This window comes from Aplidium turbinatum, chromosome 12, assembly GCF_918807975.1.
Source record: "Aplidium turbinatum chromosome 12, kaAplTurb1.1, whole genome shotgun sequence".
Lineage (NCBI taxonomy): Eukaryota > Metazoa > Chordata > Ascidiacea > Aplousobranchia > Polyclinidae > Aplidium > Aplidium turbinatum.
The window spans coordinates 12,662,471-12,806,649 of NC_137483.1; the positions used below are offsets into that span (position 1 = coordinate 12,662,471).

Below are 144,179 nucleotides of genomic sequence, written 5' to 3' on the forward strand. Positions count from 1 at the left end.
CTACTGTATTTGGTTGTTTAAAGGGTGCCGTAAGCCAAAAAAGGTTGAGAGCCACTGCCTTAGCCTTACGAGTTTTTCCGTCACAAATAACTCCAAAAAGTGTGCGACAAGACACAACCCCATATGTTCCATTGATTAATTGTTTGAGTCTTCATCGTCGAACCTGGCAGTTTCGCATACTAATGTAGGCTTTGAACCACTGATGCAGGTCCGCAGTCACCAAGTAAAGTTTTGTAGTGTTGTCTGTGACTTAGGCTACTCCACCAACAATGCGTTGCACAAGCGCGCACACCGAGAATGGAACAAGCGCCTCTTGATCATGGAGTTGATGTTGTTAGTTCAGTAACAATGATTTACTGAATTGATGCGAAATGGACTTTGATTCGAGTACTTGGACAGAAAAATTAATGCGAAATATGATGCGGGTCCGTAAGGAATTACAAGGTTCACAAAGCTTGCAAAAGTCTGATGGAGCATAGACACACAATTTTTTTGTAATAGTCTATCATCAACCAGTAGCCTTCCAGTGTAGTCCGGGAACATCGTGAATCTGGGGTGGTAAAAGGATAGATCCTCGGCCCCAGAGGCTCACACGACGACGATCAACTATTCAAACTGCTTGACATACAGTAGAATTCGCCTATAACGGCACCTCTAGGGGATTGCAAAAACTGACGTTATAGCCGAATTGACGTGATAGACGAACTACCGCAAACTATTCCAAAACTGTCTTTTGATTAAAGAAAGAGGTGTATAATCCAGTCAGGTTTACTGTGTACCACCAAACTGACAAAAGTCACGCAGAAAATAGAGATCAGAGATCTCTTTCGACAACTGTTCTGTGTAACACTGCGAGTCCTTCTAGTTTATACTGCACTAGGGACGGTACATTACGGGACGCGTAACTCCGTTGTTCCTTCAACATTAGAAGGGTCAATTGCCAATTTGACATTTTTTTACGCTTTACTGCAGGCTTGCTTTCTACTAAAAACCTTAAATTACTTTAAAACCAACTTAACTCTTCTTATATAACCCATAAAAAATAAAATATTTTGTAAATTAGAAAAAAACGTAACCCTTCTAGTGTTGCGGATAAGCCAAAAGCGGATAAAGTTTCGCATCCCTATGACAATCCCTAAGGGGACGTTCAAATATTACGTAACGCCTTCGAGGGGGGGGTTATGCAAAGCGTTACGTTAGCGTCACATCGGGGGGGGGGTTCAAGCAAAACGTTACGTAACGCTTTCGAGTACGGAATGGTAGTTTTTTGTGCTGAATTTGTAGTGAAAAAGCGTTACATGGGGGAGAGGGGGATTGAAGAAAGCGTTACGTTGGCGTTACATGGGGGAGGGTCAAAAATTCGGAAAAAAAGCGTTACGTAATATTTGAACGTTCCCTAAAGTTAAATAAAGTCTGTGCTGCGAACGACGTAGCAAAATAAAGGGAAGACATTTTGCAAGCAGCAACGCTAACTGGTTTAAAAGACTGACCGTTCGTGGTGAAGGCTTAAAGTGACGTTATAAACGAACAAAAGACGTCTGGGGACCAACAAAGGGTGCTGTTACATGCGAATTGACGTTATAGGCGATGCTGTTGTAGCCGAACTACAATGTACGTAAAAGATAGGAATTCTGCCGGGACCGACCGAAATGTGACGTAGCCTAATAGGCGAATTGACGTTATAAATGAAGCCGTTATAGGCGAATTTTACGTCTGTAGCCTATCAGCAAACCAAATGTGAGGTTATCTTGAGAATGAAGCCCTGGTCACATTGTATGGCGACTTTTTCTCTACTTTAAAAAAAGTAAAGGTGAAAAATTCAACCAGATGCAACTTACTAGGCTAGGCTATTCTTCAGCAGTCGGGCACCTGGATATTCATTATTCATACAGCGGCATTATTGGGTAACAGCCCTAGCTTTTCTTGCAAGACAAAGTTTTGCTTCTTTTACGTTTTTACCAAATAGGGGAACACAAACACGTTCAGAAATTAGGCTATCGCACTAAATTTGTTTGCATTGTGTTTTATGTCATTGCGTCTCAATGGAAGTATCTCATTAGTAGCAGTTTCGTATGACATTTTTACACTTAAAGTTCCTAGTATTTTAGCCAGTTTTTAAATATATTTCTGCACTGCACTGCTGACGTATTTCATGCACAGCTAGATGAGCGTAGACCTACATGCACGAGTCATTGAAATGTGGACAGACAGGGGTGCGTCATGTATTGCTTTCGAGTAGCACAAACCTGAAACTACGTTGCCGACTACAGCAATCGCAGTATAAAGCACAAAATAGACTACCGAATTACCGTAATGATAGCACACATCGAAACAAAATAACACCAGGGTTCCCACACAATTTTTATAAACAAATTCCCTACTTTTTCAATACTAAATTCTAAAAATTCCCTACTTTTTCAATACTAAATTAAAAAAATTACCAACCTGATTTTGATCTAAATTGCGCAGTAACAGTGCTTAATCAATGAAAGTTTGGTGCTGTATTATTTCCAAACACGATCATGCACAGGTTTAAAATTGCATAATGTATATCCGGACTCTATTTACATTCGAACCAGCATGAAAAATAATAATAATGTACAGTAGAAGATTCCTGTTTGAAGAAAAAACTCTTTTTTTTCAAAAGACCCGAACTGAAATCAGTTTGGATAAACTGTCACGTTTATACTAAAATTGCAATTCAAAGCCTCATTCCATCGGACATGGCAACCTGCCATAAGCCAAACCAAAACAATTAAAAATCACACTACTGACAAAATGAAGTAAGTGAAAAGAACACTGAACAGTGAACACTGTCTTTGTGATTCTTAACACTGAATCACTAAGACATTGCACAGTAAATAAGATTTATGAATGATGCTGTCTTTGTTGTTGTGTCATAATAGTAGGTTTTAGTAATGAAAGGCCACCGTGATTGAGGACTGAGATATTGTGGTCTTGGTCGCAGATATTGCCTGCATTAACGATGTCTCTTACCGCTATTATCACCTAGCCAACCTGACGTCATTGTTTTGTGCGGCCGCTAATCGACTTCAACGATCATGGAATGTAACGTAATAAGAACGATTATACACGCAAAAAGAAAAAAATCGGTTGCTTAAATCAGCTCTTTTGTCGCGTGAGCTTTGCGTATTGCTCAACAAGTGTATAAAGTTTAGAATTGACAATAAATCATTAAATTTGAAACTGAAGTTTGAATCACGGCAAATTAACGTATTCAAAACTTTTACTTCAGCCGACGCTGTTTCACACTCAGTAATCTAGGTCGGCAATAATTTTGCCGCAGCAAAAATGCGTTAATTTTGAAGGCTGCCGAGCTGGAAACAGCTTGTCCCGTGTATAAGTCGAACCTGGCTTTTTGAGGTAAAAACCACTTGCGAAAATCTCGAACTACACTCGCGTATAAAGTAAAATTTTGAATGTTAGGCTACAGAACAAAAATCGCCCGAGGCTAAATTTTCATGTCAAGTTAAATATTTCTGCTTCTGGAGTGCCCCACATGGTTACGCTACGCCACTGTCTGTACAGTATAACTCCTGTTGCAAGTAGCCTAACCACAATTCACCTAAACTGCTTAGTGGATGAACAACGGAGAATGACCGGTATTTAATGCGCAGATGAACAAGAAAAAAAAAACAGTTCCAGAACTTCATTGAAAAGCTGCATGTTGCGCCACAACATTGTTCTTTGTAATACTGCTTTGAAGGAGGATTACGAGTATGAACAAAAGAATAACTTTTAAACTTCATTTTGAATTGAAAAGACATGACGTAATGTCAGGGTTGCAAGCCGATATTGAAAAAAGTAGGGGATAAATCGACATCGATAGTCAAACAAAAAAGTAGAGAAATATCCGATTTCAATAGCCTCCCAAAAAAGTAGAGAATAAATAATAGGCTAATCGATATTAAACACAATTAAAAAAAATACAAATCAAGTATCTGATTTTATACTTCCTTTCTGCTCAATCATGCATAACTTGAAACAAAATGCTTGTTCTTTCAACTCGGTATTGTTCAATTATCGTTTGAGCATGAGCGTCAAAATATGCTATGATATCTTTGTCCGTTGTATGTTATTAAGTAGAATTAAGGGCTTGAAAAAAGTCGCAAAACAATCGAATAAAGAATATCGATTCACATAAAAAAAAAACCATAAACGATATTGGCGGAAAAAAGAAAAGACTATGACGTAATCGATATTGAAAAAGTAGAGAATAGCGCTATCGAATAGCGATTTGGAACCGATACTTGCAACCCTGCGTAATGTCTTCCATCCTTAGTTATCACATACGTCATTACGCCGATTTGAAATATAATTTCATTCATGACGTCGTATGGATGAAACACTTTTACCAGTTTTATACTCTGCTGAGATTAAAAATGAAACATAAATGGTAAATATTGGAGAGATTGAGTCTCCTTTACAACTAAAGAATCGAACAACGCAAAACTGCTGAAACAAAACGTTTTGTTTGAGTGAAAAAATCACTGCAAGCAACCAATAACAAAATGCGCGCGCAAGAAGTCATGGGAGTGTGATATATTAAAAATTTAACAGGTTGTTATTTTTCTACATCAATGTGACGTTAGTTACTACTTTAAAAAATCTATCACTTTGCTTCTGTAGAAAATCCGCAGCAAGCGCCTTTTTTACATGTTTAGTATCGGCCAAATTTTGCCGATACCGATACTCAAACAATGGCCGATATCACCGATACCAATACATCGGATTTTTTATCCACAATTTAGTCGTCAAGGTTTTCCATACTTTTTCAATACCACGAGTGAGGTTTCACAAAATTCCCGACCTTTTCCCGGTCTGGAAAACGGGTTTTCAAATTCCCTACTTTTTCCCTACTTTCCCGACTGCGTGGGAACCCTGTAACACGTAAAAACACGGAAATTCAATGGCCACTAAACGACTGGATTCAATTGCCTATTTAACATTCTTTTTACATCACTTCATAAATTTGATTTGGTGTTGAAAGCTTACTAACCAGTAAAGCAAGCTGTATTTCACGGTGAAAAATACGCAGCTAATTTGCACCAAACTTGCCTTGAGTAGACTAAATGAGATTTGAATAATTATTACAGCCTGTAGTAATATGAATTATATATTTTTATTTGTAATCAAGTGGCAACACTGCTTGCCATTATGATGTATTTGCTGGTAGGCTACAGCAGTACAACTGATATCAGTACAGCAGAACTACTCAATTCTGATGTTATGTAATAAACCATTTAGTTGTTATCAGTTAGTGTTTTATGTTGTGTCTCAGTTTAAATTACTGACCATCGAAGTCAGGAATTACTACATGGTGGCAGCGGTAAAAGCAAGTTAAGAAGTCAAGAAGACCAAATAACCTGCATTCAAGCAGCCTGTTGGAGTTAAGGCATCGAACTGGGCTATCATTAAACATGGCTTCAAAAATGCCAATGATGGACTGGCAGCACCAGCCACTGATAGACTCTTACAATGCTTTCAAAGCGAGAATTGAACTGTTTTTTGAAGATAATGACATAACCGACCCTAATAGAAAGGCTACGAAGATCCGCATAGCCCTAGGAGATGAAGGTATGAGGCGAATACTTTCATCAGGACTGACAGCAGCACAACAGAGAGATCCAACCCACATTTGGAATCTAATTGAATCACAAATCGACGTATCAAGCAAAGTGAATTTCAGAATTCACAGACTCGAATTCTCTCAGCTTCATCAACAAAGAGATGAATCAATTACCTCATATCTATCTCACCTAAGAGAAAAAGCCAAAAGATGTGAGTTTAACGATGACGAACTAGATGAAAGATTAATCGAAATGGTCATAGTCTCAACCAAGTATGAAGAATTCAGAAAGGAACTTATGACCAAACCCAAGGGACATTCAATAGTAGAAGTTCAACAAAGAGGTTTGCAATATGAAGCAGTAGAAGCCTCCAATGCCTCCCTGCAAAAGATGAAAAGCTCACAAATGAACAACATTGATGCAATTAGAGCAAATAGAGAATGTCAGCGTTGTGGACGGAAGCACCAAAAGAATGCCTGTCCAGCCTACGGAGCGACCTGTCATGCATGTGGGGGACGAAATCACTGGAAAAACATGTGTAAAAAGAAGTCCCAGCAGTCACGTCCAGCCCCGAAGCAAACATACCAGGGAAGAAGACCTTACGACAAGGATAAATACCCAAAGGTAAGAAATAAGCAAAATGAGTTGTTCTTAGAAGAAGAAGAAACTCCCATATTTCACCCACTTTGCATTAACGATTTAAAATCACATGTAGCTGTTTCAAAAGAAGCATTTACTACCCTATGTATTCAACATTCACAACCTAATGTTTTTGGTAAAATGCGAGTAAAAGTTGATACCGGTGCTGGAGGTAACACATTGCCAATGCGGACATTCAGGCAAATGTTTGGAAATTGTAGAGTTGACAGTATTGCAAACCCTGAACCCAGTGCTCAGCTCACAGGATATTCCGGTGACAACATACCTTGCAAACCATCTTCCAAACCTCTCTAAACAAGCAGAAGTTTTGAGAGATCTTCTGAAACCACATGTTCCATTTGAATGGCACACAGAACATGACACGACCTTTAGTTTTATTAAAAACTTAGTGGCAGACAACATAGGCTTGCAGTACTACAATCCCAAGGAGGAGGTCCGCGTTGAAGTCGATGCATCTCTTAAAGGACTTGGCGCAACACTTGTCCAGAAAGACGGTCCAGTCTGTTTTGCAAGTAAGACTCTCACTACAACTCAATCAAATTATTCAAATATTGAAAGAGAATGTTTAGCAATAGTTTTTGGCATCCAACGCTTCAGTCACTACCTATATGGCAGACAGTTTACTGTGGTGACGGACCATAAGCCTCTTGAGGTGATCTTGAAAAACAACATACCCAGTCACCATGCACCCCCTAGGCTACAACGAATGATGTTGAAGATTCAAGGTTACGACTACAACATTATGTACCGTCCTGGGAAAGATATGACATTAGCAGATACACTTTCCAGTTGGCCGGACCCAGACGAACGCGAAGACATTGACTTCGACCAACACGTTGAAAGTATTGAAATTGACTTAATGCACTTTTCTCAAAAGAAGAAAATCCAGATCCAAGAAGAAACTTCAAAAGACCACATCCCAAAAGGACTGTCCGAATTGATATACCAAGGATGGCCAGAGAACATCAAATCTGTACCCCCAGAATTAAGGCAATTTTGGAGCTACAGAGAAGCACTGGGCCTCGAAAATGGTGTAATTTTTAAAGGCAAGCAGGTAATAATCCCAGAAACACTCCGAACTTGTATTCTAAATCAATTGCATCAGAGTCATCAAGGTATCGAAAAAACCAGATTGTTGGCAAAGGAAAGCGTCTACTGGCCAAAGATCTACAAAGACATAGAAATGGTGTGCAAGAACTGTACACACTGCCAGGAACTACTGCCACATCAAAGCAAGGAACCCATGATGATGCATGAAAAACCAATGCACCCATGGTCGAAATTAGGCACCGACCTATTTGAAATTAATAGCAAACATTTTCTTATAATTTGTGATTACTATAGTCGATACCCTGTTATAAAACAACTGTCATCTCTGACAGCCGATGCTATCATCACTGTAACTAAGGAAGTATTTAGTATGTTTGGTGTTCCACGTGAAATCATTTCTGACAACGGTCCACAATTTCTGAGTAAATATAATAAATTTTGTACAAAATGGGGAATCACTCACACAACTAGTTCGCCAAAATATCCCCAGTCTAATGGTTTCATCGAACGACAAATTAAATACATTAAACCGATCATGAAAAAATGTTTTAAAAGTGGAAACGATATTGATTGTGCTCTTTTAAATATTCGTGCTACCCCACTTGATAATGTTCTACCTAGTCCCGCAGAGCTCATCTTCGGTCGTCCGATCCCTACAGCGTTGCCCAGCCATAGCACTGACGAAAAAGGGGAAATGTACCGCGACCAAATGACAAAATCGTCAGAAAAGCAAAAGGAGTATGCGGATAAGCGAACGAAACCATTGCCAATGCTTTATGAAGGTCAACCGGTACGAGTCATCAATCGATCAAACGAATGGCAACCAGCACAAGTCGTCGCACAAGAGGGTGAGCGATCGTACCGAGTTGCTACAGAAAACGGCAACGAGATTGTGCGTAACCGCGTGCACCTTCGCGAGCATTCCAGCAATGACGTCCTTTCCTCCGAGCCAACACAGCTCCCGGCTAATGCAAGTCCACAACCGACCATCTCGCCACAGCCTAGAAAGACTCGCTCCGGGAGAATTGTAAAGACTCCAGTTAGATACCAATCATAAAAGCGTATTGCACGCTTCATCTTTTGTTAATCGCCTACGTTACCATGCATTTGCGTTAAGTGTAAATCAGTTATTGGCCCATGGCCGTTGTGTGTTTTTCTTTGAAGCGATGGGGATGTAGTAATATGAATTATATATTTTTATTTGTAATCAAGTGGCAACACTGCTTGCCATTATGATGTATTTGCTGGTAGGCTACAGCAGTACAACTGATATCAGTACAGCAGAACTACTCAATTCTGATGTTATGTAATAAACCATTTAGTTGTTATCAGTTAGTGTTTTATGTTGTGTCTCAGTTTAAATTACTGACCATCGAAGTCAGGAATTACTACACAGCCCACTCAACCCACGGTGATCTCAACCAATTATACCAACAGCCAGATTTTGCACTTGCAAGAGATTCATAGTGTTGATTATCTGCTTCGCAAAGATGATCCAACAAAATACAGTGTACACGATCAGCACGAATGGAAAAAAGAGAGACCGTGAGATAAAAACTCGTGTTATTTTGTTTGTTTGTTTTTCATATCTTTATCCTGCATTGCGGGAAAGCGGACTTGAGCGCTATGCATCGGTGTACGCCTTCCGACGACGATTTCCTTTTCCGTATTGCGAAAATTGAACTAAAATATTGAAAACAAATAGAGTAAAAACAATACTTTTTATCTTGAACCATTTTGCAAACATCTTTCCAATAGCACCGCCGAATGAATTTGCTGTTGCATTGTAACTTTTCTTGGCAAAAATGTCACATGACCATTTTAATCTGGAAACACTGATACCACTCGCATTAAGTCTTCACTTTCAGCTGTTCAACGTTGCTTGATTCACGTACGAAAGTGACAACTATCATTGATAAGCAAGTGTTTCCAAATGTGCCCGAGAAGAAACCATCGACGTCGTTGTAGTTCCGAAAGAGAACTTTTACTGTTTCACACTGGTGATACACATCAAACAAAAGTGAGAATAACTTTCAATCTTTCTAGGATTTCAAAGGTTTCATTATTCTTTTATTTCTCCACAATCTGACACAAGAACCCTTTCACTCGGATTGCCAGAATTAGATCCGAGAGATTCCATTTTCTTGACGATATCTAAACCACTGGTCACACTTCCAAACACAACATGCCTGCAATAACAAAGCAGTGTGGAAACTGTTCATGAAATCAGTGGCGTAGCCAAGGGGGGGGTTTTGGGGGTCACAACCCCCCCCTTTGGCACGTGTGTGACGTCACGATATTGAGAATGATGCTTTCAGTCTAAAAAAAAATTGCCTAGTTTTAAACAAAATTGCATTAAAAGAGCGAGTTTTGCCAATACCAAACATTCAAACATCTCAGCCAGGAATTAGCAACAAGAAAACACAGAGACTTAGCTTTATTTCCGAAAAGTGCCGAAGAAAACATGATCTTATCCTTTTGCTATGCTACCGGACAGCACCATTTTACAGGAATATTCGTACCCACATTTTTGTTGAAAATGCTCTCAGAATGCACCAAATTCAAAGTAATTTTTCAAAATTTTCTGGGGGAGGCCCCCCAGACCCCCCGCCGTTGGGTGGTCAAATCCCCCCCTTTCAAAATTCCTGGTTACGCTACTGCATGAAATCACATTGACATAAAAATACACAGTGAACACTGCAAGACAATACTATTCACAATAAGTATTGCAGTATTTTTTTGTTAACGATCATAAAGACCATAAAACTCTTATCCTGCTACACTTTCAAACAAACGACAGATTGATTTGATTGTGGGAATAAAAGTACAGTGAGCATCAAATAGAAATACTTGAAAGAACTGGCGTGAATTTAAGAACTAATCACTGCTTACATTGCAGAAAGCTAAGAGAAAACTTCGCATTTTAGCATTAACTTAAAATTTTGATTCAGCGGTTTTGTCTAAGCTTTGACTTGTGGCATCTGAAACTTGTGACAATTGAAATTTGAAACTAACATCATCCAGCAACCTATGTGACACATGTAATATATTCAAATTATACAACATAAAAGATTAAACTTACGCTCCATCCAACCAGCTTGTCTTTGTAGTGCAAATAAAAAATTGCGAACCATTTGTATTTTTTCCAGCATTAGCCATTGATAAAATTCCAGCTCCAGTGTGCTTTAAAGTAAAATTTTCATCCTTAAATTTGTCTCCATAAATACTTTTTCCGCCCCTTCCATCACCACGAGTGATATCGCCACCCTGGCACATAAATTCCGGTATAATTCTATGAAAGGGACTTCCTTTGTAAGAAAAACCTTTCTCTCCAGTGCAAAGAGCTCTGAAGTTTTCTGCAGTTTTAGGCACAACATCTTTTCTCAATTCCATTGTGATGCGGCCAGCATCTTTTCCAGCAATTGTAATGTCAAAATATACTTTTGGGTTTTTCCCAGTAGCTTGTGACGAAAAACAACGAAATAGCCTTGCCCCCATCATTGTGATATATAGCTTTTAATTCTGAAGCAACACTGTGTATGTTAATAGATGCCACACATCTAGAAATGTACATCATACATAAAAGCACAAATCGACTGGATTGGCAAAAAAGGGTAAGGCCTTCGCTCAGCAGTGGACTACCACAGGCTGAAAATGATGATGATCTAGATACAGTAGAAGAACTAGATACAGTAGCATCAGCCACCACGTCACTAACTTACTACAACTCTTAATTAAGCCAGCATTTGAGTACCTGTAGGCCTAATTGTAAGCAATAAGTTACAATGCCAACTACTTTTTAACAAGGTTGTTTACGAGTAAAATTTGTTTTTATGCATTAAATGCAACCTCATTGATCACAAACTGCAAATTTTCAAGTACACAAAAAGTGATCTTTATCTTCAAGATCACATTGTTTTGGTGATCTTGCAGTTCTTGTCGAGCAATAGAGCTACGGTAACCACTTTGACTCTTTCACCCCTAGCATCATTTTAAGGTGATTAGGCCTAGCTATTTAAGGGTCCATGTCTTTTAGGCGCATACAGTTAGGCGCCAGTCAAATAGGCGCGCACACTGTGGCGTCAGGATATTTAGGTGCGAGCACTGTGGCGCCCGTTCATTGAGGTGCTATTCCTAGTAAAGTCTGCAGATTGAATCAGCTCAGCTTTGGCAAAACCTAGTCGGGGTTTTGACGGAACACTAAGTTACTCTTCACTCAAGCCTACCACCCGCTTGAATACAGCCTACGATACATTTTTTTACTGATGTTTAGTGTATTTATTATTTGACTTATATAACTAAAAGTGAACTCAGTCATGTTCGGAAACTTGAATAATTTATAGATAAAGCTTTCGCCGACGCAAACCTGGACTAACAAATAAATGCCGAACACGCGCATTAATAAAACAATATACTTTTTTGTTCAATATAACATTTTGTGTGAAAAGCATTGCTCTACCTGCCAAGCCATAGGCGTAGCCAGGGGGGGCGAAAGGGGCCATGGCCCCCCCAAATTTTCAAAGTTTGGATTCCGAAGTTGAGCCTTTTGTTGAAAATATAATAAAACTTGTAGAAATTTATATCGTTTTCCAAAACATCTGGCTATTTACGCCCCCCAGGACTTGTTTTAGACACGCAGAAAGACACCAATAAATTATGCAAATCGTAAATCGCACAAAGGTTACGCGATTTACGCTTGAGTGAATACTGTTTTTCTGCTAATAAATTTCATACAAATATTACCCTAAAAGTGTTTCCAGAAAGCGCTATAATCCATTATTTGAGTGTAATTTTGCAAAATTTTTCCGGGGGAGCATGCCCCCGGACCCCCCTAGAAAACGTGTGCCTTCGGCACGCTCTACCCCCCCACCAGTTCCCTTGCTTAACCCACCAGGATACGCCACTGCACATCAGGTGGCGATGTCTTTAATCAAATACTTCGTCGTTCTCTTCGATCTATCAAATATTTGGCCCCCCCCAAATATTTTTTCTGGCTGCGCCACTGTGCCAAGCTGATACAAACTGCAGACTTTACTAGGAATAGCACCTAAATGAACGGGCGCCACAGTGCTCCGCACCTAAATATCCCAACGCCACAGTGTGCACGCCTATTTGACCAACGCCTAACTGTCTGCGCCTAAAAGACTTGCTCTCCTATTTAATGCAAAAAGCCCAGCACCGTTTTAAAATTCACTCAAGCAATTTTTTTACTTTAGCACCATTGAAAAGGCATATCAAAACAAACATACAATAAAATAATAAGGATTGTAATTAGTGCAAATTGTGACAATACATAGTATAAATAAATATAGCCTACAATATAAATAAAAACGTGATGCAATTTAGACAGCTGGAGATAGTGAAAACTATAGCCTACGCCCTACAATCATCGAGTGAGCTTTTAATTCGAATCATCAATTAATTTTCCAAAAAATGCTTCAGTTATGTTATGTTAAACTAAAGTCCTGTCAAGCTTCACTCAGATGCTGCACAAGAAAACGTAGAAAAAGGATAAATCACAATGCTATTGACTCTACTTTTGTTTGTTGTTAATAAACAGGTCAACTCACATAGCTCAAGAAAAAGGTAATCTCTCAAGTTTTATGCTTGAATTAAAAGGCAACTATAGCCTCAGGAGATTTTGTTTTTCTCAAGAATATCTACCGCCACTGCATTTCGGTCCTAAACAGACCCATATTCAAGCCTTAATAAAGAACCTACCATGTGGCACATGACTTGGCATGTACTACAGAAGCACCAGTCTCAACCTTGATTGATTGTGGGAGTATTTATCCTAGGACTGAGAAAGCTTTATGGAGAGCTTAATCCTGTCAGTTTTGCATACTTGTAGAGGCTTCGAACCGATCAGCAAGTTTGATAAAGTACCGTAAATTTTCCAATTGTTGGACTGTTGTTGTCTGTGAATCGTTCTGTCCACTAGTACTTAGCCACTGAATAGAGTACCGTAGTCCTTGAAATACAATGCTTAAGCGCACACCGTGTGAATCAAACCAGCACTACTTGGTCTTGCAGTTTTTTCTTTTGTAAAGTTAGGCATTAACCAATTGAGCAATCAGAAGAGATCTTTAAGGCACTGAGCTTGTGCATTATTTGATGAATTTTATAATGATGCTAGTTTTAACCTGAATTTAACCAAAAGGTGTAATTGATATTGAGCTTTGGTCAGACAGAAATCACAGGCAATCAGTCCAGCTTAGCTAAATAGAATTAAGCATGACATATTGACATTTGACAATCATGACATTCACATTGGTCGAAAAACAATAGCTCAGTGGTTACGCGCCGGGCTCAAGATCACACGGCGCTGGTTCGACTCTCGGGGTGTGCGTTTGAGCAACGCATTTCAGGACTGCTCTCCATTCAGCGGCACCTAGTGAATGGAATAATTTCTCGGCAACAAGACTTCAACAATCGGAAAACTTCACTCTGCCAATCTCGGTAACCGGCCCTGCGTCAAGAGCCTCTACAAGTATGCGAACAAGTACCAGGAATAACCAATCAAGGCTTTGTCAGTCCGAGGATAAAGATTCAAAACCAAACCAAACCAAACCAAACGTATCCAACCCTCCATGCGACTGCAGCGTTGCCAGATGCTAAAAGCTGCTTGGCACCAAAAAGTAACTAAAATTTCACCAGATTGCATTCAATTTCACCAGATATTTAAAACACCCTAAATAAAGCAATTTCGCCTAAAATAACAAATAGATTTTGACTTTTTGAGACATAAGACTAAAATGAAACGAATATGCAAAACATATGTTTTGTCACACATTGTATACACGGATTATAACTGTAGCAGTCATAATTATCAGTGCAGTATAAACATCAAAAGTTTGTAACATGTACAAGTTCTTAACCAAAAAAGTTGTTCTTTTTACTTTAAAAGCGGAAACTTTTACGGCCAGGGTTAAAATGCAAAAATTTTGAAAGACTTTTGCATATCCTTGTGCACAGGATATCCATGAAAATGAAACAAGTGGCCACTGTATGCCTGTGTAGCCTATGTAAGGTCACTCATGTTGATAAACTTCTAGTTTTTAGGCAAAAAACAATCTCCTTCACTAATTTTAAATATAAAACTTGCCTTTTTGGCCATTTTTTTTAGTAAAAAGAACTCTCCAAAAAGCATTGTCTCGCCACTGCCTGCAACCATGCCAGTGGCAAAAGCTGCACGATTGCTGGTACAGTGCTGCTGTCAGATCCAAAAGATTGATTGAAGAGCGCAAATTGGTCACTCTGAACTTGCAACACACTGCATCACGCATGCGCAAACCTCTTGCAAAACGTTTTCTGCACGAGCAGAGATTCTTTGCTAAAAAGTTTTAAAAATTTTTGGAAAAACTTGAGTGGGGAATATTTCACCAAATTGTTGTCTGGTTTCAAGGTCAAAAAGCGTAGTACCAAAGACCTCTAAATTTCACCAGAATTTTTTTATTTGGTATCCTATTTCCCCATCTGGCAACGCTGCATGGGAGGAAGGAACAAAATGATGATGATGATGGTAGCCACTTTAACAAGGAAAAATTCTGCCACTGAAATTGACTAGAATGCACCGCCAACCAATCATAAGCTACGTTTTCTATGACGTGAAAAGAGCGAAAAAAAGATGATACAAAGCAAATCAAGTGATGGATTTTCTGTCAGCTGGTTGGCTTAGGGGTTAGGGCTAGAAAGTAGGTATTTCATTGACGCGGGTTCGATTGCCACCACTGCTATTGCCCTTTTTTCTTCTATAATTACCAAATAAAGTTTAAAACAAGCATTAACTTTCTGGCTGAGTGCTAGAAAGGTCACACTTGGACGGTAGCCTCTTATAACATGTTCTGATTGGTTGGCGGTTGCATTGTAGTCATTCGCAGTGGCAGAATTTCTACTTGTTAAAGTGGCTACCCCTCATTCAGCAGCCCAAACTCACCTAACAAACACTGCAACCATTCAATTCGCCAATTTTCTACAGGTTTTCTCTAGTAGTTATGCGGAGTCAGCAAAACGTATTAACCACCGACAGAGGGCGTACGTGCCGAGTTTAAAACAACGGAAGCTGGCGAACTAGGTATATTTATTAACTATGGTCTTAGTCGTTAAAAGGTTCGCCCTAGCCCGATGGCTCAGTTGGTTAGCACGTGACTTCGTGAACGAAGAAGCTTCAAGACCAAGCGGTGTTGGTTCGACTTTCAGGGTGTGCGCTTAAGCAAAGCATTCTAAAAACTGCTCTTCATTCAGCAGCACCTAATGGACGGAATAACTTCCCCGCAACAACACTGCAACAATCAGAAAACGTCACTTTGTCGACTGTCATATCGGCAATCGGCCTGCGTCAAAAACCTCTACAAGAATGCCAAACTACCAGGAATAACCTATCAAGGTTTTGTCAGTCCGAGGATATAGATTCAAAATCAAACCAAAAATGGCGATAAATGAAAATATCTAAAATTCTTATCGCTGGGTGGCGCCGCAAGTTCAGCAAATTTTTCCATAGGTAAGGTAACGCTAAGAAAAAAGTTTGAGAAATGTTGTAACTTTGTTTAGTTGCAACCGTGTCATGTTAATTTAGGCAGCAACAATGCTTGAAATTACCTTGAATCTGAGTGCTAACGCGCTTATGAAACTGCCCAGATCAACATGACGCAGTTGCTTAAAAATTCTTCTAAAAATAAATTTGTTAACTTCATTCATTAATGCAACTGCATCATAATTATTTGGAAAACTACAAGACACTAAATTGGTTGAATTTAGCCAATCCGTTCATGCAACTGCTCAAAGATGTAGTGGCCCATTTTTATTAAACATGTAGCATAGGATATATAGAATATAAATCCTATTATCCTATGCTGTTTGGGCAGCTATAGAATGAATAGGCCTACCTCTGATAAAGTACGGTACAGTGGCGTAGCCAGAAAAAATTTTGGGGGGGGGGCCAAATATTTGATGAATTGAAGAGAACGACAAAATGTTTGATTTAAGACATCGCCACCTGATGTGCAGTGGCGCATCCTGGTGGGTTAAGCAAGGGAAGCAATAAAGCTGGTGGGGGTTAGAGCGTGCCGAAGGCACGCGTATTCTAGGGGGGTCCGGGGGCATGCTCCCCCGGAAAATTTTTGCAAAATTACACTTAAATAATGGATTATAACGCTTTCTGGAAACACTTTCAGGGTAATATTTGTATGAAACTTATTAGCCGATAAACAGCTATTAACTTATTAAAGGTAGCTCTTATCTACACACAAACGGGCAAAAACTGCGGCTAAAATTAGAGAACACAAAAAACTCAGCTACACAAAAACCCTAGAGAGTAAGCGATTCTGAAATTGCTTCCACAGATTAGTTAAAAGAAGCGTAAATCGCGTAAACTTTGCGCGATTTACGATTTGTAAAATTTATTGGTGTCTTTCTGTGTGTCTAAAACAAGTCCTGGGGTGTGTTAATAGCCAGATGTCTTGGAAAACAATATAAATTTATACAAATTATATTATATTTTCAACAAAGGGTTCAACTTCGGAATCCAAACTTGGAAAATTTGGGAGGGGCCATGGCCCCGTTCGCCCCCCCCTGGCTACGCCTATGGTACGGTAGCCTATGTGTTCATGTATTGTTTAGTAGCCTATATTCAGGTTAGTTTGTTTTAATTTTTAGAAAACTCGGCTCCTCGGTCGACGCACTGTTGAAGATCCTCTAAATTAACATAATAATATGAGTGTGCCAAATGAAAAATCTGCCATGGATATTTTGAGCAACTTACAGTTTTCTTACCGATACAATTTTTCTACTTTTTGTGTTGCAACTTTTGCTCAATAAATCGTAGATTTTGCACAAATCTGTGACGATGTTTGACAACAAATTATGCTCGCTCACACTTCTTTTTCTATAAGTGCGCTACAAGTATCCGTGTCTAAACTAAGTTACCTTGTGAGTATTTTATTCAAGTCATGCGAACAAAAACTGATTAAACCAGAACAAATCACGATTTTAAACTGTCAACAATTATACAGAAATATTTAAATTTACTAAGTTGCATAAAGACAGCATATAGCTTTGAAGCGATTATCGCATAAATGGCGAGTGTCGATGGTCGATAATACTTTGAGCGATGATCCGCTACGATCTTGCTGAGTCAGTGTTAGGCGTAATCTACTCCAGGCAGAATCACACCATCAAACCTCTCAACAGATAAGCAAGCGTAATGTTGAGAAGTGCAGCTTTTTTCGTAAGTGCAATAATAATGAAAAGTTTGATCAATAATATGTTTCTTTTTCCACCCAACCTGCAAAACACATAAATTGTATTCAATTTACAAAGCACAAAAAAGTGTGATGCACAGCAACGGGCATGAACTCGTTCTGTAGGCTAGGCCTACTTTGAGCACAGTGTGGGTACGGTCATGGTATGGGCTATCATTACTTACAAAAGTATCCATCATTCATTAATAACGTCTTGCTGCAACAAACCATACTCTGTTCTGAAAACAGTGGGCAGACTAATCGCAGAAAAAGCAACACAATATAAAAAGGCCACCAGAGACTAACAGAAATCTCTAAACATTCCCTTTAGCCTACAGCAAGGGTCTCAAATTGCTCTGAGGGCCAAATGAATACTTGTAATTAGCCCGAGAGCCGCAATACGTTTTTGGATTTTGGAAAGTTAAGCTTGTCTCCCTGGCCCGTTCCGATTTTCTAAATATTGCCGATGCGTCCTACAGAGTGTTCGATGCACATTTCAATTCCAGAAATACCTCAACTCTCCAACCTGGCCCCTACAACCTAAGCTGGTGGACCTCCTCCCCAAGTGCATCGTCGCTTCCCACTACTGGGGATGTCGCAGGCCGGTTCTTTGAAGTCTTTAACCTGGCTGTGTTTATTGTAGCATACTCTTCTCGTCGTGTTAGTTATTTTTACCCATGCGTTGTCGATGCTGATAAAACAATTCATCTTCATCATCGTTCAGCAAACAAAACAACACGGTAAGAACGCAATAAAAAAGGTACCGTAGTAAGATTGCAAAAAAGAAATAGTAGCAAGAACAAAGAGATAGAAAAACACTATAAAAAGTGGGAAAATAATTAAAAAAAATAGGCATCGCAGAACTTCGCGTCTGGAAAGCGGAAAATGATTGCGTGAGTTTTCATAAATGAGCGGATTATTATACAATTGTAATCTTAGAAAAGCGTAATCTTATACAATTGGCTTTTGATAAAGCCGCAAATTTATTCACAGCATGATATTCAATAGGAAACCGAAAATCAGCAATTTAATTAACAGCATGACTTTCAGTTTGACATCGAAGTCGGCGACTTACAGGAAATTCCTTTTGTGGGGATCGTGAAAAAATTGTCAAACTAGAGAGAACGTCGAGATATCAGGTGTCGAATTAACCGGCTTGGCTATATACGAAATCAATGGCGTTTTGCCAGACCAGGAAAAAAGCCTTGACTTAGACGGAATGTCGAGTTATCCGCTTTCGATTTAAGCAGTTTCTACTGTATAATAATATGGCTTTTTCCCACGCAATAGAATTGAGCGACAATAGGCTTATGTCGGACGAAGTTTGATGGGCATTTTCAGATTTTTTGAGCAATTTTAAACTGAATTTTATCTTAATAAGAATGAATTTTAATTGTTAAATATTTGAAATTTCAAAAATGTATCGCGGGCCGCGTGTTCAAGACCCTTGCTTTACAACGTTACCAGAGCACAAAGCTGCTTACATCCTGGATATTTCCGTATGAGAAGTTTTCTCAGTTCATCATAAATCCAAATTATGAGCGAAAAAGGCATCGGCAGAAACCACCAATACCATTCCAAGGGATAGAACTTCAGACCGTCAAGTCCAGGACAATAAGTTAAGAAAGTGGCAAGAAGAGTTTCCTCGTACAAACCAATGATCAAAACTTTGTTCCTATAAAAAAAATATTACAATTAGAAATCATATGGGATGTTGTTGCCCACTGCAGTCGCATCGATGACGTTGGCAGAGCTCTCACTTTCTCACATTAATCAAACAAACTTTGCGATGAGTGGAAAGTTAACTCTCCTTTGATGGATCTTGCACTCTGATGGGTCTTTCACTCTTCCTCTGATGGGTCTTGCACTCTTGTTGTTCAAATAGTTTGGAACCTTAGCTTATTTGCTGTTAGCATGCAGGCTAGCATCTTAAATACTTCTCGTAACTGTTTTTAAACAGGCGTTCAGTAGCCTACGTTGTCAACGATCATGTGTTTCTACAGCTATATAAAATGAAGACCTACATACCAGGTAGGCAAAAAAGCAAGGAAGGCCATCTTCATGTCTACCATGTCTATCTTCATGTCTTACAGCATGTCAATTTTTACTTTGCAAAGGCCCAGTCACGTCAGCTGCCAAACGATGTTATTTCGAGTGGTGTGCAGGTGTTTGCACCACTCGGGAAAGTAAACAACAAAGTTCGTTTGAATCAACGTTACCTCATTCCTTGATGAAATATGGACAACCTCCTGGTTTTGCTAATCAGAAGATCAGCCCATTGTACAATCACAATCGATACGAAGAACCCGGTATTTGTCGTGTATTCTACAATCTTTCTTGATTCGTACGTCTGAAATTGTCAGTAATGAATTAATTAATTGAACAGAATGGTTTGAAATGAATTTCTTTTGAAAGAAGCGAAATTCTTGACTCGAAACTCGGAAACACCTTAAAATGAAATGAAGCGATTTTTTGAGTATCTTTATTTCGACCAGACTTTTTTTTGCATTGATTTAACATCAGAATCAAAAATGTCTGCTTTGGCCGATGTGCCCTTGAGTATTTGGATCGTTGTAGCATACACCCAGCAGCTTTTATGCATCGAGTCTTTTATAGGTTACCGTACCAATTGTTCCAATCTTACCCATTCCTGACCGTAAGAATCCATTAAATCATTCAGTCCTCTATTGTCCCAGTCGCTTCTAATCAAAAACAAGTCTCCAGGGAAAAATCCGTTGTCAACAAGAATCACAAAATATGTAAAGAAACCAGCAAGGGCCTGAAGCATTCCTGAAATGAAGTAAACATCAATGAACAACTTTATTATTTTGTTTGTTTGTCGTATCCAGGCTTACACCCGGTGGTTGAAGATTTAGATTAAGTGGGCGGGAAGGCAAGGAAGTCAATCTTCGTGTACACCTTCAGGCATGCCTTTAAGTGGCCTGCCAAAAACACAGCCGCATGATCTTGAGCGGTGTCGAACCGGCACTCTTTCGATTGCCGTTCCAGGGCTCTCACTACTCGACCATGCAGCCGACATTTCTTATTTGATGTAGGTGCAATGCGTTATAGAAGAAAAAGATGCATACCATTGGTGAAAGTTCAAATAAGTTACAAAGGTCAAGGTTGCCAAGTTTATTTGTATCCATCAACTTGCTATTTTTTACGATGAAACAGTGAAAGAAATAAAAAATATCCTTTCAATGAACACCTTTCAATTCTCCAGCTTATAAATAAATTGATCGGTTACAAAATGCACAATTGACGTAGCCATGCAAGGCCTACCTATTTGCCCATAAGCTAGAGAGATCAGACGTTCGTTCACCAGCTTGTCCTTTTGGGAGTCACGTGGTTGACGTTTCATGATGTCATTTTCAGCTACTTCGTACGCAATTGATATTGCAGGTAACTATGAACAAAAAAATCTGAAGATCACGTCTATTTAATGAAAGTTGAAGATTTCACTTTAAAAACAGACTGCTCAAGTTAAGAAAAAAATTCAGAAAAAGAGGTTAAACTTTTGCAAATTTATAGGCATCCTGCCACATTTTGAACGATATTGTGTGACAAAATCAAACCCATTAGCCTACAAAATAAACATAGATGAGAATATGTTTTAATTATTGAACTAGGCTACACAACTTTCCCATCAACTCAAAATTTAAAGCTGATGACTTAAATACTTGTCAGTTCAAAATGCAACCTTCCAAAAACATTAACTTCGACCGTGCAAGATGACATGAGAATTTAAATTCATTTGTTTACTTTGTAACGGAATGGTCTAATTTGGCCTATCTAGTATTCACTTCTATCTAGTATTCGCTTCAGGCTTACCCCTTAAAGCTATACGTTTCAATGTCTCTTTCTAGTAATTTGTAAAACTGTTTCGTTGAAGACACTGAAGTTGGCCTCTGCTTTTATGTTTTTATAATTAGTCTAGGCACGTTTCATAGTGTGATAAATAATTCCAGTTATATTTTGGAAATTTTGGCATCGATTAAGCTTCAACATACAAGATCAGTTCCAAGATCGATGAAGAGGATAGTCACAGTCCCAAGAGGAAGAGGAATCCCTGCAGCAATGAACAGGAGAAAAGGAGTGATCTCAGGGATGTTGGAGGTCAAGGTATAGGCGATCGACTTCTTTAGGTTGTCGAAGATGAGGCGACCTGGAAATTAAGAAGTTCTGCATATGTTATCAGTCTACCACTCACGAAAACGGATCGCAGATATAAAAATAGAAATCTGGTATCTTACACTTGGTACGATTTCCTGTAATGTGAGTAAACAAGGGTTGAAAAGACTTTAAAATGGGCATATAGGCCAATTAGGATCCAGCCTCCTTCACTCTGGAAAACTAAATCTTGAAACCAGCCCCTTCGTTTATTTAGCGCATGATATAGCTTATTTTGTGTCTAATACAAGGCATGGTATGCAAAATGTTAAATTTATAAATACAATTCTCCACCTTCCTCTACTCCAGTAACAATGGAAGCGAAATTGTCATCGAGCAATATCATGTCGGCGGCTTGTTTTGATACGTCACTTCCGGCTATTCCCATAGCAACACCAATGTCGGCTCGTTTCAACGCAGGAGAATCATTCACTCCGTCCCCGGTAACAGCGACGATAGCTCCCTGAAAATTGAATTTGAACAGACTGTATTTTGCTCTTATCATCCCGACTTTTTATATTTTCTGCCTAATATCGATGCTTCGATTACGCTTTACTTTAAAAGTCTACTTGGAAGCAAAACAAACAACGAGATTATGACGTATAGACTGCATAATTATATTTAACACTTAAGAATCAAAACAATAAGCCCTGTTCGGTAACTTTTTTTTTGTTTAGATACAGTTTTCGTCGTCGTGAACAGTATTTTCCAGTATTTTGTTGAAATAGAAGCATGTTTACAGTCGCCCAAGTTGTTTCAGGCCCAGTGGCGGCTCGTGTAATGGTGCTGTGGCGCTGCAGCTCCACCAATTTTTGGGCTCATTCTGCCCGTAAAACACGTCGTGATTTTTCATTATTTTTATCAAATTTGTTTAGGTTTGCAGACCTTTCCAACCTTTTCCTTTGTTGACTGGAAACGCGAGAGGGAAAGAAAAAAAGTTTCTCTCAGAGAGGGAAACTACCTCGTTGTCACATGACTTCCACTCAAGCTTGACCGCTATGATTTCGCTCTGTGAGGCGCTGTGATTTTCCGTGCACCGAAGCGCAAGCGTCATAAAAGCAAACAAACCAAGTCGAAGTCACGTGACAATGACGTAGTTTATCAGTCTGGCAATGCTAACGTTTGCCGTTTTGGCGCTGTCTTGAACAGCGCGCCTAGGGTTGCCATATTGGCGATTTTATCGCCAAATTCAAAAAAATTGCCCATTTTCAAAGGTGTTTGTCTACATATTTGGGGTTTGGTTATTTGGTTCTTTTTTAACTATTTTTTAGAACCGATTTAGTTTAATTAATTGTGTTTGGCGATTCCCTAACCTATATTAACTTACTTGCAGAACAATACATTGCAAAAGTGTTTAGCAACGCTTTCTGTCACAATAATGGCTGCAGCCAATACACCAATTCAATTTATTTTTCCTTGTCTTAATACAAAAGAAACGATATAGTGTAAATAAAATACAGCAACGAAACCAACAAAAGGAAAAAGTTCAAACCGCACAAGTTTTATCTTAACTTTTCATTACAATTTAGAGCTGAAGATGCGCACAGAATGCACCAAATTAAGTGTCATTTTTCAAATTTTTCTGGGGGAGGCCCCCCAAACCCCCCGCCGTTTTACTCGCCTTCGGCGAAGACGCGGCCGGGCTGCGCCCGTCCGCAGCACCACCACTTCCACACCTCACGAGCCGCCACTGTTCAGGCCTACATAACTATTGAAATGTGTTAAAGCAAACACAATAAGTCTACGGTCTCTTTATGTCGCTGCCAATCAGCTTAGGTCCAAGTTTGGAAATTGTTCTACCGAAATTAAAAATGTAATGTACCAATCATATTGTATTTGGATGCCAAGCAATGTATGGTTCGCAGCTATGGTGTAACTATAAAACTTCTACTTTAAATCGCATAGAAGTTGCTTACAACGACTCGTACAGAGTTATCCACAAGTTGTCGAGATGCGACAGTGCTAGAGTGTATCAGGTACAGAACGACGTGTTAACATTTGATGCTCTATTAAGAAAAAATTGCTATGCATTTGTAGAACGTTGCAAAAGATCAATTAATCCGCTTTTGTGCAATGTTATGTCTTCTGATTGCTACTTTAATTCTACATTTTATATTCACTACAACAGTATTTTGTACGTTGTTTGAAACGTTGTTTGATGTAGCCTGCTTGATGTTGTGTTAGTCTGATATTTTATGTGATGACTGTTAAAAATTTGAATTCTATGGACTTTGAGTCTGATTGCAAATAAATAAATAAAAAAAATAAAAATAAAATTTGGTGTTAACATGTTGGCCTTGCAGTGAAATTGTAAGTCAATTACCAATCTCTGGCAGCCTTCAACGATTATCAACTTTTGCTGAGGCGAGGTTCTGGCAAATACAATTTCAGTGTGATAACGTAGAATGTTATCCAGCTGTTCACTGTTCATTTCCGCCAACTTTGACCCACTTGTGACTACAGCTTTCACGTCCCTGAACACAAAAGAACGTCATAATCTACCAGCTTTTTCTTCTTTTGATTAATTGCGTTAGTTTTCACGTAGGATTGTACTATTTCACGTTCACAACGTCAAACAGTTTTTAAAAGCTTAGAAATGCAGGTATCAGTGTGGTTTTGTGTAGGCCTACGCTTACGACCTGACGTGCAGTTTAAGTAGGCTATCTCGCCGTTTTTGGGAATCGGCACCGTGGAGTCGGACCAAAATAACCGACTCCGCAAGATTTAAAAAACCGTTTTCGATAATGACATAGTCAAACCCTCTCTACTCTTCAGCCTTGTAGGCTACTTCTAGATTCTAGAATATTCGGTAGCATTGCTGTCTGTCGTATCGGGCCGTTGGTACACACGTAGGAAATCTATATTCAGTGCAAATATTCCAATAATGTATGTTTTAATCGTGTTAAAGTTAAACTAAATAATTCTACCAACGAAGCTAGATAGTTAAAGTTTGTTTTGTTTTACTAAACGAACCAAATCTAAAAATTCCTGAGTCATTATGACGTACATAGGCTTAATCAGTGATGATAACAAATTTAGCTCCTTAGTTTGTATGGGACTACTAAACGAATACGATGAAAAATAAAATGTAAGTCTACCTTGGATCAATGTCTTCAACTGGGATGTTCAATCTTTCCGCTTTATCTTCTATGGTTTCATTTCCAGCTGAAATAATCCCAACACCTTTGGCAATAGCCTTAGCTGTAATGGGATGATCACCGGTTACCATTATCACCTGCAGAGAACAATAATATGAACAATTGCGACAGTTTTTCAACAAATTTAATAATGAAAACCTGCATGGAAGTTGAAACTTTGCTAAATCAGATAATTGAACTTGGTAGAAAACAAAACAGTGGTAGATCAACTATTCCAGTGGCTTAACTAACACCACAAGTAGCGTTGACAGGGCGCCCAGAGGTTATTTTTGGCCCCCGGCCCGGAACGCTTTTAGGGGCTCATACCCTTTTCAAGGGGCCCGGGAACATGAAGAAACCACCGACGAAACTTTTTCATACAAGTATCTTGGTTTAAGGTTCGAAAATCTCATTTATGTCGGGCCCAACTTATCCTCTCGACTGCGCTGAACACCACCTTCTCTTGCAAGTAACAGTTGCACCTCACCCCTTAGTTTGATTAATCACGTCATAGCAGTTCGCTTGTTTGACCTTAGTAGCTTACTAAGGACCAATAAGATTGATGCTGCAAACGGTAATATAGTTAAAAGAACCTTAATTCCAGCGCTTCTACATTTTCCAACAGCATCAGGAACAGCGGCTCTGGGTGGGTCGATCATCGACATCAATCCAACGAATGTGAGGTTTTCCAAAGGAAAGTTGACGTCGTCAGTGTCGAATTGAAAGCCTGGTGGAAACGTGTCCAGCGGCAAATATTCGTGACAAAATCCTACAGTGAATAAGAAATGATAATAAGTGGAAGTATCTCCACAAATTATGCAAAATATAAGATATTGCTTTGTTTTTGCAGGTGGAGTTTGAAATCGAAATTATTCACAAGATTAATTTTTATCCAAATATTTAGTTGAAACTTGACAGAGGGGTCCAGGCAGTGGCGTATCCTGGTTGGTTGAGCAAGGGAAGCAATATAACTCGTGGGGGGTTAGAGCATGCCGAAGGCACGTGTATCCTAGGGGTCCGGGGGTATGCCCCCTTAGGAAATTTTTTGCAAAATTACACTCAAATAATGGATTATAATGCTTTCTAGAAACACTTTTAGGGTAATATTTGTATGAAATTTATTAGCAGATAAACAGCTGTTAACTTATTAAAGGTAGCTCTTACACACAAACGGGCAAAATATGCTGCTAAAATTAGAGAACACCAAAAACCCAGCTACAGCTACCTACTGCTGAAGTAGCTGCTGAAGTAGCCAGAACTCATTTCAGTCAAGTCAATTCTAGTCTAGACCTCACATATCATGTCTAATGCCAAAGTCTACCCAGCCAAGATAACAGTGTAAAGCCAACATTTGGCTCAAACTTTTGCTTACTAGGCCGATATTATAACCATAACAGCGCCTTAGATGTTCTCATTACCTAGCGTCCTAGCTCAATGACACAATATCCAACAGATCAGAATTGCCAGACTATGAAAAGGCCTTAAAGCCAAAATAATACAAAAAAGGCCAAAACAAGGAAAATATTAGACAAAAAGGCCAAATGGATATAGGCCTATTTACCTGTTTCTATTAAAAATTATAAAATGTAGGCTACATATATTTTATGACTTGTAGCGGATTTTAATAAACTGTAGCAAAAATAATTTTGAAAGTATCCCAAAAAATAGCAAATATAAAAATACTGTAGCGGATGAGTTTTAATCGGCCACATTATGAGTATAAACAAGTATAGAACATGTATTGAACAATGGTGAATATGGTTTTATCTGGTAAGGTTACGATATTTGAGAAATATTGATTATGCATTTTGAAGAGTTAATTTAAAAAAAAGCCTAATTCGAGGAATTCGTCCAATCTGGCAACTCTGGAAGCAATTTAAATATTGCTTCCATCGATTTGTTAAAAGAAACATAAATCTCGCAAACTTTGCGCTGCTTTTTTTTCTTTTTCTCTTACTTGTTTCTCCTTATAGCAAAAACGAGAGCAAGGGAAGCGATACAATCTTTGCATCCGTAAGCTTCCAACTTTTTTAAAATTAAAACCGAGCTGAAATCATACGGGGGCGTGAGTGAGAAACTGTTCTAATTCGTATTCAGGTAAATACGAAATCCTTTTACTTAAAAATATCATCTTTTCTTTTTTCAATTTTGGCAGGGGAAGCAATGCTTCCCTTGCTTCCATTGAGGATACGCCCCTGGGTCCAGGGGCTTTTGAACCTGGGCGCGGAGCCTTTCCAAGGGGCCAGGAAATATGAAGAAATCACAGCGTATTCTTTAGATATTGTGCGTTTTTCTTAAAAGTGTTTTGATTTGGGGGCCAAGGATCTCATTGGTACCGGGCCCGAAATATCTTCTCAACGGCCCTGATTATAACACCTGAATTTGAAAAGTCATAGTCGATGAACTATGCCACGCGATTGATTCCACCATACGTCTTACCTAGAACTCGCTCCCCAAGACCACCCAGCTCCAAGTAAGCGGTATTAAAATCATCTCTCCATTTGTCGGTCATTTTTTCTACTTCTCCCTTGTAAAGAACCTCATTGCAGCGATCCAAGATGCGCTCGGGAGCTCCCTTCATCACCAGGAGATATCGCTTATCGTTCTCGTCTTCGGTTTCATGAATGGAAACCTACATATAGGACTTATGAATAATTGGATCTGTAGCTTGCCTTCAAGAACTAATAAAAGGCTTCCGTACTGTCGAAGCACGAGACGTTTTCCATAAGCTACAGTTCAACCATCAATGCCATGTAGCTTCACTTCAGCAAAGACAATATAGGTACCGTACAATCGTACATTACAGTAAATAGGCTACTACGTCACTTTATATGCATTGTAGCGACCTATGCAGTGTAAAACGTCAAGAAAGGACAACGGTTCAAGAGCTCTTGTGTCAACAAATCCAACATAAGCATTATAGGCTATATGTGCAGGGTTGGAAGTAACGACTAGTTGTCACTAGTCGATGCTTATACCCATTCCTCTTAAAATAAATATCGAATGCGCGTTATTCACTGCTTTTTTATGCAAGCAACGAAATCATTATTCGTTTTTCACTAATCGATATTTAGGAGAACCACTGAACTGAATCATTTTTTGTTGTACACATACTTCGTCGTCAATACGAATTTAAGAGATTTAGTTTTCGAATTACTATCCGACCTAGTCCTCTTCCGGTTTTCGAACTTTAAAGGATTAAGGAAAATTTTGCGGCAATACAGTTCAGAAAAACCATTCCAGTGAGAGTCGTTAACAGTGCTGCCAACCTTGCGGTTTTCCCGCAAGTTTGGGCTTGTTTTTTTGATTTTGCGGGTTGCTTGTTTTTTGGCCAGTCAAAAGTTTTTAAAATTTATTTTTAGTAATTGCTATCCATTGCTTTTTTTTAATTATCGATAGCTGAAAGTCATTCCTTTTTTAGGCACTATCGAATAGTGAAATAGTCATTGCTTTTTGACCAACGACTTCCAACCCTGGCTATGTGCTTGTACGGCTAGCACGCGGTAGCAAATACCAATTCAACGCAAGTCAGACCAACCTGGTACTTATTGGTAGAGTTAAATGGAATTTCTGCAACTTTAGCATTTCGTAGTCTCCTATTTTCAACGTCTCCCAGAGTAAGCTCGACACACTTGAGTAAGGCAGATTCAGAAGCATCACCTAATAAGGAAATGCATAAAATAGTTTGAGAAAAATGCTCTCTTGTTAAACAAAGTTTAGCATGTGTAGCTTACGTAGACCGTGTGTGGAAAGCTGCTGAAAAGAAACCACTTTCTAACACAAATATGCTACATTACATGACGACATGTGGTTTTCTAGACAACGTTTTATTGTGAAAAGATGAAACCAATATTCCCCCTTTCTTCCTCTTACCTTCTAGCAATCTTTTTATTTAAAGTAAGCTACGTTCAGTTCACACTGAAACAAAGAAGTTTTTGAAACTGTCTCAGCCGACCGATGTGCGGAGAGAAGGCTATGCGGTTATGTTCCGTAGCAGCGTATTGTAGTCTACCAAAAGTGGTGTGAGAATCCAAAATTAACAATTTCGAAAATAATGCGGAGAGGAGTTTGATTCCAGTTTGTTTTCTGACTCGGTTGATGAGCGTAGCCTACTGAAGTTTTGGTTGTACTGTATTCACCATTGTGCAAAATCGCTTCGCCGATACTGAACGCGTAAACACTCACTAACGCTATTGCCCGAACGACAGCTGCTACCTACGTTTTTAATATACGAAGCCTACAGGTGGCGGAAACTGCGTCAGTGCTTGTATTTTACTGTACCTTAGAGGAGACAAACAAAACATCGGAAGCATCACTGTCAGAAAATCGTTCTTCCAAAATATAGGCTAATCTACTGTTGTATAAAACGTTTGTAAGATAGCTTATTTTCACTTTACTATTAGGCTATGTTGCATGCCGTGTGGTTTCTAGAATTTATTTGTCTCTGTTTCAAGAAAATCACCTCTTTACCAAACTTGTACTGTTGCATAACATAACCAATTTACCACATACTTTCCTTGTTGGTTGGTGAAATGACCAGGGTACTTCTTGTTTAAACTTACCGTATGTTACTTTTGGGCCAAACCGATAAAATCGACATCATTTGTGAGATTTAATGCAAGATCAAATCAGTTGAAAATTTTGCATGTTTTTGTGCATTGAAAGCTCATCCAGTAGTTTTGAGAGATAATAATAACCTCATTTTATTTGGAAGCTGTCATCAACTTAAAGCACCCGAACGGAAGTACTAATAGTGTTAAGAGTGCTTTCCCACTGGCTACAAGTTCTTCACAACAAAATTCGATCGAAGCTTTGTAGTACACTATTATAGTTGTTCTTTTTTCATGAAATGATTTGGCAGTTTCATTTTTCAGGTCAATTTTCGTTGGCTGAAAAGATCATTGCTGAAATTTTGATAAAACGTCACTCACCGGCTGTGTCACGTTTTAACACTGGAATCTTCGATTGACCCGGAAGAAAAGTTGCGCGATTGCACAATAATGCGATACGTGACAGAGCTTTCCACGAGTCTGAATTCAGATCAGCGTTGTCACCTGAAAAATATTGTTACGTCAGAAACTTTCATCGCAAACCCAGCACCGACAAGTATTACGTAACAACAGTTTCATTGCATTAAAAGTTGCTCCTTTTGCCGTATCCAAGCTAACGTCCAGTCATTGCACATTGAGATTAAGTGGAAGGCAAGGCAGCCCATTTTCACGTTCAACTTCAAGCATGTTTTATACCTGTTTGACCAAGACACAGTTGCGCGCTCTGGCAGATCAAACAGACGTCCTTTAGAGCATCCAGGGCTCTCATCACTCGGCCACACAGTCAACTATTAGTCTTACTGTATGAAAACTAAGCATTTGCTGTTATAAATATGACACATCATAATATGATAAAAAAAGGGCATATAGTTAAGTATTGTCTAAAATGAATGGTGCCATAGTCAAGTACGTTGATTGCTTGAACTTTGTTTGGTCACCTGACTGGTTTTCGGTTGTGTCTGCCTCCACGATTTCTTTATCAAACCACATATGAGCGACTGTCATACGATTTTGCGTCAGTGTTCCAGTTTTATCAGAGCAGATTGTCGAAGTGGAGCCAAGTGTTTCCACAGCCTCCAAGTTTTTTACCAGGCAGTTCTTACGTGCCATTCGCTTTGCAGTGAGCGTCAAACACACCTAAAATAGATTGAAAGAGTTAGTTGATCAAAGGTCTTTGCACACAAACGCTAAAACAAACTAAGACAAAACACGGAAGGAAGTTGGTATTCTTCCTTTTTAGCACTGTGTATCTGAGATTCATTGCAAACTGTTTAAGATATGTTGAACATCTGATGATCCTTAGTACTGGTAAACTATTTTTTAGCTGCAAAAATCCAATTTTGAAACGGATTAGGTTATTTATAATTTTGTATTTTGTAATCACAACAAAGTTTTTCAATATTAAATCCTTGCAGAAGCGCGAAAACTTTCAGGTGTCAAAAAAGCGCATTTTCAAGTGCGCACGCACAACCACTCAAAAAGGAAGTTTTCGTGCATATGCCAGGCTTGTGGCATCGCGCCAAGCTCCTTACTATCATTTTCGTTGGAAATGTGTTTCAGGGATACGATTCCAGATAGCAAAATTTATCATTATTACATTAATTCAACGCCTGCAGACGTTGAATCAATGTAAAAATGATAAATTTTGCTGTCTGGAGAACTTGGACGTAAGTTTGTTCATGTGAGAAGAAAACCCAGTCAAATGGTTCAGTACCAAACTTTTTTATGCAAATGTCGCATTTTTGGTGTAAAGTATAGCAAACGGAGACGCAAGTTTCTACATTTGTCATCTATAGAAGGGAAGATAAACAGTAGAAGAAACAAAGGCAGACCAAGAATGATTTAGACAACAAACATCATTAAGTTATAAAAGTGCAGTACGAACAGGTCATGATCAAGAACAATGGCGCATTATATGCAACCCTCAATACGAGGAAGGCACATGATGATGATGATGATGGCATATCATATGATTTATCATATAATAAAAACCAAAGCGATTGTTCTAACCGAAACCGGGATTTAACCCAAGGGTCTCAAACACGCGGCCCGCGAGAATTCTTGGTGCGGCCCGCGATGCATTTTTAAACTTTGAAATAATTAACAATTGCAGTATATATTTTTTCTATTTTTAGTAAATATATTGAAAAAGGTAAAATTGCGCACAAAAATCTGAAAAACTCAACAAGCTTCACAGGACTGTTTAGCACTATACCGTCGCCCCATTTTATTGTCTACGAGAAACTCGAATTGTTACATCACAGTCACATTGCCTATTCACTTATTTTGTCGTTTCGCAATAGTAACCTTAGTTTTGCTAAAGTCAGTTCTTCAAGGGTTTAGTTTTTTCACGCTTTTGAAAGTTGATTGCAAGATTTTTGCTTTCCAGGTCCGTCGCTTCGTTTCCGTTCTTTTGCTTTCGTACAGTGTTTTTCCATCTCTTTGTTCTTACTACCGGTACCTTTTCTTACGATCTAACGTTCTTGGTATGTTCTTACTACCTTTTTTATTGAGTTTTAACTGTTATTTTCTTTATTTGCATGGGTCAACAGAATCGAATTAGTCATAATCTTGAAAGCTGTGTTTTTAGGAATAAAAAGGAGTGAACAAGCTTTAAAACCATATCATTCTAACATAGCCTAAAGATCACTTACTGTAACGGTGGCAAGCAATCCTTCCGGCACATTAGCTACAATAATCCCAATAAGAAAAATAACAGATTGAAGTAGGCCGTACTCAAGAACAACGGCAATAATGAAAAACGTCACACCAAGGAAAACTGCCACCGCGGTTATGATGTGAATAAAATATTCAATTTCCCGCGCTATGGGAGTCTTGCCGCTGGACAACCCGGAAGTTAAAGATGCTATTCTTCCCATTATTGTGTTGTCTCCACATCTTATCACCATTCCCGTACCTGACCCTGAAAGTATATTTCTCTTAATAATAATTCAGCACTACTGTCATGAAGATTTATTTTGCCTTGTTTCAACATCGCTTTCCACGCATGTGTACTCTGTATATGAAACAGCAGAATGAGTCAAGAGTATGCCTAATAGGCCTACAACTGCACAAGGGACTGATCAGCACAGGGTACTTTCCCAGCCATCAAACTAGTCATTTTTTACATTGATTGAACCTTTGCAGATATTGAATCAATGTAAAAATGACTTATTTGCTGGCTGGGATCGTTCAGTGTTGGCTTTATCGTAGCCTACATTCTAAACCGACAGTGCAAGAAATACAGTATATAGGCTACTTCCAATCGAACCTTCAACGCAGTTGGTCGAGAAAAAGGCAATGTTTCTTGTTTCAAGAGGGTTTTCGTGTGAAAAATCTACTCCTCTTGCTTGAGGCTCAGATTCCCCGGTCAAAGAAGAATTATCCACCTAAATATATAAACAACCACGTTTTATTTTGAATAGTGCTTTCGTATGCTGATTACAAATAGACGTGATGACTGTCCTCTTGAAAGTAACAGTCACAAGATACTCAAGCAGATTTACTTCTAATAACTGCCATTCAGTATAAAATTTGTGTTGGTATTGGCAGCAATCGAATTTGATATAAATCATTACAACATAACGCCACTGACATTACATACAAGTGCTTTTAATGAAAACGAAACATTCACATCGCCTTCAAAACTTTTGCTGATGGATGAATTTGTTTCACTCAACGTATAGACCTTCATTCCTGAACTTGAAAGGATGCGAATGTCCGCAGGAATTTTGTCTCCTCCTTTGACTTCCACTATATCTCCCAGAACTATGTTTGATGCAAGAATCTGTGTCTTTTCTCCATTGCGAATCACAAGAGCTTGCTGAGAAGCGATGCAATAAATCAGAAAATTTTAAAGTTTTACTTTTCACAATCTGATATACAGGATACTACTGTACTTTACAAAAATAAATCTTATAAAGTTCGTGGAGCAAGAGTTCATACAATATGACATTTGTTGCAAAATAATGATATCGTTCTTTACAAAAACAGTTTGTTATTGAGAGCGATTGAAATCTTGGACCACTTGTTTACAAACTATACGCAAACCTACGTTTATGTTTATTCAAATTAACATTATTCTGATATAGTCTATCCCCTGAGTCTATCAAGACTTAATTGCAAACTTGCATAGGTACAAATCATTTTCTTGCTTTTAATTTTTGTTCAGCCATTGATTGGTTCGAAAACAGGGATGTAAACCTCTCAAACAGTGTATTTGATTGGTTTTAAAACTAATGAGCCGTTACCTGAGGCACCATATTTTTAAACGACTCCATAATCTTTGAGCTTTTCGACTCTTGGTAATATTGAAAGCATCCGGTTACAAGCACAACAACCGCTAGGGCAATCCCCAAGTAAAGCTGAAAGTTTTTAATTTTAGTTATAATGTGCTAATGATGCCAAACAAATCTTGATATGTGCTAAGTGCTTGACAAAAAACGTGACATGATTTCAGCAGTTGAAGGTAAACCAGCTTAGTTGAAACCAGTTTCCAAAACTAGGACAGAATACGCTACGTAAGGTTGTGCTGGATCCTTTGACTGCCTTAGTACAGCAGAAATAAGTTTTAAAAAGCTTGACTCAGCTGACCATCCCTAAATAAGCTTAGCTCAGAATGTCGACCTCATTAACATACAGTAAAATAGTAAGCTTTATGAAGTTTTGCATGGATTGAAAAAGCAAAATTCTTCAACTGCTTGTTAAACTCAAGGTACTCTTTTAACCGGAATATGTTACACTTTACACGAGGTGAATTCAATCATGAGAAGGACTTAATAATTTGAACATAATAAATGAATACTTACATTATCTTCCGTCACTGTTGTAGGATTTTGTACAGCATCAATGATGTACGCAATAAAGCAAAGCAAAGCACCAAACCACAACAATGTTGCGAAACCACCGAATAAAGTCTTAGCAAACTTGATCCATTCAGGAGTGGTTTCAGGAGGAGTTAGAGCATTTGGACCATATTTTTCTAGCAATTCAGCCGCTTTTTCTGCAGAATGACCCTGCAAATAAATAATATAAAAATATACTTAAAATAAGAAAATACTCTATAGTTATGAATATTATATAATAAATCAATAACACGATTACATAAAATAGAGACAGTCTGCTGTCAGAGACATGTAAATTATTAAAGCAATTCAAAACCAATCTTTGTTTTGTCATAACAAAATGAAACAAAATCAAGACAACGAATTTTTTGTGAAACCTAAAATACATATTTCGAATCGTTTTCTGAGCTGACTACTCCTCTAAGGCCAAGTGATTGTGTAATCGTGTCGCAACAAAACTAAAATGCTTTTTCTTGGAAATAAGTAAAAACTAAAAGTTAAGGCAAAACCATAGGCACACGAAGCCGAGCAACGTGATCAAGTTTAACATCTTCAAGTTTATTACATATAGAAACACAAAACTACGCAACAAATTAAGTATCGAACGTTTTCGACATCACAAGATGTCCTCTTCAGGAATAATATTCATACAACTTAACTACATCTGAATAAAATACAATGGTTAAACTAAATTTATAAACAGGAAAAGACAAAAAACTGCACAGTGCTTCTGACTAGCTCAAACTCAACGATAGGCTCCACAAGAATCAAAGGTAACTGCATCAAAAGGTGTTAAACAGATCACATGATATGGTAGAAAGGCAAGGTGAGAAAAAATTAATTTAGTTTTTTCGAAAAAACGATGATGTGATGTCGAAAACGTTCGATACTCAATTTGTTGCGTAGTTTTGTGTTTCTATATGTAATAAACTTGAAGATGTTAAACTTGATCACGTTACTCGGCTTCGTATATGCCTATGGTTCAACAAGACAAACTCTCTACCGAAGCTCTATTAAGTCAAAACGTAAGACAATATTTTTGTTCGGAACAACCCTCGTAAAAATCCACAACCCGGAAAGCAAACATTGCTATTTTTACATCGATTCAACGTCACTAGACGTTTAAAAACAGCAGTTATTGTGTACCGCACTGTTATAGAATCTGATTAGAAAATAAAATTATTTCTCTCTCTCTCTCAATTGCCTACCTACACCACCAGTCGCATAGTTTATTGCAAGGCAAGCTCTGAATATTATTGGTGTGAATCTATTCGAAGCCAAATTCTTATTAAAGTGAAAACCTATTGCGAGATCTTGTTGGCAAAAACATACCTGCGTTAGATTGGCTTCTAATCTAGAACAAAGTTCTTCCAGTGGTATTTTATGGTCATCCTGAAACATACATCATTATACGTAAAAAGGTACTTTCAGTCGTAGAGTATGTGAATTACAAGTAGGCTACTGTTAAACAAATTGTAAAAGTAAGCCGTAGTTTAATCGTAATGGAATCATTTTATGTTTGTTTACGAAACGCACCATAACAACTTCTTTTTTTAAATCACTCATGTTATTTTTTCCCTTGGCTGGTTTAGATCCATTTCGCACTTCAACATCTCCATCTGGTTCTCCATTCAAATTTGTGGTTGAGTAACCACTCTCCGCCATCACCTTTCAATCACTTTAAATTTCCAACTACTGTAAGTTGTTTGTTGACTTGCTCGAAAATGGCCTACGCTATTTAGCCTCAGCCTATAAGCAAAATAATAACGTTACTTAACAATAGACTAATATCGTTCATGCAGAACTTTTTGTCGTTAATAATGACGTAACTTAATGGTAGACTAATATTGTTAATGCAAAATATTTTGTCTTTTTTACAATACTAGGCTAGTCTACCTTACGTGCGTTTTTTCAGAAAAAGATTGTTTTATTTTCTAAGCTAACTTTTATAGTTGGCCTATTTAACGAGACAGAATTTTAGATCTCACTTCGTTCTTTTCAGTAAATCTCAGTGAAAGCAAAATCGGTTCAATTGATAAAACTTTTGCATTACTCAAACCGAGAATACTTGCTGGCCGCTCTCTGTGGGCTGAACCGTTCAACTACTGCATGCCAGCTAAAGTTGAGCCTGCTGCTGGCGTTGAGACAATTTTTAAAAAGTGGCACTTGCATGAACAATCAATCAGTTACAAAAAGCAAAATGCTTCAATCTCTTCCGTATAAAGACTATTAAAAAGAAATAAAGTATCCCACTGAAGTCTCATGAAAAAAAAACCGACTGACTGCTGATCTCTGCTGCTGTTTCTGACAGTGATAAGGCCTTGTTTAAATCCTGATGTGGTCATGCCAAATAAGACTAACTCTGAGAACTGTAACGATGATGTTTTTGCGTAAAGTAGTGGTAAAGTCGAAGTGTTCATGATGAATTGAACATGATATAGCCTACAATTAAAACTCTCACAAACACTAAAAGACCGCAACGTATTGCAATTATAACATACAGTGAACAAAACCTTTGTAGAACTAAAAACAGCAATGTAGAACATTGTTTATGTTTAGATGAAGCCACATCTGACACAGAAAATTATGGTTTAATTTTTAAAAACGTGGCCCGAGATTTGCTATACCGCTTACTGCGTTAAAACTCAAAATTGTGGCCCGTTGGCCACTTACAGTAGGCTACAATAATTGCGATTAACTACTCCTCCCATGCAAATCTTGAGTTGCAACAAAGTCGAATGTAGTGATGGGCTGTAGTCAATTCTTTTTATAAATTAATCGTATGCAGCAAAGTAGGTAGCACTTCACTCATTTGACTTTCCAAGCTCTACATCTACCAGGTTAGCCAAGCCCAGTAATTGCCTTCAATATCTCTTCTGGAACCTAGCCAAACTCGCAGCACAAATAGGAGGCCTACACTCAAACATGACTTGGTCAATCTAATTTATGTTTAACTAAGTTAGAAAATACTCAAAATTTTCCTTTCCAACCACAGACAATATTCAAAAACCTGCAAAATCACTTAGCGGTGCTACCGGTAGGCTGTGTTTTCTACGTTACGCTGTTTCATATGACAGTCACAAGATTATCATGCTCTGTGATTACCAGTGATGTCATTTCCTACGTGCTTGCGCACTACCGGTTATCTACTCAACACTAATCAGAATCTTTTCCTCATTCGCTTCTGGGTGAAGAACATTTCTAAGATTATGCAATGTAATTGCAAAAGAACAGATTAATCACAAAGAAACCTTAAGTATGGAAGCTTTAACTTTTGTGTCTGTTGCCACCATTGTTTGGCAATTTAAAGAAAACGTGATAAGGGTGGTTTATTTTGCTCTGACAGAACGGTGAAATTAGGGAAATAAAACAAGTTGAAAACAGACTTCTTAACAGATTATACCATTGATCTCGAGCACAATTCGTGTTTCTATAAATAGCTCATAAAACGATACTCAGTGTTGCCAATTTAACGCAAACAGTAATTTTTATGTCACGATATATTTACATTAGTATAATTCATTTATGGTAGATTTGGAGGGAGTCGAGCCCCTTGATACATAAATATAGTAACTTTATATTGCCCTTGTATGTGTATGGCCGAACTAGGACATTGTCTTTCCAGAAGTCATGCAATGTTTTTCTTACAGCAAAATTGTATTGTACAGTAGGCTACACGCTACTACGGCATTCCTTTTATAACTACTTATTTTGACCTTTAAAAAACTCCCTATACCAGGGGCTCATCACCCTAACCAAACACTTTCGACTAGTTTTGAAACAATTTTCCGTTTCGTACTGCAGACTACTGGTGCTTTAAAATTATGTCTAATTGTAACGCTAAAATCAGACAAAAAAAAACACGAATAGTCGAAGGCCGACTGTATGTTTTGCGATACTACAGTGAAAAAAAAAACAAGTTCACCTTTGGGTTAACACTACAATATTATCAAATGGTAAACATGTAAATCATACTATTTATTTTCTAAACCTCCTGCGCTTGTCCAAGACCTACCGTCCTGGCTTTTTACCATCGCGTAAAAATGTTGTTGTTTCTACATTTTCAATGATAGGCTACCAATGGCATTTTTGAACTGAAAGGTTTTTCGATTAAGCTAGGGTGAACGAGTAGCTTTTCTTTGCAAGCAAAGAAGACAACGGAAAAAATCTTTTATTTACAAATCATAAATAAACATCGCAGCGGGTGTTCAATTTCAAACCATGACCAGTGCTGACCACCTACTCGTCCACAAAAAGAGTGAGCTATATGAGGGCAAGATATGAAATTGCATTCTCAACAAAAATTGATGAAACTTTGTATTTGAGAAGTTAATAAACAGTCATACAAAACAAATTCGAAAATCTAAATTTAAAGAACGGTTAGCATTTACATACGTGGAAAAACGTTTGGTGGACTTGCAGGGCCGTTGAGAGGATATTTTGGGCCGGGTACCAATCCGATCTTCGGGCCCCAAATCAAAACACCTTTAAAAAAAGTGGACTATATCCAAAGAATACGAGGTGATTTCTTCAAGTATCCGGGCCCATTGGAAAGGTTCCGGCCCAAAAAAATCATCCCGGGCCCTGGTCCAAAAGTACCCTTGGACCTCCCTGTCAACGCTGCTGTGGACGCTACTACTGTCAACGCTACTGTGGACTTGCTTGTATAATATTTGTAAACGACAACATTTCAAAAATAACACAGTAGCCTACTTAAAATCTTTAGTCTTCAAGCACCAACATAACACCTTGCTTCTGTACAGAGACTAGAAAGTTGTGGTCAAAATGCATTGAAGGAAATACAGCAGTACCAGTGACTAATAGTATGTTTCTTTTTCCACCCAACCTAAACAATAACATGAAAGTAAACTTTTATTTTATTGTAAACTTTTATTTCATTATATTGAGGAAGTTTTAACTTCATCATTTCAGCCACTTGCTGTACTTGCATCCACTTTCGATATAGAAATAGTCTAAAGCTTAAAATTTTATTGCGAAAAAAAATTCGCGCAGCGGTGTGCCAATTCAGATGAGTAGCCGATGTGGTTAGACATGTACAGAATTGCGAAGCTCCGACAGATAAAAATGTTAATTATGCTTAAAATTATTAATAGGTTGAGTTTTTGTAGAGTTCTGTACAGTAGCGTAACGCAGGATTTTCTTGGGGCAATATTTTTTTAGAAAAGCGCCCATGCTTATGCAAGTGGCATTCAAAAATTTTGCGAAATGCTCCTATAATCCGAGTGCAAACAGGATTAAACTGGTTCGAACATGTCAAACAGATAGGCCCGCTAAGAACATGCTTTTGTCTACCTATGGCTGCAGCCAACCATTGATAGTTTGGAAAAAAGGCTTCCGGAGCTACGGTAGTTGAAAAAAAGTCTTTTTTGAGGACTTAAAGAATCAGGATTCTGAGATAAGAGCGAAAATCAAATTTTTGATAAAACTTAGTGGAAAAGAAACGGAGACCATTCCGGCATTGCAAAAACATTTTTTTACAAATGGATCGAAAGGTTTCGAGATAGTAACGAGGATATCGAAGATGATGCGCGTTGTGAAAGACCAACAACCTCAAAATTCTTCATAAAAAAATCGATGCTTTTAAAAAACTAGTCAAAGACAATGGAATTTTAACAGTTTTTCAGTTTCATGGGATTAAATTATCAGTAAGACCCTGAAATAAAACAGCAGTCCCAACACGCGGATCATCTGGCCCCAATTAAATTCAAACCGAAGAAACTGGCAAAAAGGTAATGTCAACAGTTTTTTAAGACTTTGGAAGAGTGGTCGTTGTAAACTTTTAAGAAGAATTTTGAAAACTGTCCCAGGTGCCAATTGTGGCGAAATTTCAAAGCAGAGTTGGCTCAAAAGCGTCCGGGAACGCTCCAACGTGGAATAATGAGCGCGCTACTGCTATCCTCTAGATCCGACTGGATATTGAATTCACGACTACCAAGTGAGAGCTCAAGCTATCCATAATGCAAAACAATATGCAAAAGTATTAATTAAATAAAATATCTTTTTAATCGTACATTTGCGTATTGAACTATAAAAAAAAACAGCAAAAAAAAGACGATAAAACTTTCAGACTCTAAGCGAAACTAAAGCTACCTAGATAGTCAGTCATCTTATTTTTGGTTCGAATGCGAAGCAATACGTACATTAAAAAGAAACACGAAAACATACAGTGTGCATCCAAGGAGAGAATGCAAAAGACCGTAGCCCTGTGCAGGCTTGGAAGGTCGCCGAGTATGCACTCTCTCATTCAAATAGATTTATACGAAAGCAAGCATCGTGTTATTTAAAATAGCAAAATGACACAATAATAACCTACCCCCCGGTGAGACGCGGATGAGCAGTCTTCTCAATTCGTCATAAAGCCATATCAGTAAAGAAAACGGCATTGGAAATAGCCACCAATACCACTCCAAGGGATAAAATTTCAAGGCGATGTCAAAGCCGGGACAATAAGTTAAGAAAGTGGCCAGAAGCGTTTCTTCAAACAGTCCAATTGGCAACACTTTATTTCTGCAAAACAAGGATCAGCCTTTGCAATGTTGCGCAATAACATCGCTAACATGAACTTCCATTGCAAATCAGAAAACATGTCACGATTCATGCGATTCTGACTACTGATATGCATCAACTTCCAGTTGAAATTACAGTAATTGTCTTTAGATATGTAGCTATTGTAGCATTGTTGCTATAATTTTATTGTTTTTCTGATGAGAACACTGGGATGTGTCCACAACGTTCAATGGAAGTAGCCTTACTTGTCTATGTAGTTTTTTTGTGTGTGTTTAGAATAACTCTGTTGAACCAATGATGCTGCTTGGCTTAGTATCTTCAGTTGAAAAGTCTTTGAATTTTCCAGTTGTGACTGCCTAGTCTCATAAAACCGAATATCAAAATTATTACACAAAATTAATTTTGAAACTATCATCTAATGCTTAGTTTCTGAAAGTATAAATATCAAAAAAAGGCAGCAACCCTTGTAATAACTAAAAGTGACCAGCAAAAGTCGAAATTAAGTTTCGGATGTTGCATGTTGTTATTCTATGTTAACATTGTAACAGTGCAGCCCTATTTTTATAAAAAATGTCCAAGTAGATAGCCCATAGGAAAGCGCTCAATCGCTCTTTTATGCCACATTTTGAAACAGGTAACCCTTAGAATCATGGAATGTAACAATAAAGTTATGGACAAATCACAACCGAGTCACACCAGATACCCACCAATAATGCTGTCAACGTTAAGATATCTCTAACCTGCAAAACGAGACATAGCTGATAAATGTTGAGAACTTACTTCATGCCTTGGTTGAATATGGACAACCTCCTGGTTTTGCTAATCAGAAGATCAGCCCATTGTACAATCACAATCGATACGAAGAATCCGGTATTTGTCGTGTATTCCAAAATTTTTCTTGATTCGTACGTCTGCAAAAGTCAAACAATTCATACAGCTATCTTTAGAGTCACATCAGACCCGTTGCCAAGGGGCCCCTTGGGTGTAAGAATCACTAGTTTTGAGCAAAAAAGAAGAGCTTAGGCCAGCTGAGTTCACCTATGCAGACGATCTGCTTTCTTGAAGGCACGATAAATCACGAGAAGTTTTAAGAGCAAAGTGTCGTTTTGTCGAAAGAAGTTCACATTTTGCTCTTAAAAAAAAACCTTCATCGAGAACCTTCATCGCAGGATGGCTGGTTTTTGGCCTGCACGCTCACTGTGATACTGATGTACACTAAACAACACTAACTAATGGAAAATTGAGTAGTTTGTGTGAAAGAAGCTGAAAATTTAAATGAATTCAAAGCTCGCTTGAAAACGTTCTATTTCAATGAACATTATGACTGAATGTACCGTATTAATTATCACCATTGTCATGTACAGCGCCCAGGAGCATAGTTTGACTGTGGATGTGGCGCTATATAAATATTGTTATTATTATTATTATTATTAGGCCTATAACGTTGCTGAGTAGGCATATTTTCATGACAAAATTTCTCACCCATTCTTGGCCGTACGAATCTTCCAAGTCAGAAAGCGTGCGGTCATCCCAAGCGTTTCTTATGCCGAATAAAAATCCTGGTCTAAAGCCGTTGTCCATCAATATAACAAAGTACACGAAAAATCCAGCCAAGGCTTGCATCATTCCTACACAACAAGCACAGTCCTTAACCACCAATCAAACATCTTCAATCGGAAGAAGTAAAATCACTAGGTTAAGCGCCCGACTCCAGATCAAGTTCGACTCTCTGGTTGTGCGCTTGAGCAACGCATTTCAGGACTGCTCTCCATTCAGCGGCACTTAGTGGATGGAATAATTCTCAAGCAACAACACTTCAACAACTATCGGAAACTTCACTCTGTCAATCTCGGTAACCAGCCCTGCGTCAATAGTTAAAAGCCTCTACAAGTATGCGAAACTACTAGGTATAACTTATTAAGGCTTTATCCAGGCCGAGGATAAAGATTCAAAACCAACCAACTTATGATCATCAAATACAATCACAACTCTGGTACGCTAACTAACAAAGCCTCAACCGAAACCTTTCCTTGTTTTAATGAGTTTTACACCGATCTACACTCTACAGATCCAAAATTATTTTTGACAATTGAGATCTTGAAAACAAAAGCGAGTCCTGTTGAAAGTCGAAACTAACTTTCATGCACAACCGGCTAAAACAAGGAATTTTAAATACCGATTTGGCCGTATGCCAACGAGATGAGACGTTCATTGACCAACTTATCTTTGGCCGGGTTGCGTGGATGTCTCTTCATGATGTCACTCTCTGCAGTTTCGTAAGCAAGCGATATGGCTGGAACCTAATGGAACACAAAAAATGTGGGTCGCTAATAACAAGAAAAAGCACTTGTTATCGTTTACAGACATTTGTTAAAGATGCATGACGGAAAATCTTGATTTATTGTAATAGAATGGTCTTTCTTTTCTTGTGCTTTATTAGCAAAATGACACTGGGCAGTCGCTGCAGTCACCTTTCACTTAACTCCTTATAAAATTCCAGACTGCTCAAGCAGTGAGAAGTTCTAAGAACGTCACATATTACATGATAAGCTGTTTGTTGTTCAGTCCTTAATTACAACGAGGTGAATAGAATGGTGGGAACTTCTGCGCGACGTTCGAAAGGACGTGGGTTCGACACCGCTCCAAAGCACGCGGCTGTGTCTCGGCGAAAGACACTTAAAGGCAAGCCAAAATAAGAGGAGCAGCTGACTCGAAGACTATATGTCACTTCGCTGCTTCCTGTCGTCTGTTGTATCGCATCTGTGATCGCAGTGTTATGTATGTTATCGCAATGGGCGCAAATAAAAGCATGATTATTATTATTATTATAAAACGAAAAAGAATTAATGTTGATAGTCAAAAACCCCCCATCATGATTCAAGAATTTCGATGGTTTCAACATACAAGATCAGTTCCAAGATCGATGAAGAGGATAGTCACAGTCCCAAGTGGAAGAGGAATCCCTGCAGCAATGAAAAGGAGAAAAGGAGTGATCTCAGGGATGTTGGAGGTCAAGGTATAGGCGATCGACTTCTTTAGGTTGTCGAAGATGAGGCGGCCTAGTAAGAAATTTTCGTTCTTGATACTATTGTTGTGAGACGTTCTTCTCTACTGCCTTATCATAAAACAAAAGACTTTATTTTTGAATTCTAAAATGAAATCTAAATTTATCACGTTACTTCCCTCCACTCCATGACAATGCTTTGGGTGATACAGCGCATGCGGCGCAATATATTTGCATACAAAAAGCTAAAGATATAAATACAATTTTTCACCTTCCTCTACTCCAGTGACAATGGAAGCGAAATTGTCATCGAGCAATATCATGTCAGCGGCTTGTTTTGATACGTCACTTCCGGCTATTCCCATAGCAACACCAATGTCGGCTCGTTTCAACGCAGGAGAATCGTTCACCCCGTCCCCGGTAACAGCAACGATGGCTCCCTGGGAATTAAGATAAAGTTAAAACAAAACGAGTGTAGCCATTTTTTCTGCCAACTGAAATTCTTTAGTTATCTCTTCCATCACTGCAAGCTACTTTTCAAAAACTAACTGTCTCTGATTGTATAAATAGATAGCATCTAAGTTGTTTTGAATCTTTCATACAATATCTCTCTTCCTGGTTACTTATCTAAAGTTTCGAAAATTTATTGCACTTTTAAAATATATACTTTGCAAACAGCTCTGGAATGCTTTACTTTGCTTTTGGAATAAAAACTAAACAAGAATTGAAAATATAGCAAACTTTTTTTTTTCAAAATTTAGTACGTTCTTGCCTAATTCATTAATCTAATTAAATTCCTACGCTTTTTATTTCAATTCGTTTTAATTTTACCAATCTCTGGCAGCCCTCGACAATCAAAAGCTTTTGCTGTGGAGAAGTTCGAGCGAATACAATTTCCGTGTGATGGTTAAGTATTTCATCCAACTGATCCTCATCCATATCAATTAGATCGCTACCGTGGGTTACAACAGCTTTCACGTCACTGCAAGTGCAAGGTAGGCTACTAATCTCAACTAGTTTTTCACTGATGATCTTTTACGCTCAACAAAACCTCAAATTAAAAATATGCTGAAACTGATTTTGCGTGTACAATAAGAAACAGATGCATATTTCGCTTTCTTTAAAAACTACATAGCTCATCCGAGTAAACAACCGGCTTTGCGAACGAAATAGCGGCAAAATCAAGGATCGATGGTTTAATTCTCGAAATGAATTCTTGAGCAGCGAACACGTAGTGGATAGAGTAATCATCAAGCAGTCACATTTCAACTACAAGCCGAAACTTCGCTCTGTCATTCTTGCTAAATTGGTTTACGTTAGTGGCCCAAAGCCTCTACAATTAACTGCAACGATTACACTTCAGAAGAGGCTGTCTCAATTTGAGAGTAAAGATTCCTCACAGTCAATCGATTACTTTGCTACTTTCTCTGCTAGATGTCAATTGTATGGTACGATAAGACAATCACCTCGGACTAGTGTGGTTCACAGGAGTACCCAATCTTTCAGCCTTATCTTCTATGGTTTCACTTCCAGGCGAAATAATCCCAACTCCTTTAGCAATAGCTTTGGCTGTGATAGGGTGATCGCCTGTCACCATGATCACCTGGGAGATATGAAACAGTTTGTAAAGAAATGCGTTTCATGGCTTCATCCAAAACCAGTATCCCAATGTTAGTCCTTAAGCCAAGAAAAAAAATGTCAAAGCGATTGACTGTCTTGTGGTACAGATTAAACGACTGCAGCAAATACATTCACGGAATGTTAACTAACCTGGTACCCCAACAGTATAGCACAGAAAGCTAGTTAAACCGGAAGATTCACGTAAACTATGTCAACCTTAATTCCAGCGCTTCTGCACTTTTCAACTGCATCAGGTACAGCAGCTCTCGGGGGGTCAATCATTGACATCAATCCAACAAATGTGAGGTTGTCCACAGGAAAATTGATGTTCTCGGCGTCGAAATCAAACCCGGGAGGAAATTTTTCGGATGGTAGTAGCTCTTGACAGAAACCTTTAAATAAAGTTATAAATCTGACTGAGAAGAACGTAAAGAAACAACACAAAAACGGTACGGTCATAAAATTCAAACTCTAGAAACATTAGCCGAGTAGAAAACGAAAACTGGGCTGCTTAGCACCACAGTAAGTAAAGGACATTAATTGTGTATAGCGTTTTGATCGAATAAATATAACATGGTATTCCAGTTTGACAAATCACTTTTTAAAGATAACAGTTTTCCTTAGATCAACCAATCACACATACGTTGCTAGCAAAGTTAGTAAATTGTCCTAACGTGCATAAACTTAGGTTATCTTACCACCATGGAAGTGAATTTGCAGCAATGAAAATATTATGCCTTTAAAACAAGCTGATTCAATTTGCTTTCAAATCAATTTTAAGTATAAAATAAATCTGAGATCTAGTGCGGTGATTGTAGGCTACTGTTGCAGTGTGACAAAAGGTTACCTGATTCTGAAACTCTCTAAAGTTCATGTAGCCTAAGTCATTCGCAATTGGCTACATTATTTTTTGAGTACAGCAGCAAATAATTTAAATACATATTTCTGCCTGACAATAAATTTTACCCAGTACACGTTCTCCAAGGCCACCAAGTTCCATATAGGCCGAATTGAACTTTTCCTTCCATTTGTCAGTCAGAATTTCTTCTTGCCCTTTCAGCAGAATTCGGTTGCAACGGTCCAGTATGCGCTCTGGGGCTCCTTTCATGACCAAGAGATACCGTTCGTCTTCCAGGTCTTCAGTTTCGTGGATTGAAAGCTGTTTAGTGTATATGTTAAGTAAGTTTTGCGTTACTACGGAAATCACAACATCTTGAAGTTTACAAAAACATTAACAGTAAAATAAACGTGATGAACCAAAGTTGATTAACATCGTTGAGAAGGGGCGAAACCAGCACAAAATTTCGGGGAGGCGGGGGCGTTACTGCTCATGTCAGTGAGCCCGGCAAACAAGTCACCAAAGAAAAAGCACCCACAACCCACACCCAGAGGGGGTCTGGAAGGCTTCCTCCAGATTTAAAAAAAAACATACCTTAAAATTGTGCATTCTACACTGTTAAAAATTTTCGTAATTTTACTGTCAAAAGAGCAGTAGAATATTACTATCTTGTTACAGTACTTGAAATTACTGGCCATTTTGTGGTATATTTACTAGACAAAGACGTTTTTTTACTCCAAATATAGTAGAATCACTGATTGAGCAGTTTTAAATTTTACTTCTTTTCGTAGTAGATGATTTCACTTCTTTTTTGGAAGTGAATTTACTGGTCTGTGAAAGTGTTTTGCAATTTTACTGACAAAAATAGTAAAATTTTACTGACTTTTTATAGTTTTTTTTTTAACTTGCATTGGCAGTAATTGTACTATAGGTACGGTAGGCTACATGGGCAGTAACATTTTATTAACACCGTTATTTTAGTCCGATTAGGCTACTATACTCCTGTGCAGCAATATATTTAGCACTTCTACGAAACGTCAACCTTTTTTCCGGTCAACATATTTACGGTCACACCAGCACATTCTCGAAACAGTGGGATGCTACGTTATGTCATGCCTTTCTGTTTTGATATCTGATATAGGCTACCTTGGCCAGCAATATAGAGTTCGTGAGTTAATTGAAACAATCATGACTGGAAGGAAAGTTTGCTAGAGATCCGAACTCACGGGCTTCCAACAAAAATGTTTTAATTGTTTGTAATATTGGTTCCTTAAAAATGCACTGAAAGTACTAGAGAGTCGAACCGAACCCGAACCCGAGTTTTATAGTCAAACGGTTCGACTCTCTGACTAAAACCCGAGAATTATTATCACTTATCAGTCGTCAGCCAATGGGCTGGCGAATGTTATCCTGGTCCGCGCTCAATTTCCCGCTCAGAATTTGCAGAGTCTGATTAGCGTTGCCAGATGGGGAAATAGGATAACAAATTTAAAAAAATTCTGGTGAAATTCAATTTTAGAGGCCTTTGATGCCAAATTTTTTGACTTTGGGACCAGAAAACTTTTTGGTGAAATCTAGTGAAATTTTCCCCCAATCTTTTTTTTTCAAGAAAGTTTTTTTAAACTTTTAAGCGAAAAATCCCCGCTCGTATAGAAAACGTTTTGCAAGAGGTTTGCGCATGTGTGACGGCAGTGTCTTATGTCTTAAAAAGTATTTGTATTTTTAGGCGAAATTGTTTTATTTAGGGTGTTTTACATATCTGGTGAAGTTGTATGCAATCTGGTGAAATTTTATTTACTTTATGGTGCTAAGCATCTGGCAACACTGAGTCTGACAACTGAGCATGTGCAAAAATGCAAGCATCAAGCATGGTTGCAAGAATGGTGCAGTAACTTAGTTACAGCTGGTTTTGTTGCAGTCATAAGTTTCAGATAGACAGAGGAAGCGTGTCAATAGCAAAAGTAGCATCGTTAAACCTGTATCACTGAACAGGTAACAAGTTTAATCCTACAAATGGTATCTTTGCTGATTTTTTTTATGTTTACCATGGACAAATGAGAACAATAGCGTACCATTGAAATTAATTTATTTCGATGCTTTTAGTAAGTTAACTGCATTAACCTGCTACGAAATTACATAGTTAAGCAATATGCACTGAACAACAATGACTTAGATCAGGCAGGTCGGTCTGTCAGTCAATGCAGTGAGGCTCTGCCCCCTCCCTACAATTTTCTAACCACTGCACCCCTGAGTCAATGTGAAGAACTACCTAACACATCTTCCCGGTATACCAGTATTGTAGCCTACTGAACACACAATGTTGAAGTAGTCGAGCTCTGTTGTAGTAGCTTCTAGCATTCGGGCTCTGGATTGGAAGATCCAGTGTTGGAATCGTACTATAAAAAGATTAGGCAGTGGCTATTTGACCGGCGCCGGTTTTTGAATCTGAAACACTATTTGACCGGTCATGACATCACTATACAGGCACCTTTTTCTCTTTCAAAGCAAAAGACGAGAAGCGCGTATATAAGTTCTAAATTCGACAAGTTTATTCAACTCGATACGTGGTGCGTGCGATACTTCGCCGGCTTCTATTCTAGAGGGAATGAGTTTGATACTACCCAGAAGCGTTCTTTTTTCTTTAACTAAATTTTGACGCGAAGTGCATTTTTGTAGTCAATTTTTAATTTCAGTTGCCTACAGCCCAATTTCTTATGTCTTTTCAAATGTGAGTAATAAAGTTAGAGTTTTTTTAATTTGCTGGAATTTGAGAATTTCTCTGGGTAATTTTCCGTTTGTGGCCGTGCTAACTACTGATATATAGCCTACTACATAATTTTTCATTCAGGCACGTTTTAAACCTTTCAAGGTTTTGCCACCTTTTCCCGTTCATTAACGTGCTGGTAGGTCTATATCAATTTTTGTAGTTAGTGTCTTTTTCGTCCCGGACGCGTTAATGACAAAAATAAAATGATTGATTGATGTGACCGTGTGTGCCGAACGAAGCATTACACTTTTGCTCTCAACAAGTTAGTTATATACAATGCTTCTTTTAAAAAAATGGTAATGGTATGTAAATGTAATGCAACTCAAATTAAAAATTGACTACAAAATGCACTTTGGGTCAAAATTTAGTTAAAAAAAAAAGAATGCTTCCGGGTAGTATCGAACTCATTCCCTCTAGAATAGGAGTCGGCGAAGTATCGCACGCGCCACGGATCAAGCTGAATAAAATTGTCGAATTTAGAACTTATATACGCGCTTTTCGTCTTTTGCTTTGTAAGAGAAAAAGAAAAAGGTGCCTGTATAGTGATGTCATGACCGGTCAAATAGTGTTTCAGATTCAAAGACCGGCGCCGGTCAAATAGCCACTGCCAAAAGATTGCTAGGCATGGCTGCTGCAACTGTCTTCAAAATGAGAAAATATTAGGTAGCCTACACAGTTTTAAAAAAACCAGCTGTGACCCTAGCTAGAGAGTATATCTGCCATATCTGGTGCTACGCCTTGCCCATGAGTAGCCAGGGAGTAACGACGTTTGAGATGCAACTCCATTTTACCTCAGAGTGAAACATCTGCCGTCAGTTGCAGTTTATAGGCCTAGTCAATGCCCAGGACTGTTAAAAAGTGAGAACTAAATAATTGAGTGGTTTATCCAGCTGTGGTGATAAAACTTGTGGTAGGCTGATCTTTCGTGTGTGACCAGCATGAATAATTTGAGCAGCAGGTCCAGGGTGGTAAACGATAGACCCTCAGCCCTGGCCAAAGATCAAGAAGGAAAAATCCCCATTAGGCTACAGGAAGAGGACCAGTACTTATTACCGGTATTATTCGTGACAACGTCTCATAATACATGTTTTAAACCAATTTAGGTTTTTTCATGCTTTCCTGAGCATGTGTTGTATTTCATTTCATTGAATAACTTGATACTTGGATATTATCCTTGTGCATTTATGATGTGCCGGGAGACAACTGGCGGCTGGGAGACAACTTGCCCATGGATCTCAGTGGGATTAGTGGAACTGATTACAACATATTTTAAAGAAGATTGCTCAGCGATTTATCAATGCTTTGAGGTAACGTACATCTATTATTATTTACTTGCAAACACAGATTTTTTAATACCCAACCTTCCCATTCCCGGAAGAACATCTGACACATACTTTGCAAATTTATGTATAGCTTATATATAACTTGTGTGATATGAACACCATGCTACTACTGCTAATAAATTCTATTTCATTGCCTTCTTAGCGATAAGAGTGCGGCTATATGAGTGTTTGACAATGTTTGTATTATTTTCAATATCTTAAAAATGTTAAATTCAATTTGTAGGATTCAGCTATCTCCCAGTTTGAAGAAACTCGTGTACCAGCATCCAATAATTGTGTGTTTTGGTAAGTTGTGAATGAGCGTTTGTACAATGTTGACTGATGTACAAGTGAACTTTTGAATTGCTCACCTAAATATGAAGTTGGTAAATGTAAATATGCACTAATTTCAGTCTTCGTAGTTTCATTTGTGCCTCATTGCATCTGCAGGGCCCACTCTTGCCAGTGCAGTGAAGTTTCTCATATTCATCGAAGGCAACCTTGCAATGGAAACCAAGTCGTTTTTTTGTAGCGCTGGCTTACTTCTTCTGCTCATATTACGTCTTTGCAATGTCATATCCAGATAGTGCAGCTGCAAGTCTGGAGTTTATACAGAGGTATGTAAACCTGTAATGTGTTTAATTGTTTATGTATGAGCTAAGGAATAACAATAATGGAACTCCCTCCTTCACAAAGTCATTCATACCAGTGACAAGCTGGTCTGGCTGGAGTGGGATTTAAATCCACGAATTTCTTGACAGTGTCTCTCTACTGCAGCTAGTAAGAACTGCACCCATTACCGGAGGGATTGCGTCTTAGGGAACGTTCAAATATTACGTAACGCCTTCGAGGGGGAGGGGGGGGGGTTATGCAAAGCGTTACGTTAGCGTCACATCGGGGGGAGGGGGTTCAAGCAAAACGTTACGTAACGTTTTCGAGTACGGTATGATAGTTTTTTGTGCTGAATTTGTAGTGAAAAAGCGTTACATGGGGGAGGGGGGGATTGAAAAAAGCGTTACGTTGGCGTTACATGGGGGAAGGGGGGGGGTCAAAAATTCAGAAAAAAAGCGTTACGTAATATTTGAACGTTCCCTTAGACCACTCGGCCATCCAGACTGATTATTAGAGGTGTTAAACTGTTAATACTAGTTATGTACGCAAGTTCCAAGCCACAACTCCAGAGGAAGACGATTATTCTAAGGTTTGTGGAAGTGACAACGCATTCTGATCAATTTGAAGGTTTCACTACACGATGGTATTGTGGTGTAGTTACAAACATTGCTAAATATCACGGTCAAATTTGAAAAGATCCACTGATATAACTTGTGTTGTTTCCTCAGATACTTTGCTCGCATTGGGGTCATCCGTCATGACAAGAAAAAGTGGGATGTGCACCCTAAAGTACTCCGACTGTGCAACGAGGTCATGCTTCGGCAGGGATGTTTGTTATGAAGATTGAAGCAAGTCAAGAAATTCACTGTTCAGTCGCTGCTGCTTCATGCTTCGCCGAAATATAGCCTCGGCTGAACTCTGCAGTTAAAAAAGCGAATTCACGTGTTCGTGAAACATCAAACAAATAGCTATACTTGTAACATCTTGAGAAATATATTGTGAAACATTGTCGCCAGTGAGGTCTGCTGTACACAATAAATTTATATCTGCAAATGCACGTGTGTAATATTTACTTGTAGAGAAAGTCATTTTACTCTCATAATGCCGTTTGTCACAAAAACTATTTGGGAAGTTATTTTGCTGCCTGTCCAGAGCAGTAATTTTACTGATCAGAAACATTTAAAAAATGACTATCCGGAGCAGTAATTTTACTGATCAGAAACATTTAAAAAATGACTATCCAGACCAGTAATTTTACTGATCAGAAACATTTAAAAAATGACTATCCAGAGCAGTAATTTTACTGATCAGAAACATTTAAAAAATGACTATCCAGAGCAGTATTTTTACTGATCAGAAACATTAAAAATATGACTGTCAACGGAAGTAAAAATACTTCCATTACAGTAAATAAAATTACTACTTAGGAAGTTATTTTGCTGCCTGTCCAAAGGACAGTAAAAATTTTTAACAGTGTAAGAGTACTTTCAGCCTAAATCATAGCAATACTTTGTCAAATGATGCTGAGGGTGAAGTGTTTATTCAAAAATGTTTGGGGAGAGGGGCAATTGCCCTCTTTGTTACGCTCTTGCCGTTGAGACAACAGAATGTTAACACTTGGAATATTTACTTGACAACACTTGGAATGTTTAGTGAGGTTGCTGTATCAAAACTGCAGTATTGTAGTAAAGCTGTTAGTCATTTTTATACATTAATAAACTGACTTTGAAAGCACAAAAAATAAAAATCACTTAGTTTAGTAAATCAATTTAAGAATAATTGTTGCTAAAATTAACAACCTCAAAGGTAACATATCAGAAAAAATAAAAAAGACATAGTGCAAAACAATGACAAAATTTGGTTCGGTAAAACAAACGAGCAAATACCGTATATACTACATAATAAATGTAGATCTTGTGAAAAACCTGATATTTGTTGGTGGAATTGAAAGGTATTTCAATAATTTTGGCATTCCTCTTTCGTCGCTTTTCTACATCGCCAAGCACAAGCTCAATGCACTTCAGCAGAGCGGATTCTGACGCATCTCCTAGTCAAATTTTAAACAAATCACCTTGATAATTTTACAAAGCTTGTTGTCAATATACATAAAACAAAGGCTTGACACTATTGCATTATTTTCTTATTCCACGTTTTAAGACAAACTTCCTGTGATTAGCCATTCAATTCAGATTAAAAAGTAGATGCAATTGATTTAAGATTAGCTAAGTTGTCAAGACAAAAATACGAATTGATTAGCGACGTCACTACGACTTGTAACAACTTTAACAATAATCACAAATAAATTACATAGTCTACCATTTTAGACTTTAAAACACTAAACAAAGCTATCTGTAAAACATTTGAAAAAATATTTCTTAGACACTGAACTGGTTTTGTCATTTACCTGCTGTTTCGCGCTTTAGAATGGGAACTTCAACTTGATTGGGTAGAAACGTGGCTCGATTGCAGAGAAGTGCAACTCTTGAAAGCGCCTGCCATGTTTCGGAATTCAGATCAAACGCCGCTCCTAGAAATAGACCAGACCAACTACTATTGTGAAAAGATACGCATTGTTGTTTGCATCAATGATGATTAATGAGGATATAAATAGATTAATACTGAAGCAAAACCACTCACCAGACTGGTCTTCTGTTGTGTCTGCCTCCACGATCTTGTTATCAAACCACATATGAGCGACTGTCATACGATTCTGCGTCAGTGTTCCAGTTTTATCAGAGCAGATTGTCGAAGTGGAGCCAAGTGTTTCCACAGCCTCCAAGTTCTTCACAAGGCAGTTCTTGTACGCCATGCGTTTAGCAGTGAGAGTAAGACATACCTTAGTAAAATATAACCTTAAGAAGACATTATTTATTTTTGCACTTGCAAGATAAGTATATAAAAGTTTTCATGATCCACATAGAATACTTTACAGTATAGGACTAGGTGTAATAATTCTCCATGCAAGCTCTATTTTGAGTGCAGTAATGAGCAATTCTTTTTTGTTGTTAATGAGTTTGTTGCTATAGCCATGCATGCTTGCCGTCACTTTATTCTAAGAACTTCTGTCTTCTGCTAATAAGGTGCTGCCAAGACATGCAAACTGGTTTATTTGATCAAGCTGTTTTACATTTACCATTATGCTTATCAATTCTCTTCCCAGCTAAAATCATTTTTGATGTTAATTTGCACATCACTTAGTTCTCTAACGCTAAATTAGCTTCTCTCATATGCCTTTGGAGATCATCACTGTTGCTTATCTGCAAACCTGATAATTTGTTCTTTCTTGCTATCAACTGTCACAGCAACATCCTTTTTTCTACAGTATTTTTGGTCATTGCTTCTGAAAAGATTATATTATGGACAATAGACATTCCTAACTCACTCCACTTTCTCTCCTCCTGCCACATACACTTCAAGTCGAACACTTGAAAAACAACTTTACTATCTTTAAATGCATCAACAGTTGCCATCAACAGAAAAAAACATGGGTCACTAAAACATAAACACATCAAGTTAAACTAATTTTATTATGCAGGGCTTAAATCAATGAAAACTAACGTCAGCTTACTGTAACTGTGGCAAGCAGTCCTTCTGGAACATTCGCCACAATAATTCCAATAAGGAAAACCACTGCCATAAGAATTTTGTAACCGAGAGCTACGGAAATGAGGAAAAAGGTAACTCCCAAAAACACAGCAACACCAGTAATGATATGAATAAAGTATTCAATTTCCCGAGCAATTGGAGTTTTTCCAATTTCAAGACCAGAAGCCAAAGACGCTATCCTCCCCATGATAGTGTTGTCCCCGCATCGAATCACGATTCCCTTCCCAGATCCTACAAAACACCGATGATTTGTAATAACAGAAGCACTACATTTTGCAAATAATGACATACAGGAGAAAATGGTTAATGCAACCAACTGCTTATTACATCCCAATTGCTTGGAACAGAATTTTCCTGTTAATTTTCCATTATAAAGACTTCGGTTTATAAGTTCAGCCATCGCTTAATACAACCACTTTCGAATCCTTTGCAACCAATTTGTTCTTCGTTGTGTACAAATAATGGTCTATCATGAACGGAAATCTAAAAGGGAAGTATTGTGAAAAACAATAGTCAATTATCTGACCAAAAAGACTGTTAAAAAACATCAGTCACTGCAGTTGAGATAGTTTGCCGTTGGAACCGAATCGTTTTCTTTTTTTTGTTGCAGTTGAAGTGTTTTGCTTGTTCTAGGTTTTAGCCGACATTAAAAAATGAATTAATGCAATGTAATACACTTATTACATTTTTAATTTGAATGGTAGGCCTATTATACTATATTGAAAAGTTCAGATATGCCTGACAGTGGTGTACAGTTACTGTAAATTCTTGCGACAATTAATCACAGAGTCGCAGAGACTATTCTTAGCTCTCCGAACAACTAAGAGAGCTCATATTATATAAATCACAATGTATGCCCATGACAACTTCTAGTTAACATCAATATCCTCTATTTTGCTGGCAAATGCGTGGACATTATCCTGAATGGTCAGAGTTGTCCAGCTTTTCTGCACTGAACCCTACATTTCAAGCAATGATTTGCAAAAGCTAAGCCTTGCGTGATGTCGTCATTCTTTCTAGTTAACACCAACAATATTCCGAAATTGTTCGGGTGATTAACTGTCGAGTGAAAGCACGTCACGAATTCTTAATGGCGCCTTACAACTGCTTTAATTTTCTATTGTTCAGTAAGTTATAAATAAATAAGATGCACAAATCAATTTCTAAGGCTTTCACCTTCTACGCAGTTTGTGGAAAAAAACGCTAAGTTTTTAGTTTCCAAAGGGTTTTTGTGAGAATATTCAGGGGATCTTGCAAGGGGTTCCGACTCGCCGGTCAGTGAGGAATTGTCGACCTGAAGTAACATGAACAAGAGAAGTTATGAAATAAACGTTTTTTTCTTTTAAAAATTAAACGTAAAAATCAGAGGCCTAGTTAAGTCAATGAAGCGTAATTTCTCCACTTCCCAGATTGGCGACCAACCGGTGCTGCAAAAGCCCATACTTAGAGCAAAGCTGCTTACACTCGCTACAAAGCTATGATAACTGGACTTGTTGAATGTTGAAGGTGAACTATGTACTTGACTGTTGCATTAAAACTGAAGGTTTTTGTGAAACACAAAATCGAACAATTTAACCTTCATTCCGGCGCTTGAAAGAATGCGAATGTCTGCAGGAATTTTGTCTCCTCCTTTGACTTCCACTATATCTCCCAGGACTATGTTTGATGCAAGAATCTGTGTCTTTTCCCCGTTGCGAATCACAAGAGCTTGCTGCGATTCACGATAAGTAATCATGTATGTGGCATTTAAATGTTTTATTGTAGTAGTCAATGAAAAAATCACACTGGAAAAAAAACAAAACAATTCTTTCTGATTTTTGCTTCGACGTTTGACTTCACTTGATCATTGGATTTGAAAATTGGATTGTGTTGCTGTTTTCCAGTTTTAGTTACAATATCCTTTGGCAGCTTAAGGATACGTTTAACTCTTATTAGGAAATTTTAGAAAAGGTAATCTATCTTTTGAAATAAAAATTGATGCAACATTATATTATTATGCTACAAATTGTTGCTGATTTGATAATGTTGTTGATTTCAGAATCAGGCCGCATGTTTTAAACTTGAAGTGATGTAAAAACTTCCATCACATTCACGAATTCAAGTAGGCTGCAAAAGAGAAATTAGATAAACTTAGCTAAAAAAATATAAAAAATTGCACAAAGTTGTTTCTTGAAGTATTTAAAACCATATTTTGCAAAAGAAAACAAACAAAAAGGCATTTCTAACATACTTGTATTTCATTCCTACCATTCACACACAAATAATATAGTGAAACAGAATTAACATTGTCATTAAGGTAAAACATACACACAAATAACAACTGTTACCAACTTGTGGAACCATATTTTTGAAAGATTCCATAATTTTCGAGCTTTTGGATTCTTGATAGTATTGAAAACAACCGGTGATAATCACCACAACAGCCAGCGCGATTCCAAGGTAAAGCTAAAAGGTGAAATTATCAATAAGTTGACACAAGTGTATTTAAAACCAATTTATAGTACAATTTTATCCATGGCACAATACAAAGTGAAACAATTAAAAAAAGAAGATTTACCATCAAAAAAAATAAACACCGATCTCTGCAATCAGGCAAGAACGTATTAGCACGATGGCATATTAACTGTTAGAGTCATTTCCCAAAATACATGTACAAAAGCAAAAAAATGTTAACTATAAAAGCCTATGTTTGACGTGAGGTTGGTCCGCTTGAGCGGGTGATGGACCAGTTAGGCAGGAAAAATTGTGATAAAAAAGGAATTTGAAATTTTGAATTGGGAAGCATTGAAATATGGTACAATTTTGGTAAAGAGGTCACTTTCTTCAACCACAGACATATACAACCAAGCAACCACACGGCATTTAACATAATCCATTAAAATTGAACATAAACTATAAGCTACAAACGTTTTCGGCCATACACACGTTAGCCCTTATCAAGTAACAAAAAATAACTGCTTATCATATCTTATAGTTTATGTTCAATTTTAATGGATTATGTTAAATGCCGTGTGGTTGCTTGGTTGTATATGTCTGTGATTGAAATATGGCCCGAATAAGCGGGTGATCAGATCAATCGTGGACCGATTAGGCGGGGTCAACTGTATTGCCATATTCGAACACTATACGAGTGACACCTGGCTGTTACCGTCCAAAAGCAATGTCGGCTATATATCGCAATTACAATGGAAAAGTTTCAAACGACTTTCTGACCGCGTAACGTCTGAAGATGTGAAATGAAGAAGGCTGGTTTAGTACGGACACGTGCAACGCACAGAAGAAGTCGCCTGGCCAAAGAAAACTGTTCTACAGCGTCCATGGGAATTTACTCTCGAACACATCCTAAAAAGCGTTGGCTCGACAATGTCCGGGAAGATTTGCGGTGGGAAGATCTCGTCTCCATCAACTCTCCGAGCATAGAAACATACCATCATACAACAAAGATATTCGTTGCCGTCAAACCCTCGCAATACAGAGAACAGGATACGTTGAATCGTGGAAAGAATATACATGGTTGGTTGGTTTAAACCTTTATCCTCGGACTGACATCCTCTGATAAGTTATTCCTGGTAGTTCCGCATACTTGCAGAGGCTTTAAACTATTGATGCAAGGTCAGTCACCGAAATTGACAGAGTGAAGTTCCCTCTTGTTGTTGAAGTGTTGTTGTTTGTAAATTCATCAATCGCCACAGAATGGAGAGAAGTCCTGAAATGCGTTGCTCAAGCGTACACCTCGAAAGCCGAAACAGCCGCCTTCGCGTACAAAGTCGGACGCTTAACCACTAAGCTAACGGGGCGGACGAATAAACAAATAAAATTACAATGGTATCACAAATAAAATTAATAATTATATGTTCAATACTTACGTTATCTGATGCTACTGTAGCTGGATTTTCCACGGCATCAATCGTATAGGCAATAAAACAAAGAATAGCTCCGAACCACAGCAACGTGGCAAATCCACCAAACAACGTCTTTGCAAACTTTATCCATTCTGGTGTGGTTTTAGGAGGTGTAAGACCATTCGGACCATACTTTTCAAGAAATTCTGCTGCTTTCTGTGATGTAAGGCCCTGAAATAAATATTTGAATGGTGTCAAACAGAGAATATTCTTTCAAAACCAAACCAAATGCGATTTTGTGAATGAATCCGCATTGAAAACAAATCGTTTTCAGACTTACCTCAAACCAAAAAATTCTATCCCTAGCCGCACTAAAACTATTTTTACCACAACTGTATGCACAGCATCAACAAATCAAGAACATAAGCAGCTTAATATTTCAAAAATTAGGCTACCTCCCACTTGTATCTTGCCAAATACAACTTTAGCGACCCACACCCTTGATCCACAGAGCAAGATATGCTATTTCAGTAGCACAGTTCTATTACGTTCAAAATGTTGAATAGAATAATTGCAATTGTTAATATGACATTTTGTTTATTCGAAAAGGTGATTTTCTCATTATGTTGATCAAAAATCATATGGCAACCTTGGTATCTTTTGGTATGCAGCAGTGACTTCTACTGTAGAATGCTTTACCTTTACCAAATCGACCGTTTCTACAATAGCCTACCTGAAAATACCACTTAATAAAAAGATTATAAACTCAACCATACGTTTTCCAGATCTGAATCCAACCTTGTGCACAGTTCGCTCAAAGGTATTTGATGATCATCCTGAAACATTAATATAAAGCAAGCATATTTTATATTCATGAAAACGAATAGTTTAAAAACGACATAATTATGTAAACAAAGATTACATTGGTAAACAGACAATTTTAATCAGAGATGGCTTTATGTGTCCTTAAACGTATTTATGACGCTGATTTCAAAAATGTCTTTACTTTTTTTTTAAGGCATCATGTTTTTGAGATATTTACATTTTTGTTGTGAAGCTTGATCTAATTCTAAGTTAATATATAAATGGTAATGTATTTGTTTCGCATTTCTCACAAAAAGTTTCCGAAATTAATTAAAGCACAAAAGAAGGCATTTTTGTTGGCCCAAAAATTCGAGAAGTTTTGAAAGATCCAGATTTTGAAAAAACGCTAACTGCACTAAAACTGCGTGCTTGGAAAGCATTTGCGTGGCTGTAACTTTTTTGTTAAGATTTTACGTTCTCAGATATTTCTTCTTTTCGTCGAGTTACGGTTCTTGCTGAAAGACTTATATCTGAAAAATAGTTTTTTTTTTTCTGGACATATGTTTTCAATGACCTCCATCATACACCTATTTCCAAATTCGCCATCAGTAAAACCTCCAGTAGGCTACAACGATTTTTTGTCTTTTGCTATTAATTGTGCTTCCTTCTACCTGGAAAAAGAATTTTCTGATTCATTGATTTACCTTTCCTTTGTAACAAAGACATTTGCTGTTCAAAGCTATTTTTGAGTAAATTAACTTTGCCGTTCCTTGTTTGACCCATTAACTTGGAACAAATAATATGTTTATGATAATGGTGCTTTATGTTGAATTCTTTGTTTATAAAAACAGAAACGCTGCAAATAAAAGACGTGGGCCTACTAAAATGATAAATGAAAAAGTAGGCCCACTTGTTCTCGCATTCCGTTGTAGGCTAATATACCACTGACCGGGCAATACAGTATAATACTATATGTAAAGAGGCTGCGGCCTGCGGGCCAGATGATTTTCCTTGGCGGGCCGTAAATTTTCGGCCCCTGGTTTAGAACAACTTGTTGCGTAAGCGTATTCAATATGTGTAAATTCCACGCGTAAAATAAACGAATTGTATGCTATTGGATATTGTTTATATTTCCTTCACCTTTTTTGGTTAAAACTGTAGTTTTTTTGTTTCAAAACATTGCTACATTACACGACAAGTACGGTATAGTGAAGCTATAAAATGAGAGTTTATGAAATATTTTGAAAAAATTAATATGAAACAAAGTTTGGTTTTATTCATTAATATTACTGAATACGTAATATATTAAAGTGCAAAATTTAAAAACCTGATATGCCAGAGAAAAAAACGAGCACAGGTTCGGAATCAACGCAAATTCGTCTAGAAAAGTTTACTTGTAGGCTATCTCTGGTTAAAAAATTTAGTAAAAGCTTGTTGACCAGTGAACAAGATCAGAGAACAAGATACAACACTTAAAAAAAAGATTTCAAACAAAAATTTTATTGCTCATCGTTTTGTATCAGGCCGGAGTAGGAATCAGCCTTTTTCAACAACTACGACTCCGGACATGCCAAAATCCTTCCGACTCCACAACTCTGATTTTGACTTGCAAATGATTGGGCTACAAAACTATAGGCTACCACTCCGAAGCCCTGTTGGGCTATAGATTCTAGCAAAAATGTATCACTTGGACTCCGTACACGCCAACATCTCTCCGAGTACACAGCCCTGCTTTTTAGTGGAAATCGGGATGGAAATATAAAAAAGATCTGGCAACCTTGTCGAGTAGGGGAGAGTGGGGTTAGTCGGAAAGTTTTTTTTTTAAAGTGAAATTTAAAAGAATTGGTGCATAACCTGACAACGTGAAGTGGCTTAAATTATCATCTATAGTGTCCTCTATCATACAATCAAAAATAAGTATTGAGTCAAATCAGCTTTTAATAAAAATTTAAAATAAACAAACATACAATTGATTTTCCAACTAACCCCATGCTTGGGGTTAGTTGAAAAACGTCAGTTCACTGCACGCTAATTAACTGGATACTATTTTTTCAACCAACAAACATTTACATGGGGTTGTAAGCAAATATGTCTACCTGCTTTAAAATCAAAATGCAATGAATTCTACATCTAATCATCGTAAAACCATTTTTTAATAAACGCATTGTTAAAACTTGTGATGCCGTATTTATAACACTTTCCAAGTTATTCAAATTAAAATTTTACAATGTATGTCTGCTTAAAACAAGTACATTGGAGCTTATACTGCTTATTATCATACCACGACGATATACTCCTTCGTACTACATAGTCATACCGTTATCAAACCATTTTCCAACTAACCCCACCCACTATTTTCCAACTAGCCCCATTAGCATATGACAAACTATTTTCCTAAAATATTTAAGCATGGTGCATTGGACTAAAATTTGTTTATGTCCTAGTGTTGTAGAACACCTACAGCTGACACACACCAAAAAACTTCTGCCTATCTTTAACGATATCGACGCATAAGATGTTTTTAAATACGATAAAAATTTTACTTCGAAAGTAAGAAAATAGAAAATTGTCAGCCAACCAGGCATACCTTGACTCAACAAATCGAAACTAACATGGATTAGCCTATGTGTTTTTATAAACTACTTTACATGTTGGCAGTAAATATTTAAAAAATTTATCGAGAGTTAAAAAAATGGTCATTTTTCAACTAACCCCGCCTTCCAACTAACCCCACTCTCCCCCAAAAGTTGTTGTTGAGTATAGCCACTTTAACATGACAAAATTCTGCCACGGCTACTAAAACCTCGAACCAATCATAAGCTACGTTTTTTGTGACGTGAAAACGCGAGAAGCAGATGATCAGGGGCGCCGGAACGGTTTTTGACTGGGGGCCAGGATTATGAAAAAGGGCACTTTTATTGCTGAAAGGCCTTTTTTTAGTTTTAAGATAAGATATAGCAATAATGCTCATCCATCAGCTCATCATCGAGTAATGATACAAGTGTCCGGTATACAAAAAACAATGGCACGAGAGGGCATCATACTATGTTATGATGATGTAGGCTAATTACCTACTGTGATACAGAATTTTGTGTCGTGAATATTATTTTGAGACAGAAATGAAAGATTATAGCAGGCCTCGAAATTCACGGCGGACATGTCCGCGGGAAGTACCATCTAGATCGGTCATATTTGTCCGCCGAGAAATAACATAGGAACTAGCGATACAAATCGTCATTGCATAGCACGAACAATTGTTGCGAGAATATAATTTCCGCGCATTTAGAAAATTTGAATACTGTATCCCTTAGCTTCCATTCAAGAAGGAAAACTTTCAATTTTTACGTTGCTTCAACGATTGATGACATTGAATCAGCGTAACAAAGGTGAATTCTTCGTTAAGAATCGATGGAAATACTGGTACTTCTACACAATGGCTCCGAGAGGGGGGGAAGTCGGGCCAGTTTCCCCCCTAGCAAAACATTGTAAAGGAAAAACGAGTAGTTTTTTGTTTTTGCACTTTTGAGGGGGCCCATTTTTAGTACTAAAGTAAAAATGTACCAACTAAATAATCAACAAATTCTTAAATGAAGTGCGTAGTTCCAAGTGTTTCTCAATCATCGTAAATGTCACTTTCGATGCTTCTCATCAAGAACAAATCATTTTCGTGTTAAGGTAGGCGATGTTGAACAGCTTCAAGACGTAAAATCTGAAGCTGAATTGATTTCTGTATATCACTGAACGGTTTCGATTGTATTGATAGTGTCAACTTGAAAACTGGTGCTGTTTTAGCTAAGCGGGAACTATTTTTGCTTGACAACTGAACCTTAACTTCAAAATCTGCGTCGGCCAGGCATAGGATGTTGTATCCAACATAAGTTATCTGGGAAAGTTAAAGGTATCAGTCCAAGCACGATTAAAGAAAGTAAATCCTGTATGTATATTTTTTGTTTATGGATCATCATCATCATCAGTCATCATCTCCACCTGCAGCAGATTGCGCATCAACATGAGTTATTTGCTTCCAAGAGTGGCGATTTTGAGCCAGCTCTCCCAGTGTCGCCAAGTTGAGTCCGGTCCATGATTGGATGTTGTCTTGCCATCGTTTTGGTTGTCTGCCACGTTTTCTTTTTCCTCCTACTTTTCCTTCTGTGCAAACTTTGCTGATTCCGAATTGTGATCTTTTAGTGTGGCCGAACAGTTTTAAAACTTTTGATTTTATTAACTTATTGCTGCAATTGGATGTAATTTTGTCATAGTTAAAAGATCTTCTGTTTTCGTGTGGTCAAGTAGCCTTTTGTTGGTCATGCTTCTCATGATGTGATTTTGGAAGGTAGTGAGTTTTTTCTTTATTTGAGTTTTTTGTTTATGGATGTTGTTGCTTAAATCTAGTTGGAATTCATAATGTTGCCTACAGACAGCGTTGTTCAAATGTCTTATCATTTTTGGAGTAACTGATTATCTGTAAGCTAGTGGCATCTTTAAAGTTATAGCCCAGTCAGAGGAAAAATTCTGAAAAATCTAATAAAAGCTGTCCTATCATCTTGCAAAAAAATTGACTTCGAGAGGGTAATCAAGGCGTGGTGCAGTCAAACCCAATGCTTTACATTACCCTTTTGCAATTGCAGTTTTGCAAAGACCAACGACTTTGCAATTTTGCAAAGACCAACAAGAGCTTGATCTGAGTCAATGCTAAAATAGCTTACAACTAGCAGTTTTAAATTTGTGACTGCTTTGCATTATGTGGATTACGGTCCTAAACAAGATTCACTGATGAATTTAATGAAATTAAAGAAAGATGGAATCTAAGTAAGAGAAAGCTGAGAAGAGTAGGCTACTACTCGCAAGCTAAAGTTGCAGCGGCAACTTTAAATTTAAAAGAAAATGATTTTCTTTTCCTGAGGACAGAACGCTTTTATAACTCCACTTAACTAGCTGAATCATTCGAAGGAAATGTATTCTACCGTACATTGCAAAGCATTTGATAGTTGTTGGAATTGACAAATGTATCAACAAACTCAAACATATCGTCGATGAGTTTGAAGTTTCATGAAAATTTCATCGTATGTCTGTTGTGCAGTTGCGGGCATGTAGGACAAATTTAAACCATTTGTAGGCTACAACAATGATATTTTTCAAGACATTTTGGATGAGTTGTTACTTTTGACAGAAAGCCACACAGCAAACTTCAGCTGCAAACCAGAACGAACCACCCCATAATCTCTACACAAGGAATCATTGATTGCAACTTTCGAAAGGTTTTTCCAAATAGTTATGTTATGATTTTTTTTGTGTTCCAGCAGCTACCTCCAACGGTTGCGCTTTGAGAATGTGGTTTTAGCAATTACTGTAATTTGCAAAGAATTGTTTGCCCTCCAGTAGGCCTATGACTCAAAACCGATTGAAAAGCCTAACTATAACTTACATGTTGTGCATCAATTCAGATGTCGCAAAACTTTGATGCTGTGATCCGTAACTTTGCATTGCAAAAAGTCCAGAAAGGGTTGAATTAACACTTTGCTCCTCAAAGGGAGGCCAGATTTGGCCCCCCCCTCATATTTCTTTTAATTATTTGAAGCACAGTAACGCCATGCACTTGGTTTTTCTTGACTTTTCCTAAAATTGCCAGGCGGATCTGATGATATAAAATTTGATGCTAAAAGTTGTGTAGTTTTCTTGTAAATTCAAGATTTTGGTGAATTTTTGCTATTTCTAGCTCACTTCCAGCAAAGCGTGAAATGGATTACATTGCGATAACAAGCCATAAGCTCATAATTGCTTCGTGCATCGATATGCGCGAGCAGAGAGAAGCATCCTCTTGCTTTCTTTTGTTTGGTTTGACCTCAATAATACAAAGCGCGTTATTTCTTATGCTACAAAGAAAAGCCAGTGATCGCAAAGCTGTTAATTAGAAACAATAATAGCAAACGTTTTTTGCGTTATCAGCTCTACAAAGAAGAATAGCTATCCACGATCAAAATAGTAGGCTATGGAGGCCACAAACTATTCAAAACAGTTGTTTCAAGCAGATAATATTCATTGACGAATAAAAAACGTTACAATAAGAAATTTTCTCTTGGATAAAGACACGAAAACCTGGTTTCGAAATAAACGTTCTATGGAAATGCTCTCATTGACAAAACTTGCAATTGAGGAAATGTATGACTGCAAATGCTTTTGGGAGAAGCCGGAGAAATAGCGTTTTTGCAAACAGTAATTGTGAGATACACTCAAAATTATGAGATAGGCTCCATTTACACGTATCAGCTAACTCGATGGCGTCCTTTCAATGCTTTATGTCGCCTACTTGTTGTTATGTCCTGTATTTTTGTTTCACAGTGCACTGTGTTTTGTTCCAAAGAGCGCAAAATAAAGATGATAATGCCTCATCTACATTACAAAATATTTTGTAATGTACAAACAAAATGTACAATGTACAATACAAAATATTTTGTAATGTAGACGAGGCATAAAGTTAGGCGTCACATAAGACAAACAACAAATCAGCTTTCTTCATCATTGATTCAACATCTGAATACGTTGCGCCAATGTATAAGAGGCCGGCTATTGTGAAGACCCGCCATTTATAAACGATCCGATTATACCAAAAGTGGGACAAACTAGTGCAGCGTTTCTTAACCTTTTCTGACTCTAGCACCCCTGTAAACAGGCCTGAACAGTCTAGCACCCCCTAACCATCGTTGACATACGACTACTACTGTGTCGACCAAAAGTTTAGTAGAGGCCGAAATTTTAACATGCCTTCATATCGCTGGCGATATATTTTGTAATGAAGTCTCTTGTTGTTTCACAAACTGTGCAGTTGTTTTAACGAAGTTGATTCAGGATTTGGTATTTGGCTTTCATTCCACCAACAGAAATTCAATTATAACCATAATTATGTAAGTGAATCAACTCTCTTAAAATAACAGCACCGTTTGTTGGGCGACAAAAATATACAAAATATACCGCCAGTGATCAAATAGCATGTCAAAATTTCGGCGCCGCCATTAAACTTTGGCCTGCACTATTGAAAGGAAAGCGAAGTACAAATTGATCATTTTGTTTATTCTTCAAAACTACTGTCGTCATTGGTGATAAAAGAAATAGGAAAACCCGAGAATAGTGAAAGAACATGGATAAACTTAAGTTACCCAGCTAGGTAACTAGTTACACATGTATCAATGTGTGTTCTATTGTTCATGCTCATGTGTGACCAATTTCTCTATTTGAGGCTTCGTGTTGGTCAAAGCCACTCTCACACCGTGGAGCAACCCATGTTGAAGGCGTTTCCGGCCAATTGTTTTTATTTGGAGCATTGTGGAGAACGCCTTTTCACACATTAGTCGGAAATGGAACCATCAATTCCAATGCTGCTCGTGCTAATGCAGGATATGCTGTCAACTGATCACACCAGAAATCAGCAAGCGGAAGGACGAAATTTTCTCCGACAACTCTGATTCACCTGCAATCCTGCATGTCAATCATAGCTCCTCCTTCAGTCTGTCTATTAGCCTGTGATCACTCATGTCTGCCAAGAAGGGCTGCTTTATCCACTCTGGATATGAGTGATTTGTGGGAAAGCATTTTGCCATGGTGGTTTCTAGAAGCGAGAGGTGAGCAACAATATTACAACAAAGCACCCACCAGGTAAGTTCGCACAATCTACTCAGGATCAATTTGCGTACTTGACTGGGAGATGACTACAATAACAGCAAATCATGTAGGCTACTTCGAAACAGCAATCATTAATATGACAACTGCTGATACCGACAGAAAGACGAAAAAATGCAGAAAAGTAAAATGGCATTTTTTGATATTATGCTACATGCATTTAGCACCCCCTACAGTCTATTCCAGCACCCCCAAGGGGTGCTAGCACCCCTGGTTAAGAAACGCTGAACTAGTGGATCAAAGAATGAATAAACAATGCTGAGAAAACTAAATCTAAGTGACGAACAATACCGATGTCTTCATTTATCTTGGAAAAATGCTGCCTAAACTTATCAACAAAAAATACCGTGAATAACGGCAAGGATCCCGAAAGCAGAATTTGCTCGACTTTGGCATGAATTTAGTCAGACATCTACAGTAATAATTCCACACATACAATAACCGGCTCTCAACTGCTGTAAGATACATAATAATCAACCTGGTTCTGGGCGATTTGTGTAACAGTTTAGGGGAAGACACTACTTGAAATGATGCACCACACAAAAGATTTTCAATGAAGACTGAGTCTAAAAACCGATGTGGATTGTGCTGCACAATAACTTCAAGTTTAGGACAGAAGAGGCACAAAATATCACGATAAAAATAAACCCTTGTGGGAAATTTTCGAGAATCATAACACGATGCAAATACCATAAACGCTTAGTTTGCATGCTGCTCTAAGCTGGCCGGCAACTACAAAGGTAGACAATAGCCTACAGGCAGTTTATAATTCGATAACAGCGCAATAAACATTATAAATACGTAAACCGACAATTTTCTTTTACAAACGTTTTACGTCTAATAGTAAATTTTCCCCCAACAATTTTTTGTGAAGCACTTGCAAACCACGGCTTTGTAAAATAATTCATCATTATTATTTTTTTACTTCTCGGATATTGTAAAACGTCATCAGCAAAATCACAAAAAAAATTTCATTACTTCAATGTAGTAGGCCTAAGAATTTTTTATAGAATTGTAGCCACGTTGTTTCAACAAAGAAGCCATTTTTTAGCAATATAAAGTTATGGAAAATAATTTGCAATCCTGCAAATGGTTGGAAAGAATCTAGGAAATCTTCTCACAATCTGGCACAAAATGATTATGTTTATTGTATCTCTGTAAAATTTTTTACGACAAACTTTGAAGCTTCGTTATAATCATTTTTATCTTTGAAGTCAAAAGTTATTTTTTTTTTGGCCAGAAACATAATCACTGCCTTGCTGATGTTGTCGCTTTTACGCGTATTTTTAGTGCTTCAAACAATAAGGACCCAGTCAGCAATCCAGTCCTTTTACATTGATTCAACATTTGTAAACGTTAAATTTATGTAGATTTGCTGACTGTGGGTTATTTCACATTTCCTTTGTTTACGCATGTTCCTCAATTCGCTGTTGCATTATTTCGACGCTGGCGGACTAAAAATGTATTTTCAAATTGATTGACACAATCTTCAATAAAAAGTGAGCTTCGAACTTAGCTTTGTTGATGTAAATGCTGTATTTTTTGTGGATGTAATTTATGAGTCATGTTTATAAACACCCGTAAGCGAAATGACTTATGATGTGGCCTGCATGATATTTGTGATGCGACTTGACATAAATCCACAATTTCAAAAGCACCTAATTTGAACTTAAAAATTTCAGATAATTTCAACAACATGTTCATTGTTCAATTGTCTTCTCTCTACTAAAAATATTCATACTACAAACTCAATTGTAGACCTAAAATACACAAACGAAGATGTAAACAGCTATTCAAGCAGGCTAAGCTGTTACTTATGAAAAATTTGGTTCCATGAAACTAGAAGCTAGCCATGAGTTTCGGAATGCATTAGTTTAGGATAAAAATGTAAGACAACAAACGCAGTTTTGATTTTTTTTCAAATTCGTGTAACAATGTTACTCTGATTGTAACTATTTTAGAATCAGTGAGTAGCTTACAATAAGATTTGCTCGCAAGTCGTAAATTCTAATCAATGCAGTGATTCGGCACACCGCACACACACTTCGTGCGTTCGATCGAGCTCTTTGTTATTTAGAAGTTTGCATGAAATCGGATTAGCACGGTAATTAAATAGCGGTAAGTTAAATCAAAATTGTCGTTTTTGGGTACCTTTGCAAAAATTGAAATATCAAGTTTAACATATAAAATTTTAAAATAATGACTTTTCAAACTTATAGACAAATGATTTGCTTTCACACCAGTGCAACTTCTGTTGAAATAGCATCAGCGGATAACACGTAACAGCTGATTAAATTTGATCCAAAAACGGCCCCCCCTTGAGCAGTAACTTCCAAAAAAACGTTGAAAAGCAAAGGGTTAAATCAGGGATGTCCAAAGTCCGGCCCGCGGGCCAACTCCGGCCCACGAGACGTTTTTGCATGGCCCGCGCCTGTTGTTGTACAATGTGTTATTTTTGGCCTGCAGACACACAAAAATCATATAAATTCAACTTGCAGTTTTCAGAAAAATTATTGTGGCTGTTGGCCCGCGAACACTTATTATCAAATCTGGCTCGCGTGGAAAAAAGTTTGGACACTCTTCAATTAAATGCTTGCTGGTTGAACTATTTTCGTTGCCTGTAGGCCTATTTTGTGTTTACAAAGCTTTCTAGCAAAATAGTTATCCTCAATGGCATTTTTGCTGCAAGTGTAATCCAGTGATTAATTATTGATGATTTTTACATTGAACAAAGTTCTTTTCATGCTGAGGATAGTAGGCTAATTTCAGCTTAACACGAACATACAACGCAATATTTGCTAAAAAATATTATGGGGCCCATTTTTCGTATTGTTTCCCGACCAGTGCTGATTTCTCTCGGAGGCCCTGCTTCTACACTAATCACGCGCAACTTAGTTCAAGTTTTACGTCACAATGTCTGGCTTTGATCTCCAAGTAATATTGATAAGGCAAGGTTGGTTACAAAATTAGATTATATCATACTGTACGAGTAGGCTATATTACAGCAAGATGCAGCAAAATTTGTTAAGTTTTGGTATTACAGTAAGAAAGAAAACGCCCAAGGAAAATTCACTTTCGCTCACATGACACGCAAAAATAAACCTAAAGAAAAAAGCCTAATGAAACTTTGCACAGCAGAAAATAGTAGTGAAAGTGTACAAGTTTTCCGACTCGTGCCCAGGGCATAGTGACGTAAGAAGCCACACGACCTCGTTCGGTGAAAGTTAATCAGTTATGCGGCGTAAGCAGCTACACGGCGCTTTGACTTTTCAAGCGCACGTCGTTGGTCTGATGAAAGCCTTTCAGAGTGACTTCGATGAAATTTTAAAAAGCCTTCTAAGCCGTAGCTATAGTTCTCAAATGACGAAGAATTATCAAGACAAAGTGATTAAGCATGGCAATTGACGCTAAAACTGGTGTGTCCTGTGTCCACCGTGAGACTTAATTTGTCCGCCAAGATAGCTGCTCAGACCGGACACGTTTGTCAGCAGTCAACAAAAACGAATTTCGAGGCCTGTTATAATTAACTAAAAGCTAATAGCTGAAATTGTTATATCGTATTGCAGAATGTGCAGTAGCTTACATGACCTTAAAAGGGCACCATTGCCCCCTCTGCCCCCCCCCCCGCTTCCGGCGCCCCTGCAGATGATACAAAGCAAATTAAGTGATGAATTCTCAGCTGCTTAGCATAGAGGTTAAAACTAGAAAGTGGTCGTTTCGATGACGTTGGTTCAATTCTCACCCTTACCATTACTTTTTTCATCTATAATTACCAAATAAAGTTCAAAACAAGAATAAACTCTCTGGCTGAGTGCTAGAAGGGTCACAATGGGACGGTAGCCTCTTATAACATGTTCTAATTGGTTGACGGTTGCATTGCAGTTATTGGGGTCTGACAGAATTAAAAAGGCTTTCTTGTGACAGTTTAAAGGTTATCAGGGTTGTCAGATCTATTCATTCATTAATTTTAAGAAAAAAATCATTGCCTAACTAAGTCATGCTGTTATAAGTAGGCTATAGCCTACTATACATTCACAATATTAATTATTCAATAACCGATAAACAGACGTAGGCTCCACTGGAAAAAAATATTGTTTGATTTTCATTGCGACCTCCCAGACCAGGCTTGTTTGTTTGTTTTTCATATCTTTATCCTGCATTGCGGGAAAGCGGACTTGAGCGCTATGCATCGGTGTACGCCTTCCGAAGTACACCTGACCCACGCTGCAGCCGACGGCAATGTCTGTTTCCGGTTGTCTACTCTACTTATGACTTAAATTTGGTACTACCCATTACTCGAAATCGATCACTGGGTAGAGGCAATTATCGTAAAGTTTCTTGCCCAGAGAAACAACAGCAAGTGCGGGTGGCCGGAGGCGAACGTGCAGGCTCTCGACTGCGAGCCCAACGCGCTAACCACTCGGCCACTGCTTTACCTTTAATGACTAGGCTACATTGCTGCGGTTGTCAAAAGAAGATTTTACAAATTTATTATTTGCTCATACCTCAGGCTGGACGCTGGTACATTGCTATTACACTTGGACGATTAAAATCATTTGTTTTATCTTGTATTAACATGATCCACTGCAGTATTTTCAAAAATAAAATGTAGGCTAGGCTACGTATACAATAGCCTAATGGGTAATAACTAAACTAGGCTAATGTGTATCTAGCGGTTCTAGGCTACCGATTTAGCCAATATATACAACATTAGTTATAGCTTACCATGACCACTTCCTTCTTAAGATCGTCCATTTTCTTCTCTTCTGCAGTTTTTTCATCGTTGGGCTCTGGAGTAGAAACGGGAGTTGCAGATGGTGGTGGTTTAACTACGGTGGGGGCAGGTTTTGGCTTCTCTGCGGGTAATAAAGCTGGAGGGTTTGCTGCTGCTGCTTCTGAAGAATGGTGGACGTACATAGTATCTTTGCGAGTTTTCTTGACTGGTGGTAAAGTATGAATAGGGTGATGATGTCTTTGTCCAATCACACCGGTTTCAGCCAACTCTGGCCCAGGAGATACGGGTCGAGCTGGTGCATCAGGCTTTGAAATTTCTTCTTTCGGCTCATAACGTGAAGTTGCTTCTTCCAAGTCTTTCAACATGTCGTCAAGGTGTTCTGACAAGACGCCATGCTCGTCGCTACTTTCACTGGCTACTTTAGTAATATGATCAGCCAACTCGTCTTGTTCATTTTCTTCTTCTTCAGTAGCTTCAGGCAACGGAGTATTTACTGCAGTGGGTGTAGAACTGACACCCGGAGTCTCCTCTTTTGGCGGCTGATCGTCACTACCATCCATGGCGATTTATTTTAGTATTATAATTTTCAACAAATCAACCACTCATGCTATCTTAAAAAGCGGTGGTACGTTGTACTCTTCGAATATGTTAACAATCAATCCAGCCACTTCGACAACAAATAAAATGGCAATAAAGCTAGAATATTTTTATTAGTCAACAAAGGTTAATTATTTGATAACAATACACTTGACATCACTTCGTTCCTTGATCAAAATACAATGCTGTTTCATACCAAAGCTTTTTCAATGCTGTTTCATAATGTTTTGACATTATTGCGTCACTGTAATGTTGTTTAAAACATTACTTGTAGGTTTTAACTGCCCTTTATCAGAACTGACGATGCACTGAATAAGTGCGAAATATATTTTCTGTAACATCTACTGACAACTGATCCCTGTTACCTTAGCAATTGAGGTTTTAGCTTTCTAGATATGGAACAGGGATCGTTTCAGAATAAGACTAGGTCAGAAAGCGAGGCAGACTCCGACGCAGCTCAGCATCAGCCAAGAGCAGTTAGCTACTGTTTCATACCATTACCAAGCTGTTACATTTTCAACAAGAATGCCTGCTCCATCGCTTTCTTGCGGCATTAAGCTAATTTTTGTAGCCAGAGTTGTTAATCGCGTTTTACAGCAGCTTTTGATATTTTGTCGTGGGATTTTGGGCTTATCTTTTGCTTAAAAAATCAATTCGATAACTTACTTCGTTTTAAAAGCGAACAATCATTCGCTATCTCCGCTTGCAGCAGATTGGGCATCAACATGGGTTACTTGACAGGGTTCCATGTGATTTTATGAGCCTTACTGCTTCCATGCTGGCTCAAGGCAGATTGGAAGAGGGTGATATGTCACCAGCGAACAAAGCAATCTTTAATTTTTTAAACCATTCGCGTTGACAGGAGGTACTTTTGGATCTGGAAGTTAGGGGCCCGAAACCTTTCAAGGTCGTCCATAAACTCAAAAAACACGGCGTTTTCTTTAGTTTACTTGCGTTTGTTCCATGATTTTTAGAGACAAACTCTGCTTATTTTGGAGAAAACCACCTCGTTTCCTGATGATCTTACTGCTATTTTTTAGGTGTCTCGAGTTGAAGACCCGGGTATAGTATATTATACAAGTTCATAAACCAACCTTCTCAAATGTCACGTCAGCAAAACTCTTAAGCCGTACACAAAAGGGGGCTTGGGCGTAGAAAATTAGTTCAAAGTTTTCACATTAATGATGAACATAGGTTGCACCAATAACAAATCTTTTAAGCTAACCGTTGATCAAGAATCAGATTGTGATAGTTCATCTGTGGATCAGTAATCGATGGTTCTGATCAGCGGATTACGCTTAGTGTATACGAGCAAACAAAGTCCACAAATCGATCTTTCTTAATCTGTCGATTTTCTCAATCCGTAAATAATCCACTGTTCTTGCATAGCCTACAATCCTGCAACACTAACTAAATAGACTTAAATGTTTTTTCTCAAAAATGTCACGGCCACGAAACCGTTCGAGTTGTTCACAAAAGCCAGAGCTGGTCAATAACCCAGGGCTCGAATCAGCTTGGCCTCAATTGAGCCCCTTAAAACTTAGCCCTAAAAACTGAATTTATATAAAGAGTTGATCTACAGCCGCTAATTAATGACACTCATTCCAAGCAAACACAATGAAATAAACATTTCATTTAATTTTATTTAGTCAGCTGTAACAGTTTGATGATAAAACCCGAACACCGTAGACAGACATTCCAGTTAATTCATTCAACAAGAACATGAGCGGAATTAAACTTCTTCTAATGCAATGAAACCTTTAGTAAAAACCGAGCTTTGATTACGATTCTTTCACGTAGAAATTGTGTCCGCGAGCCAAAGCACATCATAGTCACGTTGATATGCAAACGTCGTGCATACGGAAAGATACGTTCGATCAACGTCAAAATAAAGTAATTCAGCCGCCAACAGAAAGCGTCAAATGTTTGAAAAATACGTTATGAATGAAACCAAACCGGCAAAATCGTTCATTCTTAGGCAGGGCAACTGATAACCTTACGTTGATTCAACGCAAGTTGAGGTCTAATCAAGAAAAGCAAATCGAAACTAATCGACATTGAATTTTTAGTGTCTGTACGTCAGTCTAGCGTAAAAACGATTAATTTTGCTGATTGGATACAAGTCTATACGTTCACACACACAATCACGTCTAAGGGGAAACACCACGTGCACGCAAGGAAATACACACACGGCTACACAAATTACATCCACTTTACGTCGAAGAACATGATTTGAAATAAATTTGGCAAAATTATCTTGCTGAGGAGCAAGTCCAAAAATGATCAGAAAATTACATAAAAAACGCTATTTTGCAAGGTATGTTATAAGCTTTGTTAGAATTTGCAACAGAGCGGAGTTATTGAGCACAACTTAAAAATATCGGCGAAAACAAGTAGAGTACAAACCACTCAGAAAAAATCCGTCTTCTTTACTTGATTCATCGTCAGCAGACGTTGAATCAATGTAAAAAGGACAGATTTTGTTCAAGAAATTGTCGTCGTTTGTCACTATTTGTTATGGGTACTGGAAATTTAGAAACTGATGGCACGCTGATGGTCATTTCTTTTGAAAAACGCCAAATAAGAGTCCACTACAGTAGAGAATATTTCTATTCAACGTTTAGGGACTTGCTAACGAAAAACATTAAATTTGCTAACTTGTTAGGAAGGAACTTTGCGTCAAACAATAATGTCAAAATTTTGAAACAGAACAGCAAAAATACAGGTGAGCCAAAGACTGCACGGGCTCCGTTGGAACTACATAATACGACGTTGGCTGCGGGCTACAAATCAAGCACCAACTCCATTTTTTTACGATTCAGTTATGGTTGCACAATTTAGAAAAACCAAAAAACAAAACAAAGTTTCACTGTTGATCAGCAGATGTGGTGTCAATGAGGAGATTGCGAACAGAACACCGATAAAAAAAAGGTTGAGTAAAAAAGATTGAAAAGCACCCTGCAGAGCAAGGACAGGTATAGTCTAAATTCTGTCGTTAATAGCACAAACATATAACATAGCACTAAAAACTGACTCGAAATTCAAAGCAGGAAGTTAATGAAACCAATCGTCAATCGAGTCAGCTGGACAATTGCTCAGCGAATAATACCGAGACATGGATTTGGCGGTTGTACAAGTACTATTTTGTAAAAGTATTTAAAAATTGAATAAATATCAAACATTGAGTTAAGTTTGCCTTCTACTAGCGCACCTCCAAAGCTTGCAAACCAGTTCTTGGTATTATTGTTATCATCTAAAAATTAAGTTGACAAAAGCATTAAAAGCAGGCTAATAATAATGAGAGCACACAAATTACAACTTTACACAGCGTACTAGCGAATTGAAAAGAGTTCGTTTTCAAAACTATCATGGAAGGTTGTCCCGGTTGAGGATGGGCTTTGCGTGCACGCTTTTGCAGAGGAAATTTATGTGTTTGTGTGTGTGCGACGTACCAGAAAACGATGAACACCAACGTTGTTTCGATGTTAATAATAAGTCTCTCTTTCCGCCCAACCTGGAAAAGAATGGAAAGCTCTTATTGAAATGTATTCAAAGCAAATCAGTTTTTAACCCTTTTCTTACTATTGTTCCACAAAGCGAACAAAATTTTCGGCGCTGTTTAAACATCTTTAAATTCTAGTATACTGTAGATAGTACTGTAAATCATTTTGTGCGATGTTAAGGAGTCGTTGTGCCCTGGCCAACTTAATTTTCAGACCAATGCATAAAACACTTTTTGAGTTTAAGCTGCTGTAATTATCGCGATAGCTGTTAACTCATAATTTAAAGGGACAAAACAATTAGCCAGACACTTCATTATCAGATTAACCCAAAAAACTGGATTCCTATTGGCACCAGGATGCTCGGAACTCTTCTTTTCGCGCCGTTAGTTTAAACTGACGCTTGGAGGATATATTATCTTGCTTATACAAAAATTTCTACGATCGCCAATTTCATGAAAATTGCAGTTTCGGGGTTAGGAAAACTTGTAAATCCATAAAAAATTAGAGTTTTGAAATCTTTCCAAGTCTACCATAATTTTTACCAGACACATCTCAACGTACAAAAAAAATCTGGTGTAAGGAATTGAATCTGGAATTTCACCTATCAGTTGTGGAGGATAAAATTTAACTGATACATTTTTGTTCCCATTGTGAAACAATGGCAGTTTACTGTACACATTTTGCTGATGTTCAGTAGCAAGGTCTGACGATAAGTACGAAAGGCTTTTGTCTGTTTAGAATGAAAAAGGAGACGTAGCAGTTAACGCACATAATAATAGAGCTGCGTTTCTATGTTGGTGAAGTTGACCTACACTTTGTGTGTTGTAAAATTCTGTTGTCATACGTAAATCATTTTAGCTTGTTGTAAAAACTTCGAAGATCCTATTTCTTTTTCAACTATAGTCCAGAAAAGCTATTTGTTCGAACAGTTTGTTTCAAGCACAGCAGCAACACAGTTTGGACACAGCTGAAAATGTGGATGCGAGTATTTTAAGTGGTGAAAAAAAAAACGCCGACTAGCCAGTAGCGTTAACGGGGTTCTGGGGGTACTTTTAAACCTGGGTCCAGCATGATTTAGGGGTCCGAAACCTTTTTATGAGGCCAGGGTGTTTGAAGAAACTACCTCGTACATAGTGTTATTTTTTATAGGTGTCTTGAATTGGGGACCCACGATCTCTTTGGTAGGGGGCCCAAGTTATCTTCTCAACGGCCCTGCGAGTAGCATCAGTAGCGGAAGTTCATGAAATGCATGGAGGATTCACTGCAAGCTTAAAGATCGGAAAAACAAATCTTGATTTTAGAAGACAAGCAATCATCAGTGCTTGTTGAACGTTTCGAACATGCTAAACAGACGGCAAAATTCGTCACTTATAAAATTGTTTCAACATTTGCAGACAGTAATTTAATTGACAATGACCGATTCAAGCCACATTTTCTACACAAGCGAGCTGATGAAGTTGTCTTTCCGTCTTGGTTTCGTGTGGCAATACCTTAGTCTTTTTTTACGTTGCTACTCTATTAAGCGACGTTACGCTTCGCTGACGCAAACTTCAGTGCTTGCGGCAGCTGCATCACAATTTCAGCTGGTTGTTATAGGGTTACTACAAGCGTTACTTTACCAATACGCATTTGCCGTGCAAACATCCTATCAATTGGATAGTGAGTCGCTTTGATCATCATTTGTGAGGTTTCTTTACATTACGTGTCGATTACATTTTTTTTATCCAACTGACACTTGGCAACATAATCAGACATATTGGTTGAAACACTTTCGAGATTATCGCTATCTTATAAAAAATAAAACAGATGAATAAGTGTAGCATGGTAAAGTAATGGATGTGTCCGTACACTCTGAGCCATGCGCCAAAGAACGCAAAACTATCTTCACTCTACAGCCTATGGTATCGCTGTTGCGCGCCTAGCTACATACTGTGTCAGTATCACCACGATTGCTATGAGGCCATGTGTTAGGCGCAGCACCTAAAGTACCATGCAAGGTGTGTTGCACGTAAGTACTTCGAGCTAGCAAAATCCATGTTTAAATTGTCACAACGTCCCTTGACGGTGAACTACGGGTTTTGTTAGCTGGGTTACGAATTCGAACTTTATTGGCCACGTGATAGTCCTAAAAATTGCTTAAAAGCTTGCCGTCAATTCTTAGGACATGTCGGGTTGTAAATACACAAATCGCCCAAGTGAGACCAACACACCACACAGCAACAATCGCTCGGCGGCTTAAAAGTTAAAATGATGAAAAGCACTGCACAGCATCCGCAGGGAATAGCGCATTCCATGGCACTATCGACTTCAGAGACATAAACAAGGTGATATTTTGAAAGGTCATGTTTTTACTGAAATGCCACTCATAATGGGGACTTAATAGAATCGAATCTATCACAACTCTGTTAGCTAAAATAGAGTACAGAGCGTTTGGCAATTACTATACAAATGAACTTCGTTGCGTTTCGCACGCAAGCGGGAGTAAATTGGCCTTTGAAAACACGAATTTGATGCATTTGCATAAAGTAGACAAGCGATTACGAACGCTGTCGCAAATGGCCGCCAACAAAACCTTTTAAAATTGATGGTTTGTTTGAGGTGATGTGTTTCCACGCGACAAGGCTCTTTCAATGGTGGATTGGTGGTGGAAACCATAGAATATTCAAACTGATGCGACAGAGCAGAGGTACGTAGTTGCAAATACCAACGCACATGCTAAGACAGAGAAAAGCAAAATTTTTCTGACGGTTGTTGTTGTTTGGAAAGATGACTACTTTACACATAAAACACGTCATAGTCTCACCTCCTGGGTATCTCCGTATGCAAAGCTTTCGGCATTCGTCGTAAAGCCAAATGATAAGAGAGAATGGCATTGGGACAAGCCAGAACTCCCATTCCAATGGATACATCCTGAGAGCGACGTCCATTCCGGGGCAATAGGACAAGAACGTAGCAAGGGCTGTCTCTTCAAACAACCCGGCAATAAGAACTTTGTTTCTGTAGAAAAAAGTTTGCATTTATCAAACGAAGTAAGGTTGGTTATTATGGTTGCAGTTGGAACACAGCGTCCCCAGACAGCAAATCAAACGTTTGCAGACGTTGAATCAATGTAAAATACGGTTGATTTGCTGTCTGGGTCGTTTTCGAAACATCGTCGCTTTACCATTTTTATATTTTTTGTATTACTTTACGTCAAAAAACGATTGCAATCCTCTGGTGTCATTATCACCGAGCACTTCTGCAGATTGAGGTCAATAAGCTCACACGCCCGTACCTCATGCCTTGCTGGAAGATCGACAGACGACGCGTTTTACTGATCAGCAAATCAGCCCATTGTACGATGACGATGGAGGTGAAGAAGGCCGTGTGACAGGTGAACTCAACCACTTTGCGTTGGCCATAACTCTGCAGTGAAGAGTGCTGCTGTAATGTTTGGAACCCCAACCCAGACAGAAAAATTCGTCACTTTTACGTTGATTCAACGTCCGCGGACGTTAAATCTATGTAAAGATGGCGGATTTTTCTTGTCTAGGAAGCGACGTCAAGAACTTTCTGCCAGTTTTACAATGAAAGTTAACTCATAAAAAGGAACGGGCAGTTTTACGACCAGATTACAAAAATTAGTATAGGCAATGCCAATCCAGAACTGCAATGCACAACAGCTCCTCGATCAAACACACAAAGTAAACTTGGATAAACTACGCCAATGGCTCAGTAGTTACACTTTTACAGGGTATTAATCCATTAAAATCGTTGAATCAAAATTCCCACCTACTGAGCGTACGAATGGATGGGTTTTGCCAAGCGTGTACTGTTTGCATAGCACTTGAGACGTCACAGATAAGCAGACGCTGGTGAAATTGCGTAATAATAGTGATCGCATGGTCATCGGCGTATACTGTGCCAACAATCACGTTCCGAAATTGACGCTTTTCGCCAGTGAAGATGCGACCGATAGCAGTAAAAATTTTCATTCCAGAAAACCTTTTAGAGTTGCGATACAACCTTGCAAGTACCCAGATAGTAAATCAATCGTTTTTTTTTACATTGATTTAATGACAGCAGAAGTTGAACCAATGTGAAAAACGGTTGATTTGCTGTCTGGGTAGGCTTTAACAGAAAAAAAAAACTCACCCATTCTTGTCCGTACGAGTCCAGCACGGCGCCATTCGATCGGTCATCCCAATCCACCCGAAGTCCGAGGATACGATCCGGTTTGAAACCGTTCATCATCATGATGACGAAATAATTGACGAACCCGGCGAGGGCTTGCAACATTCCTGGCAAGCAAACAGAATCGCGTCAACCGAATGTAAAATGACGTTTCTACAGATTTGCAAAAGAAGCAAGCACTAAAAGATTGATCACACCAATTTAAGAGTTCTTATGCAGCTACAAGCGGCTTGGTTCTCGATGACACCATTCAGGAAAATGGGAGAATTGAAATCGCACCGATTTGTCCATAAGCGAGTGAGATAAGCCTCTCGTTCACCAATCTGTCCTTCACTGGGTCACGTGGTTGCCGCTTCATGATGTCACTTTCAGCTTGCTCGTAAGCGAGAGAGATGGCGGGCAACTGCAAGACAAACATGATCATTGGGCACGTGGGTTAGGATACTCCAAGCCTAAGGCTATCGCTTTGAAATGTTTTTTTTTTCCATACACACAGCCAAGAGACAATGGTCGCGACAGTTTCTTAGATTAAGCTAGAAACGTTTTGGAGTGAAAGAACACAAAAACACATTTAAAATAAATACAAGAAAGGCACAATTAGCCAGTTATCAAATGTCATTTTTAACATTGATTCAACGTACAAAATAACTGATTTACTGGCTGGGTAAGAACGGTGCAAAATACGACAGCAATTAAAATAATCGACCCGTACCAAGTCTGTTCCCAAATCAATGCAAAGGATGGTGACTGTTCCAAGAGCAAGAGGGATGTCTGCGAGGATGAAAATCAAGAACGGAGTGATCTCAGGGATGTTGGAGGTCAAAGTGTAGGCGATTGATTTCTTTAAGTTGTCGAAGATGAGGCGACCTAAAATATTTTATCTTGTTTCTTAAATCGTGAAATATATAGGCAAGTCATTTTAATGATTTTTGTTCAGGGCTGTGTAGTCGGAAGAAATTTAGGCGTGTCCGGAGTCGGTCAGTTATAAACCAAGGAGTCGGAGTCGTATATTTTTCGCCCAACCCCACAATCCTGCTTTTGTTACTGGTTTTACAAAAGCTTTAAATTCTTAATCAACAGCAGATCACCTACCTTCTTCTACTCCAGTGACAATGGAAGCGAAATTGTCATCGAGCAATATCATGTCGGCGGCTTGTTTCGATACGTCACTTCCGGCTATTCCCATAGCAACGCCAATGTCGGCTCGTTTCAACGCAGGAGAATCGTTCACCCCGTCCCCGGTAACAGCGACGATAGCTCCCTGGGAATTGAAAAAATTCTTGAAAATCTTGTAGAGCACGTGAACCGCAGTGTCATAGAAAGCTTTCAATGAGATTTACGGTAATGAAGCGTTGTCTTAACATTAAGTTTTGCCTAAAACAAGTGTGCCAACTGCCTGAAATTTACTCCAGCAAGTCACAAAAAAGATTATTTGCAATTTTCATGAGCAGTTTGAATGTTGAAGACATATTTTTCACTCAGAAACGAAACGTGTAGCCTACTATAAAAGCCCGGCTTCAGAAACAACAACTTAGCAATACGAGGGCACCATGTGTAATTGATGGCAATTCTTCGCACATTCCCAGCTAAAAGTTTCAGTGAACTAACAAAAACGCAGCAAATAACATGATACGTCTGTTGCTTGAAACTAAGCTAAACTATTACTGAGTTGTTACATGTGGTAAAAGCACAATCCGAGTTTCACCTGTCGCTGGCAACTCTCCACAATGATCAGCTTCTGCTGTGGCGACGTTCTGGCAAACACGATCTCAGTGTGGTTCTTAACAATATCGTCCAATTGCTCTTCTTCCAGATCGTTCAAGCTTGATCCGTGCACGACGACCGCTTTAGCGTCCCTAGAGGATAAAAAAGAACAAATAAAATAGCGCCCCCTTAAGGGAAACAAAACCAAACTTACAAAACCGAGACAATTTATAGAAAAGTTTCTTCTTTTGTTGACTTTGCAAGTTGCTCAACAATATTAGAAAGAGTTTAACATTTCAGCTTGTTACTGACGCTGGGTTGACGTCTTCAATGGGTATGTTCATGTCCTTGGCGATATCTTCAGCAGTGAAAGTACCGGGGGAGATAATACCGACTCCCTTGGCAATGGCCTTCGCCGTGATGGGGTGGTCACCAGTTACCATAATGACCTGAAAACAAATATCCTTCAGTCAAAATTGGTCATGGTTGACAAGTTTAGGAGTTTGTCTGCTTGAATCAAGTTTTTAAGATCGTCTGTTACCAAGCGTCTTTCACAATCGAATGAATTTCAGATTTATCTTTCACGCGGAAGTGGTTTACCTTGATTCCGGCGCTTCTACATTTTCCGACAGCATCAGGTACAGCAGCTCTCGGGGGGTCAATCATCGACATCAATCCAACGAATGTGAGGTTTTCCAAAGGAAAGTTGACGTCCTCAGTGTCGAATTCAAAGCCTGGTGGGAAGGTGTCCGCCGGGAGGTATTCCTGGCTAAAACCTGGTGAGAAAGGTGAAAAATGAAATTGGTTTTCGAAGATACGTGATACTGTGCCACAATTTTTAGCATTGTGTTCAGCTGAGGCTCTAGATGGCTGCACTGACACTGTCTGCTTTGTAAAGCGCTGGCCGCTGGGAGCAACGCATATCTGAGATGGATACATCGCTATATAAAAACACACACTATTTCTATTTAAAAGCTAGCATGTTCTAATAACAATATAAGATCATATGTTCATAACCTGATTATAGCTTCACAGACTTTCAACTGACTACTAGGGCAACAAGAATCAATTAGGATGATGCTAAGTACAAACCAAGCACTCGCTCTCCCAAGCCACCGAGCTCAGCGTAAGCAGCCTCAAAGTTGTTCCTCCAAGTGTCTGTCATCGGCTCCTCCTTTCCGTGGTTCATGATCCGGTCGCAACGATCCAGGATGCGCTCGGGAGCTCCCTTCATCACCAGGAGGTATCGGTTGTCGGTTTCGTCTTCGGTTTCATGAATGGAAACCTTTGTACATGGATGAAAAGTTAAGGACTCGAGTATTGATTTGTTTACTTCGAGTTATTTTTGTTCAACCTGGGTCTATTATTGGGCTGACAGACAGATTTAGACAGCACTGTTGCAGAGACGATAATTTGCACAATTTTGAAGAAACTCTTTATCAGACTTCAGTGTCAACAGTTAAAAAAAAACTCAATGCAATTGCTCAGCTATTAGGCATGCATTAATAATGAACAAATTACAAAAGCCAAACAAAATTATAAATGTTTTTTTTAAATAAAACAAATATAAAATGATATTAAATGTAATGCAGTAACGCCTTGCGTAGTGACCGTTGTGCATTATCACAAAATGAAGAGGTTTTCCTGAAAATCGCATAAAACAAAACATTTGCAATGTTTTTAACCTTAAAGGGCCGGGGAAACCCAAATTAACTTTTTGCGAGTTTTTTGTTTCAGCGTGATGTCATTGTGTACAACATGCGTTTTAGCAAAACAAAATCCAAATTTTGTTGCCCTTGTCTCGCTAAGGCCGCTTTTGTTTGATACCCGTTTGCGAGGTCTCGCGTGCATCAAGCTGTGACGCTGTGACGTCACAAGGTACATATAGTTGTGGCCAAAATTTTAAGACCACACTTGATTTATGACCATTTTTGCATTACTTCAAAATAATGCATCAGATATTGTTTCAGTTGCATCATCTTTATGCATCATCTTATATCTGATGCAGTATTTTGAAGTAATGCAAAAATCGTCATAAATCAAGTCTGGTCTTAAACTTTTGGCCACAACTATATGTACCTTGTGACGTCACAGCGAACAGCATCACAGCTTGATGCGCGCGAGACCTCGCAAACGGGTATCAAACAAAAGCGGCCTTAGCGAGACGAGGGCAACAAAATTTGGATTTTTTTATTGCTAAAACGCATGTTGTACACAATGACATCACGCTGAAACAAAAAATTCGCAAAGTTAATTTGGGTTTCCCCCGCCCTTTAAAAAAGTATTTAATAAAAATTGAGTATATTAGACTTTAGTTTTCATCACTAAAAACTTGTTAAACAGAACGGCGTGAAAACAAAATCCAGGTAGTAAAACATGTAACAAAGTCTTTAACTACCTAAGTTGCTTCAATGTCAATTAAAGAAGGCGATAAGAGGGACCCACTGCAGACTATAACCTCAAAAATTGTTCAAATAATTTGTATGCATGACAAAGTTAATAGTTAACCCAGAAGCGTTTGAACGGGTTCCTTACAAGTTTGTATTCTCCACTGGCAAACAAAGCCCTAAAAAGAAATGCAGAAATAGTAGGCACAAACCTGGTATTTGTTCATGGAATTGAATGGAATTTCAGCGACCTTTGCGTTTCGTTTGCGTCTTCTTTCCACGTCACCAAGCGACAGTTCGACGCATTTCAGCAGAGCGGATTCAGAAGCGTCACCTGTGCATGGTGACAAGATTTTCTTTTTACTTTCGTGACTTGGCAACACTACTATGCGGCGTCATCAAACAGTTTGAAATTGTCAAAATCAACGCAGTGTGTTGACGAGTGACGAGCATGATTTATTTTGGGTCACAGTTTGATTATTGAAAAAAAAAATTGTCAAAAGATATTTTAACAAAGCATCTTCCCTTGAATTTGTCAATGATCCAAACAGTCTATCAAACATTACGTTTTGTCATATCAACATTATGTTTGGTTTTCAACAAAATTCATCTTCTGATAAAAACAATCGATTGTGTGGCAGACAGAGCAACGGACTGGCGACTACATCCATGTCTAAGGGTATGACTTCCCAGACAACAAATTAGTCGTTTTCTTACATTGCTTCAACATCTACACACGTTAAACCTATGTCTGCAGACGTTGAATCGATGTGAGACTGACTTGCTGTCTGGGTTGCTATACCAACCTACCGGCAGTGTCTCTTTTCAGAACGGGAACATTTTCCTGTCCTTGCAAGAAGGTGGCGCGGTTGCATAGGAGGGCGACTCTTGACAGGGCAACCCAGGTTTCGGACTTGGCGTCGAAAGAAGCGCCTGGCAAAACAACGACAATATAGTATCAAAAAGGGAGGCAAAAGCAAATTAGAACTAAAAATGGGTTTAAGTCACTGCCACAAGAAAATATATAACGTTAACGGTGGCATGAACTAGGTCTCTTAGCTGAACCAAACTGCAAGCTTAGAACCAAAACGAATATGGAGAACAGGTAAGATCAGGACATAAACGTTATTTCTTACCAGACTGGTCTTCTGTAGTGTCTGCCTCCACGATTTGGTTATCAAACCACATATGAGCGACTGTCATACGATTTTGCGTCAGTGTTCCAGTTTTATCAGAGCAGATTGTCGAAGTGGAGCCAAGTGTTTCCACAGCCTCCAAGTTTTTCACGAGGCAGTTCTTACGTGCCATTCGCTTTGCGGTGAGCGTCAAACACACCTGGAATAATATGCATTGGAATAAGCTTCTTTGAAAAAATTTTTTATTGAAAAATAGTGATAAAATTTACATTGCGATATCATTAAACAACGTTTTATTAATAGTTTTTACCGTGACAGTGGCAAGCAATCCTTCGGGTACGTTGGCGACGATGATACCAATAAGAAACACGGTCGCTTCAAGCCAGGTGTAGTGCAAGAACAAGGAAATGATGAAGAAAGTCACACCCAAGAAAACAGCAACTCCTGAAATTTTCAGCACGATTAAAGAACTAATAAGCAGAGAAGCTAGAGGTTTTTTTAACTTCAAATCTCCAGTTGTCAAAAGGTGTCCTTTTTTAGACCAATTTAGCATATGACGACATTGGAGAAGTGTAAGTTTTGTTAGCTAGGTGATAAGGAAAGCCAAGCTAGATAGTTAACCCAAATTGCAGTCGTAAAGTGTCGTGCAACAAAACCGGATCGCTTTAACGATGTTGCGCTCGGCCAAGAACCATAACTAACACCAATGTGAGACGCAAGCCGAGAACATAAAATACGAGACTATGACAAGAAATAGGCATGACCAGTGGATTGACGAGCAGCAGTTGCAAACTAAATGCCCCAAACTGCACAGCAGCGACGTGAGAATCTATTCTCAGCCGTTTCGACATCACTAGTCGAAAAGTGTGAAAGCAACATAAAAAAATATGGCAAATCGTACCAGAATTGTCACATTGCATTTGTAAAAATAAAGCAACGAAAAAATTGGACTGCAAAAGAGAATTGCGGAGTCCAAAAGAAAAAATTATATGGGTGTGCGTAAAACCACGCAGTGCGGTCATATCGAACGGCACATAACTGAACTAGATAGCAGTATATCGATCTTGTTGTCGGTTAATCAAGATGGTACACCAGAAGTAGTCGGGTACAATGACACGACGCACCGCAAATGTTTATATTCTTTCACACAACTTTTATTGTGTAAATTTAAAGGAAATTAAAAATTTAACGACCCAGAGTATTCTTTAACGATCCAGACTGGTGCAAATCGGTGTGTCAAGTATAATCGCAAAATCTTCCTCGTTTTATGAACGTCACACGCTCAAGATATTGAGATTGAACAAACAGTCACCGGCAACTGACGTTGATGAACTGGTCGCTTTGACGTAAACTAACGTAAATTTGATTCGATTCCCCCGGAGGATTTCTATTAAGCTGAACAATTGTTTGCAGTCGGTTCGAAGTTTGCTTGGTTGACCTAAGCCGACTGTTCAGCATGTTGCTTTTACATCGATTGAATGTTTTTTGACATCGAATCATCGCATGAGCATCAGTGTGCCGGGTGATTGAAAGCTAATGAATGATTAACAAAAATAAAGCGAAAAAAGCCAAGAGCTTTGCAGAAGAAAACTTTGGGCATTCTGAAGACAAAAGTTAAAGATTAACTTGATAGCAGAAAAAAGCGGCAAACTGGAAAATGATCGTTTCTCAGCTTGCAAAAGTAAGCCCGGTTTTTACATCGTTTGCACAACGAAAGGGTTCAAAAGGCAACTTTCCTTGTTGGGTTGACCTTGATAGTTTTGAAAATCTTGACTGATCACGACATCCAAAGGGTTGAAAGTTTCATAAAAGGTGTGATGTCTAACAAGACATGCATGGACTATATGCGTCGAAGACAACCGAAGGGAATTCCCCACAATGTTGGACGAGCAAGAAAAACTCTGAAGCGAGTTTCAAAAAATTGACATTCAAAATTTATCATTACAATAGGCCGCCATGAATTATTTATACGTACTAAGGAACGCTACGAAGCGGAACGGTTTGCGTCACAGCCTTTCAACGTCGAGCACAAGATTGATAACCGATGTTCATTTACATCACCATGGCACAAAAACGGTGCTAGAAACACAATTAAGCTATGACGGCTGTGTTAAAAATACACAAACGTCTATTGAGCGATATTTGCAAGAAAGACCTAACGTGACCTCAAGAGGGATTACACAGGAGAAGGAAACAACTGACCATCTCAGTCATTTAAGTTTTCCATCCAGCTATCCAGTTTGCTATTTAAACAACGAAATACTTGCTTTCGTATGGATCTGTTAGAATGAGACAGTGCAGACTGGACGAACTTCCGCGCCTGCACAGGGCAACAGTCTTTCGCACTCTCTGCGTTTTCGTTTTTTTTTTTTTTTTATGTACGTTTTGTGTCGCATCCGAACCAAAATAAATAAATAACTAAATATTAGCGGACAATCGCAGATCAAACCCAGTCAATGAAAGACAATAACCAAGATCGATAGATATTGTCCAAGTCGCGGTATAGAAAGCCTATTGCTGCTACAAGAAAAGACGAATCCAATGGAATAGAATGGAAAAGTACAAGTCAATCTCGTGGCGGTTTAAACTAGTTACTCCCAGTTTACTTTACACAAGCTGATTTAGTCACTCGAACAAGAAAGTTCACCTTTTGAAAGATAAGCTTGCATAAAACGATTTTTTCCATGAAATTGTGATAAAAACTTCTGTTCATTAACTGAACTAACCCGGGCGGAAACAATTGACGTTTTGCGTCGTTGCAACGTCTAGCGATGTAAACTTTTGCGGGCTGGGAACCATCAACCAGAATACAATAGAAAATATTTCAAACCACCGGCAACCGGTCTGAAAAAGTTACTTCCCGCCAAAATTGGCCCTTTTAAGATAGGTTCAACCTAAGAAGACGAAAGCCCAAAGATGTTGAAGGAATGTGAAAATGACGAATTTCGTTACCTCGGTCACAATTTGGCAAAATTTGAATTTATCCAAAGCAGTAATGGTCGTCAAAATTGAAGCAATGTAAAAAAAATTGGAGCATGATACAGATGTCTTACAAGTGGCATGCGTCACTTAATGGGGCGTGACGTTTAATCTCAAACAATGTGAATTGTGAAACATTGTGCATGGCAATTTGATCAAGTTTACAATATTATCTTTTTTTTAAGAGTGAAGTAATACAAGCTACTAATGGGCAATGGCATGGGTCAAAACTGTTTTTCTTTTTGCAATTGAATGTAAAAAGGATAACCAATTTTGCTAGTTAATTTGGGTATAACCGAAGCCTTTAGCACACGCATGCGTTGATGAGCTAAGAAAGCAAAACTAACTTCCCATGGTAAAAAGTCATCCATTATCACTATTAACATCTAACCAAAGATTGATCAGCGAAGTAAATTGGTGGCAGACTGGTAGTAGAATAGTAGCAACTAATGGTTCAAGCAAGAAGTATAGCTGTAGCCGCTTAAAAACCTGACTGTTAGCGGTTTCAAAGTTCAAACCTGAGATAATATGGATAAAATGCTCAATTTCGATGGCGATCGGCGTTTGTCCAACTTCAAGTCCAGAAGCCAAGGACGCAATTCGGCCCATGACTGTGTTGTCTCCGCATTTGATAACGACACCACGCGCAGAACCTAGAAAGGAGAAAGGTTGAAGTAATGCGTGCACTGCAGAATCAAGGAAACATTTTGTCTTCAGCTCTCCCTGGCAAACAAGTCCCAAGAAAGCAAATTGTTTTTTACGATTTAAAGTCTGCAGACAATGTAAAAATAATGTAATAAACGACTGATTTGTTGACTGGGTTAGTCCTTTTTCTTCGACTCGCCGTCTGCAGCCATGAAATCAAAAAAAAAAAAATGACTAATTTGCTGGCTTGGCCTGATCTCAAAAATCTCTCCACCTAATCATCTCGGTTCTTATCTGCTTTGCTGTTGACTCCCTCTAAGAAAAAATTGGCGTATCTACGTTTGCCTCCACGTTTAATCTCGTAACACATACATCTCCCCAAGCTGTGATGAGTCAAGTGTATTGCTCAAGCTACTCACCTCGCCTTACACCATGGTTAATAACCTTATAACCTGACTACTGCCACTTAAATGCAAGAACAATACCGAATGATTCTGAATGATTTTCAGACCTTTTACAATTCGATACAACAGTCGAATAAAATGTTACACGAAATGCCAAACTCAGCTTGAGGTTTGATATAAACTGCACTGGCAACTACACATTTCCAAAGTGCAGACACGTTACCTGAACTCGTCTTCCGATGCACTCCAATACTCTGAATGTAAAAGAATGCTTAAGTTCTCTTTTTTAGCCCTCTTACTAAGTTGTCAATGTCAAAAAACTACATAAGTTCGAAACATTTAACGCTTTCCTTTAAATCTTCTAAAAGTTCGTTTTCCATAAATACTTCAGACAAATATGCATAAAAAACCTAACTTTATAACCGCAAACTTACATCCGATTTCCTTTTAATTAAGCTTCATACATGTGCAAACTACAAATTTTGCACTAAAGACCAGCTAAAATATGGAAGTCAAAGTTTATTGCTAATACTGTATCACATGTACGGTAGTAAGGTAGTTCAAAACGATAACACAAAAACTTTTGAAAAAGCAAGTTTTGATCTGACCTTCAACGCAGTTGGTCGAAAAGAAGGCAATGTTTCTGGTTTCAATGGGATTCGGGTTCGTGCATTCTGAAGAACGGGATTGAGGCTCCGACTCACCGGTCAAAGAGGAATTGTCCACCTACAAGTTTGATCAGCGAAGGTAACAGTTAGACTCTAAAATGTTGCCATTTTACGTGGTTTCAACGTTGCCTAATTAATCGTTGCCTAATAATGGATATGGTGATACAAGTAAGGCACCTTTTGAAAATAAAACTCTTTGATTCAAACTGTCTTCACTGTTGTTTACGAAATAACTTTTAGCATAGTTTGCATGAATATCTAACAAATTTCTTGAATTTTTACAGTGCTCAGCATTCAACAAGAAAAGCCACACAGTTTCTTCATAGCTTAAAACATAAGGTCATCTATCTACACAGTACATACCAAAATAGTGGTTGCCAACGATTAATGTAGTGCCCGCCACCCTATTGAGATTTTTACCTCTCTCATGCCAACAATAATAACTAGTCGCATAGCGACTCACTTTCTGCTACTGCCAGAATTCTAGCCTTGCACACTGCAAATCGCAATGGCAAACTAATGCGTCCCAAAGTACTTGGTGCCTGTGCAAACGCAGGGAATTTTCTTTCCTAAGTCTTCGCTCAATTTCCTTCCATATTTTACCCCCTACAGGGATGTCACCTCTTCGTGGCAAGCCACCACTTGTAGAGATGATCAATCATTGAACAAAAAGAACACATCACCTACCTTCATCGACGAAGCAGAGATGATGCGGAGATCTGCTGGTATCCTGTCTCCTCCTTTGACCTCACAGACGTCTCCAACTACGAGGTCCTGGGCCAAGATCTGTGACTTCTCACCATTTCGTACGACAAGGGCGTGCTGCAGAGATACCATGAGATGTTTCCAAAAACTTAAGTCGTAAAATACGTGACGTCAAAGAAAGCCGTTGCGTTAACCTTTGTCTGAATAGAATTTTAGGAGCGACTTGGTGGTTTAATTTATAATAAAATGGAAGAATCATTCGTCGCTCAGCTGGATGAGCTACCACTAACCTGAGGCACCATGTTCTTGAAAGATTCCATAATTTTTGAACTTTTTGACTCTTGGTAATATTGAAAACAACCGGTGATGATTACGACAGCAGCCAACACAATACCGAGGTACAACTGAACAAAAATGACAAGTTCAGTTCAAGAGCCGTTATGAAAATAAGGTTCACTATTGCATGACGAGGTTGACCTTACACAACTAATACGTAGCGTTACAATTGAGCCAAAAACAGATGCTTGAAGTTTTTCTTGTTGTTTCATTGTTAAAGCACAAGTTAAAGTCTTGGTTTGCGGAATGTACAGAAAGTTTAAGTGTGGGATTAGACAAAATCAATGTGTCAACAAACAAAATCCATCTGTAGAACGGTACTTACATTGTCCAAGTTCGGGTTGTCAGAGCCCGCTGCTTCAAGTCCAAAAGCGAAACAACACAAGATGGAACCGAACCAGAGAAGTGTTGAAAACCCTCCGAAAAGGTTCTTACAAAACTTTATCCACTCCGGCGTGGTCTTTGGGGGAGTAAGGGCATTCGGCCCATCCCGCTCCAAATACTCCGCTGCTTGTTTTGATGTCAACCCCTGTTCAATGAAGCGGAAGATTGACAATTTGCTGCTTCAACCAACCCAGCCAACAAACCAGTCGTTTTTTACGTTGGTTCAACGTCTGCAGAAGTTGAATCAATGTAAAAACACCTGATTTGCCGCTTGGGCAATTGAACCGAGAAGACGATTCTTTAAAATTTAAATGAAAGGAACGTGGCCATTGTAACAGATAGAACAGTAACAATGCAATTTTAATAATGACCACGCTAAAACCACGGAATGGCCCGTTTCGGTGAGTCCGATTCGGTGAGTTCGATCCCTTAACGGGGGACTTTTTCATTTTTTTTTTTAAATTATCGGGTACCATAGCCTAATTATATATCATTGCCGTTTTAGGGTTAGGGGTTTGGGGTTAGGGGTTAGAGGATAGAAACTCACCGAATCGGACTCACCGAATAGTAGCAGACCCCTAAAACCAACGTAGTTCAATTGAAATGACGGATAGCTTTCCTTTGAACTTTTATGCAGATTTACAAAGAGTTATAATTAGTACGGTATTAGCGTCGCACTATCAGATAAATCTCATCTGAAAAAAAAACTTGTCCAGTCCACAAACGTAAATAGAGAGGGCCTTCGGGAAATGGCACAAAGCTGTGTGCGCAAAAGCCTTCGCTTAGGAGAGATTGAGCGAATTTCATCATCCATTTTATGTTTTATTTTAAATAGAACGGATTTACCACTGTAGCTGAATAAACCATAAGCTGATGTTTCGTTCGTTTTGATGTAATCGTTCGTTCGATGTAAAAGATTGTGCGCCAAAAAATAAATTACACTACCAGCACATTTGCAACCAACTGCAACATTTTGTCATTCGCAGTGTATATATGAAATTTGCCAGAAATTATTTTAAGAACCATTAACTACCCAAGGAGCGGAATGGAGCTTTTTCCTAACCATCAATAACTGCTCTCGTAAAGTAACTAGTGGGAATTTAATTAACAACCGCAACAGTTATGACATCGGGTTACAAACTTGCAGTGACATCTACAGCTCGCAAGATGCCGGTAGTTAAGCACTTGCCAGCTTCTTCATGAATTAGTCTGGCCTCCAACACTTTAGAGACATGTGCAATACAAAAAACGTAACTTTTAACAGCAAATCTCACCTACTCATCATGTGCGTTTACAAGTTAATGATGATGCCACTGAACACACCAAAGCATTTTTTTGCTTCAGAATACGATTACCAGAGGCCAGTTTATGTTTTTAGGACAAAAATATTAGTTGAAAAATTATTACGCTACGACTAATGTTGAATTAACATACTTAAAACTGATGTCTGTTTATGGTTAAAAAAAAGTAACCTCTCTACCCAAATTGTATGTTGAAAGTCGATAGGCTACAATTAAACTAAAATTTAGCAAACCCACCCTCTCTGGGTCAGAGTGATATCTATCGAATAGCTCTTCCAATGGCACTCGATGCTCGTCCATTTCCAACTCCTTCTTTAAATCATCCATATCCTTCTTTTCCTTGCCTTTCTTGCCTCCCATCTTCTTATTGTTTGGATCAACTACTAAAACGTCGGTTTCCCCTGGTGCGGGTTCTTGGAAGGCAGTCTGCAAATAAATGAAGATTTCATTACTGGTAATGCCTAGAGAAAAGCATAAAACACTACCCAACTGAAATAGATTCTTGGGATAAATTAATCGTCACTTATTTCGCTTTGTCCTCATATTTTCGGGCTGATCTACACTTCAAAATAATTTATATTTAACATACATCTCAACTACACAGTTTCTGTGATAAAGATTCTTTGTTTACTTTTTTACACCATTTCAACCTAGTGGGAGAACCTGTCGTTGATATATCCGTTCTTTTATCAAGTGTGGGAGTTTATGTAAACTGTGAATATTATATTCAATTTAAAACAACAGATCCTTCCGCTCTGGAAAGTGAGCTCAAAACAACATCAGAAAAACATAAAAATGTACAGAACATTGGCATAGAACACTGCAGCAAGAGTACCCATGACAAAAAATTTTATGTACAACATCAGGTTGTGCTGCACTTGCATTTGTGTGCCAACTTCAAACCTGACAGTGGCCCGCAATCAAGCCTGTAATTATTGTTATTATTCGTTGTTAGGATGAACTAAAAAACTAACAATCGTAAAAGACAAAATTTAACAACCGAAAGCAGCAAATCAGCCTCAGCCAGAAACCATTCCTTTTTGACGTTGATTTAACGTCTGGAGAAGTGGAATTAATGTAAAATGAGCACGATTTGAGGGATAACACAGACTGTGGTAGCGGGATGAAGGTAATTTCATAGCGCTTTGTACAAGATGATGGCCCTGATGGGGTGAGATTAACAGTGTTACTGTGACGGTAACTTGCTACCCGGACAACAAAAATCCACCATTTTTACATTGATTCAACGTCTGATGATGGATTTCGCTGTCTGGGTAGAGACGCGTTTAAGCGACATTCACAACAAGCTGGCTGCGCTGCAAGGGTCTCCCGTCAATCATGAACGATTCTAGAAGCGATTGCCGACAGATTTCTTATTACGCTTCGGAGCTGCTTCACGAAATCGAACTGATGGCAAAGCCAATATTTGCTAGGTAATCTTCATACGAGAAATAGAGGTTTCAATAACACAAAGCCATAAATCCTGAAAAATCAATTAAACAAAACATCTTCGTGTTGAGCCGCATTCACATTACAAGCCAATATACACTACAGTACTAAACAAACAATGCTAAGTTGTCTGGAAAAGCTCAAGTGGATACCTAGATAGCTTGACTTTCTGAAAGAAAAAGGCAGTGGCCTCTGTGACCAAGCTCAGGGAACATGTTGATTGTTGGTGCAAAAAATGACGTGAAGGAATGTACTTTAACGTTAACCCATGCTTACCCACAAAGTTGGACAATTTAAAACTGTGAATTTTCATAAAAAAGTTAATCTTAAAGGTAACATTCCTACATGGTTTCTTTACTTATGAAGTTGTGAGGATGCAACAACTCAAAAATCATCAAATCAAAACAGCGGCGATGATTTAACTTTTGCAAAGTTTGAGCATATCAAAAACTAATTGTGCCACACCATACAGGCGGTCGTCTTAGCAGGCCACATGCAAGTAGAGAATAAGTTGTTTATATTAACAAACTCTATATACAAAGTCAATGAAAAGAATGCCTGAGGCTGTTGGCGAGTCTAGTACCGGCAGAAACTGAATAAAATATTGAAGCTTAGCGTATGCTACATTGAAACCGTTGACATAGATGTACAAGATTAATAAAATAAGTCTTTATCTTCGTGTGTATCAAAATCGTACCGCTTCAAACTTCATAACCATCGGATATCATCACGTTATACTAACCTGTACAAACAGTGGACGCATTGCCACTTAGCATCATGATGTTACATAATCGCATGAAATTAAGTTCCTGCAACAAATGTAGTAGCCTCTGCAACGCGCTATTGTTGACTGGTGCGGAATTGGCCGCTAACAGTCCATGTTTTAACACTACACGAACACAAAAGGCGTGAACAAATGTCACACGCAGCGCAAATTCAGTGTCAGTGTCAGCTCTGGCAGCACGTTCTATAACAACGGTACCTTGAAGTTGATTCAACTGGAAACTACTTCTCAGAAGCAAATGATGGATGAAGCTTCTTTGCTTATGACATGCTGTGAGTTTGAGGTACACGAAATACATTAAAATAGTGGGTTGGTTTATTTGGTGTGTTGTAAAGTTTTGATAATATGCGCATTGCAAGCATTCTCTTCTGTGGTTTGCACGAAACAAACGTTGGTTTTGATGTTAGCAGTTTCCGCCGATTATCCGCCCAAGATTGTGATTAGGTTTTCTTCGAAAACTGAAGCAAAATATCAAAAGCTGAAAAAACTTAAGATCTCAACATTTGGAGCTCAGCCGAAGACTTGCATTGAAAACGATCATTCTATAACAGCAAGCCCACAGGCAAAAACAGATTCAAGGTACGCATTGTCAATGACGCTGCAAAGGTGACATTGAATTGTCTGGTGGAAAACAGGAATTTCAAAATTGCAAACATGGTTGTTACCTAGTGATATAATTAAACGCGATAGCTACCCTGTAAAAATTAGTGGACGCAGCAAAATGATGTCATTCCGACGTTAAATTGACATCAAAATTTGCTACCTGGAACCAAAAGCAAGAATTTTTACGTTTCCAGTAAACCAAAGCTGGCAACCACTCGGGGCGAGTTAATTTTTAACAGCCGGTTATTTGGCGGGATCACCGGTTTGCTTTGCAATAAGCGGATGAATATAAAGCGTGCTGTCGTAAAATTGCGATGAAGCTAAATGCTAACTGATGTAAAAGCTACGAGGTCGTTTACGGCGTGAGACATAGAGCAAACAACCGAAGATAGGGCGTGCGACTGACAAACGAGGGAACACAATTTAAGCAACACACGCGCTATACTCAGTAGCCGTGTCACAACAGCAGATTCAAAAGTTACACTTAAAATAAATCATCTATGATAAGGTCATTTCTTGGATAAAAAAAGGTCTAAAAAAAAACTGAATCAACATTTGCTCTTTTTTTCCCCATACAATCTAATACCACTACTCAAAAATTGATGGTCACGTTTATCACTATCGCTAACACACACCTAAACATGTAAATAGCAGCTTAACAGCGACTGACCGTTAAAACCGTGTTAAATAAACTGGGAGATTGTTATTTAAGATTGTATTTTTTTTTAGTAAAGTATAATCACTCACGTTTGTATTAGAAATTACAACAAAGCAAAAATCTCGAAAAGGCGATATAGTTTTATCAACAGTAAATATTGACTAGAGCAATATGGTGAATGTAATGTAACCTCGGTGAAGACCACATAAATGACAGAACAACCAAAATCGAATGCTCACATATGACGCTTGTAAGCAAATGTTAATGCCACCTAACAAAGGCAATGAAGAAGTTTATTGCGCAAGAAAAGCATTTGTGATGGACAGTTTAGTAAATGTCTCTCAGCTAACGTTGCCCTGTCCCTAAAGAGTTATTACAATGTACACTGTACAGAAGTATTTTAAATTAGATTATGACGTTCAAGGACATAGCCTACCAAGCACCACTTCTTGAAAATAATATGATGCTTCTATTTCTTGATACAATGCGAAAGTGGTACATCACGAAAGACCAAAATTATGCAATACTTTCCAATATGAAATGAAGACATTTTATGGCAAACTTTTCAAAAATTGTTACCAAACGTCAATATGAATCACCCTCAAAGTGATCTTTGTGACAGTCACTTCAATGCTTTTGGACCAACTGTTGTGACCTATTTCACAACTTTGTTTGAAAGGGCACTGGTAGATGCAAAGTCATAGCTAGCAAACTTAAAGATTGAAAAGTTCGCATTTACACTGGACAATGTATTTCTAAGGAGAGCTCGTCGTCTGCTGCTACGAAACAGACGTGATACTGTATCTAACCACAATCAATTATACCAGTGACTGCAATTTTGACATTGCAATGCATATTAACGCAACGTCGGGTAACGTGTTCGTAGAGCGTGGGTGAAGAATTTTCTTTCTTTAACGTCCGTGCTGTTTTAAAAGTCTATTAGAGCAACACAGCCATTTGAAGTCTACGAAGTAAAATGAGTCTGGATTTCGGCGACCGGCGACGTGTCCTTTTCTTCTTACTCCAAAACGAACTTGGATTTCAACGCACTATACTATAAATACGCACTGAAGCAGCTTCTACAAAATTTTACTTGACTTTATCGATTCAGACACGTTGCCACGCACTCTGTATCTTGAAACGCTATTGCGTATCAAATGCTAATTCCTCCTGGGGTAAAGTAATTTGCCCTTTTATATCGTTTCAACGTCTTGGAACATTGAAGCGAATTTAAAACAAACTTTCAAAGATTTCTCTACTTTCTCAACACAAGCATAGATTTATGATACAACAAAATTTGTTTTAAAATATCTGTCAGGAATTAATGCTATAAAGTGAAGAAACGTTTATGGAGTTTCTAAAGTATGTTCTGACAACTGCAGGAGTGCTTTTGTGCTCTACAATCGAACTCAGAAAACTTAAATGGTCAGTGTTTGTCATTTGCTACAATACAAAGTTCAATGGCAAATCAGTTTCCGTGAGAGGCTTGCAAGGTTTGTATTGGTAGATCTGAGAAAACTGGTGCAGCTGAAATTAAACACGATGAAGGAAGAATGATAGGCATTTATTGGTGAACTTTTAATCGATTTGAACAGTTAAAAACAGTTATAGATGTAATCGACCTAACCAGGCGGCTTATGAATCAAATGAAGGACACAGCACGACTTCGACTGAATTTGCGGGGAATGGCTTAATGGAAACAGTTTTGTTTAGAGAAAAGATGCAACCTAATTTGAGATTTCCAATGCTTTCCTAGACAGCAAATCAACCGTCTTTTTACATTGATTCATGTTTTGTTTTTGCAAATTTATGTCAAATTATAGATTTGTATTGTTAAGTCGTAAGTACGTGTCATATGCTAGTGATTGGGTTTAGTTTAGTTTTATAAAGTAAACAAAACGAAATCAGTGACACATCGACTGGTAGAGGGAACTGCAAGTGGAAAATTTCTTTTCAAACAACGCTAGACTGGCCAACGTCAGGTCACACTATTTCGCAATAATGGCATTGGAAAATACCTCTGAATTACCGAACAGATCGCAGACTGGGAAAATTTGGTAATGTGGAAAGGCTTGAGTAAAATTCCATTCTGTCGCTTACAGCCTTTTGAAGAGTATTTATGCAGGAAGGTGTAGATAGGTTTTTACGACTCACCGGTGTCACAAAACATTAACAAAAAAGTTTGTCGAACTTACAGTGAACACACACTGACTGTTGTTGATACAAAATGTGAATACACCAGAAATTGTGGCTAATTATGCAGCTACCGTGATGGACCTTAAACTACTACGTTGAAGGGAAATTTACAGCCAATGGAACAGTGTCAAAAAGTGTGTGTGTGTTGAATTTCATCAGATTGTCTCAATTTCCACAGTTTGCAAAGTATAAAACACAAAAACTGATAGGGATTGTTGCCATCAACATGCCTTTGATAGATTAGTACACAGCGTCTAAGTATTGCACTACGACTGAAGTTGGCAAATGATGAAACTGAGCATGCCACAAGTCAGAAAATTCAGATTAGCAAGCGATGACCAAGCAAGTCCAACCTGAGCAAGTAAATCTCATTTGCTGACTTGGACAGTAGCTAAAATGTGCTTGCTGAGTTGTCGCATATCGAGTGGTCTGACGACCATTTTTCCACACCACACACAAGCTTTTTTTAGTAAAAAAACCTAAGTGGTCTGATGACCGTTTTTCTACACCATGCACAATGTTTTTCTGGTAAAAACCTTGCGTGTTGTACAACAGTTGTGGCAAAGCGTCGCGAACTAACGGACGATGCACCCTCATATCAGTGTTGACAGTTTAGACATGTTCTTTATTAAAGAGTTGTTTATTCTTGTCGTACCGGTACGACCGTTTCGTTGACACTCATACTACGAGATTCAAAGCATTAAATTAAAAGAAAATAAATTGACCGTGTAGCTGTTCAACACACACACAGTACATTAAACATTTGTAAACTAAACAAAACTCAGTTGGCTTGAGAAGATCGATTACGAAATCCATTGTCAAAAATTCTTCAATTAAGGCTCCTGAAAGGTGCCTGGTTCCAAAACTATAAACGTGGGGCTGAATACTTCTTGAGTTACCATCACGCAAGAAGAGCGCATTTTCAGTGTCTCGTTACATCGCTTCGCTTTAAATAGACGTCATAAAATGGTGAGAAATAATTACAAAACTACTTTCGACCAAAAAAACAATATCCCTTGACGACCATTGGTACCCTTGAAAAAATGGTTTCGTGGGGGTTAAGGTTGAAAAAACTTAACTTGTGAAATCAAAAATGACTTAAAAGACTGCTCAAAGATCGAGCTGTAAATTACCTTTCACTTTTATATGCCATAGTACTGTAATGTAATAATAATGTAATGTATGAGCTAGATATTTGCTGTAGTTCTACCGCTGGGAATTTGCAAAAAATGCAACAACAATCCTATCTTACAATACAATTCGGGTAGAGAGGTAACTTTTCTAAACCATAAACAACACTACATTTAACACTATAAAAAAACACAATAAGTGAACGTTTTCAACTAGTCATACAGCCCTTTTCAAGCTTGTAAGAAAAACGTTTTAAAAGAAATACTAGAGAATCATACAAAAATTAATTAAAAAATAATTTTCTTATAAGCTCGAAAAGGGCTATTTGACTAGCCGAAAACGTTTGCTTATTGTTTTTATGCTAAATGTAGTGTTGTTGCTGAGTTATGTCTGTTTACAATCCTACCTTAGGCAACCAAACTTATTGTAGTGTTAAATGAAAATATTACCAGTCAACACGATTTTTGCAGTATGAACTTTGAAAACTGATTGAGAGTAATTTTGGGGTGCTGAATCGAATCTGACCTCTGATTTTGCCTATCACGTCAGGTTTGTGAGATATGATAACAACAAATTGTTACTTTTGTCAAAAGTGGACAATTTGACGTTGCGTTTGTCACACATACACATTGTGCTATATCCAGTAATCCGTGCCATGGGGTGCATAAATAGCGGAAATATAATACATCCACAAACCACAATCGTAATACGAGTTTGATTTTGACGCAAAATTATTAAATAAAAAGTAATGAAAAGCTAAAACGTCCACATATATACATTTCTTGAAAGATGGTTTTAGCAACGTAAATCATCTCACTTGAATGAACACACTCAAACAAACTGAGGCGAGGTTTCACCTCTCACGCATGATTTCACGAATACAATGAATCGTAGAGCGATAAAAGTGAAGAATTTATGCACAATATACATCGCTAGCGTGATTAGTTCGACAAAATATAAGTGTTATTAAAGCTGCTGTGTTTTCATGATACTTTGAAAAGTTGAAAGTTAGTACCTCGATAAGCTGGCGTCTTCGCGTGCAGCAAGCAGGTTTGAAATAGGTTGCGTTAGCTCGTCATATTAAATTCTTAGGTTCCGCTGTTGTGCGTTCTCGCGAGGCGTGACCTTTCTGACGTGTACTTAGCCGCTGACGCGCACTATCAATTTCGTTGTCGTATATTCTTCCTTGCTCGGTTGCGCGCCTTCACAGTGCACTATGATCAAATTGCAAGAGACTTTGAACGTTCGGAGGAAAAGACGCATTTTGATAAAGAAATGCATGGACTTGGAGTGAACCTGTTCGATTGTGCTGCCATGTTTGCAAGTCACAAAACATTGAGACTGAAACTGATCGCTGACTAAACCCAACGCAGCCCACGTTGCAACGATAAGCAAGGGTGGTCTCACAGGGCGTGTTAGTTCAACAGAAACAATTTGCTGCCATCAAGACTTGAAGATATTAATCCTTAGCACCAAAAGCGGTATGTCATTTTAAGAATTCGATCAGATAGCCACTGCACAATACGTTAGAATACATGCTGTCACAAGCTTTTATGATACAGAGATATAGAATCTAGAACTAGAAGTTGGTTATAAACCACGAACAAAAACTTTTATGCCAGTGTCTCTCTGAAAATATCCAATGTAGATCAAACTTTATTACAGCTCAAACTAACTAAAAAACGCTGAGAACAAGAAACTGTTGAAACACCCATAAACACATCAGTGATAAGAAACCAGATGGTTTATTGAGTTCAAGTAGAGCATTGTGCGGGATAAACAAATGCCGAGTTTCCTTCAGGAAAACTTTCCATTTAGTTGCATGAAAATAGCAAAGATACAGCTGCACATCCAAAGAAGATGGATATGAAGGACAATGCCTGCAATCACAAATAAAGAGTTCGTACTGTATGCTGTTAGCGCTGTTTTATAGAAAATTGACTGCAGTAATAACGACAAGAAAACAAAGGGCATGGATAACTTCAAACAAAGCCCTGAACCCGCTTTACACTTCATCAGGAAGATAGTGCAATTGCCTTGCTGTAGAAACTAGATGTAACATCAAAGCTGAAAAGTGGTTTCACAGAGGAACATTTTGAATTCTATGTTTTGTCCAATTACCAGTACAGGAGATTTAAACTATGAATAAGAGAGGAAATTAATGAACAACATAACTCAAATCTATCAGGCATATCATCAGGAAAAAAGATCTCTGCTTAATGAATGACCTTTTTATCAAATCTTTATTAAAATAAATCACTTAGCTAACAAAGAACATTTTGAGACAGTACTGCCGGTGTAACCTGGCCGGTGTAACCTACACACCGGCAAAGTTGGAAAGTTCAGCATCTATATACTTGTTAAAGATCTCATCTGAAGCAATGCCTATTTTTCCCAGAATACAAGTATTAAAGAAACAAATAAATCACACCCAAAACACATCACAAGCACTAAAGCTATTCTCCAATGTGAAAGAAGTAGTCTGTAAAAAGTTTCCAAGCGATTATTGCCACCAACACAAAAGTAAAGAATTAATACACTAAATTAAAATATACCACACAAAAACTGGAAGTGAAACTTAAAATAATGCACAAAAATAAAAACTATTTACTTAAGGTTAATTAACTCTTTCTACTTTCTGCTCTTTGCTAGCTTAGTGATTAAATGGGTTACCGCTAGCCATTTTTCACAATCAAATTATCAAAACATTCAGGCAAATCCAACACAATGCCCAAGTTATAATATAACAGACAAAAGATTCATTCATGAAAAATCAAATATTTTAAAACTCAGAAATATTACACAGCTTGAATTACAAATAATTTTCAAACACACATGCAAGGATTAGTATAGAACAGAAATATGCAACCTACACTACAAGAGTAGATTAATAGCCAAGACTTGGTATAAAATCATCAACAAGTATATCAAATACAAACATGACAAGTACGAACTGATACCGGTAAGCCCGTATTTCCAAATGTATGTCAGTTACTACTAAAGCAAGGACTCTTGACTTAACAGTGAACATAAACAATATATTAAAACTATTTGAGGGCCTATTCTCACAAAAACCCTGACAGAAAATTAACAGCTTTTTACATTGATTCAATGTCTGCAAATGGTTGATTTTCTGTCTGGATAGCAAGGGTTTGATAAATAAGACGCATTTCCAATATGGCTGAGAACACTAGAATATAATTTTAATCAACTACATGATTAAACTATTGATTTTATCTGAGCAATGAGCATTATATTACTGTAAAAAATATAACAAACCAAATATACAAGCACATGCGATTGTGCACAACCAGTAATTATTGCATGACCGATGCTAATAAACAAGCGGTTCAACTCTGGTGATCTGAAAATGAACGTCAAGCTCTAAATAATTTAGATGGTGACTAATAAATAAAACATGATGACCAAAAAAGACAAGTTTGTAGCACAGAAGAAAAGATCTGGCAAGCAATTTTCGTTTATACTTTCACTGCAACAAGCTTCTCCATGCCTTACAATTTTTTTGTAAATGAAATCATTGAAGTAAAATTAAAACACTTTTATTAGGATTATTCTTAGTATATAATACACATTTGATATGCAAAACTGCAAAAACAGTAATTTACCATCAATTTCACGCCAGCCAGCATTATAATTAGCAACTCTACTCAAAGTTGCAGAAATTACCAAAAAAATGTTAGTAAGTTAGAATAAACATAAACACAAGAGGTTTCTATCAGAAGACTTGTTTTTCAAAACTGGAAAGTCAATATTCATCACTGCTAAGCATCTGATTTTTACAAACATAAAACAGTAGCCTGGTGTTTTTTGGCATAAAAAATATATACATACAATTTTCGTTTAAGACACCACCATGTCATTTTTATATTAAAAAAAAACAATATTAAATTTAGATTTGACTAGGCCACTAGGCCAGGCCACATTCAAGGCCCATGTACCGTTTGTCACCAAATGTTAAATGACTCTGGCACTGCATATTGTTACAACATATGCAAAATAAAATAATCACCATGTCAATTTAACACTGAACTACAGTAGCAACATACTTGCATCATTTGAATTCTTTTTAACCCTCAGAAAAGCAAGCGAAGTGAAATAGTATATACACAAAAAATACCATGCATCGCAACATGCAATTGTGATAAGTAATTTTTATGATACTGTGAGGCATTATAATTTAGCACTTAATGTGTTATCTTTTTTCTTTGCATGTAGGCTGACGAAACATAGCATATTATTAAAATCGGTTGAAGAAAGGTAGGCTAATAGGTCTGCCTCACACCACATGAAACTTAGACAACAAACCAGTCATTTTTCATAGATTTTTAATGTATGCAGAGAGTGAATTATGCAAAGCTGGACTAATTTGTAACAATGTTAAATTAATGACAAAAGATTCGTTAAAGAACACAGCAACATTATAGCTGGCTTCAACAACAGTCAACAACCAAAATGCCAAGGTATTTATTTTATTGGTTTGTATCAGACAAGGTTGTCCATATTAAAACCAAAACACAAAAAGACAAGACTTAAGGAGTCACTTGGATGACATGTGCAACATATCATGACATGTGCATTGTGCAACAACATATTCTTATCATTAACTCTAATTTTGCTATTACTTAAACAAAAAAGAAGATGAGCTTACTAACATTGGCCATCCAACAATGTCAAACATGGGCACTGAAGAAGCAGAAGAAAATGTGTACAAAAACAAAGAAACCTTTACGCATAAGCCTAGTCACACAATGTGTTTTTTTGGACTGAAATGCTTGCTTCGTGTAATTTTTGCTATTTCGGTGTAACTCTTTCTTATCTTTTAAGTGTGAAATATAGTGTGTTGTCTATTCCAGTATCAAATCATTCTGTTATCTTTTTAAACTTCAAGTAGAAATACATCAGCTTCATTGCAGCATTACTACTTTTTCCAGGGAATACCAATGGCACATAGGCCTACCTGTCTAATCCGGCTGTTTTGCACATAAATTTTGAAAATATTTTATTTAGTTTTATATGCTGAACTAACAAAATAGTTGTAAATGCAATTTTTTTACTTTACCAAGTGAATAGCCTAGGAAACATATGACACAAGAATTTCTTTAAATATAGGCTACCATACTACCGTAACGACCAATTTTCCAGATATGTGACATCTTTCTCTTTTTCTAACAGTTAATCATCTTTTAGTAGAAATTTTAAGACTTTTTGATTGTGTGCAAAATCTGAATAAATGCTATGATGGCTTCAAGGTCACTGAGTCAAGCAGCAAATATGATTACTTCCATGCCATTTTACCACAGGCTAGGACAAGGTTTTAAGTTTAAAAAATAAAAACGAACTTACCTCTGCTTCAAGTTTCTTATCCGCCATGGTTAATTAATTAACAATCTTCAACTAAAACAACCAACTTAAGTTCAAAACAAATCACCCCTTCAACCTACGCAAAAACAGCGCCTATGCGAATTCTGGAAACTAGGCCCTCACCACGCAAACACGCACTCGTGGAAAATTTTAATTTGCAGCCAAGTTGCCAGATGAAAAATTCGTTGAAGACAAGCGACAGAGAAAACGTCAAAAAAAGCGATTTTATTATACAAATCGTCTTGAACAAAACGTACAAATTTGGAGCAAACAAAATCAAAGCCCCCTTTTTTTTTCTTTTTTTTTTTAACATTATAAATAAAAATTGTTTTTGTCCCATAATAATCAATGTTTATTCAAAATATGACGAACATTTGAAGAACCTAAATTTCAAAAGTCAGAAATTTTCATTGTAAAATTGCATGTCTCTTATCAAGATGTAACTTACTGTTAATACAAAAGCCTACATCAAAACTGAAGTCACAAGAAACAAAACACAGGTCAAAAATATTACCAAAATAAAAAAAAATGGAATGGCCTTCTACTGTAGAATATGGAATGGCCTTCTAGTAAAAACAAATGGCAACAAACGAGCCAAAATATTCATTGGGTGGATTTCACAAACCATTCAAAGAAAACTAAAATACGACTTCAGAAAAGTCAATAGTGAAAAAAAATTGATATTACTTGGGTAAAAAAGCAAAAAGTGAAATGATTTACAAGCATATGTAAATTGCCTCGGCCATCTATCAGCAGTTGTAGCCTACCTGTAAGACGATTGCAAATTGACTATTTGTATGGCATATTGAGCTACTTTAATTTACATTGCATACCAATTTTGTCTTTGCAAAAGCAGAAAGAATCGCAAAATCACAAACATTGCCTACTGTTTTCAAACAAGCTTGAAATTATACAATAATCGTCATTTTTATTTTTTTGCAAAGGTATTTTTGAGCAGAACCCTATTTGTAAGCACTAACTGAAAACATCATGCAGTAGATCACACAATCGACTCACGAAAATGTCTGAACTGACCTGTGCACTATTATATGTGCAGAATATAAGGATAATATATAAAAAATTTAAAACAAAATTTTTTTCCTTTCAATGTAGAAGATTTTGCACTGCTTGACAACGCGATCGACGCATTTGCTAAAAAAAAACTAAGAAATAAACAGCCTTGATACACTTTTTAAAGTTTTGAAAGAAACATTTTTACATAACTAACTTCAAAATTAATCTGGATTGCAGTAAAATTACACATCAACAAATTTTGAATGATTGGCATAAAAAATTGAGTTTTTTATTGTGATTTTGTTAAACCTGGCAACTCTGATTTTTATTCGTTATAGCGAAAGTACGTCGCGGCATGCTTGAAAATTGCATTTCGAGAATGAATCTCGTACACCACCAGACGCAAAGTTGACCACCAGCAAATTGTTTTTGTTTTATTCAAAACAAGCGCTGATTCAACAACACAACACAGGTTACTTTCAGTTTCGGCTTGCTACATGCTAAGCAGAAACTCCACAACCCACCAAAAATGTAACCCAACATAAGTATAAATTTTCGTCCTTACTGTAATTGGGTACCGCACACTATTTGTTTGTTTGTTTGTTTTATTATCTTTATCCTGCATTGCGGGAAAGCGGACTTAAGCGCTATGCATCGGTGTACGCCTTCCGACGTACACCTGACCCACGCTGCAGCCGACGGCAATGTCTGTTTCCGATTGTCTACTCTACTTATGACTTAAATTTGGTACTACCCATTGCTCGAAATCGATCACTGGGTAGAGGCAATTATCGCAAAGTTTCTTGCCCAGAAAAACAACAGTAAGTGCGGGTGGCTGGAGTCGAACATGCAGGCTCTCGACTGCGAGTTTTTTTCAGGATGGAAAAGATTCTACAAGTTCAGTTTCCGTTCACTTTTGTTTTTATTTCTAACCATCAAAGCAAAAACCAACACATGCCAAACATATAATAGCAGAGGTCCAGAAAAAGGAAGATAAATTGTTTTAAGTGATTATGAAGCTCTTTAGCCTAGACACGAACTGAGAAAGCTTTGTTTGCAGTTTTATCGTGGCAGTTTTCCATAACTAGACTACTTGTAAAAGCTTTGAGCTTTCGAAGTAGATCTAGTTAGCCTACCCAGATTCAGAAATTAAAGTTTTTGCTTGTTGTCGAAGTGTTGTTATTTATGTACTATTTTATGAGTTTACTCATTGGGTTTCACTGAATAAAGAGCTGTCTTTGACCTGCCTGGGACATAAAAGTGAACGAAGATATAAAAAAGATTGATGTATGGATGAGAACCAACAAACTATCGCTCAATTAGCCTACACTAAAATCAGTGTTGTAGCCTACGTACGTTGACGGCGTCAACTTTTTGTTGACGCTGAGGCTAGCGCCGTCAACTTATTTTTTAGTTGACGGAAGTGATAGCGCTGTCAACTATTTTGCCGATTTTAAGCGTCACGCGCTATGCGTCATTTTTTTGTTTTCATGGAAAATCTCACTTCACCATGTATTCTGACCAGCGCGACTCATCCGAATTACCGGCTTTCGCGTTGGTTAGAATGGCTACCTGGAATACAAGAGGAAGAAGTTCGCCAAATGGTGATCACTCATGTCGTGAGCTGTGAGCAGTATCGAGAACGAGGGATCATAGAGAGAAAGCGAAAAATCAATGAATGTCATCGCGGAGGTTGAAGACATTATATTTCAAGAGCTCTATGCCCTGAAAAGAGTGATGTTGGTGCAGTGGACCTAGTTAAAAGATTTATATATGCAACACCATCACAGCACGCTTGGAACAGTGATACCTTTCCAAGTAAACGTTTTCAAGGCTTGATTTTGAAATACAACACACCAATACCATTCAGCGCTGCTGTGGAAGTCATGTTTTCACTTGGAAAGGACATTAGCCTATGCGTCCCAAACGCAGCAGATTGTCGGACAAACATTTGAAATGCCTGTGTTTCTACAAGGAAGTAACTAATAGGCTAAGTAGCTAATTACAATACAGTCTCAAAACATAAAACCTGCTCTTTATTCATAGCTATTGTTAGCCTAAACTTGATTGAAATACTTCTGTTCTGTAAGACCCTGACTAAAATAGCGCTAGAAATTAGCGCTGACGCTGACGGCGTCAATTTTTTTAAAAGCTGACGCAGTACTTTACGCCGTGAAGTTTTTAAGCAATTTGCGCTAACGCTGATGCTGTCAATTTATTTCATTGACGCGTAGCCTAGGCTACAACACTGACTAAAATTAATTTTATGATAATTTGTTCTATCAAAGTTCTATGATAATTTGTTTTATCAAAGTTCTAGAAATCGTTCTATTGTAAAATCTTTTTCTCTCTCCTTAAACTGCCAAAACATTAACAAAACTGATCAAGTAAAATATCTTGAAGTGACATTGAACCACAAATTGAACTGGGACGCCCATATCTTTGGCCTTTGTACAAAAATGAGTAAGGTAGCCTATTTGGTACTGCTTATAGAATAAGATACTAAGTCCCATTATCAACATTACGATTCATATAGGCTACTTTTCATTATTTCAATCACATCTTCAATATTCTGTAATTAATTGGGGTAGAGCCAACAAAACGTTACTACACAAGGTGGAGGTGTTTCAAAATAGATTTGTTTGAGCGAGCTTGCTTAATAGAAAAAAACCTCGACATCCTACTTGTAGAACAAATTTCAAGTACGGTATTAAAAGTAAATGATCTTGCAAAGCTGGCATATGCACAGTTCATGTTTAAATATGAAAACAAGTTATTGCCAGGTTGTTTCTCTGGCTACTTTGTTAAGCTTGATGACATAACCTACATCAATATGGTATACCAGTCCATACCAGACCAGATATATACCAGGCATAAAGCTAAAAACGGATTTTTTTCTACCCAAATTTGATACCAACTTTGGCAAAAAAAAATACTCCGTTTCTTGTGTGTAGCCTACAAGTGTGGAGTGACATTTCACACGACATAAAAGGTTTACCGTTCCATCCATTTAAAAAAATGTCAAAGACCTTACTTGTCAAAGTTTTACTAAAATATAACGGGAAAAAAGCGTATAGGCAACTATCACAATATAACTATTATTATGAAAAACAGACGTAAATAGGTTTGGTACCGTAGCCTACTGCTGTAGATGACCAAAATTAAGAAGAACGATAATATTGAGATAAGTAGTCCTTTGCATTAAGTACTTTAAGATGTGCACGTATTGTAGCCTATATCCATGTAAAAGGACTAGGCCTACTTTTCTCAATATTATCGTTCTTGTTAATTTTGATCATCTACAGCAGTAGGCTACGGTACCAAACCTATTTACTTGCGTTTTTCATAATAATAGTTATGTTGTGATGGTTGCCTATACGCTTTTTTTCCTGTTATATTTTAGTAAAACTTTGGCGAACGCTGTATCTAGCACACAATCACAGATTGGTCGTTGGCTTAATCTTGGTTGCTGGTTTGAATCATTATTTTCGGTTTTCTCAAGGTGAGGATGAAGATTCAAACCAACAGCAGCTGTTTTTTTTATTTTGTTTTCTTTTAGTGTCAGTGGCTGAACTCTTTTTATTTACTGAAGTAGTGTGCCTGCTTCTGCACACATGTGTGCATGAATGAGTGGTTAGATTTATTGTTATGGGGTGGTGGCTGACTAGATGACCGCGTAGCCTATGGTCTTTCGCTACAATCCTGATAGCACCCTAATTACCAACATCTGTAACTTACAATGCACTGTTTTTCCCTTTTATTTTTTTACTTTTTATTTGCTCTGCTTGTTTGTTTATATGTGGCCGCTATTGAAACAAAACAAATTGACTTGACTTGAAATGCGTTGTTTGTTCCAACACACACCCACATTGTTGAACTAACGTTTTTTGATCTGGTCTTTTCTTCGTTTAAGTTATAACTTCGGGCAGGCGCGAATCTAAGAGTTTTTTTCGGGGGGGGCCAGAAAATTTGAAAATCAATTAAAAAGAAAGAAAAAGCTAAACAGATATGAACAATGATACTACGACATATACGATATGCTAGCAAATAGACATTAAAACAACCATTTTCATCAATTGTGATGCCGAGGGACTAATATCAGCTGTTTAGAAGCATATCAAACCATTTGATGCGGAAACATACAATTTTTCACAAAATTTCGGGGGGGGGGCCCGGGCCCCCTGGGCCCCCCCATAAATCCGCGCCTGACTTCGGGGGCTTATCCAAGTCCAACTGAACTATCTTGATGGACAAGTCTATTAGGCTACATTATGAGGTAACCGAATTTTTCTTTATATCGCTTGTGATCTCAAACTGTTCAAGCCAACTCTAAAACGTTGATAAAATTTTTGATCTGTTAAGACAGAAAAGAGAACAGATAGTCTGGTAAGTTATAAGACCTACCGTACTGCTAATTTTTTATGGCTATCATAAATATTATTGAAATCTGAATGTAAAAATCGATAGAACAAGGTAAGTTTCTAGCCTACTTCAATTAAAATAGGCCTACTCTAGCCTACTATCGGCCATAAATGAGAGAATAAGAGAATATTAGCCCTTATTGCCTACCTGTAGTTTTTCTTCTTCTGATGTTTTCTCTTTCAAAGTTGTTCAGCAATATCTTGAAAACTCTTGCATTCAGCTGCGTTGCTTATTCTACTAAAAAATAAACATAAAACTCAAACCATATTCAATGTGTGCTTGTCATGCATATAGTTTATTGATTTTCTGCTCTAGATAAGGTACCTATGATTGCTTCATACACTGGAGTAACCAAAGTTGTAAAGGGGAATTAAGATCAGGGCGTGTTAACCGCTCCCGTACCACCCGACCAAGGGGGCCCACCCATTTTAGTCTGTTTAATACATTTTGACTGCTTAACAAATAAAAAATTCACTACAGAAGCTCGATAATCAATAACTTTAATCATGCAAGGCCGTACTGTTTGTAGGCCTACTGCTTCTCAAATTCCCGACTGGGGGCCGACCTCTGCGTTGCGGCCCACTGATATTTGGTTCGTGCAGCGTTTTTTGGATTGTAATTTCACATGTAGGCTACCGATAAAATTTGATATGTAAATTTTTCCATTTTTGTAAAATTTACTCGATCGTTTCGCTCGCTCAACGACATTTTGTTCACCTCGGCGATATTAGGCTTGCATAGTTTGTGATTAAGGGAGTGAAAAGTTTTGTGTCCCAAAAAAACTAACAAAATTATGCAATATTCCAAAGTAAACACTGCTCACTCAAATAGCTTAGCTAATGAATCATTAAAATGATAAATTTCAACGTGAATCGAGTTAAGTTATGAAGTGAAAAATGTTATCGGTTAAGGTGGGGACACCTCAGATAAATTTTCGGAGTTCTTAGCTTGCTGACAGGCTACACCACACTATGCTATACAAGCTTTCAAGCAATAAATTGTTGAAGTCCTTCTGCGGTCTTGAATGAAATTTTTTTTGAAATGGTTGGTTAATTTAAATTTTAAACCAAAACTTCTATTCCAAGTAAATTTTATTTTGCTGAAATTGGTTAGGCCTACATACAAAATGTGTACCTTGATAAAAAAGCAACATTATTGCTTTTAAAAATGCCTAAAAGTGACCTAAACAAGATATTTGTCAAACTTGTCTGGAGGGGCAAGCAGGGCAAGCCCCCACACCTTTCCATTTTACTTTTCGGACAATAAGTTTTGCATTGTTTATTTATGTTATAAATTTGCATTGTTAAAACTCTGATGCTTTTCCAACATTTTTCTAGATCTGCCACTGCATTGTCGGCATAGTCTATTTACTATTTTGTTCTAGAAAATCTTAAGAGTTGTTTACTCTTAGCTGAAATGGTGAATGCAATTTTTTCCCCACATTGAAAGAGTTGTGGCCTAAAACGCTCTCTGGTCCAATTTTTAGGAGCAATCAATAAACATAGGGGGCCATTAGTGGATTTCGGAGGGGCCGAGATGATGCTTATACGGCTCTGGTTATGATAACATTGTTTTAGATTTTTGAACACGGTGTGACGCAGCTGATGAGACTTCTGCACAGCAGAGGAAAAGATCTGATAAAATCTTACCTAAATAGGTTACGCTTAGTTTACTTATTTCATATTAAAATATCCTCCTTTTGCCACAACTATTTTGATTTTAAGTTCATAACAAAGACTTTTTTTTTAATTATACACAACAGCGGGTGCAAGACTTGTAGACCAGCCCACTAGGCTTAGTAGTAACATTTAAATGTTTTTACCTTTGTTGATACAACGCACGTAGTTCATGATGACAACTGTTAAATTCGCTCAATAGGCTATTGTAGCTTTCACAGAATAGATCACATTGTTGAGGAGCGATCTTCCTTGCGTCAGCACTACCTGGCTACTCACTATAGCAGCGAGCATTGTGTTTTGCTAACCATACCAGTGGTAGCCTCCTCACTAGCCATCAAGACTTTTCCAATAACACGTGTTTCTCGGCAGTCCATTGTAGCAAGAATTGACAGCGATAGACATGTGTTTCGTCCGCTAATTCATGCCACATAGTTCTCAACTGCTGCTTTTTTCAGTCAATTGAGGAATAGCGCTCCTTCTAAACAGTGCATATCCTTGGCGACATTAGTTCAATTACTCAAGTTGTTCAACTTCTGATTCAATCGCTCAAGTAAAATGGGTAGGCCTAATAGTAATAGGCTAATAGGCACAGAGTAGGCTAGCCTAAAAAAACTTAGCGGGTGCTTGATTTCCTTTAGCGGTCTAATGCTGTTCGCGCAGCCTAATCTGTGCACATCTTTGAATCACAGAACATCGTTTTAACTTTACCTTAACAGGTTGTCATCTTTTTCGGCTACGTAGGCATAGAACAGTTTTAACTGTCCTTACTCCTCAGGGCCTCTGAGAGAAATTTTCACTTGGGGTACGAAGAGTCATTCCGGGCCCCCTCTTACTCCGGGCCCCCTTTGTTTTTGGTAAAAAGTGTGATGTTTGCATAGGCATATTGCACACCACACAACATTTTACTGCAGAATTGGACATCTGTGCGCAATAATAGTATCAGGCTGCAATAAAACTATTATTTTGTGTTGTGCACATTATGTGATCTGACCCTCGCCAATTTCTGTATCCTGCACTGAATTCGTGTGTCCGTTGTTGATGGTGCTGTACTGCTGTTGAGAGGTGTTGCTTATTGTAGCCTACATCTTTAATGTAAAATTTTTAAATTCATTTTTTATTTCTCTTAGATGTAGCTTATAATTATTTCTGAAGAGGACACCACCGGTAGGCTATGTGATGTCGAAAACGTTGGATTTAGTAGTTTTTTCATGTTTTTTTTTGTCTGTTTAATGTTAAATCCGTTAACGTTACTTGCGTTAACGTTACTGGTACAAGCCAAGCTCTCTACCAAGGCTCAAACATAACATCTTGTTAAAACATAATCAAGTTAACCATCTGACCAATCCTAACCTTTCTTCATTAACTTTTGCACTCACCACATGCCCAGCACTAGCAGAGGTGAACGAGAGAAGTCACTTTTTTTGACCCCGGCTCCGGTCCTGCTCCGAAAGTATTCTCCGGCTCCTGCTTTAACTCCGAAATTCAATTTGAAGTGAAATAAGCGTGAAACTACCTTTGTCAAATAGTTTTTAAAAAACACAAAAAAAACAAAAAACACCCGGGCTTTTTGCCTGGGTTTTTCTCAAACCTGCTTTTTCTACACTATGCCCCCCCTCTCCCCCCCAGGAAAGGAGAATAACTAACTTTTATGATTTAATTTAGGGTGCTTTTAACAGAACATTTTTGCACGTAAAGCATTAAATTACCACTTTGGGCCCCTAATTTGCTTTCTGGGCCCTTTTGCTAGATTACGGGCCGCCAGGACTAAAGAAAAACAACTTTTATGCTTGAAATCAGTCGTTTAGTATGGCTTTAACCAAACATTTTTGCGCGTAAACTATAAAACCACAATTTCGAGCCCCCCAACAAACTCAGGCCTGGGCCCTCAAGGGTACGCCGTAACCTCCGTACCCTCCTCTCATAAGCAATGTTACTCCTTAGTTTGCAAGCAATTCGGCTACAAGGGATACGCCTATTACTGTCGAATTAGCACGGTAAAAGTTTTCAAGAAGTAGCTTATTCTTTATAGGCCGTAAAGCTTTCACAGTTTTTAGCCCAAACTTAAAGAAAAACTTTGTTGATTTTTTACTTTTTCTTGGTAAACATTCGTAATACAATCCCATTCTAGTTTTACCACAGCTTAGTTTTTTTTAGGTTATCTTCTAGTTTAGTATTTTAGTCTACAATGTGGCCTATTTATTTCCGGTACTGGAAAACCGGAAATTCAGTGGACTCGGGCTGTGCTACAAAAACCTCTTGCTGTTCTCATTAAAGCTACAAAATTGATTGTGTCTGATCAATTAAGAGATATGCATCTGTTAAATGTCAAGTGAAGAACAAAATGTCGATTGTCCTTTTTCTTCCAAGCAACCTTATGTTCTATAATGGCCAGCAACCGTTGATGCCTTGGTGAATAGACACAAACGATTGCTTCACGACAAATCCGTAGGTGCTGCACAGAAACAGACTTTTTCCCATCGATGCGCGATAATTATATTTTTGGTGCTGTTCGACCTTTGCAAAGGCTTTCTCATTGTTTGACTTGGCATTTCAATTCAATGTTGCACACACTCATAACACACACTAGTAAGCGTCGATCAATGATCATGCCCATTCACTGCTAGTGCTACAAAAAAGAATTGAGTTGATTTAATCATATCATTGCTGAGACCTGAGAGTAGTCTGTTGAATCAATAATATCAAACCGTTATTGTAGACTACTAATCGCCTACTTTCTTTGTAAATTTCACCACATTGATTCGCTTCTGTAGACCAAAAGTCGGCAACCTTTGCCTTCCAAAGAGCCATTTAGCACCGCTTTCTTGATATTTAAAACTTATCAGAACAAGTTTGTGTAGGCCTACTTGACCATAATAAACAAAAATAATGTTACTAGGCTATATGACAAATTTAAATGTGTTCCTTTCGTCGCAAAATGTTTCATAAGTTCCGGGAATCTTGGTTGGCCTATAGCCAAAACTCTGTTGGTAGGCTCTACTTGCTATACGATATATAGTTTTTGATACTTTTTGCGTAGCGCGTAGCGCGCTATATACAGTAGCTACCTCTACAAAATGCCAAAAGAGCGACACTCTCACTATTCGCCATGGCGAGTCACCACCAGTCGATGAAAAGTAATGCGCTACCATTCCCGCTGCTCGAATCAAAAGTAGCGCTCCCGCTACATCTAGGTTAGGCCCTTCTTTTGTCTTGAACCGACACTGGAAAGCTCTATTCAAGTACGCTACCTTGTGAAGCCAAAATGACCTTGAAAACAAACGACATCACGTTTTAGTACCACAAATGCATAAGCTACCATTTCAATGAGGTGATGGAAAAAACGCTGTTTGTGAAATTTTTATCAAAAATATCTAAAAGCGACTAATTTCTTTTTCACTTTTTATTGGAAAGTAGCAGATAGTGGAAGTGCGGTAGGCCTACGCCTGAAGAAAACGTAGCGTCCATCTGCTTATTAGGAAAAAATTAGGGTCGCTACTGTGGCGCTATTCCAACAAAAGCGCAGTGCAGTTCCTAGTATTGCTACAAAAACAGTAGCGGCGCTAAAAAAAAGTGCGCTGCTGCCACATCTGGTCGCAAAAATAAGATTAAGTCTAGATAAACTAAAGGCGAAATTTATTTTATTGCAAACTAAACAATTGAAAAAATTGTAAGAAGTTTCTTAAATAACAATAAATGCAAAATGTATGTAAAGCCATTGCTAACTTATCTGGTTGTCACCAAAGAATTGAAGAAATAAACAACAAGAAACAAATTGCAACCACAGCTGGAAGCTTGAAAAATAAAGTTAACAAATTGTTTTTCGAAGAAACAGACATTGTAAATGGCTGGCAGCCAGGAAAGATCGATTTAAAAATTAGTTGTGCTTTATTTATAAATTAAAGTGATTCTCAAATTGTGCGTTGCGACTCCTTAGTGCTTTATTTGAAATTTCAACTGACATCGAACAAACGTTCGGTTTCTTAACTAAAAAAATATTCATGTAAATAAGCTAAATATTTCATAAGGTTAAATCATATCCCTGGGTTAAGAATGTTGAATTTAATTCTTTTGAGACAGCAGATTGTTGATCAATGCTTACATTAATTTAGAAATAGCTGACAAACGTTGGTCAGCTGCCTATTAGCACTCACAGTTTTGCCATAACTGTGATTAGAACGAAATATTGATTACAAATGAAAAGAGAAAGAAATCGTTTACGAAAGTCGCAAAAATGCCATTATTTTCGATTAAATTTTATAGAAAAACCTTAATTCAACATGTAAATCAGTGGTTTTTAACCAGCGGTCCGCGGCAACTTTTGTGCCGGTTTACCAGAAAGTTGGCGTCGTAAGCAGGGATGGAGGAACCACGTGGGCCTCGTGGGCCTGGGCCCACCTACTTTATTTTCTGGGTGGGCCTGGCCCACCCACTTTTAAACGCCAAATTTCTTTGAAAAGGTCGCGAAAACGGCAAATCAGAGAGGGAGTTCCAAAACTGATACACAGTAGTTTGATTATTATCTTTGATAGCTCAATAATGAAATCCAATCTTTAAACTTTTCTGTTGAGTCCATTATTGATGTGCAGCACGTGTGGGTGTGGTTGCGTGTGACTGGTGGTCTGGAGTAATCTACCAATCAATTTAATTATTTTCTATTCTCTCTATGGTTAGAACAGTGATATCACTACATATGCACGTAGCCTACTGTATAATGCTGCATATTATTACTCCTTCAGGTGGCATTATAACTGTGTGTGTATTGTTGCCTTTTTATTTGTATGTACATCGCCATATTTTGTAAAGCGCTATAGAACAATTTAACAATTTTGTAATTTTTTTTACCAAATCCGGCCCAAAAATAGAAAGTTTTGCCTGTTGGCACAAAAAGCAATTATGAAAATGCAATGTGTAAACCAGGGGTCGGCAACCTTTTTCTAACAGCGGGCCAAAGCCAAACTTTACATGGTCTTGGCGGCCGTAGCCTGTTAATACCAGTTTTGATACATTCAGAGGCATGATTTTAAGGCGTTGACGTAGCCTAATGCCTTCAGAATATCGGCTAGTAATATCCTTGACAGGAATCAGCTGAACAAATCGGGGCTCAAGTTGTCAACCTCCACGTGGTGAGCCCTGGATTCGACTGATGATAACAAACCGACAAGTAGCAAAGAGAAAGCAAAGCTTATCTGAAGCAAACAACATGCAAATGGAGTTGCAGTCTCCGATTAATTCCGACCCCGATCAAGCGCCCTTATTAGGGCGGACATCAACAAATGTCGTAAGGGAAGGAATAACCTTGCTGCAGCTCAATGTGGAAGGCTTTTCAAGAGCCAAGTCTACAGTTATAGAACACCTGATTGAACCCTTGCAACCGACTGCCCTCCTGCTTCAAGAAACCCACTGTGTGGATGTTTCACGCCTGAAAATAACGGGCTTCCAACTTGCCTCCTACACTCTTAGTAACTATTTAATATCTATATAAGTGACCTCCCATGCACTACATCGCAACAGTAGCCTATGGCTATGCGGATGATCTAGCTCTTCTTCCTACGCTCACAGGAACTGGCACGAGGTGGAAAGAAAACTTGAAATTGACCTGAAACTGGTGGCTGACTATCTGGACAAGTGGAGGCTCAAACTAAATGCGTCGAAAACAACAATCCCCGCTTTCCATCTAAATAATCAGAAATCCCAGCGTCAACTGTCTGTCTCGCTAAAAGGAAATCCTTTACCATATACTCCAAACCCAACTTACCTTGGAGTAAAACTTGACCGACAATTGACCTACAGACCCCACATCGAGTCACTCCGTGCCAAAGTTACCTCGAGAAATAACCTCTTGAGAAGCCTTGCAGGAACAGGATGGGGAGCCCGAGCATCAACCTTGCGTACAAGTGCACTAGCCTTGGTCTACAGCTCGGCCGAATATGCCACAGCTGTGTGGAACCGTAGCAGACACACAAAAAAGATGGATGTATGCATTAACGACACCTTACGCATCATCACTGGCTGTCTCCGCCCCACGCCTACTGCTTATCTGCCAACTTTGGCTAGCATTGCTCCTGCTCATGTCCGTAGGGAAGAAGCCTCTCACAAACTGGCTTTGCATGCAAGACTCGATCCTCAACACCTTCTCTACAGTCACTCCCAAAGATATGGACCAGTCAGACCCCAACGCCTGTCATCAAGGCGCCCATTCCATCGATGCTACACAGCTTGTGCTTGATGCTTGCTGCAAAGCAAGACAAGTGCAAGGCTTGTGCTACACAGCTTGTGCTTGCTTGATGTTACACAGCTTGTGGATAAGAACTTCAGCTGCATGGAGACATGGGCCCAGGAATGGAACGAGCTGCCACATATCCCTCCCCAGTTTTCAGTTATACCAGCACTCTCCATCCCTCCTGGAGCAGACCTCTCAAGAAAGGCATGGGTCACATTGAACAGGATCAGATGTGACGTTGGCAGCACTGGAGCTAATCTATTTAGGTGGGGGTTGCATAATTCGCCGATATGTGTCTGCGGAGCGGTAGAACAAACAATGCAACACATACTCCACGAATGCCCCATCTTACGGCCCCCAAGTGGAATCATTGGTATTCGAAAACTGGACCCAACTACCGTATCATGGCTGCACGATGAGGCATTGCCAATCTAAGCTACTACAAGTCAAACGAGAGAAGCTGAACAAATTCTTATACATCAAAATCTTTGTTTACTGCACGCACAAATACTGCCAGCTCAGCTGCAGGCTTATCTGTCGTGTCTGTGCTCTCATCTATTGCCATTGCGAAGAACTGTAGATATACAATAACTTTTTGCTAGATGTTACGTTCTCCGATATCTCTTCTTTTTGTTAAGTTACGATTCTTGTTGAAAGACTTAGGCCTATATCTGAAAAGTAGTTTTGTTTTTTTTCTCTGGACATATGTTTTCAATAACATCCATCTTACACCTTTTCCCAAATTTTCCATCACTATACGATTTCTTGTTTTTTGCTATTGATTGTGCTACCTTGTAGCTAGCAGAAGGATTTTCTGATTCATTGGTTTTCCTTTCCTTTGTGAAAGAGAAATTTTCTGTTTTAAAGCTATTTTTGAGTAGATTAACCTTGCCGTTCCTTGTTTGGAAAAAATAATATGTTTTGCATCATAATGGCGCTTTATGTTGAGTTATTTGTTTGTAGAAACAGAAACGCTGCAAACCAAAGACGTGGGCCTACTAAAATGATTAATGAAAAGTACTTGTTCTTCCATTCGATTATACTGTAATAAAGCACTGGCCTGGCCACATATTATTATAATTTGTAAAGGAGCGGCGGGGCGGATGATTTTTCTTGGCGGCCGTAGGTTGCCGACTCCTGGTTTAAACGATTTCAAATATTAGTAATGCAACAACGTTATGGGGGGCGAAGCCCCCTAGAAGTAGGATTGACTTAGACTGCTGCGCCTCTGGGCTCACCTACTTTTAAAATGGTTCCTCCATCCCTGGACTCGTAAGTTTGCCCGGTAAAGGCACTTAGTCACCTGCTCCACCCAAAATCGAGAATAGAAAAAAAAGTAATTTTTTTTGAATTTCGCTGGATTTGTTTGCTCATTCACATTTCATTGACCTAATCAGCGGCAAGGGTTCGCGTGTTTTCAGCAGTGTCCTTGTACTGCAGATAAAAAAGTATGAATTTTGTGCTTCACAAAAATTGAAAAAATAATACAAAATTTCAAAAGTAAAACACATTGCTTACCGTACCCAAGTAGTTGAAGTAGGCTAAAATGTGTCATATGTAAGTCTGCTTACATGACAAGGTGAGGACACCGCGGACGAATACTCGAAATTTCTTTGAACAACTAGGCTATACAAGACTAGACAAACCTTCGTCAAAGATGCGCGATTAAAATCATGTGGCCATGAAAAATATAATTTGAAACTTAACTAATCTTTAATTTCAAACCAAGCCTTGTGGCTTTAACTTCTGAAAAAAATCTAAATTTTAATTGAATGGATTTATTCAAATACAGAGGGTGAGTTCCAGGCGAAAAGACCTAGTGACATTGGAGCACAAAATACGCAAAAGTAACCAAAACAGGGTAAAAACTTGGATCTCGAATTTAAGTTACATTTTATTATCATTTTGCTAAAACTTGTACGGTCATTTAAATTCTGATGCCCGGCCAATTTCTCTTTACAACTTTGAATTTTAATCGCAAAAAGTAGGCTATTGTATAAAGCAACATTTCAAATAAATGTGGTCCCATGCAGCATGCAGCACACACTAAGATATTTAAGTAGGCTGTAGCCTACTAAATATAGGAGAATATGAGTCTCCAACAAGTCAGCAGTTGTAAACTCAGCATGCACATTGCAGTTGAGCAAGGGACAACTGAGTTAGTAACATTTCAGCTAGTGGCTGAAATTGATAAATGATGAACCTTTAAGCAAATAAAAACTGATTAAGCCGATACTTGGCATGTAACAAGTCAGTAAATTCATTGTAGCAGGCGATGACCAAGCAAGTCCAATGCTAGATGAAAATTTCATTTGCTGATTTACTTGAGCAGTAAGTCAGCTGAAATGTATTTTCTGAGTTGACGCATTTGCTGAGTTGTTGCATGCCGAGTGGTCCGACTACTTTGGAGCATAGTTTTAGGTAAGTTAAATTCTTTTTATTTTATAGCGCACCTTCCTAAAATAAGAATAACGCTTTCGATATAAATCGATACATTGGTTGCCGATCCGCAAAAACATTTTCATAGCCTACTTTACCGGTCTGGCAATGTTGAAAAGTTTAGAACCACTGATAGGCTATAGATTACTGATTTTTGATCCTGCGTGCCAACATATGATAACATAATTTCGTCAATGCAGAGATATCTAAAGAAGGGGATACGAAAGCTCACAGCGATTGCCTTATTCTCACGACACAAGAAGGACAGTAGTTGGTTGGTACCCTGTTAAACATGCGGTTCTTTATTAAATTGCTCAAAGACTAGCTCTACATCTACTTGGGAAGCAGTGCACTTAAATACAACTGCAAATGTGTTTCAGGTCCATGCTTGCGTTGTTCTTACCTGACTGAATGCAAAAACACGCTTTAATTAAAAGACTTTTGAAAACACAGAGTTTTTATTTTGGCTGTCGTGCTTGAGAATTTGGCCTCCGGGAAGAAGCTTAAAGTGCCTCTGACAAGTAAATAAATTTGGTAAATTCAACTAAGATACCACAAAGATCGTCGTCGTGTGAGCCTCTGGGGCCGAGGGTCTATCCTTTTACTACCCCAGATTTACGATGTTCCCGGACTACGCTGGAAGGCTACTAGAGAGCAACCAGTCTTTGATTTCATCATCCATGACACGCAGACCTTCCACTCCGTTAGGTGGCTTGAAGATGGAGCAGTCATTGATGATGTGGTCTGTAGTCTGTTCCTCAGCACCACATTCACAGGAGGAGGAGGAGGCCATTCCCCATTTGTGCATGGTTGAGCGGAAAAGCCCGATGCCCGTACGGAGACGATTGAGGCTCACCCATGCCTGTCTTGGTAGTGTTAGACAGATGGGGCGTGTGTCGCAGTGGTGCCGAAGTTAGTTGAGGATTGGGGGGGGGATAAATCAAAATTTTATCAAATTTTAGACGATTTTGAACATTGGGGGAGATGCATATTTTTACACACAATTTTAGTGCTACCTACTGGTATTAAGTTTATTAAACAATCACCAGACCTAAGTAAATTATCTGCTAACAGCATAATACAGATAAGAAATCATGGAGATAAAAGTGCTACCAGTGCTCTTGTGAATGACTGCTGCATTGTTGCAAGATTAAGAAACAAGCAAAGAAAAACTGGTACCTCCAGCGGGATTCGAACCTATGACCTTCCAATGAATACTTAGTTTTTTCCAAAAAAAAAACAACAGAAGTTATACTTTTCTTCTTGCCCTCTCCTTCACTAGAATCACTACACTTAGTGCACTATGGGACAAAGTCACTAGTCAGGAGACTGAAAACAATCGAAGCTAGAGAAGAACATCTGCAAATTTATGACAAAAATAACAACTTTAAAACACATCACAAGAAATTGTTACAACCGATAATATTGCGCCTTGTGGTAGTGCGCATTGAAAACTCATTACTACTTTCATTTATGCTGATGTCATTAAAAATATTTTGGTAAATGTTGCAAACAATGCTAGCATTCAACCTTTCCTGTCCCAAAGTATTTCTCAGCCAGGTTTTCAATCTACAAAAATTGGAAAACGACCTTTCACAAGCAGCAGAGCTTACCTGGCGAATTAAGAGGATCTTAATCAGCTGGGTTATTTGAGAATAGAGAGGTTTTTCCAATTCGGACAATGCCTGGAAAGCTCTTTCAGCATCGTACAGAGATTTTGCTCCTGTTGCCTTTCTGAATGAATCAATTTGATAACTCATCGATGGCAGTGATGTACGCGCATACAAAAAATATTGACGCCGTCAGCGCAAACGTTCGAAAAACTATACGCCGCATGCGTCAAAGCAACTTGTAAAAAAAAGTTGTCAGCGTCAGCGCATACACTGGCGCAAACTCATTTTGTTTGCTAGGTGCCAAACATTCACACGGTATAAACCACTCGAAACAAACAAGTTTTATTTTGAATTTCCACGAAGAAACACAAGCATCTGAAAGTGTTCATCTGACATTTTGCTGCGTTTTGGTTTCAATATGTCTTTGCCCATTGAAAGCATTAATTCTTTCAACTGCAGCACTGGAAGGTATTGGCGTGTTGTAGCGAAAAAAAGTATTTTGGAAATCTTTCGTTGGAAAAGCGCCCACGGTTAATGGTCCTTTGTGTGGCCTCTCTTCCAAGTACGCTTTTACAACCTCGTCTATGCTGTCTTCGCCAGTGTCCTCATAAAGAGCATGGAGTAGCCTACGGGGTTCGTTGTCGCTGGCTTCCTTCGTCTGGTTGCAGTGGCTCTCAGCCTCAGAGTTTTTTAACAACTTTGATATGTGGCGAGTGCCTATCAAGAAAATTCTAGTATTATACTAACTGTCGCTCCGAGTAACTTACTAACTGTCGCTCCCTAAAAATCCATTATAAAAAACACTATTTTTAAAATGATTCCGTTTGAATAAGACTGATGTTGCTTTTAATGCCATAATTCTCTCAGTAAGCTCTATGCTTTTTTCTGATAAGATTTTTAAAAAGTGGGTTAATGGAAGACAAAACTGCCAGACACAAGCAAGTTTAGATTCTGAACTGCACAACTCTTTGTTATTAGCATTCAGGGATAGTTAGCATTAGCCTACTAGTGTTATTAGCAGTAGGCTACTCAAAAGCCTCTCACAATTGGCCCCTGGATGCATGTTTTGCTAAACTGCTCATCAAGTTACAAAACATATATAGTTACGTACTTACGCAACAGAATGTATAAATTGTCAAGTAAAAATTACCTTAGCTTGATATGTTGGCAACTCTTGTCTAAACCATATTATGTTTGCTGATGACATTTGCTGCATCTCGCCTAGTTTGTGTGGCTTACAAAATTTGTTAGATGTTTGCCACAAGTATGCTGTTGAACATGAAATTACTTTCAATTCTAAAAAGTCATTTGGTATGTTATTTTCGCCAAAAAACTTTTATCTTTCACGTGCTCCTCTGCTACATCTAGGGAAATCTGAAATTGTGTTCACAGACTCTGTAAAATACCTGGGTGTATTTATTGAGAGTTCTCTCTCAGATGAAAAAGATATTTCAAGGCAGGTACGCTCTCAGTACTGTGCTGCAAACAATGCAAAATCTCATTTCGCTAACTCGCTGTAAAAAACATTGTATTTCGCTCTTATTGTATGTCCTTTTACGCATCCCAGTTGTGGAACAAGTTTAGATCTTCTAGTATAAAACGATTACGTGTTGCTTACAATGATTCTTTTAGAATATTGCACAACTTGCCTCGTTATGTCAGTGCCCGTGAATATCAAGTAATGTATAATATAACAACGTTTGATGCTTTATTGAGGAAAAACATGTTTTCGTTTATCAACCGTTGCATTCACTCCTCAAATCGCTTTATATCAGACCTGATGTCATCTGATTGTTTTTATCGTTCGGAATACTTTCAATTCTTCCAACGCTCATTGTATGTAAATTTGTAACAGCAGATATTTAGTGAGCTTTTAAACCGACGGCATCCAAAGTGGCTCTCTGTGACCTTTGTGCATTTGCAGTTTGTGTATTATTTTGTTGTTTTTGTTGTGGATATGGACAACTTTGTCTGACGCAAATAAATAATAATAATAACAATAGCCTACTGTATGTAGGCCTACACATTACTACGCTACATAGGCCTAGCCTACAACAAGAATAACCGGCAAAGTAATGTACTACATACAACATACTGAGTACAACATCATGCAAGCAATCACGGTCGGAGACCAAATATTTGAGTTTGTTTAGATACATAGGCTGCACTGCTCATTGCCTGAGAAGTTTCTGATTTGCCCCAAAATGCAAGACTTAACTAATATAAATTAAAGTGCTCACAATAGCTTACAAACGCCTTCAACACTGCTTGACTAAAAATACTTCACACTACGAAGCCAAGTCATTGTTTACATTTTACATGGAGCGACATTATCAACCTACCTACTTGCTTGCTTACATTACATTCCTGTTCTGACTCGTAATTTACTAATTTTTCAGTAGGCCTAAGTTGTTTTAACTAATTCTTTCTTTTTTTCTGCAAGACTGCAGTCTCTACGTTGGACTCTAGCGTCAAAGGCGGTAGTGCGATATTCGATATACAAACAAACTCCAGCTGACTGAACAATAGATGACACTGTGACACAACACTAGAGCAATGGGCAATTGCAAGACGTCAACATTTCGCAGTTTGACAAAAAAATTGCAAACAACAACTAAGACATTAAAAAGTATGCGTTGACGCTATGCGCTAAAAAACCGGGAAAACTTTACGGCGCAGCCTCAAGCGCAAACTATCCAAAAAAATGTGGCCGCAAGCGTTAGCGCAAACAAAAAGTCTACGCCGCAAGTATGCGCGTAGAATTTGCGGCGCATACGTACATTTCTGATCGATGGTCTATTCAGCTCTAGATAATTTTTGACCATTTCAGGAACTAAGCTGGTCTTGAAAATTCGTGCAAGTTCTTTATACTTTTCCGAATCGGAATTCAGGCTACTTTCAAACCGTTCGGTCAGATCAGAGATAACTCTGTCCATGAACCGATTGTAAAGTATTTTATGTTGAGTGTCTGCAGTATAGCTGCCATCGAGCCTCCACCCAATCTTTCAGAGACTCTTCTTTGCCGTGGTGCTTGCAAAGGCGTGATAAAATTAGCAGCAAATTTTTCCGGAAGTGAAACTGCATGTTTGTAATAATTACAAAAATGCTGTTTCTCTTCAGGAAAAATTTGCAATTAGACTATTATTGTTCTCAAACTCCAAATCCCGATATTTCTTTAGAGTGATTTTCAAGGTCTGAAACAGCTCTTCACAAGAGTAATGTCAAGCTTTTCTCCTTGCAACGTGATACTAAATTGCTCCATAAGTGCCAAAGGCTTCAAAATCAGGACAAGTTCCAAATATGCTTCTGCAGTTTCTTCATTACTGCAGTGCCGTGGCCAGTGGCCTGGCCCAACTCGTCCTTAATACCTTCAATAAAGGTCCTTCATTGTCTAGCGTCAAATCTAAGACAATTTAGAACTGTGATCAAACATCAATAAAAGAAAAACAACATCAATTCGAGATGTTTGCAAACAACTAAATCGAAGTAGGCTACAACTTCATAGCAAATATTTTTTTCTAAATTATTGGAAGAGATGCTGCCAAATTATTGGGGGGGATATATCCTCCCTATCTCCCCCTACTTCGGCACCACTGGTGTGTCGGTGTCGGGGATGAACGAATAGAGTCTGGTGGCGGTTGACTTCCATTCAGAACTCCATTTATGGTCCGCCCAAGGCCCAAGCAGCCGCAGAGATGTCCTGTAGGGCAAAGTGGGGCGTGTTGCCACAGCACGATTTCCATGTGATAACCCAAGCGTATAACCACGAGTTTTCAATGGAACGCATAGTTTTCAGTTCTCTTTCGTACAAGCAGTGAAGGTTAATAAATTTGTCACCACAGCAGAAATTATGAGGAGTGCCATTGAATTTTGGGCAAAATCAGGTTTTATAACTAAACTAAAAAATGGTCTGGCAAACTAAGGTATGATCATAACTGATCAGGAAAGGTACCATTCGTTTGCTTTAAGCCTGCTCTTTTCATCATACCAAACAGATAAGACATGCAAGTAGAGATGTACACATGGTTGTTGAAACCACGTGATTTCATACCATGGGGCGTGTTGTCACAGCTGTGACTACACGCCCCGTGGTGTGGATTTTTAATATTAAGAAACATAAAAAATTATTTATGCTTATACAACGAGGTAATATGCGTATTTGTTAAAATACAACGCTTTTTTAGGTAATAAAAATTAATATTAGATAATGATACACACATATATTCGATAGTGACACATAATTCTCAAGATGACATTTCTATTGTTTTTGACAATGGGCATAAAATTTTTACCAATATGTTGAAATTAAATTTTTTTGCATTTCGCATATTTTTTTATTCGTTCAGCCTGTATTAAAACCATTTTTTGTTGGTTTCTGTCATATTTTAGTCATAAAGCATGTGCAGAAATTTTGTGACAACACGCCCCATGCTCTGTGACAACACGCCCCGGGGTGGGGCGTGTTGTCACAGCCCATTCACTTGCATTAAACATGCATTTATGTAAAGACGAAATAATCCAGAAAAATTTTAGTTGTAGCAAAAAGAAGTCGAATGATACCTCTTTCAATTGCACTATCTAGCATCCCGGTACCATTGGTACAGAACGAGATATATGCTGATTTGCAAAAATTGTGACAACACGCCCCACTTTGCCCTACATCAGCTTCGTTGATAAGAAGTTGAGCGGCTGGCACGAATGGGTGTCTTGATTTTAGTCGACGGGGTGCTCGTTTGGGAGAGCAGAGATCTTGTGGTGGAGAAGGTGGTTAGGCTCCAATGCCCGTCGACCGAGGGACAGAGTAGCTTCTTCGCGACGAAGCTCAGCGGGTTGGATGCCAGCGACAATGGGGAGATTGTCTAATGGTGTGGGACGCAGGCATCTGGTCACTGTGCACAGGGCGCTGTTTATGGCAGTGTCGATGTTATGGCAGTGAGCACTGCGGCACCAAACAGGTGCACAGTACTCTGCTGAAAAGTAGACAAGGGCTAAGGCTGCTATACGCAAAGTGTCGGCCTTCGCCCCCTAGCTAGAGCCTGCCAGGCGCTTGAGTAGCGCAGCGCGGATATGAGTTTCTTGCGTAGTGACACCAAATGGTGGCGGTATGTAAGCGATTTGTCCAGTGTCACCCCAAGATATCTTGGTTCGGGGCAGAAGGACAAAGATTTTCTGTTGTTCTGGACGTGTAGCTCACGATCAGCCTCTCGATTATGGAGGTGGAAAGCTGCTGCCACAGTTTTGGTTTCGCTGAGTTTCAGTCGCCAGTTCTGGAGATAGGCTGAGAGAGTTTTCATGTCCTGGCTCAAGGTGTCTTTTAGATTTTCCCACGACTTTGTGTAGTGGAGAATTGCCAGGTCGTCCGCATAAGCGTATTTTGCTGAGACCATAGTTGGCAGGTCGTGGGTGTAGATGTTGAAAAGAAGTGGAGCCAGGACAGATCCTTGTGGGACACCGTTTTTCAGGCGTCTCAGTCTGCTTCGCCGTCAGCTACCGGTGGTGAGGGCGAAGCTTCGATTCCTGACAAGTTCCATAATCATACGGACCATATGTCGGTCAGGAAGCAGGCGAAGCAGCTTGCAAGTAAGGCCGCGATGCCATACGGTGTCATATACAGTTGTAAGATCTAGAAAGACAGCGCCGGCATTCTTTTTTGCCTCAAAGCAATCCTCGATGTCTTGGGTTAAGAGTGTGACCTGATCTACCGTAGATTTTCCGCGCCGAAACCCAGCTTGCTCCTTTGGAAGGAGCGGGTCGATGATTGGGTTAACGCGGGCGTAGATCAGTCTTTCGAGGATCGTGAAAGGACCACAGAGGAGGGATATCGGACGATAAATCCTTGGGTCTTCTGGTGGCTCGTGAGGGTAAGGGATTGCAACTACTAAAGCTCTTCTCAAGATTTTTGGGATTGTGAGGTGGTGCAGGCAGGAAGAGAGGAATCTACGTAACCAGGACTTTAGGGCATGGCCAGCATGGAGCACAAGCTCAGGGCAGATCTTATCCGGCCCTGGATACTTGTGTGGTTTCACTAGGCGGAGGGCGGTGGCGAATTCCTCTGGAGTGAAGTCTCCAGAGATTGTTTCCTCTTGTGGTGTTTCGCCCAGTGAGGTTGTTGATGATGCTACATGCTTTGCGCCTTGAGTGTGAGAAGTCGATGGTTTGGACAGCTTCGTTCCATCGCTCAAACTTCTTTGTGTCCAGCCGCTCAAGTAGCCTGGTGGCGGCGGTGTTAGAAGCAGCACCACTTGTGGCACTTAGGTATGAGCGATAGAGAGCTTCACACTCAGAGTCCCAGCATGGTGTATAGCTGGTTCGATGGCCACGTGGTATTGTGGCTTTTGCCGCAGTTATTATGGCATTGCAGAAGTCCTGGTATGCTTCGTCTGCGTTGCATGTTTCAGTCGATGGTAACTTTGCAGCAGACTCATTGGTCTGGAGGCTGTATTGATTCCAATCGGCTTTTTTGAAGTTCCATCGCTTCACCGGTAAACTCGGGACTGGAGCCACAAGTTTTGGGGCGATGATGAGGGACGGCCGGTGTTGAGACCGCGGAAACTTCTCAAGCACACGTTTGTCTGGAAGAGAGTTGTCGACACTCGCGAAGGCCAAGTCAGGGTCTGTCCCTGTTCCCCAGCGGCCGGAGTGGAAACTGGCTGGTTTCTTTGAATTGAATAGGAAGGCAAGATGGTTTGTGGAGGCCCAGTCAGCCAGCAATTCTTCGTCGCTGCTTGTGTTGCTGTAGCCCCAGTCGATGTGCTGGCAGTTGAAATCGCCAGCGTAGAGACTGGGGGAGGGGAACGTTGGAAGGGATGGCGGCAATATTCGCGAGGGTGGGGGCTTGTAGATGTTGACGATGTTGTAGTCCGAGATGCAATTGCACACCCACTCAATCTCAGCATCAGTTGGAGATTGGCCGACAAAGGTCCACTCAGGGATATCTAGAGAAGGGTGAAGGGGATATGAAGGCTCGCAGCGATTGCCTTATTCTCATGACACTACCAGGGCGGTAGTTTGTAGTGCTTTAAACATGTAGTTTTTTTCAAATCGTAAAAAGTTTTGTAGTGCAGCTGGTACAATAAGCTACAGCTAGACAGTTAACAAATGTTACGTAAAGCATATTTAAAGAATACCGTACTTGTTTAAAAAGAAAGTTAAAAAGTTACTATAGTAATCTGTTTTTTGTAACAAAGCCTTTGCAGTAGGCTAGCTGTAAAGCAAGTATATGGGTAGGCCTACGGTAATTGATTAACAAGCAACCATGAGCATGCTGTGAATATCCAGGCCTGATGCTAATAGCGCAATGCAAGTTATCATCAAGATTTATTAAACTAACTATCGGTGCCAATTGTCACTTTACGATAAACACAGATTATTTACGATAAACAAAAGCCCTTCTATTGTCAGACGTAATAAAAGCCTTTGTATCCCCTTCTTTAGATATCCCTGGGTCCACTTCAGGCTCTCATGCACAAACGTGGCAATGCCGTGCTTACTGCTTAAGATAGACCAGGCTAGCGTGTAGTTGGGAATAGCTACCCTATGTCTCAAGAGGTGCAGTGGGTCTCTTGGAGGAGGATGACGAGTGCCCGGTTGGTATGGGCAAGCTGCTCCACAACTTTGATCTTGCTTGTTGTGTAGCCTTCTAGCCTATGTTAAGCTGCAGAATGGTGGGGCATCTGAACTTGTCCATTGCCCCTTGCAGCTGTGCCGTCCGGGTGGAGGCTCTTGGTTGACAAGTTTCGTTTGGTATCTGCTTGGGTGCAGATGTTACTCTCAGGCTGGGGCAAGAGGAGCCACCACAAAGATGACACTAACAAACTTCCCTGACCAGCTAATCGTAAAAAACATCAACAGGCTACTAAGTTACACACTTGCAAACTTTCGTTCACTTTCGGCCAATCTGACAGTCATTCAATTGCGAAAAAAGGCAACACCGCTGTGACGTCACTCTGGGTGAAATGGATACTAGTGATGTAAACCGCGCCACGCCGCGTACGCGGCCGCTTTTGACTTTTTCGCCGCGTGGAAGGTTGAAATGACAAAGCCGCGCCGCTTGCCACGTAAACTTTCAAGAAATATCAGTTATGTAACTTCAAATTTAAATTGGAAACACGGATCACTATTTTCCCAACGGAAACCCTAAGCAGGGTGGCCAGATTGGCCTTTTTTAAAGTCTGTTGGACTTAGAAATTAAACGTTTGGCCCTTTTCTAGATTTGGCCTTCAATTTCTTTTTTTAAATTTACTCTTCAAAATGCATAATAATCAATATTTCTCATATATCGTAACCTTACTAGATGAAACCGTATTCACCATTGTTCAATACATGTTCTATGCTTGTTTAATAGTCGTAATGTGACGCCGGCGCCGAGTCAGACTGCGGTCACCCGCTAAGGCAGCCAGTGGTGCCAGATGTCACCACTGTAGCGGATTAAAACTCATCCGCTACAATCCTTTTGTACTTGCTACCTTTTGGGCTACTTTCAGAATTATTTTTGCTACAATTTATTAAAATCCGATACAAGTCATAAAATGTCGATAAATATGAATATTATTTTGGAATTATAATGTCCACGCTCAAAAGTAGGTAGCCTACGGTACCGTAGCCTAGCCTATACTATACAGAAACGTAACGTGTTCACGTTTCAATCGATCGGTAGTCTAACACAACCGCCGGCTTGCCAGCCGAGTAGCTACTGTGTAATGTGCAAGGTGAATATCAGTGTTGTACGTTGACGCCGTCAATTTGACGGCGTCATTTGACGGCGTCAACTTTTTGTTGACGCTGAGGCTAGCGCCGTCAAATTATTTTTCAGTTGACGGAAGTGATAGCGCCGTCAACTATTTTGCCGATTTTAAGCGTCAAGCGCTAAGCGTCATTTTTTGTTTTCATGGAAAATCTCGTTTCACAATAAGAGTTTCACAATGTATTCTGGCCAGCGCGACTCATCCGAAATACCGGCTTTTGCGTTGGTTGGAATGGCTCCCTGGAATACATGCGGAAGAACTTTGCCAAATGGTGATCACCCATGTATTGAGAACGAGGGATCAGAGACAGAAAGCGAAAAATCCATGAATGGCATCGCGGACGTTGAATATAGCCTACTTTATTTCAAGAGCTCTATGCCCCTGAAAAGAGCGATGTTGGTGCAGTGGACCTCGTTAAAAGATTTATACATGCTAAACTATCACAGCACGCTTGGAACAGTGATACCTTTCCAACTAAACGTTTTCAACTTGTTTTTGAAATACAACACACCAATACCAACCAGCGCTGCTGTGGAACGCATGTTTTCACTTGGAAAGGACAATATGCGCAGGGGCGCCGGAAGCGGGGTGGAGCAGGGGGAGCGAATGCCCCCCTGTCCTCAAATTTCTGTGGATGGGGAGGGAAGAGGGGGCAATGGTGCCCTTTTATGGTCATGTAAGCTAGTGCACACTTTGCATTATAACAATTTATGCTATTCGCTATTAGCCTAATTATAATGTTCTATTTTTGCCTCAAAATAATATTCACGACACAAAATTCTCCATCACAGTAAGTTATATTACATCATTATAAAATAGCATTATGCCCTTCCGTGCCATTGTTCTTTGTATAGCGGACACTTGTATCATTACTCGACAATGAGCTGATAGATGAGCATTATCGCTATATCTTATCTTAAAACTTACAAAAAAGATTGGCCTTTCAGCAACAAAAGTGCCCTTTTTTCATACTCCTGCCCATCCAGTCAAAAATCGCTCCGGCGCCCCTGAATATGCGTTCCAAACGCAGCAGATTGTCAGACAAACGTTTTAAAATGCTTGTTTTTCTGCAAGGAAATAACTAATAGGCTGAGCAGCTAATTACAATACAGTCTCAAAACATAATACCTGCTCTTTATTTATAGCTATTGTTAGGCTGAACTTGGTTGAAATATTTCCGTTTTATGAGACGCTGGCAAAAAATAGCGCTAGAAATTAGCGCTGACGCTGACGCCGTCAATTTCTTTAAGAGCTTACGCAGTCCTTTACGCCGTAAAGTTTTTAGGCAATTCGCGCTGACGCTGACGCCGTCAAATTATTTCAATGACGCGTACAACACTGGTGAATATATTGCCAAAGCTAAGCAACATTTCTACAGATGAAAAAACCAAGAAACACCTAAATAAAATACCAAACTCCTCTTAAAGTTCTCTCACTAAATTTGTCCATGAATTCACTGATTTAGAAAAAAATAGCAGAAATTGATCTAAGATTAACCATAGCGTGCCATGCATCTATTCGCTCAATTGATCACATTGGTGATGTGGTGAAGTATCATTATCATGAAAATTGAATGAGGCTGTTCACCAGGCATTAAATTAAATGATATGAGATGTTCTACTGGTGCAAATTAAGCTAAACTATCACAAGATGTATACAGTGACAATAATCTGCTTTTATTCCGACGTTTCGTCAATCAGACACGACTGACTTCTTCAGGGGGCTAGACCAGGTAGTGACTACCTGTCTAGCATGGCAAAACACAGGACATATTGCTGAAAACAACTAAACATGCAAAATGAAAATTCAACTTCTGGACAAAAACTTATCGCGCGCAAAGTTTGAAATAAGTTAGAAAAAAGGGGGACTTAATTGCGATCAACAAGAAACTTAAATAACAACAAGATAGGAGAGTGAACGGCATGAGTCATGAATCCAGTTTTGTACGCACTACTGCACAGTTTTACAATCAGCATGAAACCAATTTAAAAAAACGTCAAATCAGCACTTACAATAGTTTTTTGTAGATAGCGGGAAAAGAGATGCCATCATTGCGATTCATTACATGAGGCTTTTGATTGATGAACCAACTTTCAGAAAACATTCGCTTTTTATAATCACTTTCAACTTTTAGAATTTTAGAATTGCTCCAAGTTATTTTATGATCTGAAGTTATGGCATGCATGCAAGGAGCGGAATGTTCAGGGCGTTGATATTTGAAAGCTCTTTTGTGTTCATTAATGCGAGATTTGAGATCTCGTTTTGTTTGGCCAACATAAATTAAATTGCAATCATCACAAGAAACTTGGTACACTAAACCTGAGATTTCGCTTTGATTCAAGGGGTCTTTTAAAGATGGCAAAAATTTACTTATTGTCAAGAAAGGTTTCAAAGCGACTTTTACACCAATTTCATTTAAGATACGCCGAATTTTTTCAGAAACTCCCTTAACATAAGGTAAAGAAACAAAAGACTTATACTGGGTAGATGGAAGTACTAAACTTTTAGGTTGTCGTTGGCAAGCATGCTTTCTTGGAAATCCATTGAGGCGCAAAGTATTGTGTAATGCTTTGTTCTGTCGTGAACGTTCATGCGGATCTGCGACATGTGTGTCAATGCGGTCATACAAAGTTTTAGCTACAGTAAGTTTTTGATGTTTGGGATGGTGTGAATTAAAATTTAAATATCTGTCAGTGTGTGTGGGTTTTTTGAAAATTGTAGTGGTCAACGTGTTTGTGGCATTGTGACGAATAACTGAGACGTCTAAAAATGATATGGAGTTGTTTTTTTCATGTTCTGTTGTGAATTGAATTGAAGAAGATATGCTATTCAAATGTTGATGAAATTGGTTGACCACAGACTTTTTTATAATGCAAAAAGTGTCATCTACATATCTCACCCAAAGTTGCGGTGGTGTATGGAATGAAGTGATGGCAGTGCGCTCAATGTATTCCATGAAAATGTTAGCCACGACCGGGGAAATGCAAGAACCCATCGGCGTACCATAAATTTGACGATAAAGAACGTTATTATAACAAAATACAGTAGACTCAAAACACAATTTCAAAGCTTCTGTGACGTCATTGATAGAAAGTTTAGTGCGTTCGTGTAAAGACTTATCTTGCGAAAGTAGTAGAGAGATAATCTGCAAACATTCTTTGAGAGGAACGGAAGTAAATAAGCTCACAACATCAAAAGAAACAAAGCAATTATTGCAATCAACAGAGGTGTTTTTGATTAATTGTACAAACTCAGATGAATTTTTTACAGTGTATTCTTGGTTCAACAATGGCGATAAAATATCAATTAAAAATTTCGATAAATTATAAGTAGGCGAACCGATAAAGGAAACGATAGGTCGAAGAGGGGTGTGGTTTTTATGAATTTTGGGCAATCCATAGATTTTCGGAGTTACACTCTTATTACACTTTTAATTAAGACGATGATAAACTGGCATGGTGATTTTTCGTTGAGTTGCAAATCGCCAAACTAGTTTGTTTACAGATTTTTCAATAGATGCAATAGGATTAGGTCTACGTCTTAAAATTTTATATGTAGTATTGTCATTTAAAAGTTCAGAGAGTTTGTTATGATACTCAGAACTGTCCATAATTACCGTTGCGTTCCCTTTATCGGCTTTCATTATTTTGATGGAGCTGTCAGATTTCAGTTCTTTTAAAGCTGTCATTTCTTCTGGAAGAAGGTTAGGTGGTGGGGGTCTTGCCGTATTCAGAATTTGAGTAATCTTTGATCTGGCCATTGCAACACCAGCTGCGTCATTTACTCCTCTGTATCCTTTTTCTGTTGCCGCTACAATATCTAATTTAGAAATTGACTTGGGCGAAATGGCAAAATTGAGACCTTTTTTCAACACTTTGATTTGAGGTTTAGTGAGTTCTTTCTGGCTTAGATTTTTCACCCATCGGTTTGTCAACGATGATGTATCATTTCTTTCTGAGAGCTGTGTTTGTCGTAAAGCAGCTAACTTTTTTTCATGAATTTTCTTTGTTTTATTGTTTGAAGAATGTTGCGTTTTAGTGGAGTAATGCAGTAAATCTTGGACATGGCCTGACTTTAGCTTGCTCTTCAAAAAGTCATAAAGTTGATTATAAAATGATTTTTTCTTCTTAATTTGAAAGTGACATTCCGTTATGCGCATTTTAAAAATTCAAAACCGTGTTTAGACGCTAATCGAAAACCACGAGATGTGCGAATAGGGGGAGAAAACTGTAGACTTTTAGGAAGAATTCATTATCATGGTAATATTTTCACTAGTTACTGCTGTAAAAACAAAGCCTATAGAAACAGAACACAAATTCAACTATTGGAAGTTGTCATAAGAATTCGTTTTCACCTGTTGAACCACAAAATGTGTTGCAAAGACTTCAAGTGCACCCCAAATATGATTGAATTGCACAACAGTGCAGGGCCGTAGCCAGATCGCAGAGCAAGGGGGGCCAACTTTTTTATGGGGGGGGGCGAAAAAAGAAAAAACCGGTAAGATGGGCAAGATCATTATAATTGTAGCTGTTGCTCGAGAACGTTGGGATTTTGCCAGGGGGGCAAACATTTTTTTCAGAGGGGTCGAAGCCCCCCTGGCCTCCGGCTGGCTACGGGCCTGCAACAATGAGAATTTGTATATTTCATCAGAAAATGAATAAACCAACTATTTAGAAGAAATTCTTCAATAATCCAATAAAATATAAGTAAATTTGTTAAATATATGTAGGGGGAGAACGGGGTAAGTTGAACCGGAGGGTAAGTTGAACCACCCCTTATTTTGTCTAAATAAATTCGTAAAGAAATTCTTGTGCGTCACCTATTGGTTAAGTCAGTTCAGAACGCCATTTTATTCTAGGAATCATGAAGAAAGCTGCAGTGGTTTGGTAGTGACTGAGCAGTACTGAATTTGTTGAGGTAAAAGTGAAAAATTAAAAAAAGTATTTTCGGTTTTATAAGTTCTAATGTTGAACGTATATTTATATGATATTGTAGCTAATATATAAGGCAGTACCACTGTAATATTTTCCCTTAAGCTTGTACACCTAGGTTTTATTGTTTTGATGAGAATTTACTTCAAAGTTGCAACACAGGTTTGGGGAAAGTTGAACCATTCAGATAAAGGTAAGTTGAACCATGGTTCAACTTACCTTACCGGCCAAATGTGACATCTGAGCATGGCACCAATGATACAGACCATGAAGAAAGTACAACAAAGTTAAGTGGAGCAGAGAGTCTTACAACTAGCAATGATCTTGATCATTTGACCACAAGCAGCTTTCATAATAATGGAAACTATTTGTCACCCGCACAGATCGTTCCCCTGCCAATTGCAGGCCCAAGAAAACAAACACGAAAAGGTCGTAAAAGATCTAAAACTCGAATTCTTACAGACACGCCAGAAAAAGAAAAATTAGAATCTTTACATGCAGCAAAATTAGCAAAAAAAGCACCAAAGAAAAGACTAATTCCAGACGAAGAAACCGATACTGAAAGCGATAATTCAACTGAACTACAGGCTATCTGTGATGACAACAGTGATGATGATATGCCTATTGTTGAACCATCAGAAGGAGCTTATTTGCTGGTGGGGTTTACAGGGGAAAAAAGAATTCTTCATTACGTAGGACTTATCGAGTGTGTAGATGATAGCCTACAACTGGAGAATGTGAAGGCAAGTTTTTAAAGAAGGGAAGGAATGATCCAGCAACTGACCAACCAACATTCACATTCAAAGATGGAGATTTGTTTGTTTGTTTGTTTGTTTATCTTTATCCTGCATTGCGGGAAAGCGGACTTGAGCGCTATGCATCGGTGTACGCCTTCCGACATACACCTGACCCACGCTGCAGCCGACGGCAATGTCAGTTTCCGGTTGTCTACTCTACTTATGACTTAAATTTGGTACTACCCATTACTCGAAATCGATCACTAGGTAGAGGCAATTATCGTTAAGTTTCTTGCCCAGAGAAACAACAGCAAGTGCGGGTGGCTGGAGTCGAACATGCAGGCTCTCGACTGCGAGCCCAACGCGCTAACCACTCGGCCAATGCTCCTTTCCCAAAAAGGACATTGTCATGACTCTTCCATTTCCTGAAATCAGTTGAACCACAAAGAGGCAAAACAAGTTTGTTTTCCCAGCAGACTTGAATAATTGGATGAATTTGCTTGAGTAGTTGTTGCATTTTATTCTGCTTGATCTTGCAAAAACAATTTTTGTCATACCCTGTAGTAGCCTAATGTGTCTATTTACGTTAAATACTGTATATTGTAGGATAGCTGAAAATGTTGAATGTCAAGTTCCGGTAGCATTTAAATCAGCACATTAATCCATGATAATGGAGAAGTTGTATATCATCTCGGCAGTGTTAAATCTCAATTTACCTGAAAACATCTCAATGATGGTTTTCAGCTGCAGTATATACAATTAGGCATATATTGATAGTGGTTCAACTAACCCTATTGTCCGGTTCAACTTACCCCATGATCAGGGTAAGTTGAACCACAAGACTGATCATTTTAGGATTATATTTATGTACATAATAAAAGCTGCTACTGCAAATAATCTACTCGTAAACATGCATGATAGGTGTCACAAACTTGTGTCCAAGTATCAGGTCCTTAGTGCCAGTATTTTACGATCTGTGGCGATAATCGCGATAAACGGTTCAACTTACCCCGTTCTCCCCTATATTATGTAATTATGTATATTTCAATATTTTTAATATAAACAGGTAAATAGCCTATCCATTTGGCCTTTTTTATCGAATATTTTCCTTGTTTTGGTGTTTTTTGTATTATTTTGCATTAAGACCTTTTCATAGTCTGGCAACCGTGATTACAATGCTTATTTTATCTTGTTTGAGTGGCTTATTTTTGGCCTTTTTTCTACCTATTTGGCCTTAAGTTGGCCTTTTTTCTTTGTGAGTTTGGCCTTTTTTACAAATTTCAGTCTGGCAACCCTAACCCTAAGCTAAGCTGGAAAGCTCTGCAAATTGCAAATGGCTTGCAGTTGCAGTTGACAGGGTTTTTGGGGCTGGCTTGTGAGGTACCGGTAAGCTGTACGAGTGTTTTTGGTTAATAGCCTAGCTGATAAGCTCAGCTCCTAGTTACCAGACTATAGGCCTAGCGCAACTACCGCATTAGTTACTATAACAGTTAGCCCAGTGAGTTCAGGCTAAGTTTTACTCATGACGTCTTACTATCTGTCTGTATAGTGCAGTGATTCCCAAACTTTTTCAGCTTGTGGCACACTAGAAAAATTATAAAACGCTTGCGGCACACTTACAAGAGAGGAAAAGTTGCTTTGTCAAAGTTCCAGATAAATTAAGGTGTGTGGATAGCAGTGACGATTGGTGACTGAGGGAAAGCAAGGAAAGCAGTGCTTACCTGAGCGAAAACTATGCAAAATATGATGACTGAATTCTAGGTTTAACTTCTTATTATTTTTATCACGTCTATTTTAACTTGACAATTACTGTGTTTGTGACTAGAATTACTCGTAACGTTTGTGAGTAGTCTAAGTCCTCACCAAACCGCATGTCTTGCCTATAAATGCCAATTAACGCAAACACTCCTGTCAGAAACAACCACTGAAGCTCCAGGGAAATCAACTTGCAAAGTTGCTTTCCCCACGTTCAAAAACGTCATAAAACGTCTTCGTTTTATCCAATCCTCACTCGTTTTGCAAAACGTCACCAGCTGCTTAGCCAATCAGATGTGTTATGGTTAGAGTTGCTTTCCCAGCGACGTCAATGCGTACAATAACTAGACTAACTGGTCATACACACAGAATGGTCTCTCGTCACGGTACACAGCACAGCATCATAAAGGCGAAAAGATTGTTGCTGTTTTTTTATGTCTTCTCGCCATGTGCTTTAGCCTACTAGCTTTCATAGTCGTGCCTTTGCCCTTTTTACAGCGTTGATATAACGTTACTTCGCCAATGAACGTTCAGGTGCGGATGCAATATTTAGTTCGTTAAGCTTCTATACGCAGGAGGCAAACTTATCCAGCTTTTTGTATCTTTTTGTAAATTGCTTGCGGTTGTAATGTTTAGGCCTAAGTGTTAGTTTTTGTAGTGTAGGCCTAACTGAATATCTGAGAATGAACATTCATGACAAATTAAATATTTAGACAACTATTATTCCATGTCTAACACTGGATTTTGGTCCTGCAACGTTAAAATTAAGATTGTTCATGACTTCTAAACATTAAATGGATGTATGATCACGACATAGGCGAAGCACAATTTGACAGATTTTTGATTTGTTTTGGAAATGCTCTCAGAGCGCACCAAATTGGAAGTGTTTTTCAAAAATTTCTGGGGGAGGCCCCCCAGACCCCCCGCTAGAAGTGTTGCCTTTGGCAACACGCCTTCGGGCTTCGCCCGACGGTTACGCCTTTCGTGCCTACTACCTTGCTGTAGCATATTTCCAAGTTGCTTTCCCAATGGTTTAAGCCACCGAACGTCACTGATGGATAGGTGATAATTCAGTTGCGGTGTGGATAAAAATCTTGGGTTCGATGCATCTCTAATGAATACAGTGTATGGTGTTACCGTTTTGGTCAAGATTTTTAAAACCAAATCTGGTTTATTTTGCAACCGTTTGGTTTATTTTTTTTCGATTTGGTTCATAATACAATTTTGGTAAAGAGGTGACTTTCTTCAACCACAGACATATACAACCAAGCAACCACACGGCATTTAACATAATCCATTAAAATTATACATAAACTATAAGCTACAAACATTTTCGGCCATACACACGTTAGCCCTTATCAAGTAACAAAAAAAATAACTGCTTATCATATCTACAATAAAAATGAATAACTGATCTAAACACTGAATTGAAAAACGAAATGCATAAAATGAAACGGCAAAGCAAAGGAGAAAGGCACAGTAATTATTTCACTTGAACAAAACGTTTTGTTTCAGCAGTTCTGCGTTGCTTGATTCTTAAATTGTAAAAGAGACTCAATTTCTCCATTTTTCATCATCAGTTCATTTTTTAGTGTATTTCTGCTTCACTGTGGCTTATTCTGGTCTTTTTTGTTTAGCTTCATATGTCGTAATGCAATTTGTCATCAGTATTGTATGTTGGTTTATTTTTTAGTTTATTACTTAGAGCAGGAGTTACATGGCTTTAATTACATTTTCATTAGGAATTTCAACGATGACCTTTCTGGATGTATTTTTGGACGTAGAATCCAAAAATCGAGTGCTTACAAGCCGAAAACTGGACATTTTTGAGATATTTGCATTTTTGGGCTAGCAAGGGAATGACGTCAAAGTATTACAACAGGTGTAAGCGATTACATGTTTTTCTTGCCACTGCGTTCAGGAAAAAACATGTAGAGTCGTTCTTAGAGCAGATGAAGGACAATGTGAATAGACATGCTATCATCACAGCAATGCTTCGAAACAGTATACATATTGAAGATGTAGAGAAATCAGATGCCTTTAAAGGTCTTATGAATGATTATGAGAAGTTCTGTGACGACACACGGAACGGGAGCCATTGCGGTACAGCCCAGTTCTGGTTTCTTTACATCAATCTTATACAGCGATTTTTACTTATGAACAGAGCTGTAAAGACGAATGATATTGAGCTCTTCACTTATGTCTGAAAACAATAATTCCTGTGTTTTTGCATGCAACAAGCCCAACTATTCCAGACACATGCTACTGTACTTCCTGAAACTTGAACATGGACTACACACACCCTGGCATACGTGATCAGCTGGAAAAAGGAGCCTTCTCTGTGAGGTTGTCTGGACATTCCTTCTCTAGATTAGGCTACCTGTTGATCAAGCGGTGGAGATGACTGTGAATGTGGATGCTGCATTCCGGATGACTGGTATAAGTGCGTTCACCCAGAGTTTTCCTGCCCACCGAAGATGGAATGTCACGAGGTATGCAAGTAGTCAAGTGATAAATTATGCGATGGAGAAAGCTGGTATGAAACATTATGAAACTGCTTACCAGGAATCAAAACCCTACAGAATAAAAATAGACCATGCTGATTTCAGGAAGATTGATGAAACTATCGATTCGACCATGAATCCATTTCAACATGTTGAACAAAGCAATCACTTGATCAAGAGCTATCGTCTGGAAAACCAGCTCCAGATGAGATCAGAAATGATCTCTTGAACACAATTAGCAAAGGTTCTGAATGGCAAAATGAGTTCCTTGATGAAATAGAAGAAGATCCAGCTCGAATTGAAAAGTCCATCAAGAGAAGGAAAGTTAGAAATTTCGCTAGCAGTTTGGCAGCAGCAGCAGTGGCCGAGTAATTCGGCAGCAGTGGCCGAGTGGTTAGCGCGTTGGGCTCGCAGTCGAGAGCCTGCATGTTCGACTCCAGCCACCCGCACTTGCTGTTGTTTCTCTGGGCAAGAAACTTTACGATAATTGCCTAGTGATCGATTTTGAGTGATGGGTAGTACCAAATTTAAGTCATAAGTAGAGTAGACAACCGGAAACAGACATTGCCGTCGGCTGCAGCGTGGGTCAGGTGTACGTCGGAAGGCGTACACCGATGCATAGCGCTCAAGTCGGCTTTCCCGCAATGCAGGATAAAGATATGACAAACAAACAAGCTAGCAATGTAGCAAAGGTTTTTGTCACCACAAAAGATAAGAAAGTGGTAGAGCTGAAATGTTCCAGAGACATGTTTGGTAGACTTCTTTACTTGGAGAGTAGCTAGTTGAGAAAATTCAGATAATATGAAACCAAGGAACTTTCAACGTTTTATAGGCAGAGAAAACTTTTTCTCGAACCGTAGAAAATTTCATTATCAGATCATCGCTTCAATGCGTGATGGAAATCTACAGATAAATCTGCATCAGGCATTGCAGAGTGCAAAAAACAGTGTTGCAGAACGCGTTTTCGAATATTAAATTCTCATCAGTGCAACTACGTTTATGAACGCAATAACAACGGTTAAATTTAAACTCAATACAATACATTACAAACATTATAAGGACATATTCTCAGTGTTCAATTGAATATTAATAAATCCAGAGACATCAGAAAATCACTTCCCGCATGCAATTCCAGACCGACATTACTCGCTTAAGGTGTTTTTTTGTTAAAACAAACTTAATGTTCAAAGCAAAAAAGCCATCACAATGAACATCTACCGAAGTATACTAATTTACATTACTTAGATAAGCACTGAAAATTAATAGACGGTATTGTTATTAATATCAATTCAATATGATTTCAGTGATTATAATACAATGTAATACAGTAGCGTATCCAATTAATTAGCGACGACCTTTTAAAGTACACGTTAATTCGAACAGAAATAAGAATTTATCAAAAGTCTCAGTCATTTTAGAAAGATTTCACCACCGGTTACAGGACCATCTTTGCTTGTTTCCTTGACAGAGTCAACTCTGATTGATTATATACGCCTTGGAGAGTAGCTAGTTGAGAAAATTCAGATAATATGAAACCAAGGAACTTTCAGAAATAATTAATTAAACTACCATTCAACGTTTTATAGGCAGAGAAAACTTTTTCTCGAACCGTAGAAAATTTCATTATCAGATCACCGCTTCAATGCGTGATGGAAATCTACAGATAAATCTGCATCAGGCATTGCAGAGTGCAAAAAACAGTGTTGCAGAACGCGTTTTCGAATATTAAATTCTCATCAGTGCAACTACGTTTATGAACGCAATAACAACGGTTAAATTTAAACTCAATACAATACATTCATTACTCATTACAATAACATAAACTCATTACAATACATGCAGGAAGTGATTTTCTGATGTCTCTGGATTTATTAATATTCAATTGAACACTGAGAATATGTCCTTATAATGTTTGTAATGTATTGTATTGAGTTTAAATTTAACCGTTGTTATTGCGTTCATAAACGTAGTTGCACTGATGAGAATTTAATATTCGAAAACGCGTTCTGCAACACTGTTTTTTGCACTCTGCAATGCCTGATGCAGATTTATCTGTAGATTTCCATCACGCATTGAAGCGATGATCTGATAATGAAATTTTCTACGGTTCGAGAAAAAGTTTTCTCTGCCTATAAAACGTTGAATGGTAGTTTAATTAATTATTTCTTTACTTGTCCTGCCAAAAAAAGCTTGACTTAAGAAAAGTCCTGTCTCACCCACTGTCAGCAGTTCCCCTTAGTCTATGCAATGTAGATGGAAGTATGACCACAACCAACAAGTCCAAATTGGCTAATTATCTTGAGTCACTTGCGACCGCAGCTAATGAACCATTGAATACGGGAAGCGATGTGAGTATTTTTGATGGCATGTTCTTGATCAGAATGATTACGAACCTTCCTTCTACTTATGGTGGAATTGCCAAAGCTCTCTTAACTATGATTTATAAAGCTACTAGCGAAAAAGTGCACTTTGTATGTGACGATTATACTCAGAACACAATCAAAGACTCGGCTCATGAAATTCGGGGGGACACCGACACTGTCATCAGCATTACTAGTCCTAGCCAAAAAAGACCTAAAGACTTTGCAAAGTGCCTATCCTCATCACAGTTCAAAGATTCTTTCCTTGCTTTCTTGTTTTATGAGTGGCAGTCAAATCTTATGCTGAAGTAATCGGAAAAAGAAAGTAATTGTGGCAACGGAAAAAAAGTGCTATGAATTTAGTGTGCAAAGTGACAATCCTGTAATAAGACAGAATTGCTGTTTATATGACTGCGAACACAATGAAGCGGACACAAGGACGGTGCATCACATCTTTCAGCTCTACAAAAGTAGTAACAATCCTCTGCGAGTGAATGTGCGTTGTAATGACACAGATGTAATTATCATTCTCTTGCATTATTGCAGCGATGTGGACCGGCAAACAAAAGTTTTATTAGAAATGGGTCATGCTTACAACAATACACGGCGTATTGTTAACATCAGAAGCATGATGGAGGAGCTCAGTGAAATTAATGGCTTATTCTGTACAGCTTTGCCAGGATACCATGCCATCACAGGGTGTGATCACAATTCCTGTTTTTTTGGCAAAGGGAAAACTAGACCACTCTTAATTGCATTAAAGTACCCTTAATTCCTTCAAGCACTGGCAGATTTAGGCAGTTCCATCAGTGTTAGCTCTGCCACGGAAACTGCTCTCGAAGAGTTTGTAGGCTATGTGCAAAATACGGGAAAAGGCAACTTCGTGACGTCAATGAAGCCTGCAGAGTTATATTTGAAACGAAGTTTACGCCAATACATGGTGAGCGGCCTCTGCAAAAGGTAAAAGGTTTGGAACCTACAACAATGCCTCCTTGCAGGGCAGCGTTTATCCAGCACATTAGGCGAGCAAATTTTATTGCA

The 144,179-nt window shown here is 38.5% G+C and overlaps 4 protein-coding genes and 1 long non-coding RNA gene across 6 annotated transcripts; 1 reads left to right on the forward strand and 4 right to left on the reverse strand.

The window, feature by feature from the left end:
• Positions 1-2,207: 2,207 nt before the first annotated feature.
• LOC145780478 (peptidyl-prolyl cis-trans isomerase-like) lies at positions 2,208-10,884 on the reverse strand. 2 transcript variants are annotated; one of them, XR_014290657.1, is made up of 3 exons: positions 10,384-10,884; positions 8,699-9,490; positions 2,208-5,118 (listed from the first exon to the last, which is right to left on the reverse strand). XR_014290657.1 is itself a non-coding variant. In XM_082592090.1 (2 exons), exons 1-2 carry the CDS (start codon positions 10,800-10,802, stop codon positions 9,364-9,366), a joined length of 546 nt encoding a protein of 181 aa, XP_082448216.1. In that variant the 5' UTR covers positions 10,803-10,884; the 3' UTR covers positions 8,563-9,363. The 2 variants fall into 2 exon arrangements, 1 of the variants encoding a protein (XP_082448216.1); XM_082592090.1 differs by lacking the exon at positions 2,208-5,118 and having other exon boundaries at positions 8,563-9,490.
• A 6,343-nt stretch (positions 10,885-17,227) lies between these two features.
• Positions 17,228-35,972, reverse strand: LOC145781013 (sodium/potassium-transporting ATPase subunit alpha-3-like). Its single transcript, XM_082592717.1, has 21 exons — positions 35,780-35,972; positions 35,576-35,635; positions 34,208-34,414; positions 33,650-33,763; positions 33,088-33,222; positions 32,671-32,788; positions 32,054-32,322; positions 30,338-30,536; positions 29,781-29,903; positions 28,388-28,509; positions 27,289-27,481; positions 25,443-25,618; positions 24,811-24,947; positions 24,036-24,186; positions 22,007-22,175; positions 21,553-21,707; positions 20,825-20,948; positions 20,184-20,329; positions 19,759-19,889; positions 19,024-19,214; positions 17,228-17,583 (listed from the first exon to the last, which is right to left on the reverse strand). The coding sequence occupies exons 1-21, from the start codon at positions 35,906-35,908 to the stop codon at positions 17,555-17,557; spliced, it is 3,078 nt and encodes a 1,025-aa protein (XP_082448843.1). The 5' UTR covers positions 35,909-35,972; the 3' UTR covers positions 17,228-17,554.
• A 2,426-nt stretch (positions 35,973-38,398) lies between these two features.
• Positions 38,399-72,233, reverse strand: LOC145781010 (sodium/potassium-transporting ATPase subunit alpha-3-like). Its single transcript, XM_082592715.1, has 21 exons — positions 71,586-72,233; positions 59,159-59,218; positions 58,407-58,613; positions 56,872-56,985; positions 56,117-56,251; positions 55,717-55,834; positions 54,503-54,771; positions 53,572-53,770; positions 53,339-53,461; positions 52,860-52,981; positions 46,362-46,554; positions 45,612-45,787; positions 45,242-45,378; positions 44,607-44,757; positions 44,047-44,215; positions 43,676-43,830; positions 42,948-43,071; positions 42,254-42,399; positions 41,552-41,682; positions 40,578-40,771; positions 38,399-39,089 (listed from the first exon to the last, which is right to left on the reverse strand). The coding sequence occupies exons 1-21, from the start codon at positions 72,153-72,155 to the stop codon at positions 39,061-39,063; spliced, it is 3,522 nt and encodes a 1,173-aa protein (XP_082448841.1). The 5' UTR covers positions 72,156-72,233; the 3' UTR covers positions 38,399-39,060.
• Positions 50,239-52,016, forward strand: LOC145781425 (uncharacterized). Its single transcript, XR_014290738.1, has 4 exons — positions 50,239-50,307; positions 50,567-50,628; positions 50,773-50,939; positions 51,663-52,016. It is a non-coding gene; the product is annotated as an uncharacterized LOC145781425 (long non-coding RNA).
• Positions 72,234-73,817: 1,584 nt separating the features above from the next.
• Positions 73,818-104,862, reverse strand: LOC145781011 (sodium/potassium-transporting ATPase subunit alpha-3-like). Its single transcript, XM_082592716.1, has 22 exons — positions 104,703-104,862; positions 92,755-92,943; positions 91,158-91,361; positions 90,787-90,900; positions 90,479-90,613; positions 89,732-89,849; positions 88,593-88,727; positions 85,406-85,539; positions 85,096-85,294; positions 84,770-84,892; positions 84,172-84,293; positions 82,665-82,857; positions 82,173-82,348; positions 81,885-82,021; positions 81,574-81,724; positions 80,961-81,129; positions 80,581-80,735; positions 80,148-80,271; positions 79,830-79,975; positions 78,970-79,100; positions 78,499-78,692; positions 73,818-75,706 (listed from the first exon to the last, which is right to left on the reverse strand). Exons 1-22 carry the CDS (start codon positions 104,727-104,729, stop codon positions 75,678-75,680), a joined length of 3,105 nt encoding a protein of 1,034 aa, XP_082448842.1. The 5' UTR covers positions 104,730-104,862; the 3' UTR covers positions 73,818-75,677.
• Between the last annotated feature and the right edge of the window lie 39,317 nt (positions 104,863-144,179).

What these genes read in the sequence shown, in the direction of transcription:
- LOC145781013 (XM_082592717.1), bottom strand. Translation starts at nt 35,908, where the DNA reads ATGGCGGAGAGTGGTTACTCAACCACAAATTTGAATGGAGAACCAGAT. An exon ending in GTAGAAGCGCTGGAATTAAG is followed by an intron (nt 24,948 to 25,442) that starts GTTCTTTTAACT and finishes TGTTCTCTGCAG; the next exon opens with GTGATAATGGTAACCGGTGA. An exon ending in TGTTACTGGAGTAGAGGAAG is followed by an intron (nt 21,708 to 22,006) that starts GTGGAGAATTGT and finishes CTTAATTTCCAG; the next exon opens with GTCGCCTCATCTTCGACAAC.
- LOC145781010 (XM_082592715.1), bottom strand. Translation starts at nt 72,155, where the DNA reads ATGGATGGTAGTGACGATCAGCCGCCAAAAGAGGAGACTCCGGGTGTC. An exon ending in TTAAGAAGGAAGTGGTCATG is followed by an intron (nt 59,219 to 71,585) that starts GTAAGCTATAAC and finishes TTAATGTTTCAG; the next exon opens with GATGATCATCAAATACCTTT. An exon ending in CCTTGGAGAACGTGTACTGG is followed by an intron (nt 45,788 to 46,361) that starts GTAAAATTTATT and finishes CTTTATTTAAAG; the next exon opens with GTTTCTGTCAAGAGCTACTA.
- LOC145781011 (XM_082592716.1), bottom strand. Translation starts at nt 104,729, where the DNA reads ATGGCGGATAAGAAACTTGAAGCAGAG. An exon ending in ATAAGAAACTTGAAGCAGAG is followed by an intron (nt 92,944 to 104,702) that starts GTAAGTTCGTTT and finishes ATTTATTTGCAG; the next exon opens with ACTGCCTTCCAAGAACCCGC. An exon ending in GATTGCTTGCCACTGTCACG is followed by an intron (nt 85,295 to 85,405) that starts GTAAAAACTATT and finishes ATATTATTCCAG; the next exon opens with GTGTGTTTGACGCTCACCGC.
- LOC145780478 (XM_082592090.1), bottom strand. Translation starts at nt 10,802, where the DNA reads ATGATGGGGGCAAGGCTATTTCGTTGTTTTTCGTCACAAGCTACTGGG. An exon ending in ACAAGCTGGTTGGATGGAGC is followed by an intron (nt 9,491 to 10,383) that starts GTAAGTTTAATC and finishes TTGTTATTGCAG; the next exon opens with GCATGTTGTGTTTGGAAGTG.